We start from the raw sequence: 104069 nt of genomic DNA, 5'->3' as shown, positions 1-104069 counted from the left end.
ATGGCTTTTCAGCCTGCTGTAGCAATTGTAATGCACTGTGCTAGATGTTTTTGGTTTTTAATTGTATTTTTCATGCTTCTTTATCCTCTTCCATATTGCATGACGATTGGAATTCAAATTACAGTGCAGAAAAATAAAAATAAAAGAGGCAATAGCTATATATATATATATATATATATATATATATATATATAATCCCACAGATGTGCCACCTTCCATCTTCAAGCACAACTCCATGGACCACCTGAAGGAAGCTCACAGAACGCCCATGGCCTGCTGACCACAGCTGGAGAACCTTGATTTAGATCAGGGTTGCCCAAACTTTTTTCAAAAAGGGCCATATTTGATGAAATGAACATGCGTGAGGGCCGATCAACGTTGTTGAGCTTTTTTAGGATTTTACCCCAGGACATACAGTGGTACCTCAGGTTACAAACACTTCGGGTTACAGACTCTGCTAACCTGGAAGTAGTACCTCAGGTTAAGAACTTTACCTCAGAATGAGGACAGAAATCGCGGCGTGGCGGCAGCGGGAGGCCCCATTAGCTAAAGTGGTACCTCAGGTTAAGAACGGACCTCCGGAACGAATTAAGTTCGTAACCAGAGGTACCACTGTATACTGAAATGGACTTTGGACATGCCTGGTTTAGATGCTCTGATTTTACCCAGGACAATGTTCTCATTCTGTTTTGAGATTGTTGTCTCATGAGGAAAATTATTGTGGTTTGCCTCAGGTCCTATATTTATGTTGGGTCCTTAAATGTTCGCAACAATTTGGCAAGTGTGGCCGAATCCCTGAGAGTGATGTTATCTGGCTCCTTTGACTTGGTCAGGTGTCTGTTAAGGGCTATTATTGACTCTTAAGATGGAGAAAATGTACCAAGTATCTTTCCGAGGAAAGGGCATCCATCACTGTGAGGAAAACGTTTTGCACAGCGGGTGGAAGAGGAGCTTTATTGTCTCAAGGATAAAAAACAAAAAAAAGGAAGGCCACCAGAAGAGAAGTGACCGTCAGGGGAGTAGAAGAGGAAAATTACTAAAGCAGCAGTCTTTTGGACAGGCTCAGGAGAGAAGAGCCAAGAGCACTGCGGCAAGAGAGGAGCTCACATTAATCAAGGAGAGAGAGATAGCCAGCCACAGACAGGAGCTTCACATACATAGAGCTAAATCTGGAAAAAGCAAACCAAAGAAATAACCTCCATGCGCTTTCGCTTAGAAGGCCTTCACTTCAGCAGGGTTCACCCCGTGGTTATTTCAGTAGACAAAATCATTGAGCGGCAGCAAACTTTGCACTGAACTCTATGAACAGATGGCGCCAAGGTACACCAGAAAGAAGCCTTCACCAAGAGCTAAAGGCTGTGGGGTATACAGCTATTAATGATAAGTTAACATGTGCTATTAAGGTAAGACGGGGAATACGCAGGAGAAATGGTTTTGAGGAGATATGGAGGGTGCTTGTAGAATTTGTACTGTTAGAACGGAAAAGGGTCAAACCATCAAAAGAGGTGTTGAAATTTTGGGAGGTTGGATAGTTACAATGGAATGGTCTTGGGGGTGGGTGCACATTTTTAGTCTTTATTACTATTATTATTATTACTATTATTACTATTATTATTCTTATTATTATTATCTTTCCCTGATGTTGGGAAAGATTGAGGGCACAAAGAGAAGGGGACGATAGAGGACGAGATGATTGGGCAGTGTTCTCGAAGCTACCAGCATGAGTTTGACCAAACTGTGGGAGGCAGTGGAAGGCAGGAGTGCCTGGCGTGCTCTGGTCCAGGGGGTCACGAAGAGTCGGACACGACTAACGGACTAAACAACAACAACATTATTATTACTTTGTCAAAATAAAAAATCAAAGCTAAAGACTGCCTCCTTGCATTCTGAGAGTTGTTTGGAGACATCTCTTCCCCTCACAGAGCTCCAATTCCCAGAGTTCCCTTGGGAGAAGGAGTGATTGTGAAACCACTCTGAGAATTGCAGCTCTGAGAGGGGAAGATGGCGTCTCTCAAGAATTCTCAACACCCTAACTACTCTATGTTTCTTTGTGGGGAGCTATGGCTATTTAAAGTGATATGATACCACTTTAAAAGTATAGCACAGATGGGATTCCCCCCCCCCCCATTTTCTCTCTATACACACACATATATACTTATACACACACACATGCTATTTTTCTAGAAAAAGAGGTGCCAGAACTCACCATGAATGCCTCCCTTGTTCTCTTATAACGGCGCCAGCGGTGTACCTAGCCGCTCAGGCACCCGGGAGGGGCAGGGCAACCCAGGCAGGGCACTCTGGGAGGAGCCGGCATGGAGTCCACCTGCCGCCTCCCCCTCAGCTGCCCTCCAGCTGAGGGGAAGGCGGCAGGCAAACACGAGCCCCACGCCACCCTTTTGAGGGGCACGGTGCCTGCAGGTGCCCAAGTCACCCAGTCACTCCCAGGAGAGACGCATGGCTCGGGCGCACTGCAGGCCCCATGGTAAGTGCTGCCCCCTGGGGAAGCGGTGCCCAATTGTGCCGTGCCCCTGCCTTGCCCCCTCCGCGCCCACCTGAGAGGTGCCAAAACTGAGTTCTGGCTGGGGGGAAAGCCCTGTGTCTGATATACACACACACAGAGAGAGAGAGAGAGAGAGAGAGAGAGAGAGAGAGTGTACCAAGTATTAGTTTCCCCATTTTGGGTAAATTTATCATTCTCTTAAATCTTAGGTCTAAACCACAGAGCCTAGGGCTTGCCAACCAGAAGGTCGGTGGTTCAAATCCCCATGACAAGGTGAGCTCCCGTTGCTTGGTCCCTGCTCCTGCCAACCTAGCAGTTCGAAAGCACATCAAACTGCAAGTAAATAAATAGGTACCGCTCCGGCGGGAAGGTAAACAGCGTTTCCATGCGCTGCTCTGGTTCGCCAGAAGCGGCTTAGTCATGCTGGCCACATGACCTGGAAGCTGTATGCCGGCTCCCTCAGCCAATAAAGCGAGATGAGTGCCGCAACCCCAGAGTCATCCGCGACTGGACTTAACGGTCAGGAGTCCCTTTACCTTTACCTCCATGAGTTATTTCCACTGGGATAAACTGGCACAGGGAATATCCAGTATCACAACACATTTGCACCAGTCCCATGAGAAGTCCAGGTCTCGGACCCCAAGTGGAGGTGTCTGGAAGAAAGGGGGAAGAATGATGGCTAGACTGGAGCTTAGTGGGAACCAGGGATACGCCTTAATGGGGCATAACCTGACCACGGTCCGCCTGGTCGTGAGGCAAACTGATCAAAGTTTGCTGATCTTGGGCAATGGGCACGAGGTGTGGCAAACTGGCTACCTCCTGGACACCCTGCTTTCTTGCCTCATGGATGGTGTGGGCCTGCAGAAGTTAGGCACGGGCAATGGCGGTCCTTTCCTTGAATCTTCTCCTGGATTCTCAGGGTAGGGGGAAGGCCTAAACTCCTAAAACATCAAAGCCCTCTTCAGGCATTTTACCCCTCACATGATGAGGAAGAGTGAGGATGAACCTGTTGGCCCTGCTCCTCATCTCCTGGCCCCACTGCCCTGAACACACTGAAGGCTGAATGGCTCCACAGGGGCCAACACCATTAAGTCTCTGCAACACCGCCTGCGTTCCATTTTAAGGCTTTGAAAGCTGCAGGCCATGTGGCTTTAGCATCATACCAAACTTCCCCTTGCCTGCTGTCTACTCTCAGTTTTGTCAATATAAGGTAAAGGTAAAGGGACCCCTGACCATTAGGTCCAGTCGTGACCGACTCTGGGGTTGCGGTGCTCATCTCGCTTTATTGGCCGAGGGAGCCGGCGTACAGCTTCCGGGTCATGTGGCCAGCATGACTAAGCCGCTTCTGGCGAACCACAACAGCACACGGAAACACCGTTTACCTTCCCGCTGGAGCGGTACCTATTTATCTACTTGCACTTTGACATGCTTTTGAACTGCTAGGTTGGCAGGAGCAGGGACCGAACAACGGGAGCTCACCCCGTCGCGGGGATTCGAACCTCCGACTTTCTGACCGGCAAGTCCTAGGCTCTGTGGTTTAACCCAAAGTGTCACCCACGTCCCTGCTTTTGCTCAATGTAAGGCTAGCTAAAATTTGGAGAACTGGGAAGCTTACCCATCATGACTTTGTGATATTTTGGTAACTCCTGAGGAATCTATGTGCCTTTCCATGTGTTTTCATGTCCAGCGTGGCTTTTTGCGTTGTGCGTGTGCATCTTGGAGAAGTTTCTGTTTTGTTTTCTCTTGTATTTTTGCAATCTATTGTAAGCCGCCTTGGCAGTCGTTCAACGAAAAAGGCATGGAAGACATATTCAAAATAGATTATGTGGTTCACGTCACACTCGGTCATCTTTATAGTGTTATTCTTCCCAGACATTGGCTGCTTTGATTTAAAGCACATCCCTGACCCCCCAAACCATGTTGCTTGTCCCCCACGGAGCTATAATTCCCAGTGTGCTTAAGCTTCAGTTCCTAGGATTCTTGGGGGATAGGGAATGTACTTTAAATATATTGTGCATGCACACAAAAGCTTATACCCAGAACAAACTTAGTTGGTCTCTAAGGTGCTACTGGACAATTTTTTTAATATATTGTGTGTATGCAGCCTTAGGTACCAAGTAGCCAAGGGTGAGAGGAGAGTATCTTATGTCAGGTTGACTACCAAGCTCATGGCTGAAGTGATATTTGAATAATAGAATTGTGGAGTTGGAGGGGTCCCTGGGGATCATCTAGTCCAACCCCCAACGCCCCAAGCCAATAGATTCCACACTTGTGTCAAATTCATGGAAGGAAGAGAAAGGAGGTTGTGAGAGAGTAAGACTGAAATGGAGGCTTTTTGGAATGCACATGTAAGGCTATCTATTCATCATGCTGTAATCTATTCGTTTAATCTACAGGTTTCCTAAAAAGAATCAAGATTTATTCATTCTCTCCAAAGGATATTCTCCGAGATAGTTGCTGCAGATTTTACAGCAGCCGTTTGAATCTCAATGTACACCCCAGCCAATGTGGAAGAACCCATGCTGGTGCTTGTTTAATAACTGGCAAAATTACTAGGATAAAGTCAAAGCTGTAACTGTTAACAACCTAGGATTATCTAATGTCTTCTGTAATAGCTCTATATATGCCTAGTCAGAGATGAAGATAAGTCCATTAAGGCTGCTACATACATTAGCAGAGCGGATAGCAAAATCATGTCTAGCCTGAGACTTTTACTACTGTTTGCTTTCGGACTGATTCATCAAGGCATTAAAATGTTCTCATAGGCTGGGGTAATGCACAGTTCAGGCCATTAAAACACAGTTTGATTCTTTAGTATCTTTTCTAAAAGTCACATTAAAAAAAATCCTTTATGGAGTTAAATAATGCATGACACTGTTTCAAACCATTTTTAAGGAACTCATTCAAAATTCATCCTGGTATCCTGCAGGTGCTCCCCACTGGAATAGGAGCAGGGTTTCTTCCTTCCAAAGTTGTGCAAGGTTTCTTAGATTTCATCTCAAATTGCTTTATCTGTAAACCTGCGATGCGCCCAAACAAACGAGCAAACAAAATCATATCATAACAGAGTGATTTGTTGACTAGTTACAATAGCGGGAAGTCCATTTAAGTCAGCGCTTCCCAGACTGTGTGCCAGGAATTATGAAAAGGATGGAAATGTGCAAAAAAAAAATTAAAATCAAGTGCTCCAAGCCTGGTGTTGGCATCAGAAAAGCACCATTGTAGCTTGTTCATATTTGCATTGGGACCGTAACCCCTTGGCTCATACTGCAACACCATGGTAAGAAGTTCATGTGAAATAATGAAAGTTGGATAAACAGGTGTTATTACAGTATACAGTGGGTGTGCATAATGCATACTATTGCCAGAGAACAAACTGCCTGCTTGGACCACAGCAGGAAATTCAAAGGAAGGAAATAAAAGACTGCTTTGGCATGCTTATATGTACACATCACTCAGTATGTTACGGCCAAATTTTTCAACTACACCACAGAAAACTATTGCATTTGAGTGGGTATCAGATTATATTAAACACACAGAGAGAGTGGGAGAGACACTTTTTATGGCACTTGAGGCAAGATCCTTGCTTCACAGAGGCAAGTCCCAAGTTTTAAAAAACTTTAAACGGCTTAGGGGACATTACACTCCAACCTCTTTCACCTGAACCTTTCGTCTTTGGCCATTAAGAATAAATTTGTTGCTGTCATTTTCTTTTTCTAATAGGGTCAAAATAGGTCATTGGATAAGTGTTAGGTTAGTTGCATAAATGTTAGAGGGGAATTGTGAAATAGTGTTACAAAGGAGTTGGGGCAACTTGTGTTTTTAAACTGCTTATAACATTTATATCCCACCTTTCTTCCAAGAAGCTCAGTGGTACACACAGTCTCCACACACACACACACCATCATTTTATCCTCACAACCACCCTGTGAAGCAGGTCGGGGTGTGAGGGTTCGCCAAGGTCACTCAGTTAGCTTCATCCAATGGCCGTGTGGAGATTTGAACCCAGGTTTCCCACATCCTAGTCTGACACACTGAAACGACCTCACCACCCTGACTTCCTTGTGCTATTTGCGGAATTGGAAGAAAACCACACTTTGCTTCAGCAGCTGCAGTAAGAATGGCCATGAATCAGTGATATATTGTTTGCAATTAATGTTCCAGCCTCACCTGCCATCAATTAATTAGTCTGAGCCGAGGATCATCTTGAGAGCAATTTGTGTTCTAGTGTTCCAACCCATTTTACAAATCAATAAAAACAATGCAATCCTTCCTTCACCACCGTTCCCTTTCCAACAGGTTTGTAATACAGAATTTACTTCTCACCCTTGCAGTGGGGAAATGCTGTGCCAAATCCATTCCTGGTGTTTGGTTTATTTCAGTCTGCTGAGTTATACCAATAATTACCATTTCTTCAGTTACATTTTTGGCACGAACTCCCCGGTAAACATTACTGAAACAGATTGGTGCAATATCCTATATTCAGGGTGCCTGTACTGTATGCTACAAATCAATGCAAACTCACAGCTTAGGACTAGCACCCTCCAATCAATATGTAAGTAATAAGGTATTATCACATAGGACAACCAAGCATGCTATTATATAATATCAAGGCACAGCAGAGTCTGGTTTTTGGTCCTGTTGACAAAAGGGTAAATCTCCACATGTATAAACTCCTTTGTTCACCCAGCTACTTGTTCACAGCAACAGAGCTGAACCACTGAGTGTGTCCTCTCGTTCTGGCATTTCACAGGAGTAAAGATCAGAACAACGTCTCGACATCCAAAAATGTCAAAATCACCTTGAACCCAGAAAAATCTAACATCACTAATACAGGAACCAGGAAGAGATTTCCTGGAACAAGTAAAAACAAATATTTTTAAAGTAATCACACAGCCAACGAGGACAAACAATGCAAAATGATATAAAAAGAGAGTAACAGTTTACACTGTCATGGCTACGCAAAAGGTGAAATAGGCAAGAGATAGAGACTGCTGGGGTCATGTCGTCTGCTTTGAGACAATGTCATCTAACCCAGGGTTGCCATATTTCAAAAATGAAAAATCTGGACACAAAAGTTGTTGAGCTTGAATGAAGTTTTTGAGCTATTTTTAAGGAAATACGCCAAAATCTAGACTTCTGACATGGATTGCCATACGTCCAGATTTTCCCAGACAGTTAAGTGACACTGTTTGGCAACCCCAATCTAACCTCCCTGCAAGCAAATCAGGATAAATGCTCAATAAGCCGATCACCAGGCACTACCCCATGTCTGCTGACCAGCTGCTGCTAGCTGCAAACTGTTGATGGGCTTCTGCTCTGACTTTTTATGGGTTTTTATCTTTAAACCAGACTGGACAGCTCTCAAATAGAGAACCATCCTCTGTAAAGCAGGGCGCATAACCACCCTAGAGGTAGAGGTGCCCTCCTAACTCCCTTTTAGAGTAGTTATGGGATCTGGGAGAACACAGAGGGGCCCAGACCTGCTCTAGAAATATTTCTCCATCTGCAGAATGTGGCAGTTCCTAGGCAGATGCCAAGGTAAAGGTAAAGGGACCCCTGCCCATTAGGTCCAATCGTGGCCGACTCTGGGGTTGCGGCGCTCATCTCGCTTTATTGGCCGAGGGAGCCGGCGTACAGCTTCTGGGTCATGTGGCCAGCATGACTAAGCCGCTTCTGGCAAACCAGAGCAGCGCACGGAAATGCCGTTTACCTTCCCGCTTTGACGTGCTTTCGAACTGCTAGGTTGGCAGGAGCAGGGGCAGCAGGTATCTGCTCGTTCCTTAACAAGATCCCAAAAACATCAGTCTCATATCCTTCTGCCGAGGATAAAACATGCTACTTGAATGCTAACCACATACCTCCTAATCAGCCATGAGTGGCAGATTACTGATGCTAGTTTGCTTTGCTAATAAATAAAGCCTTTGTTCAGGAGGGCTTTGTTCTTTGGCAATTTAAACACTTTGTTCTTTCCTGTCATTTACAGATACTGGGAGATGTGTCACTGGTGATGTAAAAGCAAACAAAGTGACAATGTAAAAAGCTGCATCACACCAACGGTACAAAGAATGAGGTTGAAGGCATACTTCAAGTCAAAAACTGATTGCAGCCTTCTATGAGCTGTCAGAACAGGCCAACTGGGAGTATGGAAAAAATAGGTTACTTTATTTACACAGTTTGTATTCCACCTTCCACCATAAGATAGTTTTGTAATTTAGTGCTGATTTTAATTGTTTTTGAACGACATGTTTTTAACTTTTTAATTGATAACCTCTAAGCGGTTTATAAGGGATGCGGGTGGCGCTGTGGGTTAAACCATAGAGCCTAGGACTTGCCGATCAGAAGGTTGGCGGTTCGAATCCCCGCAACGGGGTGAGCTCCCATTGCTTGGTCCCAGCTCCTGCCAATCTAGCAGTTCGAAAGCACCTCAAAGTGCAAGTAGATAAATAGGTATCGCTCTGGCAGGAAGGTAAACGGCGTTTCTGTGCGCTGCTCTGGTTTTCCAGAAGCGGCTTAGTCATGCTGGCCACATGACCCGGAAGCTGTACGCCGGCTCCCTAGGCCAATAAAGCTAGATGAGTGCTGCAACCCCAGAGTCGGTCACGACTGGACCTAATAGTCAGGGGTCCCTTTAACTTTACCTTTAAGAAATATTAAAGTTTTGTTACACTCGAGTGGAATAAGTGAGCCACATGGAGCTAAGATTCTTCCATTGTAAAAAAATAACAATCCCACAGAAGTCTATTCATTCTTAAGAAATTTAATCATAACAAACGGACGTATCTAACAGTTCTCAGAAATGCCATCATTTTCACCAAATACGAAGGACGAGACGTAAGAGTTAGGCATACAAAAAATACCATCATCTTAAAATATCTGGGAGAAAAAAGCTTGTTGGGATTTCCAGACACTACTTACGAACAAGCAGAAAATGCGTTTTAGACATTCAGATTTATAAGCAGCCATTTGATATATTCCCTTCCCCACCACACTTTACAGTGTCAATATTTGGCAGCATTCTGTCAAGACAGTCCAACAGCTCATATATCTGCAGGGCCACTTAGCCCTTGACCATTAAAAAAAAAAAAAGGTACACATGAAGATAAATTACATACATTATCGCAAATGAAACACATCGAAGACGTCAATGGACAGCCATCCAGGAGTATGAGCCTAATCCTTTTGTATCTATTATGAAATGAACAGGAGTGAGAGAGACACAGACATACAGACCGAGAGGAAGAAAACACGTCCTCTGATTTTAACATGAGGCGAGATGCCACACATAGCAATCCTTTGAGTGCCCCCAAGCTAGTATCAACCTTCACAACTTATCATTTGCCAGTTAACAATGCTTGAAAGGGTCTTTGGAAATGTAGGTGTTTTAAGGGTGGGCAGGCTACGTGAACTGTCAACATAAAAGCAAGGTTTTTGAGGAAAGTAGAAAATGCATTTTTTTTAAGTGTTTTGCTAAAGAAGCATGGCAAAAAACATTATTAATGGGGGGTTTAGGCTGCAGTTGTAAAACATAATTACTAGGCAGTAAGCTTTGACCAAACTGCGGGAGGCAGTGGAAGACAGGAGTGCCTGGCGTGCTCTGGTCCATGGGGTCACGAAGAGTCGGACACGACTAAACAACAACAACAAAGCTTCATAGGGAGGGATGCGGGTGGCGCTGTGGTCTAAACCACTGAACCTAGGGCTTGCCAATCGGAAGGTCGGTGGTTCGAATCCCCACAATGGGGTGAGCTACCGTTGCTCGGTCCCTGCTCCTGCCCACCTAGCAGTTCGAAAGCACGTCAAAGTGCAAGCAGATAAATAGGTACTGCTCCAGCAGGAAGGTAAACAGCATTTCCGTGCGCTGCTCTGGTTCGCCAGAAGCAGCTTAATCATGCTGGCCACATGACCTGGAAGCTGTCTGCGGACAAACGTCTGCTCCTTCAGCCAGTAAAGCGAGATGAGCGCCGCAACCCCAGAGTTGTCCATGACTGGACTTAACAGTCAGGGGTCTCTTTACCTTTACCTTTAAGCTTCATAGGAGACAGTGGGATTTAGAGAAAGATTGGCTAATGTGGTGCCAGTCAGATGTTGTTGGACTACAACTCCTATCTCCCCTGGCCTTTGGCATTGTTAGATAGGACTTGTAAGAGTCAGAGTCTAACAACTTCCGGATTGCACCGTGTTGCCTATCGCTGTATTAAAGAATACATACCTGGGACTGCACAGTTAACATCTTGAAATGCAGGGCCACAATCCAGCCCAGGCTGAGCATTTTTACCTGCTATAAATTTCAATGGGAGGGTAGGCACAGGTTTAAAAAACAAATCCCACAGAATGGTTATCTTCGGCTGATCTAGGAATGCTTCAGGAAATCAGTCTCTGTGAATTCCAATGTGAACTAACCAGATCCATGCTTCCTGGGCTCATGTGCTGATCAGAACATAATTTTGCAACATGGTTCTCAGCCCCAAAAGCATACCCAACGGCATTTCAAAAATTATATGTTAGAATGAAACGCATTTAGAAATGCGTACACAGAGATTAAGTTCACTTTTGAGATGAAGCAAGTACATAAGAATATTCAGGCAAATATTGTAAACGTTACAGATCAATGCAAAAACAGGATAGAATGGATTTGTGAGTGAACACAAATGGCATGGAACAGGGCTGGATTTAGGTTTGATGAGACCCTAAGCTACTGAAGGTAATGGGGCCCTTTATATGTCCAGCTGTCCTTTGTCAACAACAAATTGTTGCTGTTTTTTGTGTTGAATATATGCTATATGGCAATTTATGGACCTAATAGGTCCATACACAACACAAAACACTGTTGCTGTATGTAGGTTTTATTTCATTTGTTTTTATCTTATATTTTGGAAATGTACATCCAGCTTTTTTTCCTTTAAAATTTTTGGGGGGGCTCCAAGAAAATGGGGCCCTAAGCTATAGCTTGTTTAGCTTATCCGGCACTGGCATGGAAACAGATGGATCTGTCGTTCCCCAACATGTTCTAAATGTTATCTTAGCTGAAGTTGCCTATGATGGGAGAGTCAGTGTGGTGTAGTGGTTAAGAGCGGTGGACTCGTAATCTGGTGAACCGGGTTCACTTCCCCGCTCCTCCACATGCAGCTGCTGGGTGACCTTGCGTTAGTCACACTTCTCAGAAGTCTCTCAGCCTCACTCACCTCACAGTTTGTTGTGGGGGAGGAAGGGAAAGGAAATTGTTAGCTGCTTTGAGACTCCTCAAGGGGAGTGAAAGGTGGGATATCAAGTCCAAACTACTCCTTCTCCTCCTCCTCCTCCTCCTCCTCCTCCTCCTCCTCCTCCTTCATTCAGCAATAATACCACCAACACACAACTTTGAATACACCAAGTTCTGCCAGGTTATTTCATCCAGCAGCTCCATTGTGGTATGGAGGACCTATGGAATGCATGTGGAGCTTTGATCAGGGATTCCCTGTTCACACCTTGCAATAGCATCCCCCAAAGTAGCAGGAAATAGGAAGTTGTGTCAGTCTTCCACTGGTATGGTGGCAAAGAAAGGCTGAGCACCATACAAGTGCAAAGCAAACAGTGCAAATAGATCAAGGTGAATGTCCAATGGACATCTGGAAACATCTCCTACTTGGGAATGCCAAGGACAGAATTCGAGATCTTTCTTCAGGCAAAGCCTGCACACTGATACCCCTGAGTTAGCACCCAAGCCTTACACCAAAACACCAGTTTTAAAGATGTGAAGTCATTAAAGCTGAAATCAGCTGTCTGAAATCTTCTAACTTCCAAAACACCCATGCAAAATAGAGTTCAATCATTTCAACGGAGATCCTATGGGGGAAAACACTTGAAAACACAGATGAAGAAAATGTGGCACCGCTGCTTTCCTCAGATAGCATTTAAATAGATACAGAGCAGATGGCACAAGCATGACCTGAATTAAGAATAGCTTTGTTTGTCTCTACCTTCCCTTCCCTCCCCAGTGCATATTGCTCTTCTTGGGTACGGAGGGGAGGGGAACAAGCAGCAGAAGAAGAAGAAAGACAAGACTAGCGGAGGGAACACACAGGAGAGACAACTGCTAAAAACAGTCTCTCTTATTCACACTTTTATACACTGCCCTGGAATCTTTTGATGGAAGGTCTGATTAACAGATATTTTAAATGAATAAAGCTATAAGCAACATCTTTCTGTTATGTTCTATGTATCAGGCGTATTAGAACTAAGTGGAGAGACTCGGGACCTAGAAACAGGAAATGTTGGGACAGGAAGTCAGGGAGGGGCTCCTGCCTGTGTCGTCTCTGCAGCCTGCCCAGAGCGGACTGGATGAATGAAACACTCAAGCACAGTTGAAAGCAGTAATGCTTCTATATACCAGTTGCTAGAAACCACAGGAGGGGAGAGTGTTGTTGCACTCATGTACAGGCTTCCCACAGGCATCTGGTTGGCCACTGAGAACAGGATGCTGGACTAGATGGGCCACTGGCCTGATCCAGCAGGCTCTTCTTATGTTCTACATGTTTCCAGTGGAGTCAATATGCCTCCATTTATGGCGCATCCATTCTTGCTAGGCATATGATGTTGTTAAGATGGTCAATAAAGCACAGATGGTATCACAGATATATACTTTGCCAACATGTTTGCATATATCTTTGTTGACCACGAGTCCAGAAAACAGCGTTGGTTCTAGGGTCAAAGACGGAATGCTGCTCGCTTGCAGGGACATAAGGGATGTTGCAAAATGGCCCTTTGTGTATCTGCAATGCAGACATATCTGCTTTTGCTAATACAGGGTCCTCCAGATGTTTGGGCTGCAGCTATAGAGCCTTATCCACACATTCCAGTCAAAAACATCTGGGAGGGCTTGGGTGACAGCTCTAAAACCATGGCAAACTCTACTTCTGTTAGTTCATAGAGCCAGGGACCTAAAGAAGTTGGCCAATTTCATTTCTTCTTGGATGCATTTTTTGGAATGGTTAGGGGTACATGTGGAAGATGCTCCTCAGATGGCTCCCTTAAGTGGCACTGTTCCCTGCAACAATGCCACCACCTGCCAGGAACCTGGTTTAGTTGACCTTCTATAATAGTTGCCTCCACAGTGAAAGTGAGGGTTTAGGGCTAGTAAGCCCACCCCTACAACCTTCCTGGCAATGGCAGCTGCAGGAAGAGTTGCTGTGAAATGCAAGAAGGCACTACTTCCAACTTCACCCACCCTGAAACTCTCCCAATCCATTGCTGCTGCTGTAGTGTCAGAAGGAGGCAGACAAGAGCAAAGGCCACCCCAGATTTAGACCAGCTTTGTGAGCAGCTCCTATCCTACAAGTGATGATAGAGGTGGAACCAGGGGTAAGGACCACCAACTGTCAAGGAGCCAGCCAGCAAAAAATAAAAATAAAAATCACATGGACTAAGGGAAGCTAACTCTTTATTAGAAGAAACAAGGCCTGCTCAGGTGTGCCAGGCCTAATGAACACAGCAACTCTTCTCAGTAGGTCTTGCCCCTATGAGGCAGTGACTAAAGGTCCTCACCTTCCCTCAACTGCCTAAGTCATCTCCTCTCTCCAGGGTTTTTCCCAAGCAATCTGAGACTCTGCTGACATGCCCGTCTCTGCTCCACCCTCTTCATACCTCTCCTGGTCCTGGGATACCAGGGGAGGGGGGCGCTTGTCACAGCAGGAGGGGGAGACACTCATGACTATTCACCAGCCTGACTCATCTCTGCCTCTTGGCTTCCATCCTCTTCTGCTTCTTGACGTCTATCTGCCACAGACTCTCCCTGCTCACCAAAATCTCCTTTGAACCAAGAATCTTGATGATGTGGAGAATTCTAATTGTGTCCAACTGAATGCAGTTAACATCCCCCTTCTCGCCTTTACACTGAGAAAGTGCTGCATGTTGTGGCACTGAAGTTTCCTCACCCCACCCAGGGACTGGTAATACTCTCTCTCATTCCAGCTGATGGAGAGCATCACACTTCTCAGAAATGCAATTTCAGTCAGGCTAGCAGATTTTGGCTACTCTCCTTGAACTCTCTCCATTCCAGCTGATGATTACAAGATGAGCACCTAAGTTTGCTCTTTTCTTCCTCCTTCACAACCCCCTTTTCCTTTTATGACGAGTCTTTGCAATTATAAGCTTGAGGGCAGCGACATATTATTGCTGTTGCTATTTGTAAGCCACTCTGGGAGCCTTACTTGTTCATTTATTTTGGCCGGAGTGCAGAAAAATCACCGTATTTTTCACTCTATAAGACCCACCAGACCACAAGACGCACCTAGTTTTCGGAGAAGGAAAACAAGAAAAAAAATAGTCTGAATCTCAGAAGCCAGAACAGCAAGAGTGATCGCTGCGCAGTGAAAGCAGCAATCCCTCTTGCTGTTCTGGCTTCTGGGATAGCTGCGCAGCCTGCATTCACCCCATAAGACGCACACACATTTCCCCTTATTTTTTAGGAGGTAAAAAGTGAGTCTTATAGAGCAAAAAATACGGTACTTCTAAGAAATAAAGAATCCATGCATTTATTTACTTCACCAGGCACACTGCACCCAAGCCACTATCATCCACAAGGTGCAGTTTACATAACTCAGCTGCTCATGAACACACAGCTCACATTAACCAGCCGGCCAATTTGCAGACTATCACAGAGACTTGTTCAGATGCAGGCTTCCCAACAGAGTTTTCTGGGCAACTTGGATGTCCAAACCCTCAGCGGATGCAACCGCCGTTGCAGACTTGCAGCTGCAGTGACAGATGCCCATTTTTCATTTCACTTTCAAAGGATATGAGGCAGACATACCCTATGGCGGCATCATGCAGAGGCTTAGACATCCCTGCCTCTGAATTCCTTTCTGTGTTCCATTTGAAAATGGAATGTACTTTAATTCATTTCATTCCACATGATTTGGGATGCCAGGCTCTCCCCCACCCCAGATCGTTATAAGTACCTACTTTGGGGAAGGAACTGTACCTCAATTTTGCAACTCCAGGTAAAAAGATGAGAAGTAGCAAGTGATGTGAAAATACCCCAGCCCAAAACCCTGAAAATTCACTGATAGATATTAAGTTAGGCAGGCAAGGAATCTGACTTCCGTTAAGAACACAGAGGTCCACACATACATTTGGAAATTAGTCAGCAACCAAAACGATTCAGCCCAATCCCCTACAGTTAGGGATGAGCAAATAAGTCCATTTCAGCTTGCTCATTTTTCGAATCTGAAGTTCAGTTTTCCACATGCAATTTTTAAAGCAAGAAATCCCTGTGAAAATTCATCAGCATTTCAGTGCGAATTTCTTTTAACATGCACATCTGTGTGCAATTCCCCACAACATACACATCTTTTGGCAAAGCAATTTCCCCTAAAGTAATTATGGACCCCTTTACTCAAGGCATTTCCTTTTTTGTGTGCACAGTTCATGGCTGGAAAACTGCACTGCAAAATTCAGAGAAGGGCGACTTTAGAAAGTTTACTGCGTTTCGGTCTGCATACTGCTTTGGAATGCACGATTTCAGTAGGTCCGCCTTTGAATGCGAACTGAATCAAATTTCTTCCCCATCCCTACCTACAGCGGTAAGCTAAAAGGTTATTAGTGACTGAACCTTATTTAAAGCAAGGGGAGTTAAGTCAGGGCCAGATTATACGCGAGAGTATTTACACAACCATCAATTACATGATTGGCTTATTCTAGCAAACAGCGGCCATTGGAAGAACACATCTATCAGGGCTGGGCTGACAGCAAAGGAAAGGGGCAAATCCCCAATATGGTTTCTCTGCCCGCCCACCCCCAGTGACTTCAATTCCCTCCCCTCCAAAATCCACCCCAAACAACCATGCAATTTATTATTGCACAAATAATGTCACATTTGGTTTAGCTCTTAGTTGCCAAAAGCACTCAAAATGGAGAGCACTGATATATATTTGCTAACCAGCTCTCTAAAAAGTGTCATTTTGTGTGTTAGCAGCTTTTGAAAAATAGCTCTCGCTCTCTGGTTTACTTTGTAAAATTAAGGGCGTACAATTCCAAAGACAAAAATGCATAATGGGAGTGCGACGCCGAAAACGGCAAAAAATAAAAATAAAATAAAAGCTTGGTGAGCCATGATCTCTGTGAAACGTATTTGCAAAAATCCACTGCTCTGCACTGAACTGCTGGCTGCTTAACTTCCAGCATCCAAAGCTTTTCAAAGAAACAAGCTTGCTGCTTATTTGTGTGTAATTCATCATGACAGGGAGGAAGTTGCAAGATCAGGGCTTTTAAGAACAAGAGAAGAAATGGAGACAAGCAGCTACCGTCTCACAATGAGGAATCATATAAGCATCTTCTGAAGCTGACCTCGCTGTGGAAGACCGAAGTACACATGCTCAAAAAAAAAAAAAAAAAAAACCAGGAAAAGAAAAAATGGCAGATGCCTCAGCAGTAACAAATGCAGACTGTATCACAACTGAAGCAGTGCTCAGAGAGAAAATTTGGACAGACTTGCTGTGTTTGTCCTGCGTGGACGACTGCTTTCCTAAACAGTAATGCAATTATCTTGTACGCCACCAACATTACATTATAAATATTCTGCAGCTGCTGACGTCTTGCTAAGTGGAAATAACAAACAGCTCCATCTAACCCAGTAAAAACACAAATAATCCAGACAGAAGGTTAACTGAAACAGACCTTTCGTGGGCTCAAGCACCGAATACGTTCTACCACATTTGTGTGTTAGAAGCTGCTAGTGTATCAACACAGCAACTGGGTTCCTCTCGACTCCTCCCGCCTTTCTTTATAACGTGACAAAGTGCTGACCCCAAACTCTTTCGCCACATGCACACACATTCCTTTTAACCAACATATGTCCAGTCCTATTAACCACCTGTCTTGGGTCTCCCTGTCCGGCACACAACTGAAACTCAGGACTCTGGTTTTGCCAAAGGACCAGGTGTGTAGCCTGGGGGTCATTTTGGACTCACAGCTGTCCAGAGTGGCACGGTTTAATTCTGCATCCAAGGTGGCTGTCTACCAGCTCCATCTAGTAAGCTGGCTGAGATGCTACCTGCCTCCTGCTTGGACTACTGCAATGTGCTCTACGTGGGGCTGCCTTTGAAGGTGACTTGGACTTCCGGGGTCAGCGCCATCGGTAATGGCGGAATTCCTCTGACTAGGAGGAATTTGCTCTGTGGGAACCGGGTCTGGCCGTCACGGCGAAGGCGGAGACCCTTCAAAAATCACAGGCGGGTGAAGTCTGTGAACGTGGGATTCGGCGGGCACCTTTCGCGCCCCCCCTACTCGTGGGGAACCCCGATTTTGGGGCTCCGGAGCGAAGCGGGGTGAGTGGCGCGGTGCTGTGAATCAACTGCTTTTTCCACGGAGCGAAGCCGCACAGCCGTTGCCGGAGAGCGCTGACTTTTTCCTGTGGACAATTGGATTTTAAAAGCAACTACCCGTGAGTAGGATAAATTGGAAGTTTTTAAAGGAAAAAAAGATTTAATTTGGCACTGAAGCGGGGAGGCTCAAACAGGAAGTCCGCCTTCCGTTTTTGTAAATAGATCAAAGCAAAGAGCCTGCAAGCTAAAATCTTGGAAAATCGATCGGAAAGGACTAATTTCTCAACATTAAAAAGAAAAGTAAATTCCCCCCCCCCTTGGAAGCAGGGGAAGAGGGGGGAAGTTTGACTATATATACCTGCAAGAGAGAGGGAAGGAAGCTAAAATTCCACCGCTCAGAACCTGGGAACGGGCTGCCAATAGGATAATAAGACTGCCGTATTCTGAAATGCGTTTTGACTGTGAATAGACCATCCGCTGACAGCTAGCTGAGTAAGAGAGATACATTGTTTTTAGCTACCCCCCCATTGATCTTAAAAGGAGAAAAGTAACTGAAAAGTAACTGAAAATGGAAACTTACTTTCTTGTTTGAGTTGTATTTTAAAAGGTGTTATTTTGGATCAATGCAAGAACAGATATCAACTGTTTCCCCCTAGAGGAAGTCTCTGAAACTGTTACAAGAGTTGGATCAGGGGAATTTTCCATTGCTAAGATAAAGCTGTGTGACTGTGGGACTGACCTTGGGGTTTATTTTAGTTTAAAAAAAAGGTGTTATGGCAGATGGGAAAGAAAAAGTAGATCCATCATTCCCAGACAAAACAACAAGGTCTGGGAAGCTTTGGCAGCGAAGAGCGTCTGCATCCGGCCCTTCTGCCTCATCCGCGGCTGTACCAACACAATCTAAATCAAGAGGAATGTCATCAGAAGAAGCCCTAGCGCTTGCATTAAGTAAGATAAATGAATCATTGGAACAACTTAACAAGAAAGCAGATGCTACAAATGCAAAAGTGGATGCTACAAATGCAAAAGTGGATGCCACAAATGCAAAAGTGGATGCTGCAGTTACTAAAATTGATGCAAATACAGAAAGCATAAATAGTCTGGGACAAAAGGTGAATACCAACACAGAAACCATTGAGAAACTGATACAGGAATCTAATTCGACACGACAGACTGCAGAGGAAGTCAAGGAAAAAGTTGCTTCTGTGGAATTTAAGGTAACACAATTAGTAACAGAGAGAGTTCCAGATCTTCAGAGGCAACTTCAGGACCATAAGCTGACGCTTTCTATGATTGAGCTGAAGGAGAAACAGACAAATTTGAGGATCAGAGCTGTACCTGAACTGGAGAAGGACAGTTTGATAGACTTTCTCATGCAGGAACTTGCAGAATTTTGGGAGCTGGATTTGGAACAAGAGGAATTTAAAATTGTGAGGGCCTTTAGATTGGGAAGAGGAGGGAAGAAAGAGAAGAACAGAATAAGAGACTGTTTGATTACCCTCAGATCCAAAGAAGAGAGAGACAGAATTTTGGGTTGGCATTACCAGAAGACATTGGTAATACAACAGTCAAGAGTGGAAATATTCAAAGATATCCCGAAACATCTTTTGGACCTTAGGTCCAGTTACGGAGATTTGGCTGCCCTGCTGAGAAGGAACCAAATCATCTTTAGGTGGGAATTTCCCCAAGGCCTATCCTTCAGCTTTAAAGGAAGGAAAATAAAAATAAGATCAGTAGAAGATAAAGCAAAGTTTTTGAATAACTACGAGGAAGATCTGCAGAAGGAACTTGGAAAAGAGTCAAGAGCATCAGACAGAAGATCACCAGACAGAGGACTAGAGCAAAGAGCATTGGACAGAAGACCACCAAAAAGAGGAATAGTGGACATTGCAACACTACCTTTTGGACTGGACCGTCTAGCGACACTGACACTACCAACAGAAGAAGAGCAGGCATTGGGTGCAGTTGGAGGAAAATCAGACTAATTACATCATGGCACTGCAAGTATTAAGCTGGAATGTGAATGGACTGAACTCCCCGGAAAAAAGGCGGAGAGTCTTTCATTTATTGAAAAAAGAACAATTGGACTTGATTTGTTTGCAAGAAACACATGTGACAAGGCTACACAGGAAGATATTGAGTGACAAAAGATTGGGCCAAGAATTTATTTCATCAGACAAAGTTAAAAAAAGAGGAGTAGTCCTTTATGTAAAGGAGAGCCTATCACCGAAATTTATATTTAAAGATGACCAAGGAAGATTTGTTGCAATTGAAATACAATCACAAGGACAGAAATTTTTGATAGTAGGCATTTATGCACCAAATGAGGGAAAATCGGAATTTTACAAGAAGTTACATGAGACTCTGATGGACTATATGGATTACAATATGATTTTGATGGGGGACATGAATGGAGTGGTGTCTACAAATATGGACAAGGCACTGAGACAGGTAGTCACCAAGGATGGTAGACTTCCAAAAACTTTTTTTTTATATGACTGACAATATGGATTTAGTTGACATCTGAAGAATGAAGAACCCTTTGGGAAGAGAGGGAACTTTCTTCTCTGAGGCCAAAATGACATGGACAAGAATTGACCAAATTTGGGTAACTAGAGGGTTGGCTCCGAAGATTAGAAAAGTGGAAATTTGCCCTAAAACTTACTCCGATCATAATGCTGTGAAGATGGAAATGAAATTAACACCAACTGGTTCCTTTAGATGGAGGATGAATGACACTTTGTTTAGGAACGAAGAAGTGACTAAGAAGGCCCAAAAAACCTTGAGAGATTATTTTGAGATTAATATGAACACCACTACTGAAAAAAGAGTAATTTGGAACGCAAGTAAAGCGGTTATGAGAGGATTCTTGATACAACAGAATGCAATTAAGAAGAGAGTTCAAAATGAGAAAAAAGATAAGATTTTGGAGAAAATAAAGGAAAGAGAGAAGAAATTGAGAGTGAAACCAAAGTCGCAGGAGATCCTGAAAGAGATAAAGTTATATCAAGTACAATATATGAAAATGATGAACAAGGAAATAGAATGGAAAATTAAACAGATGAGACAAAAGACATTTGAATTGGCAAATAAATGTGGGAAACTGCTGGCTTGGCAAATGAAAAAAAGACAAAAACTTAATACCATTACAAATTTGGAAGTGGAATCCAGTGGAGATCAGAAAGTGCTTCCAGAGGTACTTTAAACAATTATATACACAGGAGACGCAGAAAGAAATGGACATTGACCGATTTTTGAAAACAAATGGATTACAAAAAATCTCTCAAGAAAACAAACTAATGTTGAACTACAAAATAACGGAGCAGGAGATAGAAGGGGCCATCCAGAATATGCAATTGGGCAAATCTCCAGGTCTGGATGGTTTGACCTCAAGATATTATAGATCTCTGAAAGAATGGTTAGTACAGCCATTAAAAGAAGTTTGTAATGAAATATTGGAAGGGGAAAGGGCACCAGAGTCGTGGAAGGAAGCATATATCACACTTATACCGAAAACAGAGTCTGAGAAGACACAGCTTAAGAACTACCGCCCCATATATTTGCTTAATGTGGACTATAAAATTTTTGCAGACATTTTGGCTAAAAGATTAAAAAAGGTACTAGTAGAAGAAATTCATAAAGATCAAGCGGGCTTTCTCCCGGGCAGACACTTGTCTGACAATACGAGGAACATAATTAATATTCTAGAAAAATTACAAGTGAATATTAACACTAAAACAGTTTTGATATTTGTGGACACGGAGAAAGCCTTTGACAATATTTCCTGGAGTTTTATGAAGAAGAATTTACAGGGGATGGGGGTTGGTCAAGGTTTTGGAAATGGTATAGGTGCAATTTACTCAGAACAAAGGGCTAAATTAATTGTGAATAATGTAGTGACAGAAGAATTTAAGATAGAGAAAGGAACACGACAAGGTTGCCCAATCTCCCCATTGCTTTTTATATCGGTCTTGGAGGTGCTCTTAAACATGATTAGAAGGGACCAAATTGTTTTTGTTTTTTTTTAAATATTTATTGGAGTTTACAATAAAAATAAATGTAACAGGCAATATAACAGATATCTTAACATACTTTCACATTTATTTATTTTTTTTGGACTTCCTCACATCTCCCGCTCCCACTTTCATCGTTATAACTTTTTACCAGCAATTTGTTATCTTATTTGCATTCTTATATCCCTTCTATATATTCATAATCTTATAGTTCTCAAAAAGAGTTATATTTTCTCAATCTCACTTATTTTCTTAAATCATCTAAGTTAGTGGTGCTCAATTATTTATGATCTAGCATCCTGCTTGGCATTCACTCAAGTTGCAATGTTTTTGTAAATAGTTCTTAAATTTCTTCCAATCCTCCTCCATCTTCTCTTCTCCCAGGTCACGAATTCTGCCCGGGACCAAATTGTTAAAGGTATACAAGTCAGAGCTAAACAGTACAAATTGAAAGCATTTGCCGATGATTTGGTATTGACATTACAGGAGCCAGAATCTAGTACCAAAAGAGTACTGGAACTGATTCAAGAATTTGGTCAGGTAGCGGGTTTTAAGTTGAATAAGATGAAAACTAAGGTTTTAGAGAAAAATCTAACAGTGATTGAAAGAGAGAGGTTTCAGAAGGAGACAGGGTTAACACTGGTTAAGAAAGTGAAATACCTAGGGGTCAATATGACCGCCAAAAATGTGAATTTATTTAAGGATAACTATGAAAAATGCTGGATGGAAGTGAAAAAGGATTTAGAAATATGGTCAAATCTGAAGTTATCATTGCTAGGCTGAATTGCTGTGATAAAAATGAATGTATTGCCAAGGATGCTGCTTTTGTTCCAAACGTTGCAAATTTTGGTTAAAATGGATTGCTTCAAGAAGTGGCAGAGAGATATTTCTAGATTTGTCTGGCAGGGCAAGAAGCCTCGAATAAAATTTAAGCTATTAACCGATGCTAAAGAAAGAGGTGGATTTGCCCTGCCAGACTTTAAACTTTATTATGAATCACCCGTGTTTTGCTGGCTGAAAGAATGGCTGCTTCTTGAAAATACTGACGTGCTGGACCTAGAAGGTTTTAACAACGTATTTGGGTGGCATGCATATTTATGGTATGATAAGGTTAAAGCACATAAAGCGTTTAAAAACCATATTGTCAGAAAAGCACTGTTTAATGTCTGGATAAGATATAAGGATTTGCTTGAAAATAAAACCCCAAGGTGGCTGTCACCAATGGAAGCGAAGGCTCAGAAAAAGCTCAATATGGAGGCCAATTGGCCGAAATATTGGGAAATTTTGGAACAAGAGGGAGACAGACTAAAATTGCAGAGTTTTGAAAAACTAAAAAATAGAGTGCGAGACTGGCTCCATTATTATCAAATAATGGAGGCGTACAATTTGGATAAAAAAATTGGCTTCCAGGTGGAAAAATCAAAATTGGAAACAGAACTGTTAGATCCCAAAATTAAGAACTTGTCAAGAATGTATAACTTGCTGTTGAAATGGAATACTCAGGATGAAACGGTGAAATCAACTATGATTAAATGGGCTCAAGATGTAGGACATAATATTATGATGGCTGACTGGGAATAGTTATGGACCACAGGTATGAAGTTTACGGCATGTAATGCCCTAAGAGAGAATATAATGAAAATGATCTACAGGTGGTACATGACACCAGTCAAGCTTGCAAAAATATATCACTTGCCCGATAATAAATGTTGGAAATGTAAAGAGACTGAAGGTACATTTTTTCACCTTTGGTGGACGTGCCCAAGGATTAAGACATTCTGGGAGATGATTTATAATGAAATGAAAAAGGTATTTAAATATACCTTCCTGAAGAAACCAGAGGCCTTTCTCCTGGGCATGGTCAGCCAATTGGTGCCAAAAAAGGATAGAACTTTCTTTATGTATGCCACAACAGCAGCAAGAATACTCATCGTGAAGTATTGGAAGACACAAGATCTACCCACCCGGGAAGAATGGCAGATGAAGGTGATGGACTACATGGAACTGGCGGAGATGACTGGCAGAATCTGAGACCAGGGAGAAGAGTTGGTGGAAGAAGATTGGAAGAAATTTAAAGTTTACTTACAGAAACATTGTAAAATTAAGGAATGTTAGAAGGATGTTGGAATGAAGTAATGTGGTTTTAGCAGAGATGCTGCAAAGGATTAAGAAAAAACAGATTGTTAAATGGTGAAAGGAGGGAAAGCAAAGTTACATTATATTAAGATAAAATAGAGGACATAAACTGGAAAAGATGGAAAGGACTTGCTGAAATAGCTAATTGAACTAGAATACAAAAAAGGGAGGTGTGAGGAGGTCAAGGAAACAAGCAAATGAAAGATAAGTTATGGGAAGATTCATTGTGTTTTGCTTTGGTTTTTTGTTTTTTGTTTTTGTTTTTTTGTTTTTTATTGTGATGTGATGTTCTGTTTCTGCTTAGTATGCTGTTTTCTACTTTTTCTTTTTGTAACTTTTCAAATCTTAATAAATATTGTTTTTTTTAAAAAAAATGAAGGTGACTTGGAAACTACAGAGTGCTAATCCAGAATGTGGCAGCTAGACTGGTGACTGGGAGCAGCTGCCAGGACCATACAACACCAGTCCTAAAGGCTCCCGGTAGGTTTCCAAGCACAATTCAAAGTGTTGGCGCTGAACTTTGAAGCCCTAAATGGCCTCGGCCCTGTATACCTGAAGGAGCTGCCTTCACGTGTCTTTGAAAAGTCATAAAATCATTTATCTCTCTGGCATCTGATGTGAGGGCTTTCCACAGGGCGGGTGCCACTACCGAGAAGACCCTCTGCCTGGTTCCCTGTAGCTTCACTTGTTGCGTTCAAACTGGCCTCAAGCAACTTACTAGTAAATACTAGTCGCCTTATGTCTGGTGTTTTATCTATAATACCCTTTTAAAAAGCTCCATTGTTCTTTTTTTATTATTATAAAAGAGTGGCCTCAGAATTTCAATCAGTGTTGGAGCAGCTATGGTGAAGAAAAGCAGGGAAAAGTATATCTGGCACCTTAGAACATTTTTCTTTCAGATGCAAATCATACGTAATCCCAGGAAATGTTCCTGATGAAGAGACAGGAGCAAAGTCTTTAAAAAAAAAAAAACATTTCTAAAAATAAGAAAACTGCACATGCATTTGATCAAATGCTTTCAAGTATGATTGGAAATTGAATATTTATTAGGCTTTACATTTCTGTTGCTTAAACACGAAATAAATCCTTCATAAAGATGTGAAGAAGTGCACATGAAATGTCGGCTTATCCAATACCTGGAAGAGGTGTGGTGCAATTTGCTCTGACTCGTGTCAATACAAGCTTGCAAAATCTTTGTTGCTGCATTTTGTTTGTATAGAGAAAAGCCAGAAACACAGAAGGAGAAAGGCGGGTGAACATCATCATTTGTGAAGCCTAAGGACTGTATGCCATCAAAGCAAAGGTCACTAATATATTGAAATTCCACTGCAGTCCTGCAACAGATTCATAGCCTGATAAATACAATATAACAAGAGGCTGTTTGTACAAGAAGAATTCTTACAGTTGCCTGCCGCATGGCGTAGGAACTGAACTGCACCTATGCATTTCTCAAGTACCGGTAACTAAAAATAAGATTGCTACACATCCTCCCATCTGGCTTCCAAGAGACAATATTGTGTAACCAACAGCCAGGCTCACTTTAATTTGAGGAAGACAGTAGACATGCCCCCTTTAACAGAGACATGTTGAATATTTTACACAGCTTAACTAATGAGCACTGTACAATGTGTTCTGTTGCCAAGCCTTGCAATACAGAAAAGGCACCATGTTAAAAAGGAAAAAAACTGGGAGCCAAGAGAGAAATGATGACTTCGGAATATATATTCTTGTCATGCACTGAATCTCCCGCACAATCCTTTGCAAAAAGCAAGCTCACATTTTTTAATGGGCCGAATCTAACTGGGATGGTAAAGGGTCACATCGAGAATGTGTGGAACAGCAGCAGGGGTTAGGCCCGCCATGTGTTCATCTGCATTATAAAGTGACAGAAGCTGAGGGAAACAGGGCTTGCCAATCATACCTGGCACACAAAATGCCCTGCCTTTCAGCTTCTGAGATGGGCTCCTCACACAGGCAACACAATAGCACGGGAATCAATGAGGCAGCAGAGACCTGGAGCAGTAATGGCGTGTACCACTCATTCATAGGAGCCATCTCCTAGGAGCCAAGGTCCCTTCACCTCCCCAATAAAATATCTGAGCGAACAACCAACCTCCCTCCATTCAAAAATTGATGGGCATTGCCATTCAAATGTTGTGTGTATGCTGCGTCTTGTGTTCGATTATGTACCCCCAATATTTTATTCAAGTTGGCACTCCTACTGTACAGTGGTACCTCAGATTAAGTACTTAATTTGTTCTGGAGGTCTATTCTTAACCTGAAACTGTTCTTGACCTGAAGCACCACTTTACCTAATGGGGCCTCCTGCTGCTGCCTCGCCACTGGAGCACGATTTCTGTTCTCATCCTGAAGCAAAGTTCTTAACCCGAGGTAATATTTCTGGGTTAGTGGAGTCTGTAACCTGAAGCGTATGTAACCTGAAGTGTATGTAACCAGAGGTACCACTGTAATCCTAAATGCTCTCCATTGCACTAAAGTCCCACCTCCCTAAAATCGAAAAACTAATACAGCAGGGAGAAGACTGAATGAGGCCCTAAAGTGGTGAATTTCTACTTGCAGTTTCTTTCTTTCCTCTAGAAGCATAAACAGTATAACACACACACACACACCACCATGCAAATTTCACTCTTAAGGTGGTTCAATACATGCCACTACCTTAGGAGTCTACCACCTCATTCTGATTCATGGATCAATACAACTGGAGCAACCGAATGGGAAAAGAGGGTAGGTCCAAACCAGGGAAGCAACAGGGATCATTGTTCTGTTGCCTGAATGAGCATCTCATAGGGTCACTCTGCCCAAGCTGAGCATCCTTACCAGGGAAGGGACATCCTGGCTGTATCAATCCCAGACAGCGTTCAGTCAAGGCCTCCTCCCCGTGTTGGAAGCTCACTCATTGCAGGCCGCTCTCAGGAGCCAATCTCAGGGAGTTTTGCCTTTGGTCGCGTATTGGGGCCTTAGCCTTACACCTGGAGAAGGAACAATCCTTCAAATAAAGATCAGGTAAGGCCAGGCATCTCCATCACATTCAGCCCCTTTCAAGCTTCAGAAGTTCAGGCTTCATATAGCGGTTGCCAGCTATATACATGGGTTTGTATACAGAAGACAGAAATTTGGACTTGTTGCTCCAAATGAGGAAGACATGCGATGCTTTTTGGGTAGTGCGCAGGCTTAGGGTGGCTGTTTACATGTGCACAGGGCAGGGTTACCAGCTAACCTACTGGAAAGAACTAAGATTCTCATTTCCCATTCCTGTTTTCTTCTTCTCCTTAAAAATCATTGTGCTTGGATACCAGGCAAGATTCCCTCCCCTTCCTTTCTAATTTTGGTGTTTTCTAACTCTTGAGCAGTTGCAGTAGCATTGTCACCACCATGTATAAAATCAAGACATGAAACTCAATAACTTATTGATTGAAATAAAAAGGAAACAATGCAACTGCGTGAAAATTTAAATTAAACACACAAAGGTACAAATGCATTCGCAATCCCTGGGAGCAAAAATTATTATTGATATTGGGAGCAGGTAACATGCTTTAAAAAATTGTTTTGCTTCATTTAAAAATAGCAGGATGTATAGCAAGATGTATATCCTCCTGTATTGTTGTGCTCACCAGGGAATGTTTGTAGCTCAAGGTGTGGGGGGGGGGGATATCCTTTCTGAAGACAAGGAGGCCTCTCCCAAAGCTACAATTCTCCAAGTGGTTCAACACTCAATCCCTTTTCACAGGGAACTCTGGGAGCTGTTGCTCTGAGGGGAATAAGAGGGTCCCCTAACACAGGCATAGGCAAACTCTGGCCCTCCAGATGTTTGGGACTACAATTCCCATCATCCCTAGCTAACAGGACCAGTGGTCAGGAGTAATGGGAATTGTAGTCCCCAAACATCTGGAGGGCCAGAGTTTGCCTGTGCCTGCCCTAACAACTCTCAGCAGCCATAACAAACTACAGCTCCCAGGATTCTTTGGGGGAAGCCATGACAAGCAGTAGCCTAGTGCTCTATGGTGTGAATGTGGCCACGCACACTTTTTGCACACTGTTGATGGCTGTATTGCACCTTCTGTATTCTGCATGAACATGCCTGCTTTTCTTAGAAAATCCCAGACCGTTTCTTTAGGTAACAGAGGAGGTGCAGCAAGGAAAACTGTCCAGCAGCCTGTTAGTAACCATTCAGAGTGAGCCCACCAGCACGTAAAATGATCTGCGCATGTGCGCTTCTGGGAGACAAGATGCCTCTCCCCCCTCGGGTATTCAACTCCCTGGGGAGGGAGATGAACTCTGAAGAATGACAGTGTTAGCAAATCACACTAATAAATTTTAACAAGGCGTCCCCAAGGAGCGCAAGTCAGTCGGGGTGGCAGGAAGCCAGAGACTGCTCAAGGGACAGTCTCCGTTTTCTTTCTGGTTCTCCCTGGTATCTTGGTGGGAACAGGAGCTCATGAGACGAGCAGTGGGTAGGTAGGGCAGCAGTAGAAGGGGACTAGGGAGTAGATGCAATGGCTGTGCATCTCAGATGAACACAGTGCTCTCTGTGAGCTGAGCCCTCAGGCATACTCCAACTCCTGAATTTCCTAAGCTGCGGCTCTTAAGATTTTTTGCCCAGCTGTCAGAATCCCCCCCCCCCCGCAGGAGTTTGCAACATTCTATTATCATTCCAGCACATTTCACGCACCGCTATATGACTGATAGGATGCAAGCATGAGGTTTCTTCAGAGCAAACCTCCTCCTTGCCCTCCAAGTTAGCAGGCAGAGGCAATATAGGTGGTAGCAAAGCAGTCGTACTTTGCTGGGACTGGGAAAACAGTCCCAGACCCCACTTCTCCATGAAGTTCCGTTTCCTGTCCCACACCAAGATACCCCACTACACACCCCTGGCGCCACCCAGGGACCACCATTTTTGAAACATTCGTACTCCTTAGTTAGCCATTTTCTTAAATTGACCAAATCAGGCCTAAAGCAGTTACAATCCCACTATATTTATTTCTGGGAGGGAATTATCACACTGTCTGAAAGAGTGAAAAGGAGCACAGTGTGTGTGTGTGTGTGTGTGTGTGTGTGTGTGTGTGTGTATGCCCGTTCTTATAAAGCCATAGTTGTATGGACCAAAGAAAAGAGGGGAGAAGTAAATTTTCAAGTTTTGTATCTCAAAAAGACACTTAGGATTTTCATACGTCTTTGCGGAGACAGAGCCGTCAAATATCTGGGAGGAGGAGGAGGAGGAGGAGAAGGAGAAGAAGAAGAGGAGGAGGAGTTTGGATTAGATATCCCGCTTTATCACTACCCTAAGGAATCTCAAAGCGGCTAACAATCTCCTTTCCCTTCCTCCCCCACAAAAAATGCTCTGTGAGGTGAGTGAGGCTGAGAAACGTCAGAGAAGTGTGACTAGCCCAAGGTCACCCAGCAGCTGCATGTGGAGCGGGGAAGCGAACCCAGTTCACCAGATTACGAGTCCACCGCTCTTAACCACTACACCAACGGGACTGGTCATAAGCTTCAAGGGAAATAAACATTTGTAAAGAACCACCGTTTTTCTGATGCATTTGAAGCTGCCTTCACACTAATACATTGTAAGTATGCGACTACCCCCAAAGAATCCTGGGAATTGCAGTTTGTTAAGGGTGCTGGGAACAATAGCTCTGTGAACATAACCTAGTTGCTAGCATTATTTGTGGGAAGCAATGTGCTTTAAATGTATGGCGTGTACACAGCCTTATACTACCTTATACTTCATTTCTGGCACATAAAACCCTGGAATTTATTTCAGTATGAAGCCTCAGCCTTGGAATGCATAGTAGCTCAGAGCACCTTCTCAGAACCTGCAAATACCATACTTCGATCTAAGGGTTTTTTAAAAAACAAAAAAACACCACTCATTTGTTCAAAATGGGGGGGGGGGGCTTAATCCTGCGCCATATCAAGCATTGGAGAAGCTTCTCCAATCATGTGTCGCCTTAAGAGTTTTATGGCAGGCATCAATACTTCTCTTTAGAACCTCCAGATTATGTACATATATCCCTATTGTGCTTGGAAAAGACTTCATTCACCGCAAAGTAAAAATTGTAGATTCTTCAGCTGACCTCCCAAAGAAATGCCTTGACAAACAAAATCTGAAAAGGTCAAAAAAGAGAAGCTGCAGGAGATACCGCCTGACACCTGTCTCCGACTCTTCAGGTTCAGTTGGATGCCAGACTTCTAACCGAGGGTTTGGAAGAAGGCAGCAAGTTTTGCATTTATTCCTTTATTCTTGCTCCCCAACCTCACTGGAAGAGGACCACAGAGCAGCCAAGGTGAGATTCCTAGGTGAAATCCCTTCCTTAAGCCCAAGCCCCAAACCAGTTTAGTTACAACAAGCCAATTTCACATTACATACAGTAAGAAATCCAGACTGGTCACTGGGTCCACTCAACAAGGGAACCTGCAGCCAATTCCCAGCTCCCTGATCAACTGCATTCACACTTTTGATTGATTGATTGATTGATTGATTGATTGATATATTAAATATATATCTAAGTGGTGTACAAAAAAACTGATTTAACTATGACTTGTGAGTTCATGCCAGGATCAAATCACAGTTTCAGTTCTTGGTTTAAACAGTCATAGTTCCCCAAAATTGGATCCAGTGAGGAACTGAAATTAGTTAGCCGTTTTTTAAATTAAAAAACCGCATTATATGTCAACCTCTGGGCGTGTGCGCAGCAGATATGGGAGCATGCAACTCCAAGGCTTGCCCAAGCTCATTCTTGAAGCAGGAAACAACATGTCAGAGGCTAGAAACAGAGGTATGCGAAAGTATTGCCCAAACCAATTTTTCCACCTCAGAAAATGACAAACCAGCTTCTTCCTCCCTCCACCCAACTGCAGAGAAAAGCTTCAGCAGGAGTAAAGGTAAAGGGGTAAAGGGATCCCTGGACGGTTAAGTCCAGTTAAAGGAGACTATGAGGTTGCGGTGCTCATCTCACTTTCAGGCAGAGGGAGCCAGCGTTTGTCCACAGACAGTTTTCCAGGTCATGTGGCCAGCATGACTAAACCGCTTCTGGCGCAACATGACACCATGACAAGTGCCAGAGCACATGAAAACGCCGTTTACCTTCCTGCCGAAGTGGTACCTATTTATCTACTCGCACTGGTGTGCTTTCGAACTGCTAGGTTGGCAGGAGCTGGGACAGAGCAACGGGAGCTCACCCCATTGTGGGGATTTGAACTGCCGACCTTTTAATCGGCAAGCCCAAGAGGCTCAGTGGTTTAGACCACAGCACCACTTGCGTCCCTCACTTCACAAATCCTCTCCGGAATCCATCCCTCAAAACTGGGGTGTGGGGAAGCTGCAGAGGTGGGTGCATGCTAGGGCTCGGCAGAGCCAGGTGCAAAAAGTGGGTGGAGCCTCAGGTGTGTATCTTCTCCCTCTGTGCAGTGGACTGTATTCCACCTACACAGGTCAGAGGTTCTACCACCACAAGAGGTTATCTCTCCTCCATTCAGGCAAACAAGAGACGTTATCACAGTTCAATGAGACATTCCAGCCAGAAAAAGCACCCAGAATGCAGAGCAGTGCTGCTCAGGGGGTGTAGCCCGGGAGTAAGGTGTATGGCTGGCAATAGTCCTGAAGCCCAGCTAGAGAGGCCTAGACGGGCTGCATCCAATCTGGTGGATCTGGTGGAACGCTCTGTCACAAGAGACCGGGGCCCTGCGGGACCTGACATCTTTCCGCAGGGCCTGCAAGACAGAGCTGTTCCACCAGGCCTTTGGCCAGGGCACAGCCTGACTCCCTCCTTTGGCAATCCTCACAGAACTCTAGCCCAATGGTTGCCATTAATCTGATTGGAATTAATTTTATAATGAAATGATTTTATAATGTTTTATCATTTTACTGTTGTTAGCCGCTCTGAGCCCAGCTTCGGCTGGGGAGGGTGGGATATAAATTAATTTATTTATTATTATTATTATTATTATTATTATTATTATTATTATTTTCCAGACATCAGACCCAAGGTTCCGTACCCACACTTTAAAATATTATACAAGCTAAGAGACAGTGCTGTTCAGGTTTTTTGTTGTTTCTCTTAAGGATAGGGAAATGGCTTTTTCAACATGAAAGGAAGTTAACATTTCATGTGCTCTGCATTAGGAATTAGAAGAACATCTCCTTATTGCAATCCCTCTGGCAACAAGCCTACACGCGAAACCTGCTTAACACCACACGCTCTTGAAAATGACGTCGGCCTGTGGAGAAAAGCGCTCAGGTGTGGCATTCATAAGTGGAGCTATCCTGGCAAACATGATTATAGGTAATGGAAAGTCCACGGCAGGTTTCGGCTGCAAACTGAATTAGGCCGCCGTTTGAAGGTAGCAAAAGTGAATTGTAGTGGGTTACAAAACTGAGGCTCAAGAACGGATGTATAGAGCTGTGATTCCCATATAATAAATTACGAACCAATGTAAGTTTAAATACATTGCAAGCAAACCCCAGAGACTTCTCAATGATCCGAAATAAGGAGCAGTTGCCCACCAATATAGAGCAGGGTTTCCCAATTAGTTAAGTACTGAAGAGTCCCTGCTTTTCAAAAGCCAAGTGATGGACCCCTTACTTTTGAAAAAAAATTCTTTATGGTAGTTTTTGTTATGTGGATGTTGCCACAGACCCCCAGGTGCATTATGCAGCCCACCAATAGTGAATCACAGACATAGAGCACATATTAATGCAACTGTTCCCATTAAAGAACCCAATAGTCAAGGCTCTTACCTAGTGAAACTGTTCTCTGGATACTTCAGTGTTTGCTAATGCTATACAGAGTAAGCAAGGAAACAGTATGCCATTTAATCACTTTCTAATCTAGGGTCCTGAGCCCCTGGGCCTACCTGGCAGCAAGTCAGTATGTCAAGTCCCCAGTCAATCCATGTATCCAAAGGGATCTTAGAGCTTGCAAGCTGAGGTCCCTCATCATGGGTAGTTGAGCAGACACAGCCCCTCGGTTCTGCTTGCTTTTTGCACTTTGCTGCCTGCTGATTGCAGCACCTGGGCTTGATGAGGCAGGTGACCCTCACCTGTTCCAAGTCTAGTCCAGCTAAGGAATCACAGCTCTCCTCCCAAAGTTAGCGAGCCCCACCTGTGGCCAGCTATGGAGCTGGGCTGTGGGTCTTCATCTGCCTTAGCTTCCCCCTGCTCCCTATGCCTCAAGAGCCTGCCCTGTTCTTGTAGATAGGGGCCCTTCTGGTTCTGGTGATTGGTCCTGCTGCTCTGGTTTCTGTGCACCAACCCCCATCTCCTTGCCATCTCCCATCACTCTGTGAGTACTTCCTTCCCCACCTCTTGCTTGCAACCAGTCCTGGCTGCACCCCTCACCACATAGTCCTGCCAGTTTATGCCATACAGGCACTATGTTGATGAGTTGCAGACGGTTCTTATCACTGAGATAAGAGCTGTGGAACTTTAATTATCCTAGGACCCCTTTGGGTATACGAGAACCCTCGGTTCTCAAACTTTTTGGTAGTCAACCTCCCTTAAGAGCCCAGCTACACAAAATAGCTAAATTACATACTGCACCCTGAGCCTGGACTGTTTAATGTCAAGCCATCCTTGTGAAATCAGCTTCATATAGCTAAACTGGTTTGGGGCTTGGCTGCGCTGGTTGGGGCTTATGAGAGCTGTATTGCTTACATGGTTAGTGGGGTGAATAGAAAGAGAGAATAGCCAGGGAAGTGTTGGGAGAGCAAAAGGTCTCCACCCCCATCGTTCTGCCCAGACACTGAGGTCCAGTGCAGAGGGCCTTCTGGCGGTTCCCTCACTGCGAGACGCCAAGTTACAGGGAACCAGGCAGAGGCCCTTCTCAGTAGTGGCACCCGCCCTGTGAAATGCCCTCCCATCGGATGTCAAGGAAATAAACAACTATTCGACTTTTAGAAGACATCTGAAGGCAGCCCTGTTTAGGGATGCTTTTAATGTTTAATAGACTATTGTATTTTAATATTCTGTTGGAAGTCACCCAGAGTGGCTGGGGAAACCCAGCCAGATGGGTGGGGTATAAATAATAAATTATTATTATTATTATTATTATTATTATTATTATTATTATTATTAAAGCAACTGAGGCTGGTTACGGGCAAGCAGTTTACTGAATGAGATGTGTGATCACCCAAAAGACCCGATCCCTCACTTGCAATCCTAAGTGGCTTGAGCCTAATGAGAACGGTACCATGTAATTCTTCCAATTGCCGAGGCTGATTTGAAGTTGGGGAAAATCAATCTGTTTGAGCCTCCTCCAGAGTAACACAAGTAAGATTACTCCATGGGAAAAGCTTATACAGTCATACCTTGGAAGTCGGATGGAATCCATTCCGAAGTCCACTCGACTTCCAAAACGTTCAGAAATCAAAGCGTGGCTTCTGATTGGCTGCAGGAAGCTCCTGCAGCCAATCGGAAGCCCCGTTGGACATTTGGGTTCCAAAGAATGTTTGCAAACTGGAACAGTCACTTCAGGGTTTGCGGCGTTTGAGAGTCAAAATGTCCGAGTACCAAGTCATTCAGAATCCAAGGTACGACTGTACATGGAATGACACAAAGGAAGGTGAAAGCAGGACCCGTGAATTATATTTAAAAAATGGATCACAAAGGAACAAACATCTGGGGGGGCAAAAAGGGGGGTCAATTCAATGGCTTCTATTAACATATTACACGTGGCCCAGTCTGCAACTGCTAGCACTGTACTTATTTTGGGGTGAAATGGAGAATGTGTCAAGAGTCCACTTCCTTGTATACAAAAATTGGGATTTTAGGAAGAAGGAAGAGCTCTTCCAATGTGCATCAGCTCATGCCTGTATAGGGAAGGCCTGTGTGTCACTTTCAGAACCGTGGGTTCCCAGGAGTTAATTTATGGTTCCCACTTCACAGAATCCAGACTCTCCTCTGTTTTGCCTCAAGAGAAACAGCCGCACAAACAGCAATACGATCTTTTTCTTGGGCAGGCTTCGTAATCCCCAGCAAGCAGACGTGCCCTGATAAAAATCAGCTAAAGTACCCTGGGACTCCTTTTCTGTATACACAGGGATTACGCCTTCAGGATAGCAAGATCAACAAACTCCGGAGTACTCCTGGCTGCCTGAACAGTCTAACACAGAAGCAAGTTTCATGCCTTTTCTCAACATGATTGAGCAGCTCAAATGCCACCGAGTTTCCAAAACCATATCCCCTCAACCCCCTCTTACAGAAACACTACATTTTTGCCAATGGCTGGCAAAGTTATTGGTGAATCGCAGAAAGGAGTTCCTGGGTCAACACTCATCTTGGGAGTCCACATCGACCGAGTTTTAAAAGTGGGTACAACTTCTCTCACCACAATTGCCTTTAGGAGATAGTCACTGTTTCTGACCTTTTTCTTGACCTGGGTCCCCAGCCACTTCACCCATCTTCCCCTATTCTCCCCCCACTTCCTTTCTGCAATTGTAACATTTCCGCCCTGTGAACACCTTTGAGGGCAAGGAGGGGCACACTGCTGGTGCATTTGTGCATTCTGTATCATGGCCATATAGCCTTCATTTGTATCTCACACTTGCAGTGATGAATAAAACCTAGATTACGGCTTCTTTGGCGATGTACCTTCAGCTTGTATTCAAAGGGTAGGAAACCTGAAGAGAAGTCTTCAAAAACCATTCAGTATGCCACTCACGTACAAAGATCAGCCTTTATCTCAGATTAGGCCATCTCCACTAGTTTCCGCAGCAGAGGTTCTTGACAAATATATTTACTGTGTGCGCATGAAACCACATGCCGAAGATTTACGTTTTTAAAGTAGCGTTTTGCAGAAGGCAGAATACAGACAAACAGTTTGGCTGGACAGCTGTATATCCTTCCTGGTTCCCTTTATTGCTTCTTTCTTTTTGTGTCCCATTTCAATTTAAACGAGAGGGGGAGGAAATCACTTAAAACTACAGAAGAAAAACAGAATGCGCATAAACACACAGATATAGATTACATCCAAAATACTTCCAACGCTTTAGAAAAATGTTCTCTTTCTATAACTATGGTACAGATTTTTTTAAAACCGTTGCGATTAATGTGCAATTTAAAAGATACAAAAAGAAGCCTTGTTGACTAAATGACTTTTTTTTTTTTTTTTACTTTTCACAAGTTTCTCTGTTGCCGCTTAAAGAGAGAAGAGTTACGGTTTTCGCTACGTCTGGAAAAGCGCTGGGTAGCTTGCCTTTCCGAATGCCAGTGTTTAATTCTACTTGAACGTACAGCATTTTGATTTGTAAGTTGACTACTCTGTTAAAGAGAGACAGAGAGAAAGGGAGAGATTATGTCCTATATCAGTATAGTAGAACCAGCTAAATAGACATCTTTAATCTCGTAACATGATGAAATCATTATAAATTACAGCTCATTTGTTAAGTGATTATGGTGATGCATGCAGTCTTCCTTGGTACTGTTACCAGCGGATAAGCATTGGACGTTTCCCATACTCTACGAACAGGTGCCACTGTCCTTTGTTTTTCCTTTTAAAGTAGACTCTGGACCAGCAACCAGCCTGGTGTCAATGACTCAGTACGGTGGAACGAGGCGCTTCATCTCACGGCATCCTGCCACCACCATAACCACCCTCCCAAACCCCCAAAATTGGCCCGCGTGGGTATTTGCCGCTTCCTTTCAGCCGCAGGAGATCACAGTGAAACGCTTGGAAATGCACGACATGTTGTGTAGGACAATCCCAAGGAGGAAAACCAGGACGCAGGCCACCAGGATGACGGTGCAAACCCCCGACCAGGTGGAGCTTTTCGCAATGCCCCTCCTGTCTTGATCTTCGTCGCCTCCCTCCTGAGGGATGCCGGACTGCAAGGGCTGCTGCTCGGCTGGGATTGTCACCACAGTGAGAGACTTCTGCTGGCTGCCTGGCAGCAGGCGGCAGCCAATGTCTCCTGGCAAGAGGGACCTCTCCTTGGAGATGGGCAAGGGCAACATGTAGCAGCCATTGCTGGGAAGTTTGATGAAGACGGGAGTGTGCTCTGAAGTGTGGGGTATCGCAATCACGGCAATGACCTCTGGGTCGTCGGGCAGCTGGGAGACGGAAAAGCCCGGCGGCAGTTTAGTGATGCCTCGGCACCACGGGCACCGCAAGTCTTTCTGGCTGGTCCTCATCTGCTGAAGGCAAACAGAGCAGCAGGTATGCTTGCAGTCCAGCAACTTGGGCCTCCGCCGGGGGCTGTAGTAATTGAAACAAATCTGACATTCCAGAAGAATGTCCTGGGACAGAGTCTCCATCGCGGTCCGACTGGCGAAAGCAGTGAGATATCACGTTGTTCGGCAGTCCGGTCTCAGATCTAATGCTTGGAGCAGTTCCTGGCCTCCCACGGTGACTAGCTTGTATTCTACCACCAGGCGAAAGGAGGCAAGGAGTCCGTAGCGAAGCATCTGACTGGGAGTCCGTCAATATCTGAGAGGGAAATTTAAAATGAACAGAGTTAATCATAAAGGTCTACTAGAATACTGAAGGGGGTGAGGGATCTAAAGACATCCTTTTATTGATGCAGAGGATAAGTGAACATTGCAAAACCGTAGCATCTTAAGCATAATGCTTATGGCTAATAAATTCCCCTAAGCACAAACATTACCAAACCATGGGTTTTAGCCTCATATACCAGGGACATTGAACAAAAAACACACACAGCCTAAGCCTTTTTAGCTGATTATAATGATTTTTGAAGAAAGCATTTCAGACTAATAGTCTGAATTCCACATTTTTACTTGGTCAATAAGGCTATTTTCATGCAGGAATCAAAAGGACAGTTTGCTCGTTTTCCATGCTTCGTGAACAGACTTCATGTGAACGCTTCATAAAAGCTTTGAACAAATGGTGAATAACCCAAGACCAATTTGAAGGTAATGTGGGAGGACACAAACCTAGAGATTTTTCCTCCCAACTTGATTGAAATTTACAGCATTGCATATATCATTGCAATCATCCTCTGGTTCAAATTCAGTGGAAAAGCCTCTGCAAACCTTTAAATGTTGGAGCTCACTTTTAGGAACAGGTTAGGCAGTTGCGAGTGACCAGGAACACATATAAAGTATGTATATATATTGCAGTGTTTAATCTATACAGTAAGCACATGGTTTATGAAGTACCTGTCTCCATGACTGTAATGCTTGGACAATGACACTTAAGAGCTCTGTTGACACTTAAGGCTAGCGCTCCAGAGCCACTTCCCTACTGATGGCTTCTTCTGTGGCTCCAAGGAAAAATGTTACTACAAAACTTTGCGAATAGGATCAAACACACAATTTCTGTTTCCCTGACCATTGCATTCCTTTCTGGGCAGTATAGCAACCAGGTGGAAGAGTGCCGCAACTGTTTCCAATCCGTAGAGCTCTCATAGTCTCATACCAACTGAAGCAGCAGGGGAAGGATAATCAGGAATCGGTTCTGTACCATTCACAGTAAGTCTGAATGGGGCCTGATAAAGCAACTTTCCCAGGAACATTCTAAGGTTTAGGACCAGGTAGCTCTACCATCCCCAAACATTACATTGCATCCACTGCAGAAAAAAGTATCGGCTGAAACAACACAGCAGTACATATGCAAAATCCAAAGCAAAAGAAATAGAGGACGCTGCCCTAAAACACAGTCACAAAATGGATAAGACGAACACCAAGGATCTGCTCCCAATTATTTTTATAAAGGAGAAGGTCAACGGCTGAACTTCCGCAAATAATTTTTTTAACCATGCTGGCTTTCCTATCTCCCTGTGTTTTAAAACCTCTGGCACAATTGAACTTTGAAGTGTCATCAGGATCGACCTCATTTTCTCTCTGTCCAGTCCTGGAGTTTTGCTCGTAGGGTTATCATCTCTCTTGCTTGGCTTTAATCTGCCGCATGGCTAATTACATTAAAAGTTATTAAGAAGGAAAATGTGTGTTGAGAAAGTAGTGAAGTATTAAGACAAGCAGTGGCATAAATTGCGAGCAGTGTAACTAACAAAATGGTAATACAGGATGGATCTAAACATTATGTATAGGCAGAGTGGACGGTACGAAAGTAAATGCAACGAAGTGAAGCTGGAGGCAGTAAAGGAGTAACTCCTCACTATTCGGTGAGCCTGGAATAATCATGCACTTAATGTGTTAATAAAATCATAGGGGCGCAGGTGGCGCTGTGGTCTAAACCACTGAGCCTCTTGGACTTGCCAATCAGAAGGTCGGAGGTTCGAATCCCCGCAACGGAGTGAGCTTCCATTACTCTGTCCCAGTTTCTGCCAACCTAGCAGTTCGAAAGCACACCAGTGCAAGTAGATAAATAGGTACCGCTGTGGGGGGAAGGTAAACGGCATTTTTGTGTGCTCTGGTTTCCGTCACAGTGTTCTGTTGTGCCAGAAGCAATTTAGTCATGCTGGCCACATGACCCAGAAAGCTGTCTGTGGACAAACGCCGGCTCTCTTGGCCTGACAGGGAGATGAGTGCCACATGCTCATGGTTGCCTTTGACTGGACTTAACAGTCCAGGGGTCCTTTACACTTACTTTACCTAACAAAATCTACATGGAGCATGCACCTTAAGTGCTCATAAGCCACAGCACATAAAAGAATCCAGAAACATTAACAAGCCAGCAGCAATATAATGGCTATGCACAATTTTTAAAATTCCAATAATTGATTATTATTTCGGTGGCAGTGGCAAGAAGTAGAAAAAACTAAATAGGACAGCACTGCAGAGAGATTTAATGTCGTCCCCCCCCCCAATTGCTGATCTGCAGAAATGAGCTATGGGGGATGTTTGTGTGTGCCTGCAAGATTGTGGCATGGCCACACACACAGCTGATAGGTGGGTCCTGGAGGAGTGGCCGAGGATGAAAGTTAGCCATCCCCGGATTTAAGTCTGTAACGTTTGCAAACTTTATAAAAGCTATGCGCACACGATTGTAACAAAATGGCCTCGACCCACTATACCTAAAGGAGCATCTCCACCCCCATCGTTCTGCCCGGACGCTGAGGTCCAACGCCGAGGGCCTTCTGGCGGTTCCCTCACTGCGAGAAGCAAAGCTACAGGGAACCAGGCAGAGGGTCTTCTCGGTAGTGGCACCCATCCTGTGGAATGCCCTCCCATCAGATGTCAAAGAGATAAACAACTACCTGACATTTAGAAGACATCTGTTCAGGGAAGTTTTTAATGTGTGACATTTTAATGTATTTTTAATCTTTGTTGGAAGGCACCCAGAGAGGGTTGCGAAAACACAGCCAGATGGACGGGGTACAAACAATAAATTATTGTTGCTGTTGCTGTTGTTGTTGTTAATATTATTATTATTATTATTATTATTATTATTATTATTATAAAACTTTCAACCAAGACATGCAACTTTTGCAAAGCAAAGTGCTTCCTTACACAGCACCCCTCATTGCTGCTTTCCTGAGTACAATAATCCGTGGAACACTTTGAAACATTATCACTACCACATACAAACCATTAACTCTCATCTCTGGGTTTCCTCAAAATAACTGAGCCCCACAACACATCTTCTAACGCTGTTAAGTAATGAACCAGAAAGCAATTTTGCAGATACAGTGGTGCCTCGCAAGACGAAATTAATTCGTTCCGCGAGTTTTTTCGTCTTGCGGTTTTTTTCGTCTTGCGAAGCACGGTATCGGAAAAGTTTTGGAAAAGCTTCAAAAATCACCAAAGTCTTCAAAAACCTCAAAAAAGGCTACCACACCGCGTGCTATGAGTTGCTCCTCGAAGTCAAGTTGCAACTGTATTAACGGTTTTAAGAAAAAGGAAACAAACTTGCAAGACGTTTCCATCTTGCAAAGCAAGCCCATAGGGAAAATTGTCTTGCGAAGCAACTCAAAAAACCAAAAACCCTTTCGTTTTGCGAGTTTTCCGTCTTGCGAGGCATTCGTCTTGGGAGGTACCACTGTAGGTAATAATAAACACCACCCCTCAATGGGCTTGGAATGTCTTCATGCCCTGCCTGATGGCACTCCCCATAGGAGCATTTTCATACAGAAGGCTTGGAGGCATTTCTTTCTTTTATATACATAAAAATTTATTTATTTGGTTTTCAAATTAAAGTTTGCAATCACATATCCAACATACATCATAAAAACAAGATTCCAAAGAATCTCCTCCCCTTTGTGGGTCCTATTGTTAGTCATTTCCTCCTGCATCTTTGATAATAATCCAAATCTTTTACATCTCCATTATATCCCAAATTCACCATTAAACTACAAGTGTTATTGCATGGAGGCACTTATTTCGCCACTGCACAAAGCAAGATTGGGAACTAGACAGACATTTGTTCTGATCCAGTAAGTCTCTCTTGACATAATACCAAAGTTAACAGACAACTTTTTATTATTATTCTGCCCTTCCTCCATGGAGCTCCAACCATTATATATGGTCTCCATCGCCTACACACACATATATGTTAGAACACTAACAATTCCATGAGTTGGGTTAGACTGAAAAATAGTGGCCAGTGGTTGATCTGAACCTGCCTCCCCAGTTCAACGCTTTAGACCTATTCAGGCAAGAAACCAGGGCAAACCAACAGATTTCAGCTATGTTCACACAGTATGGTACTCGGAAAAACCCTGGATCTAGATCAGGCATAGGCAAATTCGGCTCTCCAGATGTTTTCGGACTACAACTCCCATCATCCCTAGCTAACAGGACCAATGGTCAGGGATGATGGGAATTGTAGTCTCAAAACATCTGGAGGGCAGAGTTTGCCTAAGCCTGATCTAGATGGTAGTGACAGAGCAATCTGCCTAGGCCAGGGGTTGGCAAAGTTTTTGTGGCTTGGGCCAGTTCACAGTCCCGCAGACGCCGCGGTGGGCCAGAGTGTGTGCGCACGTACACGCATGTGCAAACGCTATTTCCAGCATTCCTTCTGGCGCGGAGGAGGCGTGTGCAGCTTCCCATTGGCTGCAGGAGCTTCCTGTAGCCAATGGGAAGCTGGTCAGCGTTGTGGATGGCGGTCCCCTCTCTGCTCTGTGCCAGTTTAGCGCGGCGCACGGGAGGTGACAGAGCAGGCGGTGGGGGTCCATGGGTCACTTAAATGACCCCCATGGGCTGCTTGTGCCCATGGGCCTTAGGTTGCCAGCCCCTGGCCTAGGCTCTGTGTACAGCAGGTTCAGAAGAGTACAGTGGTACCTCAGGTTACATATGCTTCAGGTTACATAGGCTTCAGGTTACACACTCCGCTAACCCAGACATATCACCTCAGGTTAAGAACTTTGCTTCAGGATAAGAACAGAAATCATGCTTTGGCGGCGTGGCGGCAGCAGGAGGCCCCATTAGCTAAAGTGGTGCTTCAGGTTAAGAACAGTTTCAGGTTAAGAACGGACCTCCGGAACGAATTAAGTACTTAACCCAAGTTACCACTGTACACAGAAGTTGAGAGTGGAGCTGGAATGTCAAATCCTAACCTCCTTCACGAATTCATTCGCCCTGGGCTCTAATGTGAAAAGTGGACTTCCCAATGTTCTCCCTTACTGGCATTTGGTGACACACTTACTATAGGCATTTGGTTCAATGGAAGAAAAGCTGCTGCTCCATATATTTCTTAATTAACACATAAAAAGGCCAAAGGAACAAGCAAAAAACCTGAGTGACAAGGCAAAGAGCTTCTCCAAAGATGAGGTGACGATTATACCTCTCTCTCCAACCACAAAGTTTCCGCAACACTTTAGAAAGCCAGCCAGGTCTCATATGAGGGCACAGCTGACTTCAGCAGCAGTCAAAAACATTGTTTTATCATTAGTACTCTGGATTATCTGATGACAGCCAAGAAAATGTTGCTGACAGAGAAGACCCAGAGCTAAAGAAGACTGCCAGGGGTATCCTTAGGACTCTTTAAAGGACAGTGAGAGGGGAGGGATGAGGGCTGGGAGGCAGCAACACTCAAGTGAGACCAAAAAGACAGAGACAACCAGAATCATGATTAATATCCTTGGCTAGTGCAGATCTGATAGCAGCTGAAAGCTCTGCAGGGCTGAGCTATATCTACTAATGTTAATAAAAGCTAACCGAGTATGAAAAACCATGGGCAGAAGACACCAAGCGATAGAAAGAGATGCATTAGCAGCAGAAGGGAGTGGAGAGGGGGAAATCGCTTGCCTGACACAGATTTTCCCTCCCTGCTCTTTGATGCTCATGCTCATTGCTAACATGGCTCCAATAAATGAGAGCTGAGAAAAACAGAGACACCGATATTTAAAGATGACAAAAAACAGAACATAGAGAAAACAGTTAAGACTACGCTTTCTGCAGCACAGCACAGCAAAGCAAATGGATGAATATGCTAGAACTTGGTTCAAAGCGGTTTTTTCCCCTCTTGAACCTAAGAGTAAGTAAAGGAAAGGATCCCTGGACAGTTAAGTCCAGTCAAATTTGACTATAAGGTGCGATGCTCACCTCTACTTTCAGGCCGAGGGAACTGGCGTTTGTCCACAGACAGCTTTCTGGGTCATGTGGCCACCATGACTGAACAGCTTCTGGCTCAACGGGACACTGTGATGGAAGCCAGAGCGCATGGAAATGCTGTTTACCTTCCCACTGCAGTGGTACCTATTTATCTACTCATGCTGGTATGCTTTCACACCGCTAGGTTGGCAGGAGCTGAGACAAAGCAACAGGAGCTCACCCCGTCGTGGGGATTCGAACAGCTGACCTTACAATCAGAAAGCCCAAGAGGCTCCATTGTTTAGACCACAGTGCCATTTGCGTCCCTAAGAAACACACTATAGAATCTGCTTTCCATACACAAGACTGAGAGAAGAATTTGATTCAGTCTATTTTATAAGGTGAATACATGTTGAATAGACTACTCTGTCCCAGTACAAACGCTTCTCCTCCGCTCTCTGTGTGTGATAGGATTAGACACTGAACAGTAAATAACACTTTAAAGTTCATCACTGAAAAGCTCTATGGCCGGCTGCCATTTTCACCTCTCCATAAGCTTCAGGCAGAGCAAGATGCTTCTTGACGAGAGAACAACATTACAACAGGGGTCTGGTATCTGCACAAGCATCCTCCAGCATATCTTGATTCAAACTTAGCTTTGGCATGCAGGCCAGCTGGCAAAGAAGCCACTTATTTGGTCACCTGTGTTAAGCAAAGATCACCTCTCGAGTCAGGTAGGCAGGGAAGCTTTTGTGCAATATTAAGGGGAAACCTGGTTCACAAACAATTAACCACGGTCTGCCAGTTCTGAGCATGGCTTAGAGATTTATTTATTTTTTAAATTGTCCCAGGTACACCATGATTATCCCCGACTGAGGTCTAATATGCACAAAAAAAGGAATTTTTATGGATTTACAGCTTCACAGGGCTTCTGGGTGAGTAGATATCAGAAAGTTCCCACAAACAAAACTCTTTATGCATAGAAAAAAAGAGAGAGGAGGTTTCTTGGCATCCACAGATGTGACCTCCCCACACCTGGCAAGTGGAACAGTTTTACCATCTGAAGGGGCTCTTTGTTTAAAACCAGGCCCTCTGGAGGACGTCCCGCTTGTGGGCTTCCTAGAATTGCATGGCTGGCCGCCACGGATATGGCAAGCTGCGTTCAAAACAGTTCTGTGGAGTGCTGATATTTGGAAGAGAGCCTGCCTACTTCCCAGGGGCATTGTGGAGAGAACTAGGGTGGCAAGTGCTGTTGCTGAAATGGTTAGCTGTACTTACTATAGAGGCTCCAGGCCTCAGCTGTGTTATCCTAAAGTAAGCAGTTTTCATAACAAACTGGGCCTGTTCTTAGCAAAAGCCAGAGAGCACATCTATTGCAGGAGGATGCAGGATGCTAGACTAAACGGGTCCTTGGTCTGACCAATCAGTGCCCTTCTAATTTTTCTATCAGAACACCAAGTCAAGACGGTTCAAGCCCATAGCTGTCAAGCGTCCCTTATTTGGCGGGACAGTCCCTTATCCCAGTGCCATGTCCCACTGCTGTCCCTTATTGATGAGGCTTCATTTGGCTGCTGGCTGGGCTTTCTGCCTTTGGCTCGGAGGGGCTCAGAAGTTGAACATACCTGTGCCTGGAAAATCCCTTATTTTGGCTGCTGGTCCCTTATTTTTGAGGCTGCTGGTCCCTTAATTTCAAATCTGTAAGTTGACAGCTATGTTCAGGCCTTTCTGAGGGCCAGCCTGCAACTGAAGAGACCTTTTCTGTTGGGACATGAAACCATCCAGTGGGCTTTTGCCATTAATTAGATTATATCCAATTGAACTGGATAGATTTCCCTTTAATAACACCAGCACAACACACATACACGATGCCGACTGTGAGCCTTACAGCTGAGATGAGTAATATATTCACAGTACAAGTAAAATCACGCCCGACTCAGAATCACTGGATAGCCCTGGAGAAATCACCTTAAAAGAAAACTTGGCTGCTCCATTTCTATCAGCAGAATGGTCAGTCATGCACATTGATCCTAATAATCTGTGATCTGACCCTTCTCCGCTGAGTTTTTCTCCCCATCAATTCCAATACTTTTAGTTCCGGAACCAATATACCAATACCAGCCTAGATAGTGAAGTGCTTAAACTAAGAATTAAACTCTCTCTCTCTCTTTTTTTTTTGGGGGGGGGGGGGGAGAAAAAGCTCAAAAGCTTATATTATCCCTGAGCTTCAAAGGCTACCCACCACGCTATGTCTTTTCCGTCCATAACATTGGTTGCTAACATAATCACGACGAGTTCTGAAGTTGCAAACCGCGAACAAGCCTATGCATTCGTATATATCATCATTCTACAAGGTTAATATCAAGCTTTCAAGCTAGGCAACCTATTAGGATGCTTCACCTATACCAAGGAAGTTTCATTACGCAAACTCCCCAAACGCATTAAGCATCCTTAGGAACCATTACAGACTATGTATGATTTATGACAGCGTCTGTTGCCCTAAGGCAGCGGTAGCGAGGGGAGGGGGAGAAACATCGAGGAGGGAAGGTGCCATGCGTTCTCAACAGAGAAATTAATTGCCAGAATCACCCGCACTAAAATATAAACAGGATGCGTCTGTTTGGAACTTTTCAAATTAACAGCAGGAGGAAAATGCTGTAAATTAAAATGTTGCCAACACTTCCACAAATGAGTTTGGAGCTGGAGCTTGGGTTTCATTTATTTTGAAACCGACAAAAGCTTTGCTGCTGCTTTCAGCTCCGAGAGGTTAACTGTTTGCTTTCTTCAAGTACTCTTTGCAAAGAAAATGACTGCCCTTGTTTAGATTTTCCTGTGGCTCCAACTGCTAACAGTATCTCAGCGGTATACAAACACGAAATAATTTATTCCCCTGTGTAGAAGGAATGGCAATCAACACACGAAACAACAACAAGAAAGGAGGCTTATTTTAGACATTTGAGGGGGGGGTTGTTGTTTGGATCCAACTCCCATCAGTCTCGACCAGCAGTGCCAATGGTTGGGGGGGATCAGGGTTGCATCTGAGCAATATCTGTAGGGATATAGTTTTCTCAGCCCTACTGAATGCTCTGGCAGCGCTGAACTGAATCATTTGCTTGCCAAACACTGCTTGCATCATCTGAATCCCCCACCATCTGAAGAGAGATGGGTGGTAACTAGAGTCATAACCACATCTTTGGAATGCCCTCCCATGACAGAGGGTCATCTAATGTGAAATTTTATGTTAATTCTGGCACCAGGTAGAAACAGGTTTATTTGCCCAAGCTTTTAAGAGACAGAGGGGCCTTCTCGATAGTGGCGCCAGCCCTGTGGAACACCCTCCCATCAGATGTCAAGGAAATAAACAACTATCTGACTTTTAGAAGACATCTGAAGGCAGCCCTGTTTAGGGAAGTTTTTAATGTATGATGTTTTATCATTATTATTATTAATTATCATCATCATCATCATTAATTCTGTTGGGAGCTACCCAGAGTGGCTGGGGAAACCCAACCAGATGGGCAGGGTATGAATGAATGAATGAATGAATGAATGGTGGTTGTTGTTTGTTGTTGTTGTTGTTATATCAACAATGGTGCAAAGGTTAGTTTTTTCCTCATCTGCTTTGCTAATATTTTGAACTGAATTTTTATACCGCTGCCCTCCTCTTTTTTGTTTAAATGTGATTTTATACCTTTTAGAACATTACTTAAAAAAAAATGGGAGGGTACATTTTGTTCTCTGTATAGTTCTTTCCTTCACTTGGTCAATAGCTTTACGAACAGAACAGAGAAAAGCCCACTGTGTTCCTTCTAATCTGACATCCACTTTTGGTATTCTCTCCATAAATACCAGCCCTAAAAGAGATGGTTGAAAAAGAAAACTCATTTAAAATAAGCCACTTTACAAGCACATTTCTCACCAGTACAAATCACTGGATAACTGAGCTGGAATTTTCTTGAAGTGGCCAACCTGTTATAGGAGAGAACAGCACAATTCTTGAGGCCAAAGTGATTTAGAAAACAAATCCAAATCTCCAGCTGGAACACAATAATGGAGAAAATACTAAGGCACTACCATATATAAAATGTTTTTTCCCCCTCCTCAAAAAAATAGTGCCATTATATACGCTCACCTAAGGAAATAATGCTTTTTAAGATGAGTTTTAATTGTTTGCCACTCTGCTCAGTTTTCCTGTCTGCGAGCAAGGTTTTGTGAACTTGCTCTATCATATGCAAACATGATTTCCTGAGGAAGCGATTTGGTGTGTCCAGGAGTTGAAGAGAACTTAGCAGCAAGACTCAAGCTTTTATGTTGAAGGAAACTGCTTGATTAAGCTGGCGACAATCAACATTTTTTATCCATACAAGCAGGAGTGAGGAGAAGTCTGGTTTTCTCATTCATCTCATCATGCAGTTCACTAAATATTCACCTAAGAGTAGCATGCTGACAGCGAAATAACCTCCCTGCTTTCCCCCTATTCCTATTATTATTATTATTATTATTATTATTATTAAACACACTTTTGAGTCACCCACTTTTTAGCTATGTTTGCTGTACATCAGAATTGGCAGGAGTGAATTTATTGTGCATGCTGGGTAAACCTCACACTTATTTGAGCCATACAGAATCAATATCACTCTGCTTTTTAAACTTCATTGATGTTACTTTGCTTGACAATAGTTAATGAACTGCACTGTAAGCATAAGTATTCAGCACACTGCCATGAGGAAAAAGCAATGATGCAAAAACTAAGGGAAAGCTGCAGCATACTATATTTCACAGAGAGGTAAAGCAGTTGAGAACTGAGGCCTAGTTGATTATGACAAAGCGTGTTCTCCCTAAAATGAGAGCACAGGTTGCGGTGGGGGCCGCCGGGCCAGGCCTCTGTTGCCTGACAGGTTAATGGTTATTGCCTGGCACAACGATTGGCTGACCGGGTTACTGGGGCAAATTGCATGTAGCAAATTGGGTGGGTGGGACCATATTGGGGCACACTGGCTTTTGCTTTCTCTTTTGCAGAGTGCATCGGATCACCCGCCCGCCCTGTGTTCCGGTTGACCTTGCTATGCCTGTCATGGGGTCGTCTGCCGTTGGGGCAGGGACTTAGTAGGAATTTTGTCCATTTGGCTGATTGGCTGGTGCCATTTGGTTTTTGCCTACTACTTAGCAATTCATCACAACTTGTAAGGTTGCGGTTAGGCATTAGTTATAAAAATTGGTGGTGGAGGGGTCAGGATAGGCTGTGCCTGCCCCTCCAATGGTGCTGGAAGGGAATTCCGTTAAAGGAATCCTGGGGCTTGCCACGATTTCGTCCAATCCCTGAAATGGGACCAGGGCCGGCAAGCCTTGGGGAGCTGGTTGGGTGAGCGGTGAGGGACTGTCGCTCAGCTCAACTGATCCCCAACACTGTTTACCCTTCACTGGCTTCCGATGGAATTGGAAAGTCAGTTCTGTCCCAGGCGGGGGGACAGATAATCATAACCAATGTCTAAGCAACCACTCACAGATTTTGTATTTTAATAAAAGTTGTGGCCAAAATAGTGCCAAAACCTTAAACTAAAATTACGTGTGATTTGTGAATTATTTGAGGGGTGGCTTGGGGACCTCCACACACAAAACAGAAATCCCACTCCCAGCAACCATTGAGAATTGCTAAAGGATGAACATGTGCACCTGGACTTCCCTATAGGCATGCTCATTCAGACAGGGTTGTGACACGTTTTGTTACAGAAGACCATTCACGACCTAAAAACTCCAGTTATTTATACTAAACAGGTCTTTGAAGTGCCCAAGGAATGGCCAGCGCTTTGCAGAATAAAAAGTTCAGGACATAAGTGAGCAACATTAATACTGATAGCTGGTGAAATCCAAGGCAGTGTCAAAAGAACTTGCCAAGAGGTCAAGACTGGAGAGAGATGCATCAAGCCAGGGACCCAAATTGCATCAATACTGGGAACAGAGGATCAAGCAAGCCAGGAAAGGTCAAATCCAGGGAGTCTCCTCCAGGAGCCCAACAAGACTAGCAGATGGAGAAAGCAGAGAGAACATGAGCAGGGTATTGATAGAGCAGTTAGCTGGAAGAGGAGGGAAAATAAGGACCTTAGAAGAGTGAAAAGCTACATTTGAGAAGTTAAGTGCAAGGAGCAGTTTGTTGGGGAACAGCTTGGTTGTATAATCTTGCAACTGTACTATATTCCAGTGTTACAGGAAAATCCTTGGGCTCACTTGGATTACCAAACAAAGGCACCAGCCAGGAATATAGGAGCAAAGCAGCAGCCAGTAGGCCTGGTCTTTATTCCAACAGGACTTCCACCTAACACATGGGAGAAGCAGGAAGAAGCCCAGAACAAAGGATGGCTCCCACTTTTATCAGTTTTACAATTTCCGCCCTCCCTTCCCTACAGGTGGGCAGGGTTTGCGGCACCGAGCGGGGGCTCACCTGGACAGGTGCCTCCCACCTGCTTGGGCCGGCCTTTGACCCACCCTCAGCCAGGGAGAACAATGGATGGCCGGCCGGGGGTGGGGCTAAGGTCAAAGAAAAGAGGCTGACCCCTTTGTCCAAGCCCCACTTGGTTTTCCTTCTTTCCAGGATCACCCACCCACCCTCCCTCAAATTAATAATTCCTTGCATCCAAATAATTTCATCCTAGGTCAGCGGTCATCAAGTTAATGATACCTTTTCCTTATAGACTAATGTTTTGCGTTCCAGGTCAGCAGGCACTGCTGCGGCCGTAAGATGGTTGCTGTATTCAGAACCAGAAGGAATTTTCCCTGCATTGGCAGGTTTCGCCTTCCCCGTAGCATTTCGTCACAAATTTGGCGGTTTTAGGCCGTGGCAAGGTATCCTTTAGTCTATCATCAAGCTGGGGGGGAATGCATTCATGCTCCCTCCCCATGTGGGGGCGCTTGCAGGGCCTGTTAAAGGACAAAACATCGGGAGTCCCTGGCCCTAGAGCAGCGGCATGTAGGTCAAACTCCCGGGCTGAGGTTAGTGGAAGGGCATGCTATGTAAGTTTGTGCTTTGCAGTCCCCTCTCACTGGACCTCATCAGCCTGCATATCCTCAGCCAGACGGGCTGAGAGGGTTACCTGCCAAGGCCTGTGCCAAGTTTCCCACTTCTGAAGCTCAATAAAGTTGTGGCCAATTTGAACCCATACTCTGGTCTCTTGTCTCATTCTTTGGCGGGGAAGGGGTAGGCACCACAGACAGGGTTTAGCACGTGTGCCCGCAAAGATACCCACAACACCCCATATATCACAAACACATCACATGCTGGGAGGGTCTGGTGACAGAAACCTGAGCATCAGGGCTTGCCCCCCAACCTTCCCTTGACCTCCACCATACACCCCTCAAGTGATACAAATGAAATATTTACATGTCCCTGTTTCCCAGCCAAGTTAATCACATCCTTTTGTCTTGATATGGGTTTGCTATTGTTTCTGGAATGGCTACCTGTCTGGCACTCAGGATTGCCAGAGATTATCACTCAGGCAGGAAATGTAAAGAGACTGAGGGTACATTTTTTCACCTTTGGTGGACATGCCCAAGGATTAAGGCTTTCTGGGAAATGATATATAATGAATTGAAAAAGGTATTTAAATATACCTTTCTGAAGAAACCAGAGGCCTTTCTTCTGGGCATGGTCGGCCAATTGGTGCGAAGGGAGGATAGAACTTTCTTTATGTATGCTACAACAGCAGCAAGAATACTCATCGGGAAGTACTGGAAGACACAAGAATTGCCCACCCGAGAAGAATGGCAGATGAAAGTGATGGACTACATGGAATTGGCTGAGATGACCGGCAGAATTCGAGACCAGGGAGAAGGGTCGATGGAAGAAGATTGGAAAAAATTCAAAATATATCTTCAAAAATACTGCAATATAAAAGAATGTTAGAAAGAGGTTGGAAAAAGAATATTAGGTCGTTCTGGTAGATATGATATAATGGACTAAGCAAAAATGAGTTGATGAAATTGATGAAATAGAGGAGGTTTAATTACATTATTTTAATTTTAAAATACGTAAATGAAAATAAGGTTAGAAGGATTTGCTGGAAACACGATCTGAACTAGAATACAAAATCGGGAGGTGAGAGGAGGTCATGGAAATAAGTAAAGGGAAAAGGCTATGTAAAGGTTTAATCTGTTTTTGTTTTATTTTAATTTAATGTATTTTTATATTTTTTGTTGTCTTCTTTTTTATTCTGTCTTATTGTTCTTTTTTACTTGTTCATTTTTTGCTTTGTTATGGCTAAAGTCTTCTTTGTATTTTGTATGGTTTTTCTATTTCTTTTTTGTAACTTTAAATTTGGAATAAATATCATTTAAAAAGAAAAAGAAAAAGAGATTATCACTCAGGCAGAGGGGCTGCTGAGTACCTGAGCTCACACTTTAGGGATTATGGCTGCCCTCACTCATGTCCCAAGCTTTCCCCTTGGTAGCCATTTCCATCGTGTGTTATGTGGTGCTTTGAGGAGACATTGTGTGTGTGAACAAACGGCAACCCCCTCCCCAATCATTATAAAAATTCCTGTAACACCAGGAACAGTCTATTTTATTTAAGTCTAGGATCAAAATCAGGAAATAAAGATCAGAACCAGAATTGGGCTGGGAACCAGGAGAAGAAGGGGCTTGTCTGGTACAAATGAGCTTCAGGGTTTGTTTCTTTTGCCATTCAAACTGTACACATCACATTCCAACGCGGCTGTTCATTTCTGTAGAAAAACCAATTACTTAATTCTATAGCTCTTCACATGTCAGCAACAAGGAAACCACCGTTCTCAAGGCTAGTACATCGCTACCATATAGTTTAGAATGAGTCGTTTCCAGATCGGATTATGAAGATGATGGAATATGCGTAGATGGCTAGATTACCTGTGAGAATCAAAGAACAGAATGAAGAAAACGTCCATTGAAGGATGGAACTATTTTGTGGAATATTGGGGGGTGGGGGTATCGTGGTTATGTTAAAACGTATGCAGGATTTGAGCAGCCAATGAGAATTGGTAGTTCAATCATTTAGAATTAATGTACATAATGGGTAACATATAAGTAGTATAGCGGCTTTATAAGCTAAGAAAAGAACACCCTGGAAGGGTGGATGGGAAGTCAAGGAATATGAGATACATGTTTTGAGGGTTGTTTAAAAGAATTTCCAAAATAAAAGTTAATTTGAAAAATATATTTTAAAAAAAGAATGGGTCCTTTCCAGATTTAAGGCCCATTTGCAAGCTATTTCCCCCAACCAACCCTCCAGCTTGTGTTATCAAACACAGAACCAGATTTGAACACTGGATTTTAGGGCAACGGGATCTACATAGGAAATGAGAGACGCGGATGTGGCTTAAAAGCACTTCTAAAGAGGTTTCTGTTTGAAATGCAGTAAATTTGCAATAATCAATCCTTCTAGCAGTCCCGAAGGTGTTTTTCAAATGCCTTCTTTATTATTTTGAATAAATAAATATTAATAAATAGCTCCATCCAATGGCATTTCTTCTCCTTGCCCATTTGATATCAGATCAAAAGCAAACTGCATCTCCATTTCCCAGTGAGTTTTATTTGATAAATATAAATCATCTTTGCATTTAACATACAGTCACTGGGGAGACTTAACAGGCTTATCAATCTCTCTTGCACTCTGAAATAAGTTCAGGAAAGCCAGCTGCTCCCAAATTTCAAAGAGCAGGAAGTGAAGGCAGTAGCCTACATAGATCAGGGTTAGGACCAGGGTCCACTATTCCACAGAGTCATAGAATCATGGAATTGTAGAGTTCGAAGAGACCCCAAGGATCATCTAGTCCAGCCCCCTGAAATACAGGAATCCTGCTCACAGTCATCCCTGGGTGGGCTCGAACCACCAACCTTTTGGTTAACAGCCAGATGCACCAACCCACTGTGCCACGCTTGGAAGGACTAGGCAACAGGCAAGTCATTCCCAAAGGCAGCAAGCAAGTACGGGTTAGAGAGCTCTAATGTGCTCAATGACACATATGAGACACATAAAAGGTAAAGGGACCCCTGACCATTAGGTCCAGTCGTAGCAGACTCTGGGGTTGCGGTGCTCATCTCGCTTTATTGGCCGAGGGAGCCGGCGTACAGCTTCCAGGTCATGTGGCCAGCATGACTAAGCCGCTTCTGGCGAGCCAGAGCAGCACACGGAAACGCCGTTTACCTTCCCGCCGGAGCGGTACCTATTTATCTACTTGCACTTTGACGTGCTTTTGAACTGCTAGGTTAGCAGGAGCTGGGACTGAGCAACGGGAGCTCACCCTGTCACGGGGATTCAAACCGCTGACCTTCTGATCAGCAAGTCCTAAGCTCTGTGGTTTAACCCACAGCGCCACCCGTGTCCCTATGAGACACATAAGGCGTGGAATTATTACGTCTGTTGGTTATAGTCCAATGGGGCGGGGGGGGGGGGCAGCTAAGAATCCTTGTGTAGGCCAACAGCTATTTCAGTAGAAATAGGGAGATAATATACACAAGGCTCGAAGGAGTAGTCAGTCTGCTCTCCTTTTTGCAGCTACAAAGTCTCTCCGTTCGTATTAAACCAAACAAGCCTCCTCTGCCCACGGTTTGATGCATAACTGCATCCAGCCCATCAAACTGCAATGGAATCACAGACTGCAATGCTGAAAAGCAGGGCTCTGCTTCCGATAAGGTGTTTGCTGCTGCGCGGCTGCCTCCGCCGCTTTGTCGTTTATTGAGGAGTCAGGAGTCGGGTGATGCAAAAGCTTTTGTCATTTGCAGCCCCGTAGATACAGCTCAGATCCCAAGAGCCTCGCCTCTCAGAGCAGAATCCAGAGTGGGAGAGGCATAACTGAGTGAGGGTCAGTTCATGAAGTCAATTGGTGTTGACTGGAGACAAATAATAATAATAATAGAAGGCTCCCTGAGCTCCCCGGTTTGGCATCTCTTCCTTAAAAAGATAAAGAAAAGCTACAAGAGGACAGACGACAAGTTTGGCAGTCCCATGTACTGTTTTTGCTGCAGATAAACCTACTGCTTAGGTAAAGGTAAAGGGACCCCTGACCATTAGGTCCAGTCGTGGCCGACTCTGGGGTTGCGGTGCTCATCTCGCTTTATTGGCCGAGGGAGCCGGCGTACAGCTTCCGGGTCATGTGGCCAGCATGACTAAGCCGCTTCTGGCGAACCAGAGCAGCGCACGGAAACGCTGTTTACCTTCCCGCCGGAGCGGTACCTATTGATCTACTTGCACTTTAACGTGCTTTCGAACTGCTAGGTTGGCAGGAGCAGGGACGGAGCAATGGGAGCTCACCCCATTGCGGGGATTCGAACCACCAACCTTCTGATAGGCAAGTTCTAGGCTCTGTGGTTTAACCCACAGCGCCACCCGCATCCCTAAACCTACTGCTTACACACACTTTAAAGCCAGAAGCCTCTTTTCCTGAGGAACTCAATATAAAATCGCAACATAAATTTGCAGTCGTGTGACTGACAACTTATAACAGAGGTTCAGTGTGGGTGTTTTAGAGAGTCCAGCAACCCTCTCCTTTCTTTCCTACTTGAGAGTAGAGTTCAAACCAATAAATGGGTTATTCTACCCTATATTGTACACTTTTATCTTTTTTATGGGGGCAGGGAATGACTCTGTAAATTCCCTTTAGCCAGATTATAAAAGATTGGCACACCAATCTTTGCTGGTACTCCCGCATATATATATTTTTGGTATTGAGGCGCAGGGATGCAGGAACTCAACAAGCACCTTTTCTGCAGAAAGGAAAACCTGCTGCTAATAAATCAATAGTGCTGTGTTAAGCAACAGTGTCAATGCATTTTTCATTCTTATTTTTTAAACGGGTAAACACAGCCAAAACACTAAAAGCAGTAGCGGGAGGAGGGGGGGAGCAGCGAAAGCGGAAACTCAGTATGTGTCGTGTGCGGAACACATGCATCAAAGAGACACCCTGGTGACAGAGACAAAAATGAGATGCTTAACTGCTGTGTAATAGGCAAAGAGCTTATGCAGAATGCAGCCCGGGTTTTACGAGCTGCTATGAATCTATGAAAGATTTCAAGGGGAAAACCTTCAAAATGGTCAATGAACATGGTCTTATGGTTTGCAAAAGAGAGCCAGCAAGCATTTTCCATTGTATGTCAGAGTCTGGCACTCATTGATTATACAGTGGTACCTCGGGTTACATACGCTTCAGGTTACAGACTCTGCTAACCCAGAAATAGTGCTTCAGGTTAAGAACTTTGCTTCAGGATGAGAACAGAAATCGTGCTCCGGCAGCGTGGCGGCAGCAGGAGGCCCCATTACCTAAAGTGGTGCTTCAGGTTAAGAACGGACCTCCAGAACGGATTAAGTACTTAACCCGAGGTACCACTGTAGTTTGCAAGTGGCATTTGTTATAAGAATTCTAAGGTCTCAAATATAGAATACATATTCATAAATGCTCACATATCTAAATATATAAACCATGTGTCTGAAATAGTACAGGAGAGAAATCCTGAAGCCATTTTGACTCTCCCAGTGACCTCAAATATTCCTCTGCAGTGTTGTTGTTGTTTAGTCATTTAGTTGTGTCCGACTCTTCATGACCCCATGGACCAGAGCACGCCAGGCACTCCTGTCTTCCACTGCCTCCCGCAGTTTGGTCAAACTCATGTTGGTAGCTTCGAGAACACTGTCCAACCATCTCTGTTGTCCCCTTCTCCTTGTGCCCTCCATCTTTCCCAACATCAGGGTCTTTTCCAGGGAGTCTTCTCTTCTCATGAGGTGGCCAAAGCATTGGAGTCTCAGCTTCAGGATCTGTCCCTCAGGTGAGCACTCAGGGCTGATTTCCTTCAGAATGGATAGGTTTGATCTTCTTGCAGTCCATGGGACTCTCAAGAGTCTCCTCCAGCACCATAATTCAAAAGCTGGAGGAGACTCTTGAGAGTCCCATGGACTGCAAGAAGATCAAACCTATCCATTCTTAAGGAAATCAGCCCTGAGTGCTCACTGGGAGGCAAATGGGGAAAGCCTTCCCATTGTCTTTTCACTTACTAATCCTGTCTTAAGGGCGTATTTGTGTATGAACAGGGTGAACCTGTGGCTTGGATTCAGGAACTAAACTATTAACCATCACAAGAGACTGGCCAGGCTGCCCAGGTAATGCAATCAGAGAACACTCATTATCAGGTAGACAGGATTTCTGCTGTAGACTATGATGTATGTATGATGATTTTGGGGTGGTCTTTGGCTAAGGGGGTTGGGCAATGTCAAAAGTCTTTAAAGGTTCCTGCGCACTTTTGTTCAGGGTCTCTCCCTCCTTGGAAAGAGGGGAGGGAACTCTGTTGAAACAGAAAAATAAATATCTGTTTTGCTTTCCACTGGATCCTGCCTCCATCCATTCTTCTCTGACTGAACATGGACTTAGTGGGGAGTTGGGCAGCAAAAGGCAAACCCCAATTTTTACATTACATAACACAAGCAATGTAAATTCTTTAAAACGCTACCTTGAACTGTCCTGATTTACCTTTCAAGTTATTACATGGATTCTTCTATTATTGGTAGTATTGACAGGGCACTGGAGGGAACAAACAATAACAGACGCTGATCAATAACAGATGCTGAACAAACAATAACAGATGCGGTTGGAGGATGGATGGCGGCTAACAGATTGAGCTTGAATCCTGACAAGACAGAAGTACTGTTTTTGGGGGAGAGGAGGTGGGCAGGTGTGGAGGATTCCCTGGTCCTGAATGGGGTAACTGTGCCCCTGAAGAACCAGGGGCACAGCCTGGGAGTCATTTTGGACTCACAGCTGTCCATGGAGGCACAGGTCAAATCTGTGTCCAGGGCAGCTGTTTACCAGCTCCATCTGGTACGTAGGCTGAGACCCTATCTGCCTGCGGACTGCCTCACCAGAGTGGTGCATGCTCTGGTTATCTCCCACTTGGACTACTGCAATGTGCTCTACGTGGGGCTACATTTGAAGGTGACCCAGAAACTACAACTAATCCAGAATGCGGCAGCTAGACTGGTGACTGGGAGTGGCCACCGAGACCATATAACACCGGTCTTGAAAGACCTACATTGGCTCCCAGTACGTTTCCGAGCACAATTCAGTGTTGGTGCTGACCTTTAAAGCCCTAAACGGCCTCGGTCCAGTATATCTGAAGGAGCTTCTCCACCCCCATTGTTCTTCCCGGGCACTGAGGTCTAGCACCAAGGGCCTTCTGGCGGTTCCCTCACTGCGAGAAGCCAAGTTACAGGGAACCAGGCAGAGGGCCTTCTCGGTAGTGGCACCCACCCTGTGGAACGCCCTCCCACCAGATGTCAAAGAGAACAACAACTACCAGACTTTTAGAAGACATCTGAAGGCAGCCCTGTTTAGGGAAGCTTTTAATGTATTACAGTATTTTAATATTTTTTTGGAAGCCACCCAGAGTGGCTGGGGAAGCCCAGCCAGATGGGCGGGGTATAAATAATAAATTATGATGATGATGATGATGATGATGATGATCAAGTTTGACCACTATGTAACATAAATGGGGTTACCATTGACCACATTTTAGAGGCAATTCACAGTACGGATCACACAGTTTCCCAAATGCAACGGGGCTGTCTGGTATAAGTAATTCCCATATGCTTTTAACTTCCAAGAGGCACTGGTTTACTACCTTTGAATAGCTATGGCGATTAAATGATCTTCAAAATCACTTGGTACTAATATACTCTATTGCAATCTTTTAACACCAAGCACTGTCTAATGGCTCCCTATGTACACATCTAACCTGCACAAGCAGGAGGCATGCAGAAATTTACTATCCACAACACCAGCAGGTTACAAAACAAGGATGCAAAAATCCACAATGTGGCTCAAACCTCTCTAAGCAGCATATGTATTTCTCCTGCATAATGATACTCCTTTTCCAGGAACTGTTAAGTATATACTGTATTTTTCGCTCTATAGCACGCCCCCGACCATAACACGCACGTAGTTTTTAGAGGAGGAAAATCCGTAGGCATGCCACCCGTAGGCATTTCCTCCATAACACGCACAGACATTTCCCACTTTCTAGGAGGAAAAAAGTGAGTGTTATGGTGCAAAGAATACGGTAATCTAAATATGATCGCAATGTCCTCAATGCAAATAGCATGAAAGCATTGTGCATTGCCTTCTTGATCTTCGCTGTCAAAAACTGCTTTCTAAAAAGTTAAAAGAAACCGCAATCCCCAAATAACAATCTACTTATCAATACAATTACCTAAAATCAAAGGAACACAACTAGTCACCATTCTCCAATTCTGAATCCACTAAATTCTGGAAATGCTGACTTAATCACCAATTGAATAGTGACTGTTCTTATCTCTCACACACAGATGTCCTCTTCTGTTTCTGTAGGCACAGATAGCGGATTGATTGCATAGATTGAACTAAACGAGTAGACAAGATTTTATTTGGCTCTGGCTTAGTTTTTGTGGCACGTACAGTTTAAAAACCAACTATAGCTTAATGTGAATGAGCTGTGTGCTTGTGCAGGCTGCTCAAAAATTCCTACAGGACATCTCCCTAGCTCCTGCTGCACCACAGACAAAATAAGCCAGTGTCTAGCTTGTAATGTCATCCAAAACTCAGGCTTACTAGAGGTTTGCTTGGAGAGAAACCCAGTTTAGCTTTAAACTACAGTTAATGTGGCGTGCAAACCAGAACATACCTGTCTTCTTTTTGGTACAGTGTAGCAAACTATGGGTTCAGACAAACCCAAACTAAGGCGAATGTGAGCTCTGAACAAGGTCTCTGGGTGTTTTGCTGCTCCTCAACCATATCAATCACCTCAGAGCAATCCAGCTTTCAGAGGTATTAAGTTGCCTTCTACAATCTAGACTGGCTGTCTTCTCTGATGCTCAGAATGTGGTGTTTCCTCTAAAAGTGACGTTGCTAATAACCTCTTTTTATATGCATAGCCCATATTCATCCCTTTTAGGAATCACACTTTCAGGAAATTATCAAAAAGCTATTTTCTATTCCCAATTCATGCAGTTTAAATGGAAATTATTTGATGTCAAAGTTCTAACTCACTTATGAGTATCTCACTATATGGCAACTATAAACCATATTTAAATAATAAATTATTTTAATAATATTTAATAATATTTATTTATTTATTTAATAATATTTAAATAATAGCTCCCCCTCGGGAAATAAAAACTGCGTCCATACAACAAAACAAATGGGTTTTTGTAAACTCTGTGTGTGCTGGGGTGGGAAGTTATAAGTTTGTCATGTGTGTGTTGTAAGCTTCACCTCCTCCCAACCTGTTGATACAATACAAAATTTAATACAAATTTAGGCAGATTGACTTTTTAAAACAATATGGATTAGTAGCTTCTGCATAATTATTTGTAATCCTGCAGTTAAGCATGTTTAAATGCATTGTTTCTGATAGGCATTGTTTTTGATGGGCTTTAAAACAATCTTGCTGGATTTGAGAACTCCAGAATTATCAAAAATTCCTCATTATGGGCTCCTCATTTTTAGAAAGCTACTTTTTCCCCAACCCAAGTTCTTAATGCTTTTTAAAGTAACTTTCTTGGTTGCTGGCATTCCACATGCAAGTTCCTTTCTCTTGCTGCAGAGGTGGGCTGGTGGAAAACTCCTGCTCCCATTTGCATGGCAATAAAGTATCTTTAGAGGTGTCATTGAGAATCATTAGTTCTGCAAAAGAATGAGCAACAGCCTCAGGGTAATATACTGTAGTACGAAATGGGCTATTGGTGCAGCCCCAGAGCCACTGCAGTGTGTTTTTGCATGGAAACAGCAGGCTGTCTAAGTGAGAGGTGGTTTTAGTTGGTTTGTTTAATTGGAGGCATTCAGAACAAAACATGGGTCGTTTGAAAGAGTCTACTAGAACTCACAAGAACTTGTCTTCCTGTCTGCAGAGTTAACAGTCCCCAGAAACACTCACCCCCACCAGCACCCACTTCCTCTGTGTAAAAATTTCCTTTAAAGGTAAAGGTAAAGGGACCCCTGACCATTAGGTCCAGTTGTGGCCGACTCTGGAGTTGCGGTGTTCATCTCACTTTATTGGCCGAGGGAGCTGGCGTACAGCTTCTGGGTCATGTGGCCAGCATGACTAAGCCGCATCTGGCAAACCAGAGCAGTGCACGGAAACGCCGGTTACCTTCCCGCTGGAGCGGTACCTATTTATCTACTTGCACTTTGACATGCTTTTGAACTGCTAGGTTGGCAGGAGCTGGGACCAAACAACGGGAGCTCACCCCGTCGCAAGGATTCGAACCACCGACCTTCTGAGTCCTAGGCTCTGTGGTTTAACCCACAGCGCCACCCGTGTCCCCTACCTCTTGTAATAACAGTCTCTTTTAAAAAGGCTGCATTTCTATGATTTATCATAACAAAATTGGGGAGGGGGGCATAGAGACAGTATTGTCAAGTAACATAGACTTCAGGATCATAAAGTATCTAGGTTCAGCTTCTACTAAGCCGAAGTAGAAAAATTGACATGCACCCCCTCAAAAACCAAATAAATCTCTAAGGCAGGCATGTCCAAGGTCCATTTTGGGGGCCTAATCCTAAAAAAAGGTCAATAACTTCAATCTTCAATCATCAACTTTGGTCGGCCCTCACAGCCCTTCACTTCATCAAATCTGGCCCTCTTTGAAAAAAGTTTGGACACCACTGCTAAGGGGCTGAGGGTGTGGGTGTGATTGTGCAAGTTTAGCATGTAAAAGGCTTCAGTAAAGAAGACTTAGGGGTCTGGAAGAAAGAGAAAGAGACAATCCATTCAAAAAGCTTTGTGGATGGGGTGCAAAATTTCGCATGTATACACAAAAGGCACAGGACCATATCCAACACTGCAGTTCCAGTAAAGAAGACTTGTAGCATGTAGCAGATATTTTTCCTCCTCCTTCACCTCTAGCCTACCCCCCCCCCATCATCCTCAAAATCACAGCAGATTTTTGGGTGGGGGGAGAGAGAAAAGGAAGCCTCATTGCGCCAGGAGAACTATGGTTTGTATCTGATGGGCAGCATTTGATACAACCCATAGTGAAGTAGCCTGAGGTACGGGTTGTGCCTCCATATAGTGGCTGCTTATTAGTAGCAAATCAGATGGAACAACTGCCCATCGTTTGCATATTTGACATCAGGAATCTGAAGCAGGATTGGGAAGACATTTAATTGTTTTATAGTATTAACGCATATTTGGAAGCATCCTTTCATAAGATACCAGTCTTGCCCGCAAGCTTTTATTTCTAGAGGATATTGTAGGAAGACCACTGCAGTGAAGAGCTGCAGCCTATTTGGCCCAATGTACTGTCGAAGGCGCAGGTGGTGCTGTGGGTTAAACCACAGAGCCTAGGACTTGCCGATCAGAAGGTCAGCAGTTCGAATCCCCGCGACAGGGTGAGCTCCCGTTGCTCGACCCCTGCTCCTGCCAACCTAGCAGTTCGAAAGCACCTCAAAGTGAAAGTAGATAAATAGGTCTGGCAGGAAGGTAAACGGCGTTTCCGTGCGCTGCTCTGGTTCGCCAGAAGCGGCTTAGTCATGCTGGCCACATGACCCAGAAGCTGTATGCCGGCTCCCTCGGCCAATAAAGCGAGATGAGCACCGCAACCCCAGAGTTGGTCACGACTGGACCTAATGGTCAGAGGTCCCTTTACCTTTACTGTCAAAGGAGCATCTAAAGTGGAAGTGGTGCAGAAACGTTTTTGGGCTAAAAGCATCAGGCTATACCAAGATGTGCCACCTCCCTTATTATTGCATTCTCTCCAGATCTCCTATTTATACAGTACAATCAATGAGCACATCTAAGTTACATGTTACAACCTAATTTCTGGCAAATGAGAAGTCACAGAAAAGATAGTCAAAATGTTTGTATGGATTTCTAGTCTCCGTTACCAAGAACAAGTGAGACAGGAATCATCATCAGAGGATCTGTTACCCTCTTGCATCGTCCTGTCCTAGCCAATTTGCAAAAAGGTGATCTGCAGTGTCTTGGGAGTATTTCAGATACCGTACAAGTTACAGCATCTTTTGACAACTGTGTTTGGCTTTTGCCCCAGACGTATCTTGCCAGCTTGCAGGGAAAGTAACGATATGCATTTGATGCATGCTCCACTAACAAATTGCTTACTGAAAGATAAAGGGGTTTTGTGCTTTTTTGGATACTCAACATAGTGTTAAGAGACCAGGTTATTTGGTAGTTCAGATGACATCTTCCAGAAAGTTTATATGATTTGGAATACCAAAGAATGCGGTCCTAGGACTGTTATGCTAAATCCCAGAGATATTACTAGTGATTTTGGCTATATTCCCATGCTAATGTTAAAGAGTTACTTAGCCCACAAATGGCAAACCTCAGAGTTCTCATGGTCTGTTCTATTCTCCAGGCAGAGATCCAAGGGCCAGGTATATTTGCAGCACTAACTGAACTCCTTGTGAAGTCAGGCTCCGTAATTAAGCTGGGTCAATTTTTCATCATGGTTCATACAAAATCTCAAGGCGAAACGCCACATTAAAGTACAGACTTTGCCACAATTTGAAATGCTCTTTCCCAGTAAAATTATTAGCAATCAGTATACCATACCTTGATTAAAGTTTCATAAGATCACCAGCCGCCAAGTGAAATCACTTTAGGTGGCCTCATTTGACCATCTCTTCCTTGGATAATCAGTTATGTTAGGCAGAATGCCGTGAGCTTGGAGAGGGTGCAACTCTTGCTCTTTGGGAATTCAATGCGGGATTAGCCGAAAAATCTGCTTACCACCTTCTCTCCAAGGTTTGCTTCTATATTTCATAGAATCGTAGCATTGCAGAGTTGGAAGGGACCACAATGGTCAATTAGTCCAACCCCCTGCAATGCAGGAATCTGTTGCCCAATGTGGGACTCGAACCCACAACCCTAAGATGAAGAGTTTCATGCTTTACCGAGTGAGCTACCAAACAGATATTACAAAAGGCATGCAGAGTCTCCCATGCTTTCTCAGTGCAAGGAAATAAATACTGTGAAGAGCCACTGCCCCACTTATAACTTGTTTTGATTTACAGAAGGTAAAGCTCTATTTGTGGGATACAATATTGGTCAACACTAGAAAGGGCAACCATTTGGAGGAGCCATTAGCCTTCGATTTAAGAAGTTCTATGTTTCCTCTCTCTTGACAGAGCTTTCACAAAATCACATTCAGCCTACCCATCGCCTACCGTAACAAGTAGATAGAGAGATGTGAACGGTCCTCTGTATTTTTCACCTCCAGTCATTTTTCATTCGTTCAAATGTATAGATGGCCAATCAAGGATCTTCTATTATAGGCTCACAACATTCAATTAGGTACAAGGACCATATATTGGATAGTTACAATGAAAGCAATGAATACCACCATATACCAGGGTTTCCCAAACTTGAAGCTGTTTTTTGGACTACAATGCCCATCATCCATGAACACTGGTCCTGCTAGCTAAGGATGATGGGAGTTGTAGTCCCCCAAAAAAGAAAAGAAAAAAAGCTGGAGACCCAAGTTTGGGAGACCCTGACACAGACAGAGACAAGATATCCATGAAGAGTGGTTAATCCTAACCATTCTCCTTATATTCCAAGGCTGTTTACCTTTCTCAAAACAGAGTTTTACAATGCAAGTGCTGCTAAAGTGCTGTTCCTTGTAACCATCCCTTTTTACTACAAAAGGAGCAAGTTTCCTGAGCAAGGCCTCCCACATAGCCTCAGGAACTGAGGTGGCTCAAACAGAAAACCTTTCAACACCAGAAGAGTCTGATGATTCTTTTCTCTTTTTTAACCCATTGTGCTGTAAAGCTCTTCTTGAAACTTAAAAGTCCCACCCGCACTATCCATGAGGGGAATAGAGGTCTCAGCGCCGCCTTTAACAAACTACATTTTCCAGGATTCTTGGGGAGGGGGTAAACCATGACTGTTTAAAGTGGTGTGATGATGCTTTAAATCAGGCATAGGCAACCTTCGGCCCTCCAGATGTTTTGGACTACAATTCCCATCATCCCTGCCCACTGGTCCTGTTAGCTAAGGATCATGGGAGTTGTAGTCCCAAAACATTTGGAGGGCCGAGTTTGCCTATGCCTACTTTAAATGTATAAAAGCAGATGGGGCATTAAGTCTCTGGAGCTTTCACTACTGTCTTTTAGCATAAGGAGCAGGGCTTTTTTTCAGCTGGAACTCTCCGGAACTCGGTTCAGGCACCTCTCAGGTGGGTGCCATTGCCATTACAGGAGAACATGGTGAGTTCCAGCACCTCTTTTTCTAGAAAAACAGCTCTGATCATGAGTAAATAGAATGTTATTAAAGACATGAAGCATAAAGATACACGATGCATAGATCCGTTTACTAATACGGAACTCATTTTATTTTTTTAAAGATAAATTGCATACAGTGGTACCTCGGGTTACATATGCTTCAGGTTACATACGCTTCAGGTTACAGACTCCATTAACCCAGAAGAACTTTGCTTCAGGATGAGAACAGAAATTGTGCAGCAGTGGCATGGCGGCAGCGGGAGGGCTCATTAGCTAAAGTGGTGTTTCAGGTTAAGAACAGTTTCAGGTTAAGAATGGACCTCTGGAACGAATTATGTACGTAACTGCAAAACCTTTTGTAACTAGACACAGTCTTTTAACGAGTATCGTGAATGCAAAACTTCCATTAATGAGCTAATCAGTGATTAAAATAGCCGCACTTGGATTACAGTAAACTCTCTTCGTTTTGGCAGGGGAAACATACAGTCAGAGAGAAGAGGTCCAGTGCCCTCATGGCCATATCTGTGGCTGAAAAACTGTAGTCTCAGTGGGGTCTCAAAAGCCATGCTGTGTCCAAACAAACCCAAGTAGCCGCAGCCGCAGATTTCAAGACCAAGAAGGCATCGATGCACAAAGCTCAGAAGCATATCATTTGCCTTCGCGTCCTACTAGTTAAAAATAAATTGGCAACGCACCCTGTCACTGGACTGATTTAAATCAAGGCACTTTGGATCAACGAGAAAAGAAGGCCAATTTAGAATCAAGTTTCCCATTGAGACTTCTTCATGTACTTGCTAAACAATGGTGCATGTCTAACCACTAAACAATGACAGTAATAATAATAATAATAATAATAATAATAATAATAATAATAATTTATTACGGCCGTAGGCCCATACAGATAAAAACAAGACATAAATAACAGCCTGTGCACGTGGGAAAAAACAGCCGCTAAAACACTACTATAACAATAAAATACTATAAGATGGAATGGCATACTACGCCTTAATTAGCTTGTGGTGCTCCTTGGCAACGCTTTTGGGTAAGGACAGCGACCAGGAACCTAGCCACTTTCAGGGTCGTATGGGTATCCTTATCCTGCAAGATTTGGGCAAGGTGGAATTTTGGTGGAGTACCCTCTAGTTTCTGTATGATTGATCCCAACAAATTTGCCCGTGGCACCTTGAATAAGGGGCAAGTGAACATAATGTGCTGAAGCGACTCCGGCGTCTCCTTATCACATTCGCACATGGCGGAGGTTTGGCCCTTTGAGAATCTATGTCTCAGGACATTGGAGGGAAAAACATTAAACCTCGCTTTGGTGAAGGCCAGCCTATGGGCAACAGTCGAAAGGGAGGAGAGGTATGATGGAACGCAGTAAGTTAAAGTGATACCAATGTTCTGGGGCGAACAAACACCTCCCCCCAGCATATAATTTCGCTGTAAATCGATGTCATCCAGTCTTTGGCGGATCAGTCTTTGAGCAGTGATTTGATCTAGTTTTAGGGAATCTAAGGGAGAGATTCCATAGCTCAGGAGTTTGGCATGAATTCTACTGGTCCAAAGGCTGGAGAATTCATCTCGCCATAAGCATTGGGCAAGGTAATGGTCTGGTAATCTATGCCACAATGATAACCAATAATTGAAGACTTGCTTCCACAGGCAAGTTTCTAAGGATGCGATCTTCAATTCTAGTCGCATGGCTGCGTTGCTTACAATGACAGTATGTAACTAGAGCATTATTGCCAACAGGGTTTCCCAAACGTTGGTCTCCAGCTGTTTCTGGACTACAATTCCCATAATCCCTAGCTAGAAGGCCCTGATTTACATTAATGTTTCATTCTTACAACCAGGCTGACTGTGCAGCTCCTTCTTGCCTAGAGGGGGAAAAATGTATTTAAAATACAGTCATACCTTGGATCTCAAACGGCTTAGTTGCTGAACGTTTCGGCTCCCGAATGATCAAAAACTGGAAGCGAGTGTTCCGGTTTCCAAACTTTTTTTTGGAAGCTGAACGTCCAATGTGGCTTCCGCAGCTTCAGGAAGCTCCTGCAGCCAATAGGAAGCTGTGCTTTGGTTTCTGAACGTTTTGGAAGTCAAATGGACTTCCGGAACAGATTCCGTTCAACTTCCAAGGTACAACTGTATGCCCAAATGGGATCTCTTTTTACAACATGCACCCAGGATAGTTTTATTTATTTACAAATTTTAAATCCCACACCGCCGATAAAGATTTATGTTCCCAGGGTAGCTAACAGAGGTGAACTTTGCACACTTTTGCTGACAGTTTTCTCTCCTTTCCAGTGTTGCTCCTTTCCGGGTCACTCTGCCTTGGCCCAGCACCACCCTTGCAAAAATAAAGCTGCAAACTATACTGAACTGCTCATGACTGATAGGCAGAAGTAAAGTCTGATAGTTATCGTGCAGACAGGAGCACTTTATTTTCATTAGATGTAAATGAAATTCCTCCGTTGGCAGGTAGAGTGCAAGCATCCCTACCTGAGAAATGATCAAATTCTCCATTGACATCGAAATGTATCTTTTAACTCCATGCATCTTGTAGGCATTGTCTTGATTTAGAAATTAGCTGCAGGGCTAATAGGATTATACCCATATTATTTAATATTAATTTAGTTAAGCCAATACAGAATCATAGATCGTAGAACTGTAGAGTTGAAAGGGAACATGAGGGTCATCTAGTCCAATGCAGGAATCTTTTTGACCAACGTGAGGCTCAAACCCACGACCCTGAGATTAAGAGTCTCCTGCTCTACCAACTGAGCTACTCCAGGGACAGATTTAGTTTCAGGCAGCTGGTGCCAACCTAGCACTCACCTGTACTCCACTCAGCTGCTTCCCACATCCCCCCAAAAAGATGTCTGACTTCTCACTTAAGAGAGAAAGCCTGACTAGCACCATCAGTAACACATCCGCATCCTGTGGCAGAGAAAAGGGAGAGCAATTTCACTGCAAACCACATCAAGGTTATCATCAACCAAGGTGTCACAAGGCAGCGGGAGTTCTGCCACTCACTTTGGGTGCTCTCGGTCGCTCGCTTCGCTAGAGGTTTCGGCACCAACAGCGATGATGCTGTGCTCTGCCATTTGTTAGGAGTGAGCAAGAGGCTCTAAAGTGAGGGATGACTTATACCCCGTTCCTGAACGTTTGCCTGTATCGCAGTAAGGAAGCGTCCTAAATAATAATAATAATAATAATAATAATAATAATAATAATAATAATTTATTTATACCCCGCCCATCTGGCTGAGTTTCCCCAGCCACTCTGGGCGGCTCCCAATCGAGTATTCAAAACAATACAGCATTAAATATTAAAAACTTCCCTAAACAGGGCTGCCTTCAGATGTCTTTTAAAGATAAGAAAGCTGCTTATTTCCTTCACATCTGAAGGGAGGGCGTTCCACAGGGTGGGAGCCACTACCAAGAAGGCCCTCTGTCTGGTTCCCTGTAACCTCACTTCTCGCAATGAGGGAAAGGCCCTCGGCGCTGGATCTCAGTGTCCAGGCTGAACGATGGGGGTGGAGACGCTCCTTCAGGTATACAGGACCAAGGCCGTTTAGGGCTTTAAAGGTCAGCACCAACACTTTTAATTGTGCTCGGAAACGCAGATCTCTCAGGACCGGTGTTATGTGGTCCCGGCGGCCACTCCCAGTCACCAGTCTAGCTGCCACATTCTGGATTAATTGCAGTTTCCGGGTCACCTTCAAAGGTTTCCCCACGTAGAGCACATTGCAGTAGTCCAAGCGAGAGATAACCAGAGCATACACCACTCTGGCGAGGCAGTCCGTGGGCAGGTAGGGTCTTAGCCTACATACCAGATGGAGCTGGTAGACAACCGCCCTGGACACAGAATTAACCTGCGCCTCCATGGACAGCTTTGAGTCCAAAATGACTCCCAGGCCGCACACCTGGTCCTTCAGGGGCACAGTTACCCCATTCAGGACCAGGGAGTCCCCCACACCCACCCGCCCCCTGTCCCCCCAAAACAGTACTTCTGTCTTGTCAGGATTCAACCTCAATCTGTTGGCCGCCATCCTTCCTCCAACCCCCTCTAGGCACTCACAAGCTTGCAACCAAGAACACTGAGGGTCAGCAACCTCTAAATCACAAGCTCTCTTACTTTCCAGATCTTTTGTACCAATCGCTCGTGATTGGTACTGTATGGGCACTTGTAGCTCAAATTCTCCCTCACGGTAACACACAAACCAACCAACAAACAAAATTAACCATTTCCTTTTAAATAGTATACTTTTAGCTACCAGTGACTGAAGGAGCTGTTTCAAGGCATGACATTCAGGTATCATGGACTGGCTGCATGCAGAGGAGTGGTGGAAGGCACCAGCTGGGAGACCCTCAAGGGGAGAAGACTCAGAGCCAAGGGATTGGTGGTGGATGTCAGAGGGAAAAGAGGGAGAAGACTGGGAGGAGGAGATGTCGGAAGCTGAAGTGGTAAAAGAGAGCAGTCCAGAACTGGAGGCAGCAGCAGGTCAAGAGACAGAGTTGAGTCAGGCTGATGAAGAAGTCAGGGTATTTCCCCGTCATGCTGCGACCAGCTCCCCTCCTCCCTGGTCTCCCAGAACCAGAAGAGCTATGAAGAGGGTGGAGCAAATGCTGTAGAGGCAAAGAAGTCTCAGATTGCTTGGGGAGGAGGAGACTTAGGGAACTGTGGGAAGGCAGGGACCCACAGTCCCCACAACTGCCTCACTGGGGCAAGATCAACAGGAAGATTTGTTGGGCCCATTAGGCCTGGCCTCTTGAGCTGCCTTGTTTCTCTGAATAAAGAGTTAACTTCACTGAAGTTGTGTGAGTTAATGGTGACCTCATCCTGGCACCCGCTCCTGACAGCAGGTAGCATACAAGCTGTATAATCTTTCCCTACTGTTATAGGAAGCAACTGCATAAACACTGGCAAAAAAATGAGCCTGTCAAATGTGCTATCATCAGAGTTAGCCTAACCTAAGTCAAAATAATCCACTCTTTCTTGGCACACCGCCTTCTCCATCTGTCAAACTAGGAAACCGCGGGTTGCCTTCAATTAACTTTTACTCGGGTTAGGCCCTATCAAAATTCACAATGTTAGGTCCATTCATTTCAACGGGCTGACTCTGAGTAAAAGTTGAATACAACCCTGTATTCAAAAAACACTTTCCGTGACAACTGTGGTGGTGTGGCACAATCACCCTGCCCCATCAACGGAGGAAACCAGTTGTTGGGTTGCCGCCAGAGGACTCAGGAATCAAAGTTGCTCAGGAACAGACACACCAGGCTGAGTCTTCTTCCATCAATAATGATTCAGTTTCACTAGGGCTGAAAAGGACCAAAATAGTCTCTGGACAGGAACACTGGATGCAATAGGGTCTTTAAATTCTAACAACAGGGCAGATAAAGACCAGAAAATTGACAGCAGGAGGTTGCAGCACTAATAGGTTTGGGCATCTGTCACAGTTTCAGTTTAGAGAAAGTTTATTTTTTAAATGGCCCATGCAATGCATTTTCTTGCCGCGTGGAAAATTAAGTATTTGTCGACATTACTAGAAGTAAGAAACTAAAGCCAAATAGTTGCAGGGAGTGTTGGCAACTGGAAGGTAAGATTGGATCTAACGGAACATGTTCCCAAGGACTCTGATTTGGCAGGGTGCTCAGAGCCTTCACCTTGTATAATGTGGAAGAGGAGGCAAAAAAAAAGTTTTGTTTTGTTTGCAACTTCAGAATACCCTGTGGGGGAAAGGAAAATGAGGAAAGTAATTTTGGGCATGCTCCTTCACCTCTTGTTGCATGGGAATAAGTATGCATAATAAGGCACATTAGAACATGCTAACTCAGGGGTGCGAGAGAGAAATCGCCTCCCTGCATAAGGAGACATCACCTTGCCAACAAAGGTCCGTATAGTTAAAGCTATGGTTTTCCCAGTCGTGATGTATGGAAGTGAGAGCTGGACCATAAAGTAGGCTGATCGCCGAAGAATTGATGCTTTTGAATTATGGTGCTGGAGGAGACTCTTGAGAGTCCCATGGACTGCAAGAAGATCAAACCTATCCATTCTGAAGGAAATCAGCCCTGAGTGCTCCCTGGAAGGACAGATCGTGAAGCTGAGACTCCAATACTTTGGCCACCTCATGAGAAGAGAAGACTCCCTGGAAAAGACCCTGATGTTGGGAAAGATGGAGGGCACAAGGAGAAGGGGACGACAGAGGATGAGATGGTTGGACAGTGTTCTCGAAGCTACCAGCCTGAGTTTGACCAAACTGCGGGAGGCAGTGGAAGACAGGAGTGCCTGGCGTGCTCTGGTCCACAGGGTCACGAAGAGTTGGACACGGCCAAACGACTAAACAACAACAAATAATGCTAATGCAGAGCAATGCATCCTCACCTGCGCTTTCCTCTCTATCCGATGCATAGAGCCACTGAAAGAATACGGGATACAAATTAAAAAACGGGCTCTATTAGGCTTCCACTTCCCTCTGCAGTTTTATAATCCTCCCATCCATCAAATTTGAAAGAGTATTAATACTGACACTGGCTGATCCCCACCTCATCTGCTGAGCTAGCTTTTTCTGAAGTTCGCTGCCACAGTCTTTCAGGATCCACGATAGTTTCTGAAGAGTCACGGCTCAGATTTTTATTTGTGATTCTCCAAGGCAGATATAGTCTTCCTCTGCAATGGTATTGTGAGAACAGACGCACAAGACGCAGAGAGCAGGTTGTAAACGAATTCTGATGCTCAGCGGCAAGTGTGGATTTGAATTTTTACTGAGATCAGAGCTTGACTCTCCCGCCACCCGGCCCAAATCACAATTGCTGGAAGTGCAGGCACACCGTCACATAATAAGGTCAAAGGGAATGTCAGAACTTTTCTATGAAATCATTTGCACATCAAGAATATTGGAGGAAAGCTGTCTGTGGACAAACGCTGGCTCCCTCGGCCTGAAAGCGAGATGAGCGCTGCAACCTCATAGTCGCATTTGACTGGACCTTTACCTTACTCATAAGTAAGTCCTACTAAGGTCAACAGGCTCACCCACCAGTTCACATGGGACTAAAGAAATAAACAACTATAGGACTTTTAGAAGACATCTGAAGGCAGCCCTGTTTAAGGAAGCTTTTAATACAGGATGAATCATTATATATTCTGCTGGAAGCCGCCCAGAGTGGCTGGGGAAACTCAGCCAGATATAAATATATTATTATTATTATTATTATTATTATTCAATGCTAAATCTCTTAATACAGGAGATACCACACACCCCATAAAATTTACACAGGGGGCAACCATTCTGTGTGTGTTCCAAGTGACATGCGACTGCTGACATGTGTGCCGCTTTCGGCTGCAGAAGGGGGCAAGGCAGGGCAGAACGGGCTTATGTGTGACCGCTGACACACGCAAACGACTTGTGTGCAAATAGAGTGTTGCCTGTACATACTTACTCATAAATAAATAAATAGAGATGCGGGTGGCGCTGTGGTCTAAACCACTGAGCCTCTTGGGCTTGCCGATCAGAAGGTTCGACTCCCCACAGTGGGGTGAGCTGTGTCCCAGCTCCTGCCAACCTAATAGTTTGAAAACATACCAGTGCAAGTAGATAAATAGGTACCACTGCGGCGGGAAGGCAAACAGTGTTTCCATGTGCTCTGGCTTCCATCACGGTGCCCTGTTGCACCAGAAGCGGTTTAGTCCTGCTGGCCACATGATGCGGAAAGTTGTATGTGGACAAACGCTGGCTCCCTCGGCCTGAAAGCGAGATGAGCGCTGCAACCCCATCGTCGCATTTGACTGAACTTAACCATCCAGGGGTCCTTTACCTGACTCATAAATAAGTCCTACTAAGGTCAATAGGTTCACCCACCAGTAAGTTCATACAGGACTGCAGTCTTACATAGTTACTAAAGTGCAATCCAATTAATTCAACGCAACATTCCATTTTAAGTACGCACATACCATATTAAGCACACACTTAACTGAATTCCTCTGAAATCAATTGGGCTTACTTTAAGTAGACTTATATGTTGTTGTTGTTTAATGTATTTATATCCCACCTTCCAAGCTGGGATTCAAGGAAGCTTATAATATTTTAAAACATTGTTATAAGATACAAAGGAATAAAAACGAACTGGTAAACAATAGTTAAAATGCATTAGAATACATTTAAAGCCAGCATTAATGTACCAACTGCCCTGGCAGCGACTCAGCAGTCAGCCTCATAAGCCGCTAAAGGCCTGTCTGAATAGCCTGCACACAGAAACACAACAACGACAATATGGGAGCAATGTACTATATAGAACTGCACTGTAGTCCTAGCTGAAATGAACTTAGGCTCTGTGCTGTTGGTTTTGCTGGGGCATAAGCTTGTCAATGTTTTAAAAATGTGATTCTGTAGGTTTGCTGTGATCCTCACATTTTATACAGCAAACCATGGACAGTTCTTGATGGACGGATACTTGACTTACTTTAACTGTTACTGTGTAGAGTTTTAGAACGGAACCTTTAATTCGGTGATCAACTAAAGCTTTCTTTGTTTAATTAAGGAGGGCTGAGTGTTAAAGAGCCCACTTGCATATTTTATGATGCTATGTGAGTTCTTGTGAATTACTCTAATGTGGAATGTAAAGGATTATTATTATTATCATTATATTTTTGTCCATGTAACAATTACGGGTGGCTTTTGCTTAATACGTTCTAAGTTTCCACACTCCCCTTCTGCATCAAAGAGCCACCTACAAAAAAAATGCTTCAGCAATATGCAAATCCATTTAATCAGGTAATTTATCGCTAATCAACCGAGGAAATTGAGACAGATGATTTAAATAAGCTTTGGCTTATTACTGTGGTATTGTCCTTAGAAAATTACAGCATGCCTAAAGCTATCCCTTCAGCATGCTTCGGACCATGTTATTACGGTGTTTTGTTTTTAACCAAGGTCATTGCAGCAGCGGACAGGAGATTTCCAAAGGGCTCAAACTTTGTCAAACTAAGAGTGCAATCCTATATGTTTCCACTTAGAAGCAAGTCTCCTTGGTAAAGAGGACTTAGGTAAGCTGGTATAAGATTTCAGCCTAAACATCTTCTTTCTTTGGGGGGGTGTCGATCACCAAAGCCCCAGCATTAGATTTTGGCACCAGTCTGTGTTTACACACCAGTGTCTTCTGCAGAGATCTTTATAGCAGCAGACTGTGTTTACACCCCACTTCCCTACAGGGAGTTCTTACAATAGCTATCAGCAACTGGAAGCCTCTGGGATAACACCCATCCCCAGAGAGTCACCAGGTGACTTTCCACAGGTGACTTGCCAGCCTTAGGAAGCACCATAACAACAGCACCAAGCAGATGGAAGGCCTGGCAGACTTTTCCCCAAGCAATCCTTGCCCCTTCCCCTTCTAGCCCAGGGATAAGGCTTTAACCAATCTGAATTGTATGTAGGCCAAGCTGCTCTGGACTCCTTGGACTGCAGGAAGACTAGAGCTAAATAATAATAATAATAATAATAATAATAATAATAATAATAATAAATTATTTATACCCCGCCCTCCCTGGCCAGAGCCGGGCTCAGGGCAGCTAACAGCAGTAAAATTACAGTAAAAATATAATGGGGGGGGGGGCCAATTTAAAATACATGTTAAAATGCAGCCTCATTTTAAAAGTAGCCCATAGATCAAAACCGTAAGGGGAGGGAAACATAAAGGTCAGACTGAGTCCAAACCAAAGGCCAGGCGGAACAGCTCTGTCTTGCAGGCCCTGCGGAAAGATGTCAAGTCCCGCAGGGCCCTAGTCTCTTGGGACAGAGCGTTCCACCAAGTCGGGGCCAGTACTGAAAAGGCCCTGGCCCTAGTCGAGACCAATCTAACCACCTTGCAACCTGGGACCTCCAAAACCTTAAGGTCCTCCGCGGGGCATACCAGGAGGTCCCATGGTTCTCTCGCTTTTTTCTCCTGGCCACACTTTCCGAATAAAAATTCGCTCATGCTCCACCAACTTTTTTTATTGATAAGAAATGGGTGAGAAAACAAAAAAGAAGCAACTGGCAGTGCTTGTTTTATAACACAGAATACAACTAGGATATGACAACTAGGCATCCAGAAGGTATAAAACAATGTCACTACATAACAACATGAAGCATTCCCCAAATATAATACTGGTTGTCCTTGAATCTTCCTCCCACATTTGCCATTCTTTCCTGCCACACCCTTTGAGGACCACTAACCTAGTCAACCATAAAGACCTAGTCAACCATAAACCTAGCTGGACCATAAAGAAGGCTGATCACCGAAGAATTGATGCTTTTGAATTATGGTGCTGGAGGAGACACTTGAGAGTCCCATGGACTGCAAGAAGATCAAATGCATCCATTCTTAAGGAAATCAGCCCTGAGTGCTCACTGGAAGGACAGATCGTGAAGCTGAGACTCCAATGCTTTGGCCACCTCATGAGAAGAGAAGACTCCCTGGAAAAGACCCTGATGTTGGGAAAGATTGAGGGCACAAGGGGAAGGGGACGACAGAGGACGAGATGGTTGGACAGTGTGCTCGAAGCTACCAGCCTGAGTTTGACCAAACTGCAGGAGGCAGTGGAAGACAGGAGTGCCTGGCGTGCTCTGGTCCACGGGGTCACGAAGAGTCGGACACGACTAAACGACTAAACAACAACAACAAAACCTAGTCAAAGAGATTAAGCTTTCATTACATTTACTGAATTGAGAGTTTTGTCTTATGCGATGTCTTGCAACAAATTGTTCCCCTACACACACACACACACACACACACACACACAAATGTTGTGTATTTTGATGGTGCTTGTTGTGAGTTCAGGAAGGGCCTCAGCTCAGTGGTAAAGCATCTGCTTTGCGTGCAAGAGAAGTGAAATTCAGTAGGCTACTTCCTGCTTCCAAGATGGGAGAGGCCTAGTGGCTGGGATCTCCTCAGTTGTCCTGCCGCTGTGCTGAGCTAAACCATGGTTTGGCTTGTTTAGTTGCCCAAACCAAGGCTCGTGGCAGTTCAGACAGCACACTAAGCTAGGCTATGGCTCAACTCAGCAAAGCAGCAGAATGACAGGGGAAGAGAAAAATCAGATTGCCTTTCTCAGAGCCCACACTTCCATGCTAAACAACGGTTTGGCTTAAGTGTGCTGTGATCCTCATACAGGATCTGTATGAGGTTCACTTCCAGTGTTCCCTCCAGGCACAGAAAAGCAACATGGAAGTGTGACGTTAACATATGAGAGTGCTGGAGGTGAAATAGTTAAACGGATTACCCAATCAGAACCCAGGGGGTGGAGTCAGAGGGACTATAAAACCAGCTCTGGGAGGGGTTTGTTGGGAGTTGGGTGGTTGGTTGGAGTGGGAGTGAATTGGGATAGAGTCTGTGGGTAGGTTGAGTTAGTGCAGCGAAATAAGTTGAGTCAGGAACAGTTAGGAGCTAGGAAGACAAGTAAATATCTGAGAGGTGGTTGAGTGAGTGAGTGAGTCAGGTAGTGGAAGTTATAGGTCTGGATAGGCACCCCATGACTGTAATTGACTGATACCGTTTATGAAACCACACGCTTGTTAAACTGCAATAAACAAACAGAAGTTTATGTTCCAATTTAACCCTGACTGGACTCAGTATTTTACCAGGTAGGGCCTAGGTGGTGGCAGCAGGAAATAAAGTGGTGGCACAGGGATCAATAGACAGTGAAACGTCCGGGGACTCTGTGTGATCACCACAGGAAGTAATCAGTGAAAATCGTAGGTGCTGGCCCACTATCCTCAGAGGGAAACAAGTTGCTGAGCAGGCAGGTACAGAGCCAAGGGGAGTCATGTATCCAACCATGTACTAGGCCTGAGCTAAGGAACCAGTTGCACTTGGGAGTGCATCTCCACGCCACGTGTTTTCGATGTGGGCACCAGTATAAATACAAGAAACATGTCTGCTGCAGTAACATATGAAGCGGTCCTGTCTACATGCAAATGCTAAAGATAATACCATGGCTGGCTGGGGTTAAGGTGGGTATATATGCCAGCTATATCCAGTTGCTCTTAAGTTTTTATTATCTGAAGCTTTCCTCTCTCACCACTGGATAGCTCAGTTGGTTAGAGAATGGTGTTTATGATGCCAGGGTTGCAGGTTCGATTCCCCATATGGGACAACTACATATTCCAGCATTGAGAGGTTGGACCAAAATATCGGATTCTACAATTCTATGGTTCCTAGCTCTCTTGTGCATCTGCAATTCTTTCACTTGTCCCCCCCCCCCCCCTTTCACTCAAGTGATTAACAAGGACAAAAACTTTGGCAGGAAATTCTACCCTTTAAGTTCCTTGGAAGACTGGGATTCTTGGAGAAGAAAACTTTTTTCAAGTATTGTTTTTGAACAGCAAACAAACATCGGTTATTAACAAAACAATAGGTAGTGCAGCAAATTGGCTGGGATTAAAAGGAAACCAAAGAACTCCCAGTGCTCTGTGATCTACAAAACAATCTCTGTAAATTCTTAAGAGAAGGGAGGGGCAGAGAGAAGAAATTCAGCCTCCCTTAACCCCAAGACCATGTCTATAGCTCAATGCCTTCCTTAAAATGTATTCCCAAGCATTTCATGAGAAATCTTTCCTGCGGTTGAAAGGTGATTATCTCCCTATAATTATGCCAATCTCCTTATAATTTGTCAGTGAGGAACCGATAAAAATTTAATGACCTTGGAAGAAAAACACCAGCAATAGCAGATTAAATGGTATACTATTAAGGCTCTAAAGATATTTTACTTAAAACATACACACACACACCACAGTGAATGTCAATAATAATAGTAACAGGGCACAAAGCGTAGACCTGCTTTGAAAGATGGCAAAGAAAAGGATTTTAAAAAAATACCTTCTTGCCCTGACCCTCCAAAAGCTAAAACAAACATATGAAATAGCTTGAGCCCTATGAACTGGCTGGCAGTATTCATTCCACTGCTGTGCAGTAAATATAACATGTTTTTAAGTCCTGAAAAAGAGGAAGCCAGTGAAGGTAAATTAAGTTATATATAAAAAAAGTTGCAGCAGTGCAACCTTCCAAGCTGCTTCAAGGCAAATGGGTTAAGGACAGGAAAAAAGAAACAAGTCAACTTTCCATCTACGTCCGCCCCAAATTAAGGCAGTGTTCCTCAGCTGAACCTGCGGAAAAGCAGCGGAAAAGCAGCATCACTGACCCTTCTACTTAATTTAAAGGGGTGGCAGCAACAGCAGCCCCTCTCCAGTCCCATTATCTTGGGGGCAGGGATAGGAGTGGTGGTCTTCTTCGGACTATACACTGGCCTACTAAACAGATTGGGTGAATTGAGCCAGTGTGGTGTAGTGGTTAAGAGCGGTAGTCTCGTAATCTGGTGAACCGGGTTCGCTTTCCTGCTCCTCCACATGCAGCTGCTGGGTGACCTTGGGCTAGTCACACTTCTCTGAAGTCTCTCAGCCTCACTCACCTCACAGAGTGTTTGTTGTGGGGGAGGAAGGGAAAGGAGATTGTTAACCGCTTTGAGACTCCTTCGGGTAGTGATAAAGAGGGATATCAAATCCAAATCCAAACTTGTTCTACCTTCCACACCACAACAGGAATCTTCAACCTCCCTGCACAAACTGGAACGGGACCAGACTTCCGTGTGTCAAGCCAGTCCGGCACAACATTTTTCCGTCACACTGCAGCAACCATCACACCAGACCCAAGGCTAGAAGTCGATATTGCTAAATAATTATTTGACTCCCTGATATCAAGGGGAGCGTGGAAGAGGGGGACAAGCTTGTATTCTCCTGCTCTGGAGGGAAGGATTTGAACCAATGGCTTCAAGTTACAAGAAAGGAGTTTCTGACTAAACATCAGGAACAACTTTCTTGCAGTAAGAGCTGTTCGACAATGGAACAAACAGTGGAGAGGTTGTGAACTCTCCTTCCTTGGAGGCTTTTAAGCAAGAGGTTGGATGGCCATCTGTCATGGATGCTTTAGCTGAGATCCCTGCATTGCAGGGGGGGTTGGACTAGATGACCCTCAAGGTCCCTTCCAACTCTACAATTCCATGATTCTATGACACTTGTGTTTGACCTATAATGAAGTACGAGTAAAGCATACACAGTGTATCGGACAACACAAAACTGTGACTCGGGCTTCAAGCATCCCAGCAAACACATATTTCTCGAGGCTACTGCTTTTAAGGCTTCCTTCTCCACTCAGTTACTTAAAATGTTGAATTATTCTCTCTCTACTGCAGGTTGAAGCAGATCAGCTGCTGCAGGTTCTCATTATCAGTAAGCTCAAGACCGCACAAATTTCTAGCCTTGTGCTACAGAAATGCCTACAGGTGTTCTGGCTAGGCCTAGCATTAATTTTCAGTACATGTTTGTTAGGTATTAAAAAGCAAATTAACTGGCGGGCCAAGGGTTTTGGGAGAGTTGCCAGACAGGATCATCTGTGCTAATTTGCCAGCCTCTACCCAATTCACAGCTACAGAAACCTGCTCTCTTGTTTTAGTTGCTAATGGAGGGTTGGTGGGGTATGTACCAAACAGTAACACGCAAGACTCTCTGGAAATAAAAATCAGTTTCTGGAAATAAAAATCAGTTTCTGGAAATAAAAATCAGTTTCTGGAAATAAAAATCAGTTGCTGTTCAGAAATTACCCAGCGGATTACACATTAGAAAAACCAGGTCCTACTTAGAATGCAGGTATTCAGACAAGGGGGTGGAAAGAGAGAACTGTAGCCAATGTTAGACCTACACAGAGTAGACCCATTGAAATTTCATCGGCATGACCGGCTTAGGTCCATTAATTTAAACTGAGGGTATGTCTCTTGTTGTTGCCACCTATAGCTTTTATCATACTGCACCAGACACACAGGGACGTGGGTGGCGCTGTGCGTTAAACCGCAGAGCCTAGGGCTTGCCGATCAGAAGGTTGGCAGTTCAAATCCCTGCGACGGGGTGAGCTCCCGTTGCTTAGTCCCTGCTCCTGCCACCTAGCAGTTCAAAGCACGTCAAAGTACAAGTAGATAAATAGGTATTGCTCCGGCGGGAAGGTAAACAGCGTTTCCGTGCGCTGCTCTGGTTCGCCAGAAGCGGCTTAGTCATGCTAGCCACATGACCCGGAAGCTGTAAGCCAGCTCCCTCGGCCAATAAAGCGAGATGAGCGCCGCAACCCCAGAGTCGGCCACGACTGGACCTAATGGTCAGGGGTCCCTTTACCTTTACCAGACACACAGGCCTGTCCTTCCAATATTACACATAACTGAGTTTCCTTTTTTAATGTAAAACTTGTAGAAGTCAAAACTTCAGCTTACCCTTCATCCTTCTAGCTCTGCAGGAGACTGCACACAGAAAAATTACCCCATGACCCAGGGGAGCCAGAGAGTGCTCAAGTCAACGCTGCAAAACAGACAGCGTTAAGGCAACGGATACATAAGTAAAAATGTCCCTGAATAACAAAATGGTCTTAACAGTTGGTACATGAAAATGGTCTTTGAATAGCTAACAATGTGCAAGACTGCCTTGGCCTAAGTTCTCTCGGGGTAGCTTCTCTGATGTGGTATTTACAAAGACAAATGCCCTATAACTAAAATTACAACATAGATCACGCAGATGGGGGCAGAGATCTGGTGGGTGTTAATGTTCTCACCATGAGCTCTGCCATTATCCCAACCATTTGAATTTGAGAAGAGGCATCAAGTCGCCAAAGGTAGACTGAGCAGAAGGAATGAGATGGAGGACTTGAGGTGCTATCCAAAGATCTCATTCTGCTAGCGCAAGGCGCATGTGCTCATGAAAACAGAACTTTCTCTGTCTCTCTTCTGCAGCTCCCCACACGCCTTTCCAAAGGCTCCTGGGAAGCTGAGGGCGACATTGCTGCTGCCGTGAGTCCTGGAAGGAAGACCTGCTCCCTGCTGCAAGGCCCATTTCCACCTGACTTGGGGCGGGGCTCAGACTCACCTTGAACAGCTAAAAGGGGCTCCTGGAAGGCCACTGGGACATTGCTGGGTTGGGACAACTAGCTAAAATGTTTTAAATGTTTTAAACGATTCCAATTTTGGTTCCTCTGGTTTGTTTTTGTCGGGTCGGTGTTGGTTAAATGTTTAGTTGGAACTGGCAGTTATTTTAATTTGAGTATTGTTGTTATTATTGTTATTTATAATTAGGTTGTTTTTGTTATTGATTTTTATTGATTTATTTGTTTGTTGCTTATGTATATTTTGATGTTTTGTAGTATTTTTGTACATGTTGTAAGCTGGCCAAAGTGGCTGGGGAGACCCAGCCAGATGAGCAGGATATAAATTTAAAAAATATTATTAATATTCCAATGGTGAGAAACCACTGAATAAGATTTGGGGAATGTGCAAGAGGGGGGTAGAACAGCAAGTGGAATTGCCACTGTGCCAGCAGAACTGCACTATCACTGCTTTTGGGATGATCAATGTATAAAACTAGATACTGCCTACATGACATTTCACAGACTGGAATAGGTTGCTTGGGGAAAGCAGGAGTTCTAGCCCTGTTCCCTTATCCTTTCCTTAATTTTCCCTGCTTCAGTCCTTCCACATTTCCCTCTCTTTCTAGACATTGTACCATCAGCTCACTCTATGCTGGAATCTAGACATGTATAAAAAAAAGTTGTAAAAATGCTTTTAAAAAAAATAAATTTGAAAAATATATGGAATTTGCCATAGCTCACCATCGCCATCTAGTGTCGCATTCGTATAATGCGCTTTACAACACACTTAAAACATTTTGTTTGCAGCTGTATAGCTGAGTCCTGTGTGTCCTCTGAAGTGAGAGCAAGCAGGAGAGCTGAGCAGCTCCATCCAATCCGTGGAAATGCAGTCCCCACCTCCATTCCACACATATTTATCCCATGCTCACTTCTCTTGTGTGCATAGTTGTCAGACCAAGCATGACCAGGAAGACGAGCAAAGTAAGGCACAGAGGTATATTAACCCCCCTGAAACCATTTGTTATCAATCTCCAGGGTACCAATCACCAATCAGTGGCATATGACCAAATCTGGTTCACTAGATATTATTTTACGTATTTGTTTGTAATCATGTTTATAGATCTATATTGATATCTATCTATCTATCATCTATCTATCTATGTTTTACAACAGTTCTACATAATGCAATAAAAATCATACAAGAATTTTAAAATCAGCTAACTTACAGAAAGATGCATTCTCACCTACATAATCCAGACAAAATAAAAAATACAGTGGTACCTCGGTTTAAGAACAGCCCTTATGAACTATTCAGTATAAGAACTCCGCAAAACCGGAAGTAGTGTTCTGGTTAGCGAACTTTACCTCGGTCTATGAACGGAAGCCGAATGGTAGAAGGGCACTGGCAGCGGGAGGCCTCATTAGGGAAAGTGTGCCTCGGTTTAAGAACAACTTTGGTTTAGGACCAGACTTCCGGAACGGATTAAGTTCGTATATCGAGGTACCACTGTAGCTTTAAAAGTTGGAAGCATAAATGTAGAAGCAACAAGCCAACATTCACCAAATGCCAACCAAAATGCCTGGTATCAGTTCTGGAATATATTCTGGCTCTGTTCAGTGGGAAAGAATTTCTTAACGGCAGAGCAGTCAAAGAACCCGTCCTTACCGTCCAGATTAAAAAAAACCAAAAACTTGCAGTGGTATAATGGTTAGAGTGGAGACACAGGTTCCAAAGCTCACCCAGCCAAAAATCTCAATGGGGAACATTGGACTGTACCACATCTGGTTTGGGGAACCTCTAGCATTGCATATGGTGCTGGCCATTGGTTGATGAGAGTTGTAGTTCAGCAACATCTGGAGGACCAAAGGTCAAGGATCAGATTAGTCTGTTTTTGGGCCTAACCCGGCCCACCGGTCAGTTTAATCCAGTCCCTGTGTAAGTTTATTTCCTGGAGTAAAATTCTAAAAACAACTTCAACCCTAAAAAAACCTCAACAACTTTGGGGTAAAATCATAAGAAAAGCTCAACAACTTCAATCCTAAAAAAAGGTTAACAACTCTGGTAGTCCCTTCAGTCGGCCCTCATGGCCCTTCACTTCATCAATTCTGGCCCTCTTTGAAAAATGTTTGGACACCACTGGATTATAGAAATCTCCCCTATATAGATATAAAAAGATCTCTACATGGATAAGACTAGGATGTTCTCTCCAATACAATTTGTTTTCTGTGTGTAGGTATATATATAATATTTATTTTCCTCCACATGCAGACAGCATTCAGGCACATGAGTCTCTGCCTACAGCGGTATATGTTTAAGATCAGCCCCATAAAGATACTCTCTCAACAAAAGAGTTATCTACCCTACTTGCCCACACATGCATCAGTGTCAATCTGACCTTCTGGAAGGGGAGAAAAAAAGGACCGACTCTCTCCCAATTTACAAGAGCTTCCCCTCCTGATTGCCTATGAGCAATTCTTACCCATAATAGCCAACCCGGAAGAGTGGCTGCTTGTCAGCCTGGCACAGTCCAACAGTTTAGCATTAAGAATGCAAAGTCATCTTATCAGAATCTGAAAATGCAGGCATGACCTTATATAATTTTAGAGTTTGTATGCAGCATCCCTCCACTCTGTCACAACATTTAAGTTCTGTTTACAGAAAGGGCCCCTGAGCAACGGGCGACCACAAACACGAAAAACTGGAAGTGCAAACTTCCAAGTGGTCACTGCCGCCCAAAACATTGCGTTGGTCAACATTAATCTTCTGTGCTCCCGAAATTTTCAACATTGCAGCTGTGCAGGCCTGCTGTTCTGTGCTTCAGCCAGCCATGCCTTCCTAGGGCAGACATAGAATACACTCCAATCCATTCTGCCCCCTGCCCGCCAATATTCTGCAGTCGCTGAATACACTCAAGCCCCTGTTTTCGGATCTCCCCCTTGAGGTTTTCACCAAAACGTGGGTGGGTTTTTTTGGTAGTTCTGCAAACTTAGGCTTCCCTAAGCCAGTCTGTACATCTCTCTTGTGTATAAGCAGTGTGCCCTTTCGGCTACATAATAAGCAGCACTCACAGCCTGTACATCGGAAATATGATTTGCACTTAACCTGATGTAAAAAGAAAAGAGCTTGCTGTGAAAATTGTGACCGAGAAATAACTAAGCTATCGCCCCCTGAGCTATCACTTGCAAATGTTCTTTCTTCACTGAGGCAACTTTTGTACCTTGCAATTAATTTTTACTTTCAGGATGAGTCAACATTTCAACGTTTGAAGAGAACTTCCTTGAAGTGGCCTGCTGGTGTTATTCAAGAACAGCATAATAAGTTATTATGGGTAGGAACAGCTCTGAGGTTTGACAAGAGGACATTCCAACCATACAAAATTTGAACCACAGCTTGTGTTTCATAGATGGATAAAAATCAATCACATTTTTAAGCTTAAAAACTTCAAAAGTATTAACTTTAATAATAATAATAAAGTTTTAAAACTGATTTTTAAAAATAGTCTTTTAAAAAAACAACAAACTAGTTCAAATTAAAACAAGTTTTTATGCAAACTTGTTCAAGAGAGTTAAGCAGATGTTAAACCTGAATCAAAGTTTTCTCCACGGCTCGTTTTTACACAAACACAAATCACACTTCAAAACTCGGTTGTGATATTGCAGCCCATTCCGTGAAGGTTTACTCAGTTTAAGTCAACAATTTATTCAACTGCTCCCAATATGTGTAGGATTGAAGCCTAAATTAATGGTTTAAATTGTCTTGCTTTAAAAAAATAAATAAACCAGTCCAGCCTAATCTGCAGAAGAATCCTCTACGGGTAATGGTCTTCAAACAAACACATCGTTTTCACTTAGGGTTTACTTATATCCCACCTTTATAGCAGCAAACAAAAAGTGATTAATATATATATATATATATAATCACCATACATAGCAAAGGCAAAGGTACCCACTCTTGCTTCTCCCACTTTGCAAGCAGTAACTCCTGTTGCCTGCAAAGTCTGGGAGAAATTATTCCGCACTTCCTCCAAATTTGTTCTGCAACTTCTCAACTGTGCCTTTGAAAACCCAGTCCTCCATCTCATCACAGCTTCCTTCCTCTTTGCCCTCACTCCCACCTCTCTGCCTCGCTGGCATTTTAAAAAAACCCACCGTACTTTAAGGTACTCTAGTGAGGCAGCAACTCCAAATTAGTCGGAAGGCTTTGGCTACTGTGAAATATTTTCCCCGTTTCAACTTTGCTCGTTCCCCAACACTTTCCGTCTTAAGACTGTATAAAATGTCAGTCAGTCTACTTGTACAGGGTACAATTGTTACCCCAGAGGATTAGTGCGGTATGTACCAAGCTCTACACTGTGAGAGATTATTTGAAAGAGGTCAGCTCTGCAGACGAGTCACAGTAGCTAATACTTGGAAAACATCACTCATCTTTTAAAATCTCTTTCTACATAATTAGTTTAAGAAGTCGGAGCTTTTCAGTCGGAGGTTTACATGCATTTCACTTCATGACGTTTCCTTTGATGGACGGTGCAAAAGGGTTTCAAAGCCTCCTGTTAGACGAGCAGTCTGGGATCAAAACCAGTCACAGAGTTTTTGCAGACTGTAGGATTTGCATGCACGAAAAAGAGAGAGAGAAAAATCTCCAAACTCAGCTACTTGCCACAATCTGAGGTAGACCTTTACCCGTAAGAGCGAATACTCTGAACTAACAGGAACTCTGAAGTATGGTATGTTTCAGAAACCAAGCAGCCATGTGGGGTCACCAAATTTGCCAAGACTACTCCCTGGAAATCTTCCCAAGTTGTTGCATGTCTCCATTGTCCACGAGCACATCATTTCTTTGCAACATCTAGTGTAAACACTGCTCACAAATTTGGGGACAGAGTGAAAGGGAGAGAAGGCACAAGTATCTGTATACGTAATTCCAAAACTCTGTGCTAGAGTACCCTACAAGAGAACTCCTAGCACAACACAAGAAATAGAAGTTTCTGGAAGCCCAAAGCCCACAACATTTCTGAATGGTTCACTGCTGTTGTGTTGCCTGCTTCCCCTCAGCTTATGTTGGACTGAATGGTTCAACTTCCTTTTTGTGGCTGAATGGACCATTCAGTCATACTCAATATAGAGAGCAGAACTGCCAGGCCCAGAGGTGGCTGCTGGTATCACTGCTCAAGCCTTGCCTCTTTTTCCAGTCAGAAAGCACACCCAGATCAGCAAGCTGTGCAGAGTCGCACAGGGAGGGAGGGAGGCAAAAAAGTAAACTGACCCCAGGGGGAACTTGCTGAGGAGAACTGGTAGGGTGGAATCGCAAGAACTCCTTCCCACCTGTTAATCCTCTCCTGAAAAATTTCCCTGCCCTGCATTGGCATCACGAGGCAAACCCAAAGTTGGGAAACCTGTGTTTGCCACATAACAAACAGCTCCAACCCCATAACAAACATTTTCAGCCCCATAACAAACAGTTCCGACTGCCTACACACACACACACACACACACACACACACACACAACCAATGCATGTGGTCCGGACAACAAAACAGCCCAGCATACATTTCAAGTTTTAGACAGGTGATGAAACAGGACTGAAACAGAAATTATGTAGGTGCCCAGGTGACTTCCGTCCTCGCTCAAAACCTGTGAGTTGTGCAAGCAAAGTTTCTTACATCTGGGGGACAGTTAAGCCACAGCGAGTCTAAAAATGTTGAAATCAAGTTAGTACAGAGTCAGAAAACAGGCTATGGCCTCATTTACACTTAGGCCCTGGTTGCACATTACAGTAAGCCAAATAAGGGGTTGCCATGATTCCATGGAGCTCACAGCCACCACGTCTGCTATCTGGTCTTTTTCACTCTCACGCCACCATCAAGACTTGGCTTACGATATAATCCAACCACGGCAGAAGTACAGACCGGAGAGGCTGCCAACTCCTCTCTGAGCACCAGCACATTCCCGGTGTACCACGGTAAGCCACGGTTTAGTATTATGAGGATCTCTAAAAGCGAGCCATAGGGTTGCATGCCTTCCCTGCCCTTGGCCACTCTACTGGACCTCCAGAGAGGGAGTTCAGAAGATCTCTCCCTCGGATTAACCACAGCTTGCTGTGACATGCAAAACCAGATAAGAATAGCTCACTGAAACAAGCCAACTTCAAGCCAAAGTTTAAAACGGCTGGCTTGTTTCAGGAACTGGAAGATCAACATTGCCAGACATAGCGTTCAACTGTGGTTCAAGTGAAAGCTCCTCAAGAGGAGGAGGAGTGTGAGCCAAAGGTTCACTGTGGTCAGTGACAGACTTTGGGCTCTCAAATTTTGGCAGGGCCCTGTGAAACACTACAATTTGGCACATACCACCTCTCAAGTTCCGTTCTACAAAGTTGTTGTGGTGCCCCCTACAGTATGGCTGCCCTGGTTGCACCATTCTAAAACCACCTCTGCTGCGGCTCATCTATGGCTTAGCATCACATGCAAACGTAGACTACAACTTATGCACTCACACTAAATTACAGAAGCTCTTACTCTAATATTTCTCTTGCACCTTTCTTCTAGCAAGCTCATGCACAAAGCTCCTAGGTGGTTCCCATCCAGGCGTTCACCAGATCCAGAACTGCGTTAGCTTCAGCTAGGTTGCTGCATTGTGTGCTTTGATGACCTTTAATCCCATTAAAGTTAATGGAAATCACGTCATGGACTGTGAAAAGCAACCGTTTTCAGTACGGGGTTTCATCTCTGCATTATGTGAGTTTTTACAATTTAGTGAACTCTCCACAGGCCTCATGACTATTCAAAGAACCCGGAGACACACCAGGAAATGCTGCCAGTCGCCCGGATGAGCTGGTCAGGATTCACTAGTGATAACCGGGAAAAAATAGGAAAATAAGACTGCTTTCAGACATTCACAAAATTCATTTGAGATTGTTGCCACTGAGATGTGAACATTCACACCAAGTTTTGGACAACCAATACATTCCCAGAGCACAAGGCTACTGGTTTTCAGAGAGGTCATTGCACGAACTACCTCCATATTTTCCCCTGAACACATTCCTGTCTGGGCCATATTATCCACTGAGAACAGGTCCCATGCAAGTCGTAGTTATTTAAATGCTGATTATGTAGGAGCAGCGCATTACAGACTGCACCCAAAGTTTTCTCTCTCTCTCTCTGCTTTCCTTGACAGCTGTAGAAATGTCACCTTGGAAAAGCGGCAGCTGTTACAAATTATCCACTTAGCTAAGCTCTCCCCCGAGTTCTTTAATTTTATTGCAAATGAAGGCACAAGGTGGGAAAGGAGCATAAGAGGAGTGGGGGAGGGTGGATTTGGTCATCCCCCCCCCCCTTTCTTATTTGCTTGTTTCGCATAGATCCAGGTTCTGGTTGCAATCTTATTAATGGTACATTTATTTCTTTTAATAAAAATGTTGCAAGACTCCTCAATTCTCCCCACAAAAAGTTCCTAACAGAGAGCAGTAATTAAAAAAAAATACCAATACAAGACTCAGTGAGTGCAGAAGCACAATGACAAGAATGGTACTTAAAGAAAACCAGCGAGAGGAGATCTGGTGATAATCCCTTGGAGGGGACTGTGACCTCAACCTAGGTACAAAGGTTGCAGAAGACCTGTATACATAGTGAAGCCTGCAGATTTAAAAATATGTATGTTATAGAATCATGCCAAGGGGATAATTCAAAAGGCATGAGCAAGATTCTTCAAACCTGGAACCGTCGGTTTGAGGAAGGACAAAGAGAAATAACAAATCATAAATAATTTGCCAAGTCAATAATGAAACGCGTTTGTGAATTCAAAGGCTCGACAGCTTAATTAACAAATAAAAGCTCAGCTTTCTTTGTTGTATTTCCTTTACCACATATTGGCCAAACACACCTCTTGCATTTCCCCACCCCAACTTTGCTGCATTCAAATTTTTTACCAATTTTCAAGCCTATTCCAGCAAAAGATTGAATTGTTTCCAAAGAAAGTCACTTCGGTGAAATTGCCTGTTGGAACAAAACACCACAGCGAGAGTCATCCGTTTACCTTTTAAAATCCGGTTTGCTTTCTCTCAGCAACCTTTCCTAATGAGACAAAGTATATCCTCTCTCCACCCCCCTCCCCGATTTTAACAAAACCAGAATTTTGCTTCCATAAATAGATGGACAAGGAAGAGAGATTTCAAGTTGCCTTCATTTCTTTGCCATTGTCAAAGCAAAAGAGCTTCAGGGGGGAAGGAAAGCAGCCCATTAGACTGCTGAACGTCTGCCTCTTTTGAGAGGCATTTTAAGAGGAAGAGAGACCAGTCTCTACTCCGGCTTCGTTTTACGGTATGTGTTAATGAACTGTAGGGCTCAGCATTGCTCAGTTAAAAATCAGCGGTGATGCAACCACAGACACAGAGTTCAACAAGATCTCGGCGCATGGCGTTGCTCCAGAGATAGCAGCATTAACGCAGCAACAGATCCGGAACGTATTTTCGGCGGCATTACCTGTATCTCTCATTGCGTCTCGCTCATCCTTTTCTGCATGATGATATCAAGGAGGCGAACTGTTCAGCTGCTCACAGGCGGAGGCGACAGCCAGGAAGCACAGTTGTGACAGAGCTTTGTTCTGCCTGCAGTGAATTACAGGAAGCCAGGGTTAGACAACACAGCAGCAGCAGCAGGCAGCAGCAGCAGCAGCAACAACAAATTAAAAAACCAAAGTGTCCCTTTTTCAGCCTGGATTTGCACATCTATTGGGAGACGGAGGACCAAAAGGGGCGGGGGGGCAGGGGGGAGGAAGAGTCATGAAACGGGACTGACGGGAGAATATTCCATTGCATGTTTGCCGGATCTCTATTTAACGAGCAAGCAAGTTGAAATCTTCTCCATCGCTCTTTCGTGAAGCAGCCTACCCTTCGGGCAATCCCCCTCCTCGCCAGCAAGAGAAACAGACACCCTGTAGCTATTACAGATTAGACTTGATGTGGACAGAATATAGTTGCCTGCCTGGATGAAGCTATATATAAATACAGCCGCTGATCAACTTGCATAATCAGACTGTTCTGTCACCATCACCTCCACTCCCTAGCAACCCAACTCACCACCACCAGCTCCGTCCCCCCTTTTAAAATAATAAAATAAAAGGTGAAAAGGGTGCGTGGGTTTTCAGAACGGCACAAGGCACAAAAGCCTTTTACCCCCCCCCTCCCAAAGATAACACGCAAACCCTTTTCTGTCTCTTTCTTTAAAACAAAAACAACCCCCCCCCAAAAAAAACCCGACCCACAATGCTTCATATACCCTAAGCTCTTGTTCTTTTGCCTTGCCCTTCCGGCTTCACCCCTGTCAAGCAGAATCTGGCCAAATGGAAAAAGAAAGGGGGTCACACACACAAAACCAAACATCTGTCTCTTCTTGTGCTGGCCCCTCCTCTGAGAGGTGTTGGGGGGGGGGAGAGAATCCATGCTGGGAGGTACAAAAAGAAAACATAACTCAGCCACAACCATCCCCCCCAATGTGCAGCTGGGTGGCTTACAAGCTAGCTCGCTTGCATTTCTTTTTTTGCTTTTAAAGTAGGGAGTGATTTCATATATATATATATATGCCTCCTTAAGTGTTTCTAGAGAGTGAACCGGGTGGATGGGGAGTAGAGGCTTGCCGGTTCGCAGATTTGGCCACTGCTCCAGAGAAGGCATCTAAGGACATATTGCATCGCACCAAAACCCTTCTCTCTCACACAAGCAACTTGCCAGCACTCAAACCCCAATGCACGTGCCCAGCGCCCCCCCCAATCCCCAGACACCCCCCCCATATGCCTATGAGCGGAGTAACCCTCTATGCATGCCTCCTCAAGGGATAAACCCTGCTGAGTAGGGCTTACTCCCAGGTAAGGCTGCAACCCCAAGCCCCGCTTACCTGAGAGTGAGCCCCACGGAATTACTTCCGAGTAGACAGTGCTAGGTTTGGGTCATTAGTTGCTCCTGCAAACCCTGATATGCAGAAAACCTGAGGAGGAGAAGGAAGCAGACTTTTTAATATATATGTATATTTTCCCCCACCCTTTTCTGTTGCTTTTCTTGGAAATTACAAAACAACTCTCCTCCACCAACACACCCCCCCCCCTTGCATGACAAATCCTCCTTTCCAGACAGACTCTCGCTGCCTTTGCTGCATTCAACAGTTTAGATGGGAAGGCTAAAAGGTTAAAGCTGGGGGAGGGAAGAGGAAAATCGACGCTCGCTGGCTTTTTTCTGCATAGATGTCCGAGATATGCATAGTGTGCGCTTATTTCTGCCGCCGCCACCCCCCCCTTTTTTGGGGGGGTCCAAATGCAGCCCCCCTGCTAGCAAGCCAGCTGGAGCTGAGGCAGGATATGACTTTGGAGGCTGGTTTTCAGATAGAAATATATATATATATAATGGTTTTAAAAGCAAGCACACGTTTTGCACAGCTCCGCAGAGCTCCTACCCATTCATGCAGCCTGCAGCCTCTGAAATCTTGCCTGATCCGCCGTCGGCAGCAAATTGAAGACGGAGGAGGCGAGGGAGGGAGGGGGATGCTTGCCGGAGAGAGCCTTGAATGTACAAGAAACTGGAGGCGGGACGGGAAGGATCCGCCCCCTCCCTTCGCGTCCCGCCCCTTTCCTGACATCCCCCCCCCCCCGCACCTCTCTCACCTTCCCTCCCAGTTTCCCAAAAAACCCCACTAACAAACCATTTCCCGCCCATCCAACTCAAGCTTCCGCCGGCTTTTGCCAGCGACAGAGGCAGAGGAAGCATCTCAAAGGAGTCGCGGCATTGTGGAGTCGGAGGGGACACCGAGGGTCATCTAGTCCAACCCCCTGCAATGCAGGAATCTCAGCTGGATCATGGAAGGAGAGAGAGAGAGAGAGTGTGTCCAACAAGTCTTGTGGCAGGCAGTTCCACTGTCAAACAGCTCGTGTGGCATCTTTTTTTATTTTTTAAGAACATGTTTATTGTAGCGTAATTAGCATACGGGGGCCAGAGTTCACTTCATCAGACGCACGAGGTGTTGTTCACAGTTGCCATGGGCAATTTTATGTGGTGTACGTGTGTTTCTGCGCGTGCAAAAATGCCAACAGGCTGCCTGTGACCATCCTAAAAGCCATCATGTTATATAGTTTGCTAATTCTGGGCGATCATAAAAGTACCAAGGACTGTGGGACTCTTAATCTCGGGGTTGTGGGTTTGACCTCCATGTTGGGCGAAAGATTTCTGCATTGCAGGGGGGTTGGACTAGATGACCCTCAGGGGTCCTTCCCACTCTACAATTCCATGATTCGGTGGTAAATCAGTGGCTGTGCAGTGCAGTTGGTTACTGTGGCTGGATCAGGACCTGGGGAGACCAGCGTTCAAATTCCCACCCAGCCGTGAAGGAGGATGGGGTGAGGAAGGAGAGCCCCATGTACAACACCACTTTGAGCTCCCTGTGGGATAGGAATGACATTTATTAAGTAGTGGGTGGACACATCAGACAACACAGAGAACAAAATTAATAAGGGAAGTTTTTAATGTTTGATGTTTTATTCTGTTTTTAATCTGTTGGGAGCCACACAGAGTGGCTGGGGAAACCCAGCCAGATGGGCAGGGTATAAATAAATTAATAATAATAATAATAAAACAAATAAATCTTAACACATTGTAAATCAGGTTGCTTTTGCAGCTGCATGCAGCTAACAATCTCCCCATCCCTGTTTTTCGTTTGCGGGCAAGGAAAGGAGGATGTTCCTTAAGTTCCATTCAGTATTGGGACGTAAAAAAGGAGAGAGTGCCTCTGAGCATGTCTGCAACGCATCGCCTGCAGCAGTTGCGCACTAAGACAGTGACTGTGGTGGAGCAGGAGACTCTTCATCTCAAGGGTTCTGGGTTCAAGCCCTGCATTGTGCAAAAGATTCTTGCATTGGACTAGATGACCCTTGCGATCCCTCTTTCAACCCTATGATTAGGCAAATTATTTTACTGGTTTCTCACTTTTCACCCTCAGTCATTCACCAGCTGCATCATGCAGCCAGATATTCAACAGGTGACTCTCCCCACATCACTATCCTTCCTTGCTGCTGCCTGTTGAATTTCACAGAGCTCGACGCCACCTTTCAAGAATTCTCACACCCTGCTGGCAGCAGCCTGGACCACCCCAATGGAGACATAGAGATTCTCAACAAGATGGTGGCCATCCATCTTGTTCAAAATGTTGCCACTGGAGTAGGGGCCACTTGACACTGGGAAGTTGTGTCTGACGCTTTTCCTGCCATCGGGTGTAACATATCGTTGTGGCAGAAAAAAACAAAGCTGGGACCTTTGTTTAACTCTTCAGAATACTTTTATTCAATACCGTTGTTCAGAATCGCAGTCCTCCACAAAATGTAATATTTGTAATCGTTATACAGTGGTACCTCGGGTTAAGAACTTAATTCGTTCCAGAGGTCTGTTCTTAACCTGAAACTGTTCTTAACCTGAGGTACCACTTTAGCTAATGGGGCCTCCTGCTGCCACCGCACCACTGCCAGGCAATTTCTGTTCTCATCCTGAGGTAAAGTTCTTAACCTGAGGTACTATTTCTGGGTTAGCGGAGTCTGTAACCTGAAGCGTCTGTAACCTGCAATCACCCCTAAGCGCAGAGAAAAAGAAACAAATTATGTGTGTCTCTCTTTGGATGCAGTGGACTGGTAGGGCACAAGGCAAGGAGGCCAACAGTAGGTGGAGCCAGAGCCAACTAAATCTGGGTCTATTCTGCTTCCAGAAAGGCACCATTGAGACTAAGGAGGAGGAGTGCTGGCATGAGATGGCAGGCAGCTGGGGGCTGATGATGGGCAAATTGTGGTTGGTGGAGGCATGCCCCATTTGCCCCAGTGGACCAGCCCCACAGAATGGAACTTGCTTCTGAGTAACCAAGCAGAGCATCGCATAGAGGGCTCTCATCCAGATAACCTGTGAATTCAGCATTCGTCCTGATTTGCTTGCACAATGCGGTGGTTAAATGGGGTGGCATGCAGCTAAGTTTTACCCACAGCTGATGTGTAAGTAATGGTCGTAACATAGTCGTGTTTAGTCATTTCATGGAATGATACAGTTGGCAGGACCCTGAGGATCATCTAGTCCAATCCCCTGCAATGCAGGAATACGCAACGTGCAGGGATCGAGCCCACGACCTTGGCATTACCAGCACCAAGCTCTAACCAGCTGAGCTATCTGGAAGCTCATTGGGTCAACTGCGAATAAACCTTCGTTGAATATGTCTGCTTTTTATTGCCCATATGGGGAAGTCATAGTACCATGAGCATTCGTCCTTGTTTGCATGCGGGAGATTTACACGTTTTCCTGTTAATCATTTGTTCAACCCACACTTCTCGGTCCAGTTTCCCAGTCCCTTTCCTAACTGCAAGACGTCTGGGTGGTGTTTTTTTTTAATAGATCTGTTTTGAGCTTAGGGTGATAGAGCCCTTTAACTGAGACAACTCTCTCATAAGGTGGTGGACTCTAGTTCTTTTGGAGATTTTAAAGCAGAGGTTGGATGGCGATCTCTCTGGAATGCTTTAGCTGAGATTCCTGCATTGCAGGGGGTTGGACTAGATGACCACCAGAGGATCCCTTCCAACGCGACAATTCTATGATTCTGTGATTCAGTATGTGCTTGAATCACTCCCTCAAAATAGTTAGTGGCAGTCTGAGTGCACAGTGAGAGAGAGAGGAAGAGACAGAAATGACCGTGCTCAGTGAAGTATTAGTTTTGTGGTAGCTGTTATGGAAGAATTCTAGCATTGCTTGCTACTACAGGTTTTGTTTATTCTGGATTTGGCCGCACGGTGTGGGAATGAAAGTAGACTATAGAATGGAAAGATAGGAGTTGTGTCAGCAGAAAATATGGACGAGAAACAAAGGCTGGAGGTACCAAGTCCATATGTTTCGTGGACTTGGCAACAGACCTGCCAGATAAGAGCAGAGGTGCCGAACTCAAAGCAAGTTATATATAATATGCTGAAGCCTGCATATGCACCATAAACTAGGATTCACACACCCACACACATACCCAGAAAGGATCTTGGAAACTGTAGTTTACGTCTCATGGAGCTACCATTCCCAGCACTCTTAACAAAGTACAGCATTCTTTGGAGGGAAAAGTGCTCAAAATAAATACAGTATATGTGTCTCTCAGCAAATATTTAAGCAAACGCGCTAATCTGCTAATCTGCTAAAATAAAACTAAACAAGACGAGTCGGAGGAACAAGAATCAATCATGAGAAGATATGCCAAGACTCGGTATGGCAAAGGGACTGGATGGGGGAGGGGAAAAAAACTTTCCTTTCTTTCCTCTATGTGATTAAACAAGAATCCCCCCCCCACAAGTCAGAAATGCCGTTTTAATGACTTAAGCTGTGGATTTACGACTGTGTGGAGATGAATTTTCTAACCAAAGCATGTTTTAAGAAGAGCGTGGAAAGTTTAAGAGTTTTGGAATGACGCAGTTAAAAATACCGTCGCCATGTTGGTAAGCTCTGTCGGAGGACTTGAGTCTGGGAGGAGGAAAAGAGCTGTTTTTATATTGTGGGTGAGACTCCTCAGTGGGACTTAAGAACGACAGATCCTGAGATTAATGATGGAAAGAGCGATGTTATGTATGAAAGTAATGATATATGGAAACCATCTCAGTATGAGGATTGGACGAACGGAAAATCCACACAGGATATAATTGGTGTTTATCTGCTTAAGGAGATTATCAGAAGAGATTATAAAGAAGAAAAGAAAAAATATACGAACAAGATGAGATGTGGAAACAGCAAGATAAGACTGGATAGAATTATGAACTTTATTTGGACTGATTTGGATATTAACGCAGTAGCAAGAAGATGATCAGAATCCCCCTTCGGAACTTGAAATATGGGTCCCCTCAACAAAAATTTAAAATTCAGCTTTGTAATTCGGAATTTATGTGATGTGATTTGATTTGATTTGATTTGATTTGATTGGTCGGTTAATAAAAATTATTTAAAATAAATAAATAAATAAAACTATTTCAGAAAACTATAGGGGGTGTTGGGCTGCCAAGAGTTTGTTCGGATGCTGGATGTGTTATGTACTGAAGTTTTCACCCTGGGCCAGCAGGGGGGTACTGTAGATAGTTTTCACTCAGGTCCACATATGCAAATAAGGGATTGAAAGTGATGTTCAGTGATTGGATAGTTACAGAAAATGGTTACTGTTGCGTTCTAGTGGAGCTCTATATAAGCAGGCTGGCTGAACCCTTCAGTTCAGTTCTGTTCTGGCCTGTGAATAAACAAGAGCTGTTTGAAGAATCGCTGTGTCGTCTGATATGTTCACCCACAACTTAACAGGATGTTTGCAACAGCTTCAGCAGGCCCTGTTTGCAAGATTGTATATCCTAGTTCGCCCTGAACTCATTTTAATGTGTGCACACATCCAATACGCAAGATTAGTGGCTCTAGCAATTTATGACCCGTGTGTGAGCTTTCATGTAATAGCCGCAACATAAGAATTGGCCCTGGATCGTAAGAAGAATCAAGCTTGCTCTTTGCCCTGCTTTGCATCCCATAATTTGCCCTCGTATCCATTCAGGTTAGCTGGAACAAGTGGAATGTGGAATGTGCCAGCCATCCATGCCTTCCTACAGGATACTCCATTCTGTTCCACTGTCTGCCCCAAGTGTCAGTCAGCATCCTGCACACTTTCAGGGGGGTTAATGGGTCACCGGCAACAGTGTGTTGTTGTTTAATTTACTGGATATTCTATGGAAAGGGTAAATCCAGATTAAATGTGTGGATTGGCGGGGGCAAGTGCAGACTGGGATTTTGACATCAGCTAGGAAAAACTTGCATGTGGTTCTATAATAAACACTGAACTGCATGCATCCTCAGTCCTCAACGGGCTGTTTGGGAGATTTTCCCCCACCCCCTTAGGGTTTTCTTTTCTTTTGTTGTACCTTAGACCCCCCCCTCCCTGCTGATATCTCCCTCCTGTGTGTGGTTGTCACTGTTTTGGCTACATTAATTATCACCTCTAAATACCAAAAATATCTATTCAAATTAGTACTGAGAAGAGCTACTTCTTCTCTGTAGAGTTTCATTAGCCAGAGGGTTGATTAAAGAATTAATTTTAAGACCATTTGTTTTGTCATAAAAGCTTGGATGTTTGTTTTGTGTTCGTTCTCAGGGAATTGAGCTTCCTTGAGTGACCCAGGAAAAGGAGGAATGATTTCTCTAGGGCTTGACCATAGCCAGACAGAACTTTTTTTTTTTTAGTTCCTTTTTGCTTTCACATTTCCAACAGAACTCCTGCAAATAAATATTGCACGAGCAATTTGGGCATAATTCTCTTTCTGAAAGACAAGGTAGCAGGTGGAAGATTTTTCTAAAAAATATTTTACCCAGAATGACTGGAAATCTAAAAGTCACTCACATGATTGGCAGCGTCGTGAAACAGAAAACATTGCTTGGTATTGAGTAACATGAACATTCCGCCTGTGATGTCTACTCAGAAGTAAGGTCTACTGAATTCAGTGAGACTTACTTTGTTGGGATTGCAGGCTAATTTCACACTTCCAAAGTCATTGCTTGCAATTGCAGTTACTTAATGATGAATATGTATTTGTGAACTAACCCTGCATTATACTGAAACCAATTGGGCATGCATCCATGCAACACAATGGAAGAATTTGACTATTCTAGGAGTTTCTTTTGAGAAGTGATCAGAAATAATCACTTGCAGTGCCCCAGCTCTAGAACTTTCCGAGATTTGTCAAAGCCTGACTTTGAACATCATTCAGGGAACGTTCTCTGTTTGGTGATTATTCTTTCCATAGGAATAACATTATTTTAGTGGTGTAAATATTAGACATACATTATATATTTTAAATTTACTAGCGTCCCATCTTAATACAGGAATCATGTTTCGAAAGGCTGTTAGATATGTAGATTGGCAAATTCTAATTCTCAAAATAAAATAATAACTGTATCTACAATATTAAGCATTTTTTATTATTCCATGAAATTTTTCGTGTTTGGGTGTGTCTTGCTTAGGGCCTCAATTCTTTCTCTCACTTGCTTAAAAGTAAAGGTAAAGGACCCCTGACAGTTAAGTCCAGCCGCGAACGACTGTGGGGTTGTGGCACTCATCTCGCTTTACTGGCTGAGGGAGCCAGTTTGTCTGCAGACAGTTTTTCCAGGTCATGTGGCCAGCATGACTAAGCCGCTTCTGGCGAAACCAGAGCAGCACACGGAAACTCCGTTTACCTTCCTGCCAGAGCGGTACCTATTCATCAACTTGCACTGGCGTGCTTTCGAACTGCTAGGTTGGCAGGAGCTGGGACTGAGCAACAGGAACTCCCCCCGTTGTGGGGATTTGAACTGCTGACCTTCCGATCGGCAAGCCCAAGGCTCAGTGGTTTAGACCACAGCACCACCCACATCCCCCACAGTATTTATTTTCAAGGGGAGCGATCTATCATCAGGCCTAACCATTGGCAGTGTCTCTGAATTACAGAATGGATTTTCGTTATGTTTGATTCAAATATCCATTTGTTTTATTTCGTTATTTGATGCCACCTATGAATATTTGGTCAGCCCTAAATATTTTGTTTTGTTATGAAAAAGGTGGCCAGGATGTAATTTAAGGCAGCAGTCCTATATACACTCTGTCACTGGGGCTTTCCTCTGAGTCTGCAGAGGAAAGGTTTCTAATTAAAGTGTCCTGACAGTTGACCCAACAATCACCAAGCCTGAGCCTCAGCAAGGCTCCAAATAAGAGGAAATGACTTTTGGAGCCATAAGCACCTATTTCCACCCCCCCCCCCTCCAAAATTAAACTCTGGGCAGGTCTAACGATCCAATCCTGCCATACACCGGGAGGTTATTGCTTGCTCAGAACAGCTGGTGTCTGTTCTGCATTCTGATGCAGGATCCCACTGTGAGCAGCAAAACAGAGATTCTGCACTGATGAGAAGGTCCGCTTACATATGCATAAGACTTTGTGTGCATGGAACAAGGCAGATTGGGAGGTGAGGTACGGCAGATGAGTGATATACAGCGTGCTTTCAGTGTCATAGGTTGAGTCTCTGCCATCTCTACCTGCAAGGAGCTGTGTTTATTTTGTCAGACAAGCAGAGATGACTGAGTTAGACGGAACATGGTTTGTCACAATATAAGAAATCTACATATGTTTGGAACCTGGGTGGGCCATTTACCACTAATCTCTGCAGCATCAGACTGTTCATATATGCATTTAATATCAGAGTTGCTACGTGCCTTTGAATAGAGATGTGAATGGTTGTCTGATTCCTACAACACAGAATCATAGAACTGTAGAATGGGAAGGGACCCCGAGGGTCATCTAGTCCAACCCCCTGCAATGCAGGAATCTCAACTAGATCATACATGACAGAAGGCCATTTGCTTAAAAACCTCCAATGAATGAGAGTCCATAACCTCTCCATTGTTTGTTCCATTGTCGAACAGCTCTGACTGTAAGAAAGTTCTTCCTGAAGATGGCTATGAAATCTTCTCTCAGACTTCTCTTTTCCAGGATAAACATACCCAGCTCCTTCAACCGTTCCTCATATGGCTTTGTTTCTAGACTCTTGATCATCTTGGCTGTCCTCCTCTGCACACGTTCCAGCTTGTCAACATCCTTCTTAAATTGTGGTGCCCAGAACTGGACACAGTATTCCAGGTGAGGTCTGACCAAGGCAGAATAGAGTGGTACTATTACTTCCCTCGATCTGGGTAACAAAAATTACTCTTGTGTAGTGTTTTGTGGTGCAGGGATTGCACATGCTAGACCTTTTCAAAATATGTATTCAAATACCTGGAAATAAATAAAATCTTAATTTTGTCAAAATATTCAATTGATAACTCCCTAAACTGACATAGAAAAAGACAAATTCTAATCGATTAAAGACAAAGAAGTTTGTTTTAATAATAACAACAACAATTTTAAAATAGCCAGGGTTTTCTTCAACGTGCATGCACACACACAACATCCTTAGAAGGAGAAAGACAAGTAAATCCTGACACAGGATTGTAAGTCCAGAAATGCACTCATTTCTGAAAAACTCGGCAGAGTTTGACAAAAACCCCTTGGCTCTATGGAACTGACATCACATAACACGGGTCAGTATATTCCTCATGGACATGAATTCTGTGTGATCATAACAGTTGCTTCCATTTCAGCTGCAACGGAAAAATAAAAACAACACAGTTTCCCAGCAGCACGAGTGTCTGCTAGAGCAGTTTTGCACATGAAATGAAGGGTCATGGTTTTTACTAGTTCACTAAAGTCATATCAGTTGACATTGATCAGATATGATTGCATGCCATGAAATATGCTGAAGAAATCAACATCACCAACCTTTTACAGACCTGGCTGCTATATCAGCACAAACCCAGGTTTCATTTGTCCGTCTTGCTACTTGTCAGGACCTACCAGCTCTCAGAGCCCGACTTGGCTGGGATCTTTTCCTGAAGAGGAAGGAATCCCCCTCCCCAGGGGCTTCGACTTGCCCCCCACATTGAGGGGGAGCAACCACATGACATGCCACATGATGCCGTGTGCCACATGTGCTGAGGCAAGGCAGGACGCGTGGAGGGCGATCTTTGCACTGCCGCCCTGCGCTCCTGGGCTCTCAAGCTGCTGGGCGGATGCTGAGATGAAAGCAAAGATCTCGCTTGTCCCAGCTGCTACCCGGTTCCTGGGCTGCCAGAGGCTGGGGCGCACAGAGGGTGCCCAGCAGCAGTGGAGGATGGTAGCCCGCCAATATGGGGGCCGCGGCCCCGCTGCCTCACAATATTGGAAGAGCTGAAGCTGCCCCCCGTCCCCTATACAGAGGTACCTTGGGTTACAGATGCTTCAGGTTACAGACTCCACTAACCCAGAAATAGTTGCTGTTGTTGTTGTTTAGTCATTTAGTCGTGTCCGACCCTTCATGACCCCATGGACCAGAGCACGCCAGGCACTCCTGTCTTCCACTGCCTCCTGCAGTTTGGTCAAACTCATGTTCGTAGCTTCAAGAATACTGTCCAACCATCTCGTCCTCTGTTGTCCCCTTCTCCTTGTGCCCTCCATCTTTCCCAACATCAGGGTCTTTTCCAAGGAGTCTTCTCTTCTCATGAGGTGGCCAAAGTATTGGAGCTTCAGCTTCAGGATCTGTCCTTCCAGTGAGCCCTCAGGGCTGACTTCCTTCAGAATGGATAGGTTTGATCTTCTTGCAGTCCATGGGACTCTCAAGAGTGTCCTCCAACACCATAATTCAAAAGCATCAATTCTTCAGCGATCAGCCTACTTTATGGTCCAGCTCTCACTTCCATATCAGAAATAGTACCTCAGGTTAAGAACTATGCTTCAGGATGAGAACAGAAATCGTACAGCAGCAGTGGGAAGCCCCATTAGCTAAAGTGGTACCTCAGACTAAGAACAGTGTCAGGTTAAGAACGGACCTCCAGAACGAATTAAGTTCTTAACCCGAGGTATCACTGTACCTGGCTCACCTGCTGCTCCCCATGGAGGTTGAGAGGAGAAGGAGAGGGGTACCCTGAGACAGCCGCTACAAGGGATAAGTCACCCTGTATGGAAGGAATTGAACAGATACTGTCCATTCAGGTATGTGGTAAGAGATTTCGTATTTACTTGAATGTAATGCTCCCCTTTTTTGGTCCAATTACATTGTGAAAATGAAGGTGAGCATTAGATTCGATTCCGCATTACATTCAGGTAAATACTGCTAAGTATCCCTTTGTTTCTTACTAACAGGCCCACAAAGTGGGAGCTGAAGGAAGATGTCCCATTCCAGCTGCAGGATGGATGTCAGTCAGGAGGACCTACCTAGCTACATGGTCCAGTGGGTGGGAGAAGGAAGCAGATAGTTCAGCTCATGGTTTTTAACCCTGCAAATGATTTATTTTATCCCAGGGTTTGTAAGCCTAAACCACTGCCCATTTGGCTCTCTTACAATACAGTGGTACCTCGGGTTACAAACACTTCGGGTTACAGACTCCGCTAACTCGGAAGTAGTACCTCGGGTTAAGAACTTTACCTCAGGATGAGAACAGAAATCGCGTGGCAGTGGCGGGAGGCCCCATTAGCTAAAGTGGTACCTCAGGTTAAGAACGGTTTCAGGTTAAGAACGGACCTCTGGAACAAATTAAGTTCGTAACCCGAGGTACCACTGTATTGTTGTTCATAGGCCTTTTGTCAATCCTCAGATCATTTTTTCTTTTTTCCCCTTTTCTTTTTTCTTTAAAAAAAAAAAAATCCTTTCTCACGAGTTAATGCCCACTGTTGATAGGTATCTTATACTAGTCGCCTTCCTTGCAGAATGCTCCAAGCAGCTATTTCCCCTCAGGAATATTTCAGCTTGCACAAATTCCACATGGGTGACACAGAAATTATATGCAGGTCACATCTGCAATGTTCTGCAAACTGACAAGACCATATTTGGGGATTGTGACCACGTTCGGCGCAACCGTACGGACTTGCAAAGAGTTAACGGTTCAAAATGCGGATCCCGGGGCCATCCAGAAATGATAAGAAAGTGAAAGAATTCTAAGCATGCTGCTTTTATGAAAACCAACCCTGCCTGAATAAATTCTTACATGCCGTTTTGTTGTTATAAATAGGAGGCAGCCTGTGTGTTTAAGAACCCATTTATGCTTCGTATGGCTTTAAAAGGGCTAGGCACACAGCATAGCTTGACAGGGAGAATAAACATTTTATAATAACGAGGAAGCGAGTCAGGAATTTGCCCGCAGGCCATTCCCTTGACTTGTTTATGTTGCATATTAAGGGCCTAAGTAGTGGCTTATAATAAAGAGCAGGCCTAAACCCATGAGACTGTTGACTCTTGTTTTTGACAACATATATGTGCAGCTTTTAAAAACCCTTGATCAATGGTCAGCGCAGTGCTGCTATTGCTTTTAGCTCTTTTTGCAACAGCACCCATGCTTGATACCTCCATTTCTATTTACCCAGGCAACAATGCCGGCAGGTACCGATTCTTCCGCCTCCTTTTTCTTTCCAGGACGGCTAGCAGCAAGAGAACCGGGAGACTCAGATGAGGAGAGAGACTTGGATTCAAATCCCTGCTCAGCAAGGGAAGCAAAGTTAAGTAGGGCTTTTCCACCGCATCAGTTGAGAAACCAGAAGCCCTTGGCCCCTGCCAACCGTCACCTAGCAACAGATGTTCCATCAGGTTGCAGAACAGAGCAATGGAAAAGAAGCAGAGGAGATAGACCAGTTGCCTTTCTCTCCCCCCTCCCTCCCTCCCTCTCTCTCTCTCTCTCTCTCTCAGCAGCCTTTCCATTCTGTTGAATGTTTCCATCCTAAATCATCATTACAGTGGTACCTCTGAAGTCAAATGGAAGCCATTTGACTTCCAAAACATTCAGAAACCAAGGTCCTGCAGCCAACTGGAAGCCACGTTAGCTGCATCAGACATTTGGGTTCCAAAGAACGTTCGCAAACTTCCAGGTTTCCGGCATTTGGGAGCCAAAACATTTGACTTGCAAGGCATTCAGGATCCAAGGTACGACTGTATAAGAACTAGTGGCTGAGCTTTCATTTCCCGCCCCCTCCTCCCGCCCCATCCCTTTTTCCTTGTGTGTTGTGTCTTTTAGACTAAACCCAAGGGCAGGCACTATCTCGAAACTAATTTTCGTGAGCTGCCCTTGGAGTCTTTTCAGCTAAAGAGCAGGGTAAAGAGATAAGCTCTGTGGTTAACCCCTCGGAAAATGACCCACCTTATAATCATGCTACACTTTGGGCCCCTTTGTGCTTCACTCATGTGCAGGGCACAAGCGTTTATTTATTTATTTGCACATTGAATTTCTATCCCACCCTTCCTCCCAAAGGAGTTCAGGGTGCCATACCCACCCACAATCTAAAGCTTTCTTTTTTTTTAATATAATTTTTATTAAATTTTCAGTATACATTCCACCAAGATTTAACATCCATTTCTATCATCTACATCTTTTAGACTTCCCTCAGCATGTCTGACAATTTTCCGTATTATCACTTTTACTCACATTTCTCAATTTTATATTGCACTCTAACAATCTTAATCTTATCATATATTTTTTAAGCAATATTTCTACCAATTATTTTCACAGAGCTTCTTGAAAACCAACAAACGTTAATTGCTCCTCACATACATTTTTCATATACTCTGTAAATTTATTCCAGTCCTCGGTGAATCTCTGGTCTCGTCGGTTCCGGATTCTCCCTGTTAATTTGTCCATTTCTGCGTATTCCATCAATTTCATTCTCCATTCTTCCCTCGTAGGCATTTCTTCCTGTTTCCACTTCTGGGCCAACAAAATTCTAGCTGCTGTTACTGCATACAAAAATAACTTATCATCCTTCTTTTTAATTTCATAACCTAATATTCCCAACAAAAATGTTTCTGGTTTCTTAACAAAAGTGTACTTCAACATTTTCTTCAACTCATTATAAATCATTTCCCAGAAACATTTCACTTTTTTACATTCCCACCACATATGATAAAATGTTCCTTCTTTTTCCTGACATTTCCAACACTTATTACTAACTTTATACAT

At 44.1% G+C, this 104069-nt stretch overlaps 1 protein-coding gene across 8 annotated transcripts; it reads right to left on the bottom strand.

Moving 5' to 3' along the window:
- Positions 1–35808: 35808 nt before the first annotated feature.
- RNF152 (ring finger protein 152) lies at positions 35809–102501 on the bottom strand. Of its 8 annotated transcripts, XM_081015043.1 has the most exons (5): positions 90961–91088; positions 90409–90498; positions 88999–89123; positions 79881–79965; positions 35809–37396 (listed from the first exon to the last, which is right to left on the bottom strand). In XM_081015043.1, the coding sequence occupies exon 5, from the start codon at positions 37222–37224 to the stop codon at positions 36613–36615; it is 612 nt and encodes a 203-aa protein (XP_080871169.1). In that variant the 5' UTR covers positions 37225–37396; positions 79881–79965; positions 88999–89123; positions 90409–90498; positions 90961–91088; the 3' UTR covers positions 35809–36612. The 8 variants fall into 8 exon arrangements, with proteins under 8 accessions (XP_080871169.1, XP_080871165.1, XP_080871166.1 ...); XM_081015039.1 differs by lacking the exons at positions 79881–79965; positions 90961–91088 and adding an exon at positions 102483–102501; XM_081015040.1 differs by lacking the exons at positions 79881–79965; positions 90961–91088 and adding an exon at positions 91207–91225.
- Between the last annotated feature and the right edge of the window lie 1568 nt (positions 102502–104069).

The sequence above is a fragment of the Podarcis pityusensis genome, assembly GCF_964106645.2.
Source record: "Podarcis pityusensis genome assembly, chromosome: 7".
Taxonomy (NCBI): Eukaryota; Metazoa; Chordata; class Lepidosauria; order Squamata; family Lacertidae; genus Podarcis; species Podarcis pityusensis.
This window is presented reverse-complemented; position numbering and strand designations above follow the sequence as displayed.

Bases quoted from the DNA above. Each gene is read 5' to 3' on its own strand.
- RNF152 (XM_081015039.1), bottom strand. From the start codon at position 37,224: ATGGAGACTCTGTCCCAGGACATTCTTCTGGAATGTCAGATTTGTTTC.